This window comes from Stegastes partitus, unplaced genomic scaffold (assembly GCF_000690725.1).
Source record: "Stegastes partitus isolate 25-593 unplaced genomic scaffold, Stegastes_partitus-1.0.2 Scaffold9, whole genome shotgun sequence".
In the NCBI taxonomy this organism is placed as follows: Eukaryota; Metazoa; Chordata; class Actinopteri; family Pomacentridae; genus Stegastes; species Stegastes partitus.
The window spans coordinates 1,105,160-1,212,962 of NW_007577740.1; the positions used below are offsets into that span (position 1 = coordinate 1,105,160).

General features: G+C 39.4%; 1 protein-coding gene across 1 annotated transcript; it reads right to left on the minus strand.

The window, feature by feature from the left end:
• Positions 1–853: 853 nt before the first annotated feature.
• Positions 854–88,747, minus strand: sipa1l1 (signal-induced proliferation-associated 1 like 1). Its single transcript, XM_008284667.1, has 25 exons — positions 88,566–88,747; positions 60,494–60,562; positions 40,674–40,784; positions 38,817–40,355; positions 38,319–38,541; positions 37,863–37,993; positions 35,592–35,780; positions 34,694–34,868; positions 32,702–32,805; positions 32,205–32,362; positions 24,145–24,724; positions 22,067–22,165; positions 21,259–21,434; positions 20,636–20,923; positions 18,700–18,849; positions 17,939–18,069; positions 15,443–15,540; positions 14,690–15,177; positions 11,989–12,180; positions 11,129–11,297; positions 10,472–10,706; positions 9,081–9,248; positions 8,872–8,983; positions 6,471–6,549; positions 854–4,957 (listed from the first exon to the last, which is right to left on the minus strand). The coding sequence occupies exons 4-25, from the start codon at positions 40,218–40,220 to the stop codon at positions 4,814–4,816; spliced, it is 5,493 nt and encodes a 1,830-aa protein (XP_008282889.1). The 5' UTR covers positions 40,221–40,355; positions 40,674–40,784; positions 60,494–60,562; positions 88,566–88,747; the 3' UTR covers positions 854–4,813.
• Positions 88,748–107,803: the final 19,056 nt, after the last annotated feature.

Consider the following 107,803-nt stretch of genomic DNA (forward strand, 5'->3'; position numbering starts at 1 on the left):
TGTGTTAAAAATACAGGAAACACAGTAGGAACAAAAGTCAGTACACTTTTCATTACTGGAGAAGATTATATTTTCCGTACTTCATGTATTCAACTTTATTTTTGATGACAGTTCTCGTCAGCATGGAGGATACCAACTTCCACCAATTTCTGCAGACGCTTTTCCATTCTTGAGACCATTTTTTTCAGCTGCTCTTTGCTGAACGGGTTGTGTTACTCTACCTTTCTCTATAACAGTATTCAAATGGATTCAAGTCTTTGCCAGGTCAGATCCTGCAGTGTGCCTTGAATCATTCTCATGCTGGAATAATCCTCTCCTGCCAAACAACTTAAATCAGAAGACATGTCAGTGATACAGCACAGCACACAGGTATAATGTATAGCTCCAGTATAGCAGGACAGAGCTTCTTCAGTACAGTTCAGTGTTAAAAATGTTTTTGTGTTGAGTCATGTTATTATCGTTTCCTGCCATCTCTTTGAGCAGCGGCTACTGCATAATTAGAGAGAGAGAGGAGAAGAAAAAAAAAGAGTGAGTAGGTTTCTGGCTCTGGCTGTGAGAACAGTTAAAATGCAATCAGGTGAATCAATGTGATGGAGAACAACAGGAGCCGGAGGCAGCTACAGGTCAAATCCAAACCTCTCACCCTCTGCTCGCTGTGTAGTTACTCACCGCAAGATACAATCAGACAGTAGCTGTGCTGGAGACAGCAAAGACAAATCCACTTCCCCTCTGACTCAAAGTAAGCTGCTATTAGTGTTTGAGTCAGTAAGGAAAACATTATGACAAATTGTCTTACTCTTTAAAAAGTAAGCAAGAGATCCAGATACTTATAACACAAAGACAGCACCACGGATCAATATGGCATTTATTTATTTCAGAAACTTTAATACTGTGATCACTGCAAATGTCTTTTTCATACCTTTACATTTTACAAAGACAATGGATCTGGGATGTAAACAGTACTTTCAATTCTGTAAAACGTATGGTCCTCTTCAAATTGTGAGTTTTATCTCCAGTCAGAGCTGATCACCTTCCTGCTTAGTTTGTTCTTCCTGCAGGAGGAAATAAAACGGATCAGGACACAGCAGTGCAGGCTGCATCTCTGAGCTTTGTGAAACCTTCCTCCCTTGCTGCAATCACTGACCTTGCAAGTTGTGCGTGACTGAAAACCAGCATCCCTATGGCGCAAACTCCATCCAGCCTGCTCTTGTTTGATCAGTGATGCTTAAGGAAAAATAGGCCTCACATTTTTTTTTGAAGTGAATAAAGTCAAGCACCTTCCTCTGTATGTCAGGAGCTGCACTGGCAGGAAAACTACGGAGCAATATCTAGACAAGATTGCACAGGAATGGATCGATTCACCTGTCTTATATCCAAAACCTGTAGACGCAATCCTTTATATAAAACATTGTGCAAAAGATCTCAAAAATAAGATATTACAAAATGGAACATTTGAACATCTGAACATTCCCATTTCCAATATTCTTCTGTCAAGCAACAAAAACAAAGCTGAGGAAAGAAAACCTATATGCACTGTAAAATAACGCAACATTCACAACTGAAAGACTGGACTGGCATACGTGTGTTTCTGTCTTTGAAAAATAGTCGACAACTGAATCTAACGTCCAACTTGATGAACACTTTTAAAGATGCGAGCAAAACATCTGCACTACTACACGCTTTATCATTTGGCCATACTTGATTCGAAATACAAAAAACTAGAGCACTTTCCATGTACAATAAAATACGAAACATTGCCTTAGGTAATTTAGTCATCATTGAAGCATTAACTTACTCATGGACAGGAAACCAGTGTTCATAGTTAACAATTTACAGTCAAACCTTTATGGATCCGGAACATTTATGCATTGATGACTCATCTTTTGTGAATAGTTGAAGGATTTTCACATTACTGGATGACTACTGGACTAATTTTCACAACTGGCCAGCTTGTAAAACTTCTAAAACGACCGAATCGGCTACAAACTGTCAATTGGTGTCACTGCCGTTGAAATGGACCGACAGGAGATTCTTAAAACAGAACCAAGACTTTCATTAAGACTCCATTCATTTTTTCTGCACAACCACAGAGCTGAATGAATGTCAGTTATAGTAAACATCACATTTCTTTAGGCTTGTCTTTACATTCAGACCTGGGTGCTGATTTGTGCCATATGCTGCAGGGTTTTAATTCCCTCAATTTAAGATGCAAATTCACTTAAGGGATTTAAAAACTGGAAGTCTGTTGTCATCAAAGGGCTTTAATGGCAAAAGACGGAGAAGTAAGGCTTACACCCCTATAACAGTTTTAATGGACGTGCTCCAGTGACCTGAATTAACCCCAGCATTTTGCTGTTGTTGTGTCAAACACCTCGTTGCGAAAATAACTTCGTGGTTTGCTTGTGTTGGAAGTTGTGTTGTGACTTGGGGTAATCATCTTCGAACACTCTTGCATTATAGTGGCCCGTCCCTCTGATATATATGCATGTAAATGAATGCAAAGGCACACACACAGACGATTTCCACACACTTCACACACTCGTCCCTGCGTCGGGAGGCTGGCCTGCCTGATTGTATTCAGTAAAAATATGCATCTGAACAAGAGAAAGGCTGAAGCCTCACAGCAGTTTCCCCGGATAAACATTAATGCGGCCGAGTCAACAACTGTGAGTATGAACTTGATAAAAAATAAGAAGTGTGTCAGGTGAGTGTGTGTGTGTGTGTTACTGAACCAGGTGTGTTTATCTTTCAGGATGAAGAAGAAGAGCCTTTCCCTTTTATCTGTTCCCCAGGTGCTGTTTCAAAGGCACGTCCCTGCTCTGCCTGGGAGTAAATGACCAAAATAAGTGACTGTAGGCACAGCTGGATAGACTGATGCACATTCGCACAATGACAACAAACACACTGCCACTGGTACAGCAGGTACTGTAGCTCCCTCTCACCATCATGGGTTTTGTTTTCATAGAACATGTTACTTTTGTATCCTAATGTTCCCAACAAAAGCTGAACCTGAGGAAAACTATAGATGTTCGATGCACAGACAACATCCACACGCACGCACATACAAGTACATCTTACGTCTGCTCCTTTTGTCAAAACTTTGATTGTCTCTCAAAGCTGGCTTCTGATCATTCTTGCTGTTCTGTGTGTTTTGTGTGGCCTCCTGGTTGATATCTGTCAGATTGCTAAAGAGGCATTGGAAAAATACAGTGTGACTGGCAGCACATTTACAAATCATGACATTTCCACTGGTCACCACTAGAGGGCACTGAAAGCAACACAACAGCAGGCTTGGGCACCACAAAATACAACATAACACAGAATAAAAAGCATATAGTCAGGCTTTAGCCAGAATTAAGAACAAAAACCATTTAAATAATATAGCTAGTGACTGCTTTGAGGAACTAAACACTGATGTCAGTTGTACTGTACGAATAGAACAACTTATTTATTGGAATTATAATACAAGGAAATAAATTAACCTGTCAAAAAAAGACTCCAATTTTTCCCTCACTAAAAAGTCTCTGTCATGTATTGTCAGCTGGCTCTCTGTGTTCCAGGCAGTGGGATGATGAGCGGAGTCCTCCCTCTCCTTTTTCACTATAGCAGGATGTGCGGTGGAAAAGGATGAAGGCTCTTGTGCAGCAGAGATCGGTGGTAAGTGTACCCTTTAAATCATCTTTTCCCCCTTCAAGCTTCTTCCCAGAGAAAACGTTCCCTTTTTTGGAGAAAGACAGGAGTCCTGACTTCTTTCTATTGCTTATAAGACACATAAAATTGGGATAGACCAAAGCACTCTTGATCAGTCCTGTTCTATGGCACCGCTTGCCAATGGCTTTTAAATATACTCCTCTGTAAGGTTTGTGCTGTAGAGATAGAAAGAATGCTGTAATCCACATCTGAGAGACACAGGGGGGGAAAAAAAAAAAGTTCAAATCCAGGTTTCAACCATATTGGTGGCTGTGGGTGGAACAGCCACAGTGGTTGTTCAGTGGTTTCATCTTCAGGTGACGAAATTCTTTACTCCATTTACACGAGAAGAACGTGAAAACTTCTTACGTCGTCTGGTGCTGTGGCTCCAGATTTATTGTGTGTTTGTTTGTGTTCCAGCAAACACATAATGGCTGGCCTAGGTTTGTTTGCGTACCTGTCTGACTTTGCGTGTCATTTCAAAGACCTCTTCTTTTACATCCCCTGGATGTCTCTGAGACCCCCTGCTGTCGTAGGTTTGATTTGGCACAAAAGACTTTCAGAGCAGCTGGCCATCGTTTGGAAAAAAAAAAAATAGGTGAAAAACGAACAATAAAGAAATGCAAAAGACCAAACATTGTCCTAAAAAGAGAAGCACATCCACTGAGGAAAGATGGCAGGAGGGGAGAGTATTTATGTTCACCTCTGGAATAACTGCAACAGGAAAAGTCGACTTCTTAAGAAAGTGAAGGAGGAGAGGAGCTTCCTCCTAGTTGGCAATTTGCAGAAAAAAATTTGTCACATGAGGAAAAGATCAATTCAACAACTCTCTTGGCCCCACAGGAGAGTAGAGATCAGTTTCTTGACTTGATGAGTGACATCCATTTTTATCCTTTGAAGTTTAACAGAGGGTCTGTGGAGACTGAGCCTGGTCGACAGTGTAACTTACTGGTGTTTGAAGCCAATGGGTTGACAGGTTCAGCATAAGGCTAATGAAGCTCAACAAGTCTCCATTTTCTGCACAAATTTGTTGTTAGTGTCGACCCACCCCTGCATCTTTGCCTAGACTGTGTGCTGATGTACTGTGTGTGCATGTGTGTGAGTTAAAATGTGCAGGTGGGAGTCAGTTCATGTCAATGGTGTTGAAGACCCACTCGGTGAACTTCTTGAGCTTAGCAGCTGAGGTTTGGGACTCCTCCTGCAATCTCTGGTTATCTTCCCATAGCCTCTTGATCTGAGTCTGAAGCCGCAGCTTTTCTTCCCGCTCCTGTAAAAGACAGAGAAAGATTGGTTGAAATTATTAAATTAAACCAGTTGTTAGCAGTTGGATGCTTTGCTGAGACAAAGGCTCAAAAGCACAATAAAAGTAAAGCTCAAGTTTGGTGCATAAATGTGAATATTGATGGTCAAACTAGCCAGTTAAAGAAAACGCTAAAAGAAACTGTATAAATCTGGAGGGAGCCGCTTCATGCTGTCAGTCAGCTGCGCTAATTGCTACAGGCTTGAGGTCAGTGCAAGGAGGGGAAAGTGAAGCATATTAGTTTTCTCTGTGTCAAACTGACTTACTGCCATTTCAAAACATAAAAATGATGCTTTCCAACATTTCACAGACAGCTGAAAGTTTCTCAAGAACTGCACAAGACATAAATCCCATCAAACTACTGCAGTTACAGGCATAAAAAGTTTTCACTGTTAGGAGGTCAGACTCATTAGATAGGCTACAAAGTCAGCAACCAGCAGCTGACTAGAGTCAAATCTTCAAAAGGAACACAGTACTGCAGCAGCAGGGGACCTATTAGACTTCCACAACTATGAGCGAGGTGACATAATATATAACTATGAGGAATATTTGTGGGCACACACTTGCTCCTGCAGAAACAAAAGCTCCACTTTGTTGTGTGTTTTCTTCAGAGCAATCAGGTGAATCATTTTATCTATTAAATCTCAGAAAACAATAACACATTTGTATGACAGCTTTCTCAGAGCCCAAAGTGATGCCTCATTTGACTTATGTTATCTAATCTGCAGTCCAAAATCTAAAGATATTCAAAACAAAGCAAATCATCAAAAATTCATATTGAAGATTTTGGGACCACTGAAATGTGGCATTACTGAAAAAAAAGAAAGAAAAAATATATAAATTAATTGATAAGAACTGTAGCTAATGAATTATTATTATTGTTATTATTTTTTTTGTCAATCATCAGATCATTTCAGCATGTTTTCATTTAGTTTTAATATGTTTTCAGTAAATCTGCCAGAATTGCATGAAACTGAAGAATCACTTAGCCTTGCATCCTTTAAGTTTTTATGACACAGTTGCAGTACCAAAAATGTAGAACTGAACTAGGAAAGAGTGCACGAGTGAGCAGGAAAATCAGTTTTAAAAACTGTTAGTCTTAATCCACCTGATATAAGTATTATCGTTTGAGGGATTGCTGAGTCAGCAGTCAACAACAATGAGCAGCAGAGTCAAACCAAAACAACAGTAGCAGGGCTCAACTGCTGACTGTGTATTTTCTATTGAAAACGACAAATTTATTTAGACCTCCTGCTCCCTGCTCCACTGTATGCAAAGCAGCCAAAGCCTTTCATTTTTCTTCTCCACTGACACGTGAACAGAAAATAGGATCCAGAAAAGAATCCTGTGGTATACATGCAGATAAATGTTCTTGCGTGCTGCATGCAAATCAGCTGGAACTCTGCCCATACATGTGTGCATGTGTACTGTATATATACACGTGTATGCATATATGTCATGGTTGAGTGTTCCGACCCACCTTTTTCAGGTCCTCCTGGAGCATCTTCACCATGGCCTCTAGTTTAGTGACCTTCCTCTCCAGCCCTATGTGACCCTCACTGTGGAACAAAAACAATCACATACAATAAGCAGGTTTTGTAAATACTTTCAGTAATAAAGAGAGGATAACTATATTTAAAATTTGTTCAATCTCAGCTTCATAACCATGAGTAAATACTGACTACACCAGTGATTCTCTTTGTGGTACCTGTGGAGCACCTAACAACAAGCAATGGAAATAAAGGAAATAATGTACTGTCCTGCTTACTCTGTACATTTAGTGATCTACTTAAATCTATAAACACTCGACACTGCTTGTATTTTCTGGTTAGATGCTAAACTGTCTTTTGTTGTAGTGGAACTTACTGCAATAACATTAAAATTGTTTCCAACAAAATCTAAATTATTGTGAACCCAAAAACACGAATATATAATAAAACATGTAAAAGCACACATTTGGAGCTGCATAAATAGGTGCTACACAATGAGAAAACGATGGATTGAATGTGTTTGTCTCAGCAGTAAACTACTATAATTTGCTTTAATTAAGATAGCGAACTACAGACCCTTTCCAAAAAAATTGAATATCATGGAAAAAATGTTTAATTTCCATAATTCCATTCAAAAAGTTAAACTTTCATAGATTATAGATTCAGGGCCCAAAATTTAAACGATTTCAAGTATTTATTTGTTTATTTTTACAAAATTTGGGCTTCCAGATCATAAAACCCACGAAAACAGGAATTCAAAAAATTAAAATACTGTGAAGAAATCACCATTTACTTCTCAGCTTTTGCAGACAAAAAAGAAAGAAACTAGGATCACATCAAATCAATCAAAATATGATACTTTCAAAACGGCATATCAATCTTCAATACTTGGTTGGAAATCCCTTTGCCTTAATCACTGCCTCGATGCGCCGTGGCATTGAGGCAATCAGCCTGTGGCATTGCCTGGAAATTATGGAAGCCCAGATGTCCTTGATGCTTGCTGTCAGCTCTTCTTTGTTTTTGGGTCTGGTGCCCCTCATTTTCCTCTTGATAATACCCCATAGATTCTCAATGGGGTTTAGGTCCGGTGAGTTGGCTGGCCAGTCAAGCACTGTGATGGCATGGGCATCAAACCAGGTTCTGGTGCTTCTGGCGGTATGGGCAGGGGCCAGGTCCTGCTGGAAGATGAAATCTGCATCTCCACACAGATCCTCAGCAGACGGAATCATGAAGTCCTCTAAAACATTCTGGTAGACTGTTGCGATGACCTTGGATTTAAGAAAGCAGAGTTTACCAACACCTGCACTGGACATTGAGCCCCAAATCATGTCTGACTGTGGCTGTTTCACACTGGACCTCAAGCAGCTTGGGTTCTGTTCCTCACCCATCTTCCTCCAAACCCTTGGACCTTGATTTCCGAATGAAAGGCACACTTTACTTTCATCGGAAAAGAAGACCTTGGACCACTGGCCAACAGTCCAGTCCTTCTTCTCCTTGGCCCAGTTGAGATGCTTCCTACGCTGGCTCAGGCTCAGAAGTGGCTTGACCTGAGGAACCCGACAGTTGTGGCCCATCTCCCGGATGTGTCTGAATGTGGCGGTTTTTGAAGCTGTGACTCCTGCCTCATTCCACTCTTTCTGGATCTCTGCCAGATTCTTGAACCTTCTCTGTTTGATAATCCGCTGAAGCCCACAGTCATCTCTTTTGCTGGTGCATCTTCTCCTGCCACATTTTCCCCTTTCCATTGATATGCTTGGACACAACACTCTGTGGGCAGCCAGCCTCCTTAGCTATGAACCTTTGTGGCTTACCCATCCTATAGAGGGTATCAATGATGGTCTTCTGGCCAGTTGTCAAGTCTGCAGTCTTCCCCATATTGAACCAAACTGAGACAAATGAACCAAACTGAAGCAATTTAATGACGCCTGGGGAAACCTGTGCAGGTGCTTTGAGTTTAGTAGATGACTAATGTGTGACACTCAGTTTAAAACATTCATGCCCTGCAAAATTTGGGCTGATTTCTTCACAGTATTCAAATTTTTTGAATTCCTATTTTTGTGGGTTTTATGAGCTGGAAGCCCAAATTATATAAAAATAAACAAATAAATACTTGAAATCATTTAAATTGTGGGCCCTGAATCTATAATCTATGAAAGTTTAACTGTTTGAATGGAATTATGGAAATAAATAAACTTTTCCATGATATTCAAATTTTTTGGAAAGGGTCTGTATATGACCTCCTTCAAAAAAGAACGCAACAGATTCAGTTCATGTTGTCAAAAAAAATTATGAGTTGGAGTCCTGGGGCCACCTGTGTTTACCGGCTGTGTTTCAATAGTATGTATTGCAAATTGAAAATGCAAAACTAGAGAATGATGCATATAGTTTTACCTTGATGAGGGCCGTGACATTGGAGCCGGCTGCAGCTCTATGTGGGGTTGTTGGGGACTGGAGGCACCACTGCTTCGATGGTTTGCATCCCCAAATACATAACTTCTCTGGACTGGAAAGGGACATCAAATGTACAAAAGTGAAATAAAGGTCATTACCATAAAGAGGTGTATTTGTATGTAGTAATGATATAAATAGACAAAATATACCATAATGTGTGTTTCTCTCATTCTCAAATGTGTTGGCCACATCCACCAGGTGTGTCCATTCTAGTGACTCCCTGCCTGATGATGGAAGGGGCATCAGCTCCTGAGGTAGAGGTCCCCGATGACGCTCCACCAAATCCACCAGTGATGTGTCAGATGCTGAAAGGTCACCTGTTAATTAAAGTTGAGGAAAGAAATGAATGTAAAATGAATTTTCCAAATCTTTGACCAGTGTGCATTTCCAATCAAAAGAGGGCAGTAGATACACATCTGGAACAGTAATATCAGCTCTAACACACAGCCTTTCAAACCACACAACCAGCATGAATGCATTACCCTACTGGTCCTGCAATGTCCTGAATCCATGGATATCATTAACACATAACTTTTAGAGTTATGATAACCACATATGGTCTTATACAAATAGATAAGGGTCCCTAAAGTTTTAACAATTGTGTCAAAAAAAAAATACGAGATGCTTCACTTCTAAGTAATCCCTGTACTGAAAGCCCACTAAACTATACTCAGATACACAAAACAAACAAAAGTTTACAAAAAAAGTCTTGTAAAGACCATGCATATCATGGCAGTCTTAAGTTTCCAGTGACTCATCCATCCATCCATCCATCCATCCATCCACCGATTAATCCTCACTAGGGTCATGGGGGGCTGAAATCTATTTCAACCGACTCAGGGTGAAGGCATGGGCCACCCAACTAGTGCTTTACACAAAGCAAATTAAATACTATAGAAGTGGAATTACTGCTACATTCTTCAGGAAAACCTAAATCAGGCACAAGGTTGGGTTTGGATGTTCCAATAAGACCTTGACCCCAAATAACATCAAAGAAAAAATATAGAATTAAGAGTTTAGACTGGTCTCTCCACAGTCCTGACTTAAAGCCCATCAAGAACCTGTGGGCTGTGCTGAAGAAAAAAGTCTGTTTCAGACAGCCAATAAATGTAGTTTAACTGTACCAATTCTGTCAGGGAACTGGTCACAGATACAACCTGCTTGTCAGGAGATTAGGGACAGTTACCAAAAGTTGCAAGCCTAGTTGAGGTGAAATTGGCCAAGGGACATTAACTGAATAATAGCATTGCTTTATGTACATTTTTGACCCCACAGATTTTGCAATATTTCAGAAGACCTTTAAGAGATCTCTAAAAGAACCTAAATGCATGATTGATTATTTGCGACAAATGTGTTATGTGCATGTGTTTCAATGATTCCATCATAGAAAATTTATGGGAAAAAAAAAGTGACGAGTCATTTTGAAACTTAAGACTACCATGATATACATGGTGTTTACAAGTGTATGAAAACCTTTGTTGACGACTGTACATGTCTAAAGGTTTTAAAGGAAGAGGGTCACCATACTCCTGATCCTTACCATGGAGTTTGACTCCTAGCTTATAGGAAGGCCGTCTCAGGGGCACACCACGGGTGGTGGGTGAGCGTGGAAGGGTGGAGCAGCTAAAGAGAACATCAGCACCAAGCGCTGGTTCAGCCACTGAGTCACTCAGGGGGGGAAGGCGCTGGCCACGATAAATGCTCTCATCTGATAGGGTACGATGGAGGGAGCGCCGGCGGCTGAGAGGCTGGCCTGGCGGAGACTTCTGGCCATGCTGTTAACAGAATGGTAGGTGCAGGGCGAGAGGTCAGACTCAATCATTTGCTACCAAAAGAATTTACTGTATATCAAATATATTTCATCAATAAACTAAGTTGTTACAGTTGAATGACCCATTCATTGCTTTTTAAAACTCTGGCTACAAACAGATGTTAATTAATGCCTGCTTTCAACAATGGATATTTGCTTATAAAATTTACACCAACAACAAAAAAAGTGAATAGAATATAAGATGGACTGAACAGATACTCACATTTCATGTGAACCTATAACAGATGCAATATCTTAGAAATAGACTAGTGTAGCTCTACTCAGCAGAAACACCTGCTAAAGCAGCTGATAGTTTTTGCATTAATCCCTATTGTGTTCTTTTGGTTGTCTCTGTAACAAGATAAACAAACATGCTTGCAGAAGTACCTTTTCCTTGTGTTTGCGTGGCGGAGGGGGACTATCTGGAGCACTATGCCTCTTCACATCTTCCTCCATAGTAGATTTTGCATGAGACTGAGGCGAGTGCATGTCTCTAAGAGATGGCCTGGCAGCTGGGGTTGGAACCACGTCTCCTCCACCTTCTCCTGGAGATTTCCTAAAACATACACACAGTCAAATAAAGTAACCACAGTCGTGAGACAAATTATGCATGTTGCACTATTAATGTGTTGTCCATATATCCAAATAACACTGAAAAATAATAAAGGTATGTGGTCATTTAGTGTCAATGTTAAAGCTTTTAATTGGCAAATACAATAAGTGACATTGTTAGCACAATACTCTCTTCAGCCACAAGGGGGTAATCAAGTAGCATCAATATTATTACCACTGAAAAACATTAACAGCAAGGAAAAATAAATAAATTAAAAAAGACAAGAATGACTATAGCGTGGTCTCACATTCTGCAGTAAATCAATGTAAATCTCAATTTGGTCATCCCAATGTAAAAAAGGAATGAAGGAAAAAAGCACACTGCCAATATTAAAGCAACATGAACCTTCACAAAATGATTCACTGTGTTGTGTTGTGAATGTGAATAAATTATATTATACTGTATAGCACTAGTCCAGTCCCTGCAGAAACTGCGAGGTTTAAAACAAGTAGACCATATTCCAGCAGGTCCTTGGTTCAGTTATTTCCTCTGTCCACAACTGCAGTGATAAATGATTGCATCACTTATTTATTATGTAAAGGCTGCAAACCTAAGTTCACAGCCTTTACGTAATAACTAAGAGAACTTCAGTTTGAACCAAACATAGCAGCACCCTGAAAAATATTACCCATACTTGCGTGTGTCTCCAAAGTCCACAGAATTGATGGTGGAGCCGGGCTTCCTCCAGCCAATCAAGTACTTGGACTGAGCACCCTGGCGGGGGTAGAAGCTCTTGGGTCCAGGGGACGCTGAGGACTGGGATGAAGGGGAGGTGGCTGAAGAGGATGACTCCTCTCGTGGAGAGCTGTGGCCTGAGTGCCTGGCACTGAGCAAGAAAGAACAGAAATACAGAGAGGAGGGATATACTGTTAAGAGATATTCAATTATTTTGTATTTTGTGAAAAGTTAATTTTTTTTCATAATTTATTTCAAAAAGGTAAACTTTCACATGTTCTATATTCATACACGCAAAAAAATGTCAGTCCTTATTTTCTGTTAGTTTTAATTTTGACATTTATGGCTTATAGCTCATGAAAATCTGAAATCCAGTATCTGAAATTTTTAGAATCATTCCTAAAATCAATCAAAAGAGAATTCACAATACTTAAATGCCCAACTTTTAAAAATGATGTCTATCTATACACTGAATACTTGATTGAGCCTCCTTTCCCACGAGTTACTGCATCAATGCAGCATGGTATGGAGGCGATGAGTCTATGGCCCTGCTGAGCTGTTATTGAAGCCCAGGTTGCTTTGAGGCCTTTCACTATTCTGTATTTTATTTTTGACTGTTTCTAATCTTCCTCTTTTTAACCCTCTATGGGGTTCTATGGGGGTTTAGGTCAGGTGAGTTGGCTTGCTAATCAAACACAGGAGTATCATGGTCAAGAAAACCATTTAGTTGTAGTCTTGGCTCTGTGGGCAGGTGCTACATCCTGCTGGAAAAGGAAGTCAGCATCTCCATAAAGCTTCCCAGCAGAAGCATGAAGTGCTCTACAATTTCCAGGTAGATGCTGTGTTGACTTTGGACTCAGTGGATCAACACCAGCAGACAACATGGTACCCAAAATCATCACAGAACGTGGAAACTTTAGCCTGGACTACAAACATCTTCGATTCTGTCTCTTTACTCTTCCTCCAAATGCTAGGACCCTAATTTTCAAATAAAATGCAAAATACTGTTTGTATAGTGATTCACTCAAACTAGAAATTAAACATTTGATTATAATATTATGAAATAAATTCACTTCACCTGTAATGGATAGAGAATACATGAAAGTTTAACAAAAGAACATTTTCACGATATTCTAATTGTTTGAAATATGCCCAAGATGAACCGTAATCCAAGGTTTGTAAACTCTTCTAAAGTAATGCCAGATTGTTTTATGCCTCCCCAAATCTCTGTATTATTTAGAGCAGAAACTAAAAATGTCATTACCCCTTAAGAAATCAATTTTGGTTTGGGGAAAAGCACAAGTTAAAAGGTTAAAAGTATAACATTCTTTCGTCAAGGAATTTCCAGGAAGGACCTACGTACATAAGTCAGTAGGGAAAACTATACCAGAGTACTACCTGCAGTCTAGCCAATCTTGGCAAGATCGCTCTGATACCCTCACTATTTTCTCCTTATCACGGTGACAGAACACAAATGTAGCTTCAATGCTGGACAGATGATGTCTAGGTCATGAACTGTAACTTAATCTGAACCGATGAATTAAGACTTGCTCCAACAGGAAGAGCAGGCCACTGGAGTTCTCTCAGCTCTAGACCCCAGTTCAGCTATAAAGAGTTACACACGTGTTCCACATTTCCTGAGGCCTAATGTGGAAAGATAAGAGGGAGTTAAAATTACTCTTTATGCTTGGTTTCTAGAGAAGCCTTGTTGAGAGAGAGATTGTCTAGTATGTGTTCTTCTTGGGCGCAGAATCACTGGTTTGAGAAATGAGAATTAGAAACCTGTTCAGAGGTCAGACGAATACGGAGATGACAAATTAGAAAATGGACAAGGTCAAATTTAAAACTACAGCTGTAAGATGAAACCTTTATCTTTAAACAAAATGACTTGTAGTATTCATTAGCACTCTGCTAATTTAAGTGTTCTTGAGGATTTATTACTCTTTGCATGGCTTTTCAATGTTTTCAGGGTATTTTAGGGTATATGCTGTGTGAGGGTGGCTAGTGGTCAACTACCTGTTCTGTTAAGGTGACAAAACAGTACATTCACAACAACAAAAAAGGTAGTTAAGCTATGCGGACTCTACAAATTGATTTCTTTAATATACCGCACACTGACTGTGTCTGCCATCTGCTTCAAATGCTGATTACCTCAGCCAGCAAGATCATGCTTCTTTCAGGGTACATAGTTCTTTAAAATTAAAATTTTGACCGCTACCTTGGGTAAGTTTACATTTCCTAGGCCTCAATGACACACACTGTGCATGTTGTTGAGAAACACTGAATTCATTACAAGTCATTGGTGTTTATGAGCTGAGCAATTCAACCAAAAAGGAAATTAATTCTCAGACTTGTTTTTCGTTTGTTTTTTTCGAGTTGTAAAAAGCTTTAACAATAAAGTGTTTTCTAAAAAAAAAAAAACGAAGCAAAGCTCTAAGAAAAGTTTAAATAATATACATAGTAAAACTGTTTATATTCTTCTCTTGCCTTGTTAATCATATCACCGCCTCAAAATTTATTTTGTGACTTCTTAGGTGGTCCCACCCTCAAGTCTGGAACCACTGGTTTGGGGAATCAAGGGAACTTTTACACAGATATACTCACTCCTGTTCCCACTCACTCTTTACACAAACACTTATCACAAATACACACAGACAGACCTTGAGTGAGAGCCAGCTTCACTCAGACTGAAGGTACTGCTGTCTCTGACGAGAAGATGAGTAGGTGGGCTTCGACCTGTCCCCTCAAGGTTCCTTTCCCCTGGAGGGCCAGGAGACTCAGCAGCAGCAGGTGACCTCTCAAGCATCCTGCGGGCTCCCTCAGTCGGACTATGCCACGGAGATGTCGAACGCTCTCTGCTGTCTCTGCCTCCACTGGGGGCCAACAGCGAGGTGGTGCTGCCATGATGAGAGTGGGGGTGGGCATGGTGAGAAGCTCCGTAAGAGCTGGTGTCAATGCCACTGTCGGCCGATGCTCCCTGAAGGTAGCCTCCTCCTCCCAGGCCATTAGGCTCTGTGTCACCCTGGTCCCCACTGGAGCCTCCACCCGCCCCCAGTTCGTACCATTTGTCGCTGTCACTGTGGCCCCCGCTAGAAGCTGTGCTGGATAAAGTGTTGCTGCTGGAGTGACCAGAGTAAGGGCCATCCGACTGCCAGAACAAACAGAAAATAGAAGACGAAATGAGAGTTAAGGGAGTTTTATGTTAGAAAAACATCATATATTCAGCAAATAACATGTAATCTAGGGACCAAATTACTGTAAAATATCACATTATTTATTATACTGTGAGGATAAGCTAAAACCAGATGCTAACAGAGATTAAGTAGTCTATCAGGGAAGAGAACATTCAAACTGTACTGTCAGTAAATACTGAAAGTACAAGTAAATTTCACAAGATCAGTGTAAAGGCTTACCTGGCTGCTCTTCTTTGGGGACAGGTGGATGACTTGCTCCTGCCTCTGAATGCGGGGAGCTCCTGAGTAGCCTTGACCAGACTTAGAGACTGGGCCCTCTGCAATAAATAGACTATTACACATGGCTATGGTTTGTGACAAACACATAAACAGACCCTGTGCACAGATGAGTTGTTGATAATTCAACAGAGAAGATGTGATCATTTATGTGTATTTTGTTACTACAGCCATCATGCTTCTAGGAGGCTCACATCACTGACATTGTTTTCATCCTGTGTCTGCCATGTCCAAGAATAAAAACTCGGATCACTTGTCATAAAAAAACAACAAAAAAGGGATGCACATCAAACAGAAATTTGTCCCCAGACAATCCCTGCTGGCTTTGTTTGTTCTGGGCAAGCTGTGCCGTGTGAGAGTATGTGCGTATGTGTCCTGAAGCAAAACTCGGGGTATAAATGGGACTATTGTGTAATTGTCTAGATGTTATGCAACAAGACATACAGAGTAGGCAGCTAATGACCACAGCACCATGAGAGGGAGAGCTAAGGGAGGTATCATAACATCTGCTGGGGCGAATCTAGAGATTCTTCTATCTCACTTAGAATATTCATTACTCTGCATAGTTTCACTGTGGCCCACAGGGCTCTCTGCACTAATTAGAGATGGTTGCATGTGTGCATGACTTGTCTGAGTTCCTGTGCATATGTATGCCGTATATATCACTATATATTTATATATTGTTTGCTTTCTTAGGAGTTGTTATAGCTGAGATGAACCAGCTGTCTTGGTCTTCACAGCCTGCAGGTTTTGTTGGGCTAAATACAAAAAAAGAAGTGATAAGTCATGTCACAAGATAATTTTCTGCATGAATTAACCAAATAATGACTCTAACATAAAACCGTATTACAGCTAAGGGGTGAGTTAAAGACCTGTTTGTGTGTAACAGCACTCAAGTGACCAAAAGTATGAGCAAAAGCGAGGATTCTGCCCTCTGTGTGACTTATGTTATTTCTGAACAGAGCCTGGCCACATCATCATTGCTGAAGACTAGCGGGTCAAGGGGTAAAAATGGGAGGAAGAGGGAAGGACAGAACCCTAAACCACAGAGACGGAGGAGTGGATGGTGTAGGGCTGGACAGTTGGCTGACTTCAGCTAAGCTGGCCCGGTCTGCATTGTTCCATCCTGACCAATAACGACATAAGTGCTATAAACAACCGCAAAATGAAAGACTAAGGTCTTAAACTGTGATTGTGGCAGTCAGGAACAGGTTGAGGACATGGCTGAAACTAGACTGGTCAACAATCTACCAGAGCAACATCCTGCTGGGAATCAGAGGAGCGGTCAAGGAAAATGCAGCCTTTGTGGCTTTCTGAGACCAAGCTTGAATTCAAGAAGAAAGCTCCCAAAAAACAGTGCATGGGAGGATACTTGCAACTAAATGACAGGGAATGTACATGAGAATAAAAAGATGAACTAGAGGCAAACATAAGCAGCCGTGGAGTATGGAACAGACTGGAGGGAGGGAAGGAAAGGCACACAATGACTTGGTTGGCCAACTGTGTTGACAGGAAAGAAAGGAATTTTCCCCCTTTCTCTTCCTTCTCCCTTATTAAACCTTACAGAAGAAAAACAAAAGCTACCAAAAAGCCATCTACTGTAAGAGAGATCACCATGTGAACACCTCCATTTACCCCATTCAATAATTCTCCCTTTCCTTTTGTTTGTCTCATTATGTTTCCACCATTTTGTTTGTAGAGACATTAGGACCTCTGCGAAGGCAATATAATTCACAGCTTGACGGAGGTGGAAGATGAGGAGAAGGGGAGAAGAGGAAAGGAAGTGCTGTTAGAGACAGAGAGGCTGCTGTCAGAGTTGGAATCAACACTGGGAAAAAGCTGCTGAAAAAAAAGTCACTGTCAGACGAGGAGGCACACACAAACATCATTCAGACACTCTTCAAGATACCTGGCATTTTAAAAGATTCAGCACCACTGATAAATATGGATGATTTCTTTCCTGTGCTGCCCCCTCACTTGCTATTCAAAAGTCAACTGCCCTCACATTCTTCTACAAAAACATGTTCATTTGAATGCACATAAAAACAAACACTTTTGTGTATAAAAGTGGCAAGAGTAAACATACTTACACTGCTGTATGTTACATATCCAGCATGAGTTAAACGAGCTAAAAAAAAATATTTTTCTAATTATACATTCAGACAATTTTACTGTCAGCATAGGCTGAAAAGGACTGAACAGCTACTGAATAGCCTGGAGTACAGAGGCTGTATCAGACCTGCGCTTGATTTGCATACATACACTGAGGTACATGGAAAAGAGCTGCTATACTGTCTGTATCTGCAAGTACATGAGGGTCCGTGTGGCGTACATTTTGTCAAGTGCATGGATTTTCGCCGTTGTCCGTGGTTGTGTATGCACGGGAGTTAAAGCAAGGCTTAACATTACCACAGACTCCATACAGTATACAGTATATACCTGTTGACCCTCGTTCGGCTCCTCCTCCTTCCTCCATTCTTGACCAATTGGGAGTGGATTTTCCACTGGATCCCCCCTCTCCAACCTCTCGTCTCTCTGAAGACATTGGAGAATGGCGGGTGCTTCCAAACCTAGTGAATGAGCACACAAAATCTGAAGGATTTTTTTTTTAATCAGTTGAATGTGTGATTTTACTGATTAAAAATGCAGATCTGAAATGACAGAAAAAGAGAGCTTAAAATTTAACACATCTTCCCACAGGCGGTAGTGGGTGGAAAAGGAGGGGGTTCTGTCAGAAGCATTATCAGACACAAAGACACAAATGCTAACACCTCATTCTGTTACACTAGAGCCAGACACTGTTACAATTGTCAAATGCGCACATTTAAACCCAACTTCTACTAAATTGCCAAAAGTAATATACAGATTTAGGTGATTTAAGTCACTGAGATGAAATGCATAAATCAACCCCTTAAATGCAAATGAGGCATAAAACAGTCTGACAGCGTGTTGCTTTTTAGTAGACAGAATTTACCAAAAAACTAATAAATACTTGATCATAGTTCTGACCATACATTCCCAATGGCTTTTCTATCATGAATAAAAACATAAGAGGAAAAAGTATATTTTTAAATAAATTACAAAGTAGCTGCTTCAGGACAGTATAAAACTTTAGTAACACTTGTGGGAAATATATATAGCCATTTTTAATATGATACACCCTCAGACAATGACAATCCATCTCTCTCTCTCTTTCTTACTGTTCAGGCATGGACTTCTGTCTCCAGTGAGCAGAGCTTCCAGATGCATCACTGGAACAGGAAAGGTTGCTGGGAGAGCTGCGGTTGTGCGGGGATCTACCTAATGCCAGAGAGGAGGCCAGGCTATAGCTCTCACTGCCGGGAGACATCCTGGTGTACAAATAAAAACACACAGACACACAAACAGAAATAGTGAAACTTTATCTGCACATGGAAGAGAAAACAAAGACATGAAATGAACAAAGCATTGCATTATAGGAGCTAAATGTTGTAAGTTCAGAGGAACTTTAATTGATTGCTATTTTGTGGTTCCAGTTCCTCACACAGGCAGGATGAAAAAAAAATATCATGAATACTTAAAAAGTCTCTGCTTAAAAATCAGCTGCATAACTACTGGCTCTGTTTTATTCAGTTTGTTGACGCACTAGCTTTCATAATCGGCAATTTTTTTTTTTGGTTTCATTCACAACAGTGTTCAAGGTGAAAGTCAAAGCTATTTATAAAGATGATTTCATATGAAAAAACAAGCTGTCATTAATCAGGGTTTTCCCTACCATAAAAAGGCTTAGGTGCAGTACCTGTGTCTGTGGAATGTAAAAAGGCATTTCGGAGACATCAATTTTATCTATTTATTTATTTTTTTTAACAACAGTGAGACGGTGAGTCTATGTATTGGCAGCTTGTTCTCAAACGGAAAGGTAAGCTGGCAACAGGAATGACCTGCCAATCAACAATCAATGTTAGGATGAACTTTTGTGTGTGACAGATGTTTATCTCCAAGTTAACAAACAGCATGCACGATTATCGCTTATACTTTTTTTGAATGTGATACACTTCTTACTTCCAAAATTTATAACCACTGATTTTAAGTTTTAAGTTATTTTTTGAGCTGTTTGAGAGATTATAAAGAACTCCGTTCAACATACAAAACAACTGACTGTCACAGGAGCAATATATGAAGATACTCTGAGAAATCACTTGCTTCCATTAGCTCAAGAATTCTTACAAAGGAACTACAGACTTTGGCTTGACAATGCCCCTGCTCATACAGCACAAACTTTAAGATGTTTTCTACAGTTTGTGCTATACTGTCTAGAGGCTGCTGCCTGTGGAGGCCACACAGCCCACTCTACCACCTGAGCCATGGCCATATTATGCTCTGGGGCTGCCAGTGAAACTGGGGTTTTACACAAGGTAAATTGAATAATGAAGAAGGAGGATTACCTCCACAATCTTCAGGAAAACTTAAACTCATCAGCAAAAGGTTGGGTCTTGAACCCAGTTGGTTGTTTCAACAGGACAATGATGGCTAAGTCAGACTAGAATTAAGGTTTTAGACTGGCCTTCACAAAGTCCCCATCAAGAACCTTTGCACTGTACTGAAGAAAAAAATATCAGAGTGGGAAAGCCAATAGATTTAGTTGAACTGCACAAATTCTGCCATGATGAGTGTTCAAAGACACAACCAGAAGCTTGTGGACAGCTAGTAGAAGTAACAATGGCCAATGGACATTTAACAAAATAGTAGCATTGCTGCAAGTATACTTTTGACCCAGGAGATAGTGTCATATTCCAGAACACCTATAACACACTTATGAATGAAACAAAAAGCATAACAGTTTTTTTGTGACTACATGATTCCATCATAGAAAATTCAGAGATGGGAGTCACTGGATACTCAAGGCTGCCATCATATGCATGATCTTTACAAGTGTATGCAAACTTGTGTTCACATCATAGCCATTCATGCACTGAATTACATTATCTTGCAAAGCTAGTTACTTGGCGTTACTTAAAGATACCTCAGCTATACAACTAACACAACCAATAGGTGACATGAAAAGGCTTTTGATTCTAAGTACAATATGTGTTGCCAGGTTTCTTTCACAAATACAGGAGGGATATTCCAGTGATCCATAAGTTAACAGGCTCTAACCTCTTGGTGTCTAAAGGTCTGCCATCACTGCTAACGCTTCGTGGGATTGCAGTACCCCTCTCCAGCCTCTCAGCTGACAGGGTCTTTCCCACTGAACTGCCCAGGCTGATGGCTCTGTTGGGAGTGTGAGGCTGTGGCGAAGCAGTGAGTGACTGCTGTGGGCTGCTCGATGTCCTCTGCCACTTGTTGTTGTTGCTGCGGAAGGGGAACTTGTACTCGAAAGAGCCACTATCGCTGCTGCTGCCCTTGTATTCTGACACAGGCATTCGGTAAAGCTCTGAACAGCCCCTGTAGAGACAGTAAAGAAAGGCAAATGTTTAATGTGTGTATGTCGAAGAGCGTTTACATACCTAAAATTTGTCTGGCCGGGATTAAAAAAAAGAGAGAAAAGGGATTTGTGACATTTTAAACATATGACAAAGAGCATATCTGCTCTTGTCTTGGCTGTGTGCACAAGCATTTTATTTGGCTTCTTAAATGAATATGATTCCTGATGCATTACTAACCATTGTATATAACAGTTATTCCATTTACTGTGTCTTTAAATAACCAGACATAATAAACAAATGACTAGTGCAGACAAGCAACTAAAACATGTACACACAATTTCCCTTTCTACCTACCTGCGTGGAGTGGCATCATCATGTGGTGGGATGATAACAACACGGACTGTCACTGAGGTCCGCAGGAGGTCAATCATCTGCTCATGGGTCAGAGTTGCTACAGCAACTTTGCAGATTTCTACCAAACGGCTTCCTTGTCGCAGTCCTGCCTGCCAGGCGTAGCCATATGGCTCTACCTGGAAATACAAAGTTTCATTTTACTCTCCAATGGCTTAAAAATATTCAACTACCAACACCCAAAGCAAAGAATTAAAGTTTCTTGTGGTTATGTTCATTGCAGTATCTCAATTGAAAAAATAAATTAACAAGAGAAATTCGTAACAACTTGGTATTTCACAAACTGGACATTTGGTCATCAGCACATGTACTGAGATTATGCATAACATAGCAGACAAACATGCCATTGACACAGTGTTGCTGCTGTTCTGTATGATTGGGTCACATGTCTGAAATGCATTACAGTCATTTTGCAGGGTCGTCACCCACAAGCAAAAGGGAGTGGCTGCACATACTACACATTTTCAATCAAGGCAAAGTAGAAACAAAAACATGTGGTGTACAAGTCAGTGCCAATTATACTAGTTTGTTATGCATCTTCTTGTTGCTAATGTGATTGTTTTGGCTGAAAATTCAGATATATGTAATTCAAGTTGTTCAATATGAAATATGTTTTAAAATCTGTTATACAGCAACAAGGTGCTATACTGTGCAACTTATCATTTTGCCTGTGATCCCTCAGAATAGGAACTAATCACATCTAAATGGGTCATGTAACTACCCCATACGTTTAAGTTATGTATAGACATACCTCAGCCACGATGCCTTCATAATTCACATGGAAGCCTAGCTGACCCAAGCCATTTCGACGAAGCGTCATCTCTGATGTCTCACAGCCTTTAGTCAGGAACTGGACATATGCAGAACAGAGAGATGCACCAAGTACAGTTGAGAGATAAAGAAACATGAATGACTGGAGAACAGACGGTGGGAAAAAAATCCAGGTCAGTGTCTCTCTATGAGCTGAATCTGTTACTTAACAGGATACTTGAACTGAAACATTATTGGAATTATATCAGTTTGCAGATATCTGTATGTGTGAACATTTTCAGTGCAGAATGAACATATGCTTCCTAATGAGCTGGAGAAGAGATTTTCTTAAACAATTTAAGTGATCCTCAAGAAAGGTACAGGCATACATGAAGATGGATTAGTGCTTCAGAATAAGTAGTAAACCTCTCACTAGATGACTGTGTGAGTACATTCACACGTCCTCCACAGATGACAGAAATGAAATGAGGTTTGTCCCTTGCTTTGACACTTAAATCTGTGTCAACATAAAGCTGCTTTGCTTAGGAGAAATGCTTTTAAACTTTAGTCTCTTTTTCATAGAAGGATGAGACTGTTAGCACAGAGGCAGAGTGGAGGAGTGCTGTAAAGTAGTCCTGCTTTCATTTCACACAAACTGAGGTGGAAAAGTTGAAAATAGATAAACCTTGAAAGAGAAACAGGCTGTAAGCAGCAACCAATGAGATTTTAAATGATCTGGTAAAACTAATCCTCATTCCTAACGACCTTTTGTTTATTGGTCATAATCCATCCCTCTCTCCCCTTCTACTGATGTGCCTGTATGCTGCAAACTAGAACCTGACATGAATTATTATCATGCGCTTTTATGTTTCCGAGTGTGCACAGGGACAGAAGAGACTGCAAGAAAAAATGTTCAACAAAGAGCAAACAAGAGTAAAAGAAAAAGGGCATATGAGTGAAAAAAGAGAGATAGATAAAGAGAGAGAGCGTGAGAGAGACTAGCTTCAAAAAGTGGGTGGCCCAAGGCCACTTCCCTGTTTCAGTCTGGCACTGAGGTAGTCTAAATGATTGAAGATTAATGCCAGATGCATGAAATGCAACATGCCATCAGCTTCTGAGTCCTGAGCCAAAAAGCAACGTGTGCATCTTCAAATACGTGTGCATGCATGTGCACAAAATAAAAAGATGGTGGAATCAATCCAGGTTACATAAAGTCATGATAAAAACCATCACATACACATTTGCACACACACGCACTGTTTGAAGGTAGGGAGAGGCTGGTGAATCGAATACATTCTAAAGCACTGATGATTATATAAGAAAACACCTTTTTTCCAGCCAGTTTCCATGGAAACAGCTAAGGACGAACTAACATCACTTCACTGTATGTGTAGGTGTATGAGCCATTAGGAGTATGTTGTCCAGAGGTGTTTTTGAAACTCCCTCAATAAGCTGAGGCCAGTAATGAGACAGCAGCTTTGGCATGTAGACACAAAAATGTTGTCATTCTGGCAGACAGACAGCTAACACTGAATAGTAGGAGAGACTGTGTGTGGGCCAGGTAAATGATTAATGGCTGCCACAGCATTTCCCATTGATTTGGTTTCTCAATATGATTCTGCTCTATATATGAATGAAGTTTTGTGATTCTTAGTCATTCTTTTGTCTCATCCACAGTCTTCAACAGCATATAGTTTGGTAAAAATTTGCAGCAAAAGCAAAGTCGCCAATTCTATAATTTGATTTAAAAAAAAAAAATCTATCTATCTATCTATATATATATATATATATATATATATATATGGGTGTGGTTTTTTTTCTTTTTTTAAATCAACAAAGCACAATTCTTCTGGCAAAAAACATTTGCCAAGTGACCACATTTGATCTTGACCATGTTGTTGCCATGCCTACAGATAGTAGACCAGAACACCAACAAATGGCGATAACTGAAGTAAGGTAAATTTTCTACAAGGGAGAACAGGTTTTGAATTCATTAAAGCATTATATTTCTAAGCATGTCAAACCCACACCCATCAGTCTTATCCCATATGTACTGTATTAATGTGTGTGTCCTCTAACCTCTAGACGTTTCACCACCTCTTTGAAATCTTCTGTGTTGTTACTGATACTCCTCAGAGACACATTTTCTCCCCGCTCATAGAAAATCCTTAAAGACGCAGGACTGCTAAGTGTCCAGCCAATCACGTCCTTTGTGGCACAGTTGAACACCACAGCCTTGGCGTCCTGGTCCAACAGGATGAGAAAGTCATTGGAAATGGACAGAAGGGCCTCCAGTTCTCCCCCATTCCCATGATCCTCAGCATGAACTGGCCAGGTCACCGCCCCAAGGCTGCGCAGCTCTGCCCCTCCATACGGTCGACTCTTCTCTTTCTTCTTGTGGGCAAGCGAGATGAAAGGGAACTTTCCAGAGGGGTCAATTGGTGTGCTGGTGGTGTGACGCTCAGCCAGATCACGCAGGTACTCCTGTCGTGTTCGGGTGGCCATGGCCCGGAACTTGTGCGATTTGTGGGCAGCATTTTCTGCATTGATGACTTTGGCCAGCAAGAAGTCCCGGAACACAGATGACTTGGGGAATGTCACACCTTCTGGGATAGGGGGGCCGAAAGAGGGCACGTCTTTGGAACGGGTAACCGCCACACTACAAAGAAAGGAATAGGAAGGGGGAATGGAAATAAGAATGGGAGAAGAAAAAAAGAAAAGAACTGACGGTTAACAAATCATCTGTTCAAGTATAGACAACAATATCATTCACAATGTTGTCAGTTTGGGGTAGGTATTTGTTCCAACGCAACCCATTCTGTAGCTTAAATCCAGTGGTATTATTATACAGTAAATCCACACAAAATATCACAAAGCATGAGGTGAGGGATCGACTAATATGTTTGTTTTTTTTGATTTGTTTAGTTTTTTTGTTTTGTTTGGATTTTTTTTAGGGCTAATGTCGGCATTGATTATTGGTAATAGAGAAAGGCCAATGCCCAACACTGGGAACCAATATACACTAACCATCCATCCATTCATTACCTATACACTGCTTTATCCTCACTAGGGTCCCAGCTGACTCAGGGTGAAGGCAGGGGACACCCTGGACAGGTCACCAGTCTGTCACAGGGCTACACTTAGAGACAGACAACCAAGCACACTCACATTCACACCTACAGACAATGTAGAATCACCAATTAACCTCAGCATGTTTTGGACCTTGTGGGAGGAAGCCGGAGAACCTGGACAGAACCCACGCTGCCCGGGGAGAACATGCAAACTCCACGCAGAAAGATTCCGGGTGTCCTCACTGGGACACGAACCTGCGACCTTCTTGCTGCGAGGCAATGGTGCTAACCACCGAGCCACCTTGCAGTCCTCCAATATACATTATGCGTTATTTATTTACAACATGTAATAGCAGGAAACCTGTCATATGTAACTGGGCTGGAAATGAATAAGGACCACTATTATTGATTTTATACATATAATGTTATATATTTTAAGCATGTGATGGCAAGGAACCTGTCCTTGATAACTAGACTACTTCATCAACGAGGATTACTATTACTGAATTTATACATATACATACATTAAATATTATACATTGCCAGTGCGTGATAGCAGGGAAGCTGTCATTTATAGCTGATCTTCTTTATTAAAAAGGATTACGAGAACTAAATATTTACAACAGAAATAGGAGGGATGACACTTGTTTGTCTCTATTAATTATTGTTTTCCAGACTTTGTTTAAGGGTAATCTGTAACTGCCTCCTAACTTAGCTGCTTGTCGTTAGCATAGCCTTAGTAACTGTGAAAGCAGCTAATGTCCTGGTTTGTGGAGATGGATGTGTTCCTTGTTCAGTTTTTATAGGCTGTCAGTTTGTCTGTCAGCTAGAGCAGAGTGTTAAAGTTAATCTGACTTTTTGAAAGATGTTGCAGTGCTCCAATGTAAGTCACAGGCTAAGATTCACAGCAAATCTCTTCGCAATAGCCGTAGCCCTGCACCGTAAGCAAAGTATGTTCCAGCTGGACCACATGTTCATACCTACAATTGCATTATTGAGGTCTTTCTTTATAAGATTAGGAATGCTTGTGGAAGACTGCAGTGTTTACTGAACCTTCAGCAGTATCTGCTGCCTCCCAAACACAGCTCCACTTATTCACTGGAGCTTCTCTGCTCTGCAAATGCGCTCAGATGAGCTCTGTGTTTCTCTCTCTCTCTGTAAACAATAGCTGTGATTGGCTGTTAACCATGATGCACTACAGCCAATCATATAGAACTGTGGGCAGGACATTGCTTTGCCCACAGAGTGACAGCAGAGAGACAGCCAGCTGAATCAGAGCCAATGGAGCACATTTCTATATTTTGTGAAAATCGGTCAATAAAAATAACAATAACAGCAATTCAAAAAAAACAAATATCTTGTCAATTGTCCTGGTAATTGATTGATCCCTTCTTTAAGTATTTATGTTACTATGATTTTCTTTTCTTTTAGGAGCTGCCATATGTGGGAGTAGAGCTAATATGATGTAAAGATAAAGATATAAAACTTCATGCTGTTATTCATTTAAGCTTGGGAACAAAAAAATACTAAATCTGTGGCTATACCACTGTATCTCAGGACAAAGTCAGAAACCTTACAGTAAAGTGGTAAAGGAGACAGACCTAGTTCCACTCAGTCTTTCACCTGGCACTAAAATAAGCTTTGGTTTCTGTATTATCTGTCTTGAATAAACTATCATTGTTTTTATTACCCTAACAGAGTTACATGTCTAAACACAAGAATTATAACTGAACTTAAATTTACATAGGGGCAACGTGCATTTGCTGCTTTATTCTTACTGTTGTCCCTACTCTTCACCTCTCCCCCTCCTCATCCCTTTTCCTTTTATTAAGTCCTCGGAAAGGCCATCTGAGGCTGTTTACCCTGTCTGGTATGTCAGGAACTCAGCTGAGCAGCCATGGAGAGCAATGAGAGAAGGAGAGGATGAGGGGAGATTGCCATTCCAAATCTCCAACTCAAAGCCCCAGAAAACCCAGAGTTAGAAAAAACAGAAAATGTAGTTGAGGAAGGAAGACTGTGTTGGAGACTGAAAAGATAGGGAAATGATTGCTTCCTGGGGGAAAAAAATGCATTTTTCTGTAATGCAATGCAGACTTTCAAAACTGAACATCTCAGTCTGAAGCAGTTCACAAAAACATATCTAACAGCGCCTTGAAATGGCCGCTTATATACTCTAGAAAAGGTATATGCACATGGGTCACTGGTCCAAGTTTCAACCTCTTTATGACTAAATGAGCTCGATCACAGATCCTCTCACAGGTGATAATTGCCAACTGACGAAAGCAGCACTGGAGGTCGGAGCCCTAATCCCACACAGCTCCCTGCTGACATGCATCAGTATACATGTTGACATCAGGATTAATCGCTTTGTCTAATAAGCAATACCTATGTCACCCACATATTTCTAAACATACCTCAGAGACAACCTGTCCTCACTGGAGACATGTGGTGTTCAATTATACCAACTGTCAAATTGTTGACACCTCATTTCCCACCTTTCCTTATTTGTGACAGACTGAGGTAAGAGAGAAAATATTTTTTTCTGGTTGAAATTTACTTGGAGAGTGAACGCAGACTTTTATCGTGCAGTGCTGACTTAATAACCTGGGATTACCTCAGAGGTACCAGTGCATCAAAATGCTGGTTGTGGTTCCCTATGTAGAGAACTCTACAGACATAAACAAGAAGGAGGGACACACAAAGCGTGTCTACATCAGGGGTGGCTGATCAAAAGATCATATGACAATCTTACGGGGTAGAATCACAATCTACAATCTGAGTCACAATTCTCCCCACAGCTGAGCTCATTTGATGGCATAATAAGTTGTGCATATGGTTGCACGCATACAACGCCTGTCACTTGAACTCAGAGCTCAAGGACCATCTCACAAATCACTGCAAACTGCTTTCGCTCTAATTTCACTGTGAAAGTTCAGATCACAGAAAGTGATTCATATCTCCTTGGGATGCAAATGTTCAACAACTTTCCAAACAGATAGCTAACCATGTAGTCAATCAATTGATTAGTGGTAAAATTGATTATCATTATTAATATTTGCTGTAAAAGCAGCTAAGTCACATTAGCCCTCACCGTGGAAGAAAGATAACATCACACTGCCAACTCACAGTTTAACCTATTTACCAACTGAACATTTTGTCACATTTTGTCATGATTGAAAAGGTAAAGCATTTTGTTCCTGAAGTTTGAATATGAAGATGTAAAACTGAGCATTACATGCACCAGATACTATGTGTAAGTAGTTGGTCCAAATGAACTCTGCAAAATTCCATATCCTTCCTCATGTGATTGTATGAGGAAGGTGACATGAAGGCTTTTCCCCTGCAGTTCTTTTAACTGTATTTATCTTGGCCAAGTTGAATTGTATTGAAACAGCTCTCAGTGAAAACTACATGTTCTAAAAACAATACCTCACTGTTCAGCACTATTATTAGAACTGTTAGAAGCATATCAGCAGTCTAAAGAAATCTTTGTGGTGACTGACAACTCACAAACAAAAAGAGCTATATTTGCCAGTACATCTGTAGATTAGAAAAATAATCATCAAGCGTATTTTGGAGAGGTGCAGCTGAAGTGGTTATAGGCAGGCAGAAAAACATATCAAAATAAAATGTAACCTTTTATTCTTATTCTTCTTCATCACTACAAATATCACTCAATACATTACACTGGAGCTCTAAAAGCACTTGTTCTGCTCTCAAACACCTGTGAGTCAGTCAACCATAGACCTGTGACTCATGCAGGACATAGAAAAGTGATGGAGAGATGTAGGTAATGGTAAGAAAGCAAGAGAACAGGACAGAGAGAGAAAAGAATGAATGAAAGAAAGAAAAAAAATGGGAGAACGAATGAAAAAAGTGGATGATGGAAAGAAAGACAGAAAGCAAGAGACGAAAAGAAAAATGTAGTGCAGTGGGGACTGCTGGGCTATGTGGCTGCTGTGTGATCTTCATGGCAGGTGGTTTGGCTGCAGAAATGAAAGAGCACATTCCTGTGGTTTCAGTGATTTGTGGTCTTATAAATATCCAGTGTGTGGGCAGCTCTGCTCTTCCAGTATCCACGACCTGCTGCCCACTGAGCCAGGCCAAGAAAAAGAACATGTCAATACCTGATGGAGTGGGAGGCTCAGAGGTGTGTGTGTGTGTGCAATGTGGGGAAAACACATATCACATATACTATGTTTTTGTCTACTTGTGACAGCTAGTTCTCAAAGCATAAGCCATTGACGTTATGCAGCATTTAAAGTTAAGTTTGCATAGTGGCTTTTTTTGGCTAACGCACATGCAAAGATGTGATACAGACGTTGGTTGAAACACAAGATCACAGAATTAATATAAAGGAAAATCTTTCCTTTTAAGGGAAGCTTGGGGTTAAGAATATTGTGAAACGACTACTGACAGAACTTGGGAATGACAAATGCTGTAATGGTACTCTATAATTCTAACAATTCTAGTGACTTACATTAGACTGCACAGAGAAGAGAAATCTCGCAGATGTTGTACAAACATGTTAAAACACAAAATTTATAATTTGACGACTATTTAAAACATGTCAGGTTCAGCAAAGTTATATAGTCACCACTACCTCATACGATGGGATGCAGCATGTTTGTCCCAAATGCAAGCACAGCCCTGAATACATTTGTAAATTGTTGCATTACTTGCTATGCTGGAAATTACCTCGTAATTACCTAAATTTTAAAATATAGCAAAAAAGCAGATGCATTCTTTTAAAGACAACCACCATCAGTTTTTAGGCTAAGTATTATGAACCACAAAAAAATCTCTTTTAGCAGCACTGTAATGTATTTCACTAAGTTCACTAGTTCTCATTTCAAAATGAGTTTTTACTCCAATCAAGATATTATTTAGTAGTTGGAATAAACAGGCAATTACATTTAACTACATGAGATACTAACACCATTAGAGCTGTTAATACCAGGAAATACACAGCCAGGTTTGCTACAAGCTACTAGGGGGAAGTAAAAATATATATACCAGTAAGCTGCAATTGATTCACAAACTGATTTTACAGTGCATGTGCTGATTTGTATCATAAAAGAATTCACACATGCAACTCTCAATTAAACGCAGCTTTTTGTATTTTCAGTCAGATCAAGCGACTGTAATCACCGATCAGTGAACAGTTTATCCTTTGATCTTCAAAGCAGGTGGAAGCCCAAGTGAATCCAGAAGACTGAATTTGTGCACTTTTAAACAGTTATAGGTTACCACCTAAAGCAAAGACATCTTGTGAGCAGAGCTTAACAGCATAATGAAATGTGTTTTTGTTCCCTGCATGCGCTCTGAAACAGAGGAGACAAACCAAAGCTTCAAAGCATTTAGGTCATCTTTATTTGTAACATTATGACTCAGTTGAATTTCCTATGGTGACTATGAATCATAATTTACTTCTAAACCTGATGTTTCACCTCTATGTAGTTTGTGTAAAATTAACTTTCACTTCAGAAAACTTAATTCACATTTGTGAATCACAAAAGGCACATGGAAATAGTATTTGCTCAATATTCACTCTGTTACAGGGCTCTTTGCTCACGTGTGTGTGGTGGTGTATGTGCGTTGTTGCTCAGTAACGAAGTAGCCCCATGGGGGACAATTAAGACCTCGCACAATGTGCTCAGACAGCAATTAAAACAGCCATTAGTGGGAGAGGGAGGAAGAGTCATAGAGAGCAAGATAAGACAGAATGACAGAAAACTAGATAACAAGACAGAGGCAGAATTAAACTGAATGAAAAGTCCTTTACAGCTGAAGCCTTTTAAAGAAGAAATACAGGAAAAGCAGAATGTTAATTATTTCTTAAAAACGACTTCAGGCTGCTACGTTGTATTTCATGTTACAAATCCCTGACAATGTAGTAATAAATTGTGAGCTGCAGAGAGGGCTCTCAACACTCACTGCCTACTCCACGATAGAATGATGGAAGTGCAAAGGCAATGAGAGCTACACCAGAGCCGACACTGAAGACCATTATTGTTTCAGCAGTGATGGATGGTGTTACGGCCCACAGTGCAGAGTATTGGTGTGTCGTTTCTGCAATTCCCTTTCAGGTGATGCCCAGAAGGAGCGGCCAGGTGCAGTTGCTCTGCACTCATCACGAGACGGTTAAAGAGCTGAGCCAACCTGATCATCATGGCCAGTGGGCCAGATCGGCAGACAGAGCTGTATGGCGTTGGTGGTATTGGGTCCGGCTTAACCCTACTTGTGTGGGGACCGTGTGGTTGTTGTGTTGTTTGGTGATCATAGGATGGGCTTCATTTACAGGAAGCTCACTCTAATTTGCATTCTTGTTTTCATTTGTTTGTGAAATAAACCTGACTTTTTGTTGAACAATCTGTTTCCTGGTCCCGTTAACCTAGTTTTTGCTTTACTCTTGTTACTCCCCTCATCCCCTCGCTCACAGGGGCATAACAGATGGGTTTGCCCTAACCTCAGTTATTTATTAGGAATAAGTTATGTGCGTAGCATAGACATGATAAAAGTCTTAAATGCAGAATTTAACAAAGCACTATTCACACAGGACTAGTATTACCTGGGGACCTGAAGTAATTTGTAATAATTGTGGAGGGTGTCTGTGATCTTCTCCTGCGCAAATCTGCTAGGTCATTCATAAAGTAAAAATTCCTGTGCAAATTGCCTACCATATTTCAACACACACAGAGGTCCTATGATAATATTAGTCCTGTGCGAATCGGCATCATTTGGGTTTTTGTCAAGTCAAGTCAATTATATTTGTATAGCACAGTTAACGTGCCATCTCACAGTGCTTCACATGGTTAGGTACAGAGCTTACAAATTATTTTGTTTTCTCCACACTTTTCTTCTGCCTCTTTGGTGCTTGAGAATTATGGAGGCTGCGTTAGCTACGATAAATGTATGCTCGGATAGCATTTTGGATGCAAATTCAGGAATTTCATGTCACTACATAGTGTTTAGGTTTCAAATGACCCATGATACAACAGTGCCTTAAAAACAATCCATATGCCGACATCCATACAATATAGTCTGTTCAGTGTTGCTGAGTCTCACCTGTAGGAGCTGTTGTCGGAACAAGGATTATGTGCACGCACAATCACAAAGACATGCTGGAAGTGCGAGCGAATGTTTTTGGGGGTGAAGGGAAGTGCCCCAGGTTCCTGGAACACAATTGTGACGATATCGTTCCCAATATGACGCTTCCTCAGTAACTGGAAAAATTAAAAATCAGCAGAAGGCATTAATTTGAGATATTAAATAAGGTATCTAGAAAATGCACACAGACAATGAAACATAATTAAATGAGTATGTACAAAGCCTGATGAACATTTAGAAATCATAGACTTCCTGTAAAAAAAACACTGTGCTTTATCTACTGCATTATTTAGACAATTGCTGCGCCACATGAAAAATTAACAAAATGATCAAGTAAAATCCTCTGGTTTTCATGACACTGTAATGTAGATGGCTATTTTATTGAGAAAAGGTGCAGCCTGCTTATGAACATAAAAACTTCAGGGTCAGAACTATGAGTGCTTTAATAAACATACCTGTTGCTTGTTGTTGGGTGTGTAGGGCAACATGGTGGACACATGAAACATGATCTCATAGTCCTTGTAAGTGGTGTACAAGGAGTGGGTGCCTGTCGAGTCAGCTGTAGAGGATGCAAATGCATGTAAATTTCTCAGGTTTTCGAATATGAAAAAGAAAACTGCAATACACTTTATCATAGCGACATCCTGCAACTGGACACTGTCCTCAGATAGAGTCTTGGACCACACTCAGAATTCATTATCCATCAATCCATTATCTATACACCGCTTAATCCTCACTAGGGTCGCGGGGGGGCTGGAGTCTATCCCAGCTGACTCAGGGCGAAGGCAGAGGACACCCTGGACACATCACCAGTCTGTCACAGGGATACACAGAGAGACAGACAACCAAGCACACTCACATTCACACCTACGGACAATTTAGAATCACCAATTAACCTTAACATGTTTTTGGACTGTAGGAAGAAGCCGGACAACCTGGAAAGAACCCACACTGCACGGGGAGAACATGCAAACTCCACACAGAAAGATCCCGGGTGTCCTCACCGGGACGTGAACCGGTGACCTTCTTGCTACAAGGCGACGGTGCTAACCACCGAGGCACCTTGAATCTATCATAATATATAAAAGAATTTCGAAAGAATATTTGATAAAACTATAGAACCAAAGCATCTTGAAATTGTAGCTTTACAGTGACCTATAAACACTAATTTAGAAAAAAAAATCTTTAAAAGTCAATAAAGAAAAAAAAAAAACAAAAACAACCAAAAAAAAAAATAGCTGCAATTATTCATTTTTCTTGACACAGTTACATGCTATGAACATTATCTTTATGTTTCTCTATGTCTCTCCAAGGAAACTGCTGAGGGCCTGGTGTTCCCTGAAACCTTACCAGGCTCTGGCCCTAAAAAGAGTTACTGCACATTAATTACCACCTCCACAGTCTAGTATTGATGGGCTCTACTCAAAGAACAAAACATTCACAAGGTGTGAGAGGCCATACTTAACCTGAATAGATTACTTCAATCAATTACTCTCCGACAGAGAGTGCTTTACATGGGTGTATTTAATTTACTAGAGTGACTGGAGCTGTACTACATACTCTGCAAGATGTGACCGTGACAGTGAGTATTAGGATAATATGGAGAGTAGAACTTTAAAGTTGCATAAAGGTAGCAAAGACAAAGTGGACATTAATCTTGTTTGGCACTAACACAGAGATGGTGAAGCAAAGGAGAGAACTGATATCGCAAAAGAATATTCAGATTTCAAATACCATTTGTCACATGCCTGAAATTAAAGGAAATTTTGAGGAAACTTAGCACTGAAAGCAAGCCAAGAAAGCCAGTGGTATTTAAGAGAACTAAAACTAATGTTTAAAGAGTCTGCAAAGATAAGTTATTTCAAGAACATTCATATGCTATGTCCAAGACTGAGGATTATAAGTGCAGTACTAATGAAAAACCTGGTATCTTTAGGGATTTCAGTTAAGGGCAGCATGTATTAAATACTAGTACTGTACACAAGAAAGGATATGTCTGTTTGTCTGGTTTACCTGTGCCAGATCTGTGACTGTAAGAACACTGGGCTGTACTTGATGATTTTACTAATTCCGCCTACTGTGAGCTGGCAGTATGTACTGCTGCTGTGACATTCTGCCTAGATGTTACATTTCCATGTGACAGTAAATATCTTTCTGATTATCAATCCAGAACAGTCAATGATTCTTCTGATAGATATCACATTGCACATTTAGGCACTGAACATGAAGTTTACACACTTCATATCAAAGGGATGGCATGTCTAACATCCATCAACCGCTTGCTGGGCGACTGAACTCAGACCTTGTTTAATCAATAAGAACTTCTGTTTATTGTGTGTCATTCCTGCTGTGGTGGATCAGATATTAGTTTCTGAGTGAACGTAAAAGCATTTGAAGGTTTATGCTTCATTTGTGAGACTTGTTTCAATTTCTGTTTATGTACATACTCTTGGTGTCCAGTTGAGCTCGATATTTGGTGAAGCCTTTGAGTCTAACCCTCTCGCCGAGCAGATGGAGGAACTCCTCCAGTGCAGGACCAGCTGCTTCGTTGTTGTACATTTCCTCTTCACTGCTCTGGCCTGCCATGCAGTACATCACCCCCACCTTACGCTGGAAACTTAGCTGAAGGGAGAACACAGATTGTTCCAATGAAATGGGGGAGACATAACTATATTACTGTGTAGAAGTCATGTCAGAGTTACCATGTTGACATTTTAGGGAGAACCCCTGTTGGCATTTTAAGAATAACCTTGGTTGTTCTGTCGTAATCGTGGTGCCATTTTCCCAAGAAATCATGTTGACATTTTCAGAGGTTCAGGTTTTGATGATTGCATCTGGGAGCACAAGTGTCAAAGAGCCTGTTTTCTGTATGTGTATGTGTGTTCCTGTCCGTGTGTGTGTGTGTGTGTGTGCGTGTGCGTGTTTAGGACCCACTATGCATACACACAATGACTCTGCATAAATTTCACATAATATTCGGTGGGAGTTAATAAAGCAAAAATAAGCAAAAAATAAATTATTTGGTTTCACAATTAGGTATCTCTGTGGGAGAGCACATAGAATTACTCTGAAAATGCTAAGTGAGAATTGCTTGTTTTTTATGATTTACTGTACAGGTGCAGGCACAGGTGTAGGCTGGCAAACTTGTGTCTTCAGTCCAAACAATGATAAAAAAAAAATACGCTGAATTGATTTTCAAGAATATAATGAAGACATGAAATCTGAATAATAATGTAGTTTTACTAAAAGGACCGCAGTAATGAAATGTGTACAATCATAGAAATTAATCAAGCAAATTTATCTAGCTTTTTATTTGTTTTGTTTATTTGCTCAGTGTCTCCTTACCCCCTGCTCATCCAGCTTCATCAGCTGCTCAGTGACCTTAGGTGTGTTGAGTGCCAAGCGCAAGCAGTGAACATTGAGCTCAGGCACAAGATACTCCAGTACTTCTTTTAGAGGCAAGCCTCGGCCTAAACCATGCTTGGATGTGGAAGGTACTGCATCTTCCAGGATGGAACCCCGTAATGTATTCAGCTGGAGGTGGTCCATTCAGGAGGAAAAGGAAACAGGAATTGCAATAATCAGGGTAGCAAATACAATGCAAGTATGAATATGACATTCTAATTCTCATTTGCAGTAAAATCCTGGAAATGACTTGCACAAATGAACATCATAAAATATTATTTCACGTATATTACATTATTTTTTGGGGACCTGCACTGTTTTGGCCTGATAGTTTGAAAGCAGTTCTTTATGGCATGTGCATGAGCCTGTGATTATTTATCTAAATCATACAGCCACAGAGCTTTACGGTGAAAACACACTGGTATGCTATAAAACTTGTTTGTTAAATATTCAAAATAGTGCAAAGGCACAACAATTTTCTAATTTCTCTCCTTTGATCAGTAGAAAAGAATATACAGTGTTATCACAACTACAAAACACTGAATATTCTGAAACACTTCCAAGCATGACGTAATATATGTGGACCATATGACACTACAGTACTCTCAAAGCTTGATCACAATGATGGAAACAGATGTAGTCAAGTTTACTTGATGTTTGCTGCTTAGATAATTGTTCACTTGGTGCTGAACATTTCTGACTAGGTGTCTCTCTTACAATAACGGCAAAACTAGTTGCATCAGTAGAAGACTCGTAGATCTACTTTAGGAAAACTGCCTGTGATAAGGCCTTAAGACAGGTGCAATTAAATTCATTAACTTATTTGTTAAAAAATAAATAAATAAAATAAAAGCCACTGCTGCAATGTGGACTCAGGATCATTTAAGAAATCAGTCTTTTTTTAAAAATAAAGTATAGTCTAAAACAGGGATTTTGACAATTCTCTCTGCTGGTACAGAGAGAGAAAGCAAAAAAAAAAATAACGTGTGTAGGATTTGCTGCTGTAGGTTCCAGTATGAAGACTCCTAGGCTTTAGGATAAAAAAAATAAATAAAAAAAAGCTGAAAGAGGACATCCATAAATAAATTAAGAGCACTGTAAAAAGTCCAGGACCTGAATATCTATTATGAACAAATAAACACAGCTGGTACTCCATAGTGGTCCCTTGGCACTTTTAAGTGTCTGCGTTTTGTGTTTGTGTCTTTACATAGTGTTCAGTAGGGTTCAGTAGGTCCGGTGCTGGTGCCAGCACAGTCAGTGTTAAAGAAACTGAAGAACAGAAACACTCATAACTCAAGGGTCCTAACTCAAGAGAGGACAACAGTGAAGGGCAGTAGTGCTCAGTGGACACTGGACTTTTGTCGCCGACATCAGAGCATCCAACTTAACTCTGACACAGAGACACACATATGTATACTTGCAAAGCCCCCTGTTCTGAAAATAGCAATTTAGGGGGAGACAGGGAGGCCATAGGGGTAAAGAAAATAATGGAAAACATAGCACAGTAGGCCGTGCGTCATCCCAAGAGATTGAAAGGGCTATTACTCATGGTGTGCTTTAATACAAGAGCAACACTTTACCTTCTTCTCTCAAATACCTTTGGTGCTATTTTAGTCTTGTTTAGCTGTAAAATGGCACAGCTCAGTCCTTCACAGATGAAGGCTGACAAAGATGGTGGGTGGGCGTTCAGCTCAGGGAATGAGGACATGGATCTCTGGCTCTAGTGTTTCTATTGGAAGATGTGGCAGCAAGGGCTAGAGGGATTCACAGAAGATTTCCTCTCACTGCAAACTGCAGATTGAGCATTGTGAATAAACAATTGGGAGAATAAAATAAAAATGAGATCAAATGTGCAATAATTTGAGGTGGTGTCAAGGTGTGGAGGCGGCAGCATCTTGCGCTATATCTGACAACCTGAAGCTGAAGCTTTTCTGCCCCCAAACGGCTTTTTCAATATGCAAGGCATGGTACAGATCCTATATGTTGACTCCTACACAATTTGAACTCATAATAGCTTCACAGCAACATCACTCAGTATGGAGTGGAGCACATTTTTAAACATGAACGTTCATAGAGGAAACAGCTACAAATACACTATCCTGATGAATAGACAGCACCATTAAAATGAATCCTACAACACAATAATCAACAAATCAGGCTAAAAACAACACATGCCCTTATATAATGTGCAAAATGTGCTTTTCCATTTACCTCACTCGTTCTGAAGATGACCCTGTAGTTGTACTGCTGGCCATGGTCTTTGTTTTCCTCCAACTTCTCCCTCCTCAGGCTCACTGCCACTGGTCCCAAGTTCTCATCTACTCCCAGATAGTTCCAGTGTTCTAGGGGGGAAGAGGAAGGGCACGTAAAGCAGGGATCGGCATAAAATGACAAAATAAAGAGGAGAAAACCTACAGAAATAAAGAGAATTTAGGAAATGGTATGTGGTATATTTAAATGACATGATGGTGTGAAATGCAGAATGCAGCACTTGCATTAAAAATGAAAACTTTGTAAACTGAATAAAACGCTTGACTATAAATAGCATTTTCTCTGTCAGACAACTTACTTACAACTGTACTAACACCAGAGATAGAAAAAAAAACACCTCTCTAAAAGGTCAAGAACTACGCATCTAAAAAAAGTCTAACTATCCAATCCTCCTACCTCTGAGATAGAAGTACTTTCGGTAGTAATAAGCGCCCAGGTCAACATGTTCCACAATGTATCGTTTAGATCGGTCATTATGTTGGCTTGGCCCATCCTTTGCAGCCTCCAACACAGCTACACCAGCATTGGTAAAATGGGTAGTAAGGGTAGCATCCAAAGGTCCTTCCTCTGTACTGCCAGAAGAATTGTTTGAGCTCCCACCACTCCCTATGCTGCCCTGCTGGAGTATAGATGACAAGGAAAAGTAAAGCAAGCAAGCTGTCAAACATATTGTCACTTTTAGTCTTCAGTACATCTTCACTCTGCAACAGTACATTTTTTTTCATGATTTTTATTTTTGGGGTTTTCAAAATGTAAAATGATCAGAAGTTACCTATGCAGATTGCAGACTCAAAATTAGAAGTCACAGTATTTTTTTCAAGGATCAAGACACATTACCATCTTTAGATATATATTTTAGAAAATGTAATTATACTGTTCTTGCATAAAACCTACCTGTTTGACAGGACAGATGTTCCGCTCACCCTCTCCACCAATCTCATTCCTGAAACAAGGGCAGCTGAGAACCAAATCATTGCTCTTGTCATCACCAGGGTCCAAGGCAGGGTTGGTGCTGTGTCCTCCTGTCCCGTCCTTGCTAAGTTCTTCTTGTGAGCCACAAGGTGACCCATATACTCCACTCTGATTGGAGGAAAGTGAGGATGAGGCTGAAGCAGAGGCGGCCGCAGCAGCTGAGGCACCAGTTGTAGTGTTTTTGCGCTTGCCCCCTGATTGCCGACTTTGGACTGCCTCATTGAGGTCAAATAGTAGAGACTGGACATCAAAATGAGCAAAGCCTTTTTGACACACCCAGGGTTTGGGAGATGGACCACTTTCATCCCCTTTTCCCCCATCTTCAACATCTGAGCCAGCCCTTGATGTGTCACCTTCCACCTTAACACTACGCAGCTTACGGAATATTGACTCTCCACCTGTTTCTGATTTTGATCTTCTTTTCAAGTGTTTCTCTCGTTCCTTCAGCCGACTGGCAGGACTACCTCTGGCTGGACCTAGAGGTCCATCTGGCAGGTCCAGGGCAGCCTGTTTAATGGGAGCCACGGTAAGGAGTTCTGTTAGCTTCTCTGGAGCTGGGCTGCGCTGATCAGGGGCCTCAGAGGACTGGTATCCCTTTAGCATGTCAAAGAAGCTCTCTCCTGACACTCCATGTTTGTCTATGGATGAAGTGCTGCCATACTCACGATGCATGGGTGTCCACCCAGAGAATGACCAGCCCTCATTGCCATCCCCATCCAGCTCACTGATAGTTATGTCACTGTTACTGCGCTGACGGATGCGTCTCATGCCTTTGCGAGGTGAACCCAGATAGCCATCCGGTGACAGGAAGCGATTATCCTTTCCCTTGCTTTGCATCTTGCTCTTTAGCGTGTTATGGATGTTGCGTAGCATTGAGGAATCCTGTGGGCTTATCAGGTGGCCCAGCTTGGCAGACAGATTGCTGTGGGCTGTGACAGCCGACACCCCTCCTCCTCCACTACCACCACTACCACCAATTCCTCCTCCTCCACCACCTCCAAGTCTTTCTCTATCCCCACTTCCTGACCCTGAAGAGCTGGTAGTGTTGGTAGAGCTGGGCGAGTCCGTTTCCACAGTAATGTGCCAAACACCCCCTCCTCCCCCATCTTTCCTTGGGGGCCAGTCAGCCACACGAGCCCGAACTCCCATCTTGGGGACACCAGGGTTGGTGCCAGTGGTTGAGGAAGAAGAGATATGGGCACTCTCGCTGCGAGGTGGCGGTGCTCCTCCATTGGGAAGTCGCAGGCGGCGGGTATAGAACTCATCAGAAGCCGGCACCGAGCCACCAACTGAGCGCTCTGTCTGAGAACGCTTCAGACTGGTCATGACGAAGATGGAAAAGGGCGTGGGGAGGGGAGATGGGAGGGAAAGGTAAGGCTGGGGTGCCAAATAATTTAGATTTGGGTCAACATAATACCCACTAAGTGAAGTGACGAGAGGGACTCACGGATACATTTGGTGCTGCAAAAAGAGCAAAGAAACGATAACATGAATACAGCTATATGTCAGATAATCAATAGTCAGAGAAAGATGGTGAAATAGTCATATCCAATAAAAGCATTGGTAACAATTACAGCAAGTTTACACAATTTTACCAACACCCTATAGCTTATGAAATGCTACAAAGATGGCTTGCGTTGAACTTTTATAAATCAAACATGAAATATTTAAAAGGTTGAAAATTAAACATCAAAAGTGTGAGTGCACAACACAGCTCAGTTAAAGGTATTATGTTTATATTCTTTTTATTCCAAAAAAACCCCAAAACAGATACTGTACCTTTATAAAGCTGAAGTTTGATGAGAAGAAATGTCTTGATGGTGAACTTTCACAGCTGTACTGGAAACATGCTAGGGGAGAGCTCAGTATGTTTACACAGGAGCCCAGCAACTGAGAACAACAACACAAAGAGGATAGATAGAAAGAAAAGGCAGAAAGAAACAGAAGAGGAATTAGAGAAATCCAGTCATTTTTAGCTTCACATGATCTACAGTTATAAATCTTACAAAATTTCAGATACTTCAGCTATAATGATAAAGTAAGAAACTAGAAACCACAGTATTCCTGTAAATTTAGAACAATGAGGAATGTTATCTTATAACACAGACAAAAAAAGGAGAACCAACAATCAAAATGAGGCTGTATTTGAGATCCACTATAGCCTGTAGATTAGAGAGACCATCAAGGTTTGTTACATGGTCACAGATTGGACTGAATTCACACATCAAGATCAGTTTACTGGCTATAGGGAGCCTTACACAGCCTCCAAAATTGAGAATGATGTCTGCTTTGGCTCTTTAGAGAGCTTTGCCCAAAATAAGCCGTGTGATGTTCTGGCCTTCTTGGCCTGAACCTTTCGTCTACGAGTAATTTACAAAAAGCCTTGTTACAAAACACTACTCACAGAGTTTAAAAGACTGTGCATTGAATAGGCAGCAAGGATCTACCAAAATAACACAAGGAACCGCATCAGAAAACTGTAGAAGCCATTAGTTTTCAATCTTGATATATGCAAGGATCTTACAATCAAGATATGTAGTGACACTGCAGCATTAAATGTGTCCATTGAATGTGACAGTTATTGCCTTACACGACCGCTGATGAAAGAGCTAAGGAAGGACTCCAGTTTACATGAGCATGTACTTGTCTACTGGTTTGTCCATAATGATGCACCAACTCTTTCTTCCAGACCACACTTTGTATCACCATGGCAATAAGGAGTCTTGTACAGTACATGTTTCTGTAAGTGTGTCTGTGAGAGATAGAGAGAGATAGAGAGAGAGACAGAGAGAGCGAGGGAGAGAGAGGGAGAGAGAGAGGGAGAGAGAGAGGGAGAGAGAGGGACAGAGAGAGAGAGAGTATTGATTCCTATTCTTCCCACAGACCTCACTGTGAGCGGTTTTAATAGCACTGCCTCCACCCAATTTGTGGATTAACCAGAAGCACTGGGACATGTGGTACATTGTTGTTGACTTTTTTGAATGAACTGTTTACTGCTTTTAGAACATAAACTATTGCAATAGTTTGTCAGAAATTCTCCAAATGCCTTACTAAACTATCTGCATGGATTACCTCTTATTAGTAACCAAGAGAGCAGACCTTTTAACCAAGATCTGAGGTGCTTTGTTGTACTTGTGGCACCAGGATACACAAACCAGTGCTGGTGCAATCAGCCCTGGCCCACTCTAGCCTCTTGACAAACAGTGTTTGTGAATTGTTCAATTAAGTCTGCAGCATGACATTCTAGTCTGGGCTTCAGTTTGGCTTTTAGTACTGATGTGTTTGATGTACAACAGGCAGGAATACAAAGATTAAAATTCAAAGTCGTTCCTGTTTCACAGCAAGGTGTCTGATTGGCACACACACATATTGAATAGGCTTACATTGAGGAAACATTTTTTGATGTCCTAAAAAGGCCTCTTAGTTTTCTGTGCATTATATTGGAAAAGATAAAATATGCATAAAAATGACTTTAAAGCTCAAGGACTGTCTGGTGAGTTAACTCAAATTGTTTACTATTAGAACAAAACTGGAATTATTTTGCATTCATAATAAATAAACAATCTGAAGTGACTCTCAAACGAGATTGTGAAGTGTGCAACTGAAAGAGCATGAATACAGCTGAGCCTTCTTACAGAGATTTTCTTCTACAGTCAGCAAAATCCATTCAGCTTGTCAAGCGTTTTACTTCATAGTAAATATCAAAAAATAATAAAACACTGATGTGTCTCCAGTCCAGTGTAGACCCGTGCCAGACAGATTTTGGTACAAAGTATGGCTATTGTATGTCTGTATAGGATACAGTAATGCCTGTACTTCTTTACCTATCTTTCAGTAGTGAAGCTAAAGAGGAGAGCCCCAGTTTCTCTTATAGACTGCAAACTATTTGACTGATAACAGCCCTTGTTGCACTACTGGCAACTCACCCACAGCATCCATTCTGAAAGCTCATTACAAAAGAATGTGCATACTTTGTGCACTGATAATGTGACTGACTCTGGAGCTGATCATAAGTGTCTTATTTCACTAAACAAGTGTAAAATAAAATTAAAAATCTCCATAAATGAAGCAACCTATTGCTAGTTTTTGTATTTTAGCATGACTGACTGTACTGTGTAACTGAATAAAAGTCACAAAGTAGCAACACAGTGTCATGCTCCACTGTGAGCAAATGTTGCCTCTGAAATCACACTTAAAAAGGGCAGCCTAAATAACTACCTGCAGACTGCTATATTCTGCTGCAGACTGGTTTGTACTCTTTTAATGAGAATTGGAGAGAATACGACAAACACTGAAAGTTAGATAACAGAGTGAATGAGGATAGGATTAAACTGTACACTAGGTTGGGAGACTGGGAATTCAAACAAAGAGTTGCATGCCTCTCTTCAGTCGCAGAGGACCAATTACATTGACAGATACTCAGCAATCTTTAGCAGTGTCTAAATGAGGTCGATTCCTGAGGTAAATATGTAGCATCACTGCTCAATGCAGTTAATTGCTACCAAGGTTTCCTGCTGGGCTGGCTGACTAGAGACTGTTGACAGAGGGACTTACTTGCTTCTTTGAGAAGACCCTGGGTGGGATCATAGGTATAACATTACCACACAATGAAAAGGCTGTTGTAAAAACCTTTTTGATACAATTCTGGCACTTACAGGAGAGTTTAAGAGTCAGGTCCCTGCAGATCAAATTTTGTGCAAAACAGTAACTTTGCATGATATTTAATTTGACTGTCAAAACAGCAGAAGCCTCATAAGCAAATTTTTGTACAACTGCAAATTTTGTCTCTTATAGAATGTTGGAGTCAAGCTAAGGGATCATCTCCATCAGTTTGGATAGGAGTAGTCACCACAGTGGCCAGTAACTCTTCTGCGCATATGGGCAAATAAGCAGTGTTTGTGCTTCCATGTACACCAGTGTCCCAGTTTTGAGGTGTCTACCTGTGTTGATCATATTCTGGATATAGTGTTTACATGGACCACAGAGAAATCTCCCATTTTAAAGTGTCCCTTCACAACACAAACTGGCAATTCAATCTGACATTCCTGTAACTGTCAGACAAACATTTCATTAAACTTGTTTGCCTATAACGAGTTGAGCACTATTAAATGTCAACATCTCAATGAATCAAATGAGCACTGACATGTTAGCATTTTAATGCTAACATGTCAGTGCTCATTTGATTAATCCATCTGAGGTCCAGCAATGGGAGACCATAGCATCAGGAAATATGAAACAGGTTCTACAGTTTGAGTGCTGTCAGTTTGTCACCATCACTGTCGCCATGTAAGACAAGGAAGGGGTGGATGAAGAAATGAAGCTGTGACTGGTGGGATAGGGTCTCATGATGGAGTTCAGTGATCTGAGTGAAGAAAATATTTCTGTATAAGCCATGTGATGCAGCAGGCCATAATGTTGTACAAACTGGGCAGTTGAGGGAAATATCTCTTGCTTCTAACCAGTTTTAGGTTAACACAATGACAGTCATAAAAGTTTGTATGTATATTCAGTGGACCGAGCTATGAGCCACATTATAAAAGTCTCAGGAGGAGGAAGCTAACCAAATTGTTTATGCCTCAGTTATGGAAGCTTCGTCTGCGCACTAGTCAGAAACTGGGATAAGATGTATACATACAACAGTATCACAGTCTCTTTCAGGGTACTCTGGCTAGCTTAATTGAGCAATGGGTTTGTACATATTTCAGAAAACTGGATATGAAGTTTGTATGTTCAAACACAAAAGCTAGATACTTCAAAAACCCAAAGATGAGTCAAGTCAATGTAAACGCAGTCACGTTTCCAGATAGACTTGGTCAGATGAGTAGTGATATGCAGCTTGCTCTGTCCCAGTTATTAAACAAACAAGAACATTTATCTGATAAAATTAATAAGCATTAAAAGGCTGTTAACTCAATTTTCTTTACAATTATTTATTTAAATATTTCTTGGGCGAGAGACAAGGGGTATTAAACATTTATGATATCTACAAACAAACAAAAAACCTTCATCATGAATTAGGACCAGCGGGCCTCTAGTTCGGTATCACTAGTGCAGAGGCTTTGTGCGGCTGCCAGTCATCACTGGAAGCCACCTCAAAATATTCCCATTTTCAATTAAAAAAAAACAAAAAAGATCCATATAATATCAAGCTATCATTTTTGGTACATGGTAACTACTAGGCTTTCCCAAGGAACATTTGAGAACATTTTAAGAAAAGCCTCTAAAAAAAATCCATCATGACAAAGTCAGCAATCAGTGAACACTGAACTAAATATGATTGTTAGACGAGATGCTGGTTTACTCTGTAGGTCTCCAATTTGTTAATAATTTTCGAGCACTTTTCCAACAAAGGACTATGTAACTTGGTACTCATTATAGGTAAAGTAGTCGCATTTTTTATGGAAATTGGCAAATTTAATACATTTTTTATTTGCATTTACAAGCAAATGCTGTTCTCCTGGTAAATTTCTTTGAAAAAAACTGTTCAAGTTTAAGCCAGTTGTCATTATTTGATTTTTTTTTTCTGAAGTATTATGTGCTGTCCAATAGACACATATCAGCTGACAATGCTGTGCACTGACTAAAAGATTTTCTGTTTTCCTGCACATTAATTAGTCTTATTTAACTGATGTGTGCCAATATGAAAACAATTTAAATTGACTCTATATTTAGTGACAAGTTACAAATCACAGGAAACATGATCAGCTCGTAATGTTTCATTTCATCACTGTTAAATTACGTTTTCTGACAAACATTGAATTGGAATAAATTAAAATATCTATTTATTCCCTAAAGTCATGTCAATATTTTTTATAATATGATGATGAAAAAATATGTACACAACAGTACTGCTTAAAATGTTTCTGACTGCCAGAGACTAATGTTGTTGTCAAGCAGCACAGGTGTGCTAGTGCCTATAGCTGTGTGACTATGAATCTGCTCTAGTGCACAGTGAGTCATGCACACCTGAAAATTACAGCGCAGATGACTGACTAACTGACTGACAGAGGCTAGTGCTGCACAATGAAAGGAGACAGCCACAAAAAGGCTTTTGAAAAGAGAGGGCACAGAAAGTTGAGCAAAATGTTCTGACTACACAAGTGTGTGTGTGTGTGTGTGTGTGTGTGTGTGTGTGTGTGTGTGTGTGTGTGTGTGTGTGTGTGTGTGTGTAACTCAGGTACAGAGACAGAAACTCTACATCATTAATTTCTTCTCTCCATTCTTTGAAATACAGTAAACTGTTGCTATTTTTGGACAGCTAGTGATGGTTTGTGTTCGTTAATCAGCTTGTATTGTGTTGAAGAACACAGACAGTTTTCTGAAGGTTGCGTTTAGCAAAGATCATCACACTGTAATCACAGAGATGACAAGTATAGAGGCAAGAGAGGAAAGAAAACAACAAAAACTACCAAATGAAAGAAACAAAAAGTTGTGAGGCACTTTTTTTTGCCATTTTTTATGTTAGTCAATCTTTGACACTTATACACCTGTTTCAACAGACAGATATTATTACGACACTGACTGGTGAGTCAAGTCAAGTCCTGTCATGTTTTTGTAAATCCTGAAACCACATACTGTGTTGTGTCTCAATGGGTTTCACAGGCTGAGAACAGAACCTGTTCCTGACCCAGCCCAAGCTGCAAGCTGTTTAAGGAGACAAGTAGGAAGAACTAAAGGCCTTTGGACATACAGAAAATACAAGAAGAGTGTTTAGCGAAATTCGAAAAATCTTGAATAGCTGTTGCTGAAAATACAAGCCTTGGGTGGGAAAATGTCAATTACAAAGAAACAGAAAGAGAGAGACACTGACTCAAACTTTGATAGCATGTCCTCTTGGACACCACCTGCCAAAATGCTGCTGGGCATAGGTGTGAGCGTTAACACAATACATTTTCAAGTGGGTACAAAGCCAGTGCTGGTTATACAAAGAGCCCTTGGACCAAAAGTAAATAGAAAAGATCCAGATTATGACTCAGACATTTAGTGTGCACCTACAAGTGTCTCTCTCTGTCTCACACACAAATATCACAAACAAAGGACCCAGATGATGAGGAATGTTGTATCACATTATTTTTTCTCACCCTTGTAATCTTTCCCAGGCTCAGTGGCGTTAATGGCTCCCAGTTTTCAGTTGGTTTAAAGACTTTGTCAGTGTGGGTTGGAAACCGTTTTCAAACTTCATTGAATAATGTAAGAAGATTCAAAGTAATAAGAGTAGTTTAAAGTGCCCTCAGAAATTGAACAAACATGCAGAAGTGGTCGACACAAAGCCCCCAAAACATAAATTTAAATGAAATGCTGATACATAAAAACTTCATGTGTGTCAAAATTTGACAGTAGTGGCCTAGTGCTCGTAAATGCAATACAGCCATTTGAAAGACAAACAGCTTTTCATCTCAGCTTCTCTATGCGTGGATGAGGAAATGGCAGGCCAAGACACAGAGGGAAGGTAAAGAGAGAAAAAATAAATCAAACATTATTCTCTTTGAAAGCTGCCAGGCAGCAGGCAGTCCACAGTGTTGGCGCTTCAGCTCAGAGCCTTACAAAGTAAAATTGTAATTGTGTGGAAAGATAAACGTGGTTTGCTGTTTTTCTCTTCCTCTGCAGAGCTAGGCAGTGGGGTGGGGTCTTCTCTCTAGCTCGCTGAAATGTAAAAGGGGATTTTTGAGTGCTCTGAAGTCTGCTGTTGTCTTTTTCTCTCGAGTGTGAAATTGTTGAAATTGTGTTTTATGGCACTTTCCTATCCCCAGCTACCACAGAATAGTGGGAGGAGATGAGCACAGAGATTTGAGTAAAGACAGAGGGGTGTGTGTGTGTGTGTGTGTGTGTGTGTGTGTGTGTGTGTGCGCGTGCACACGTGTGTGTGCATTCGTGTGTGTGTGTGTGTGTGTGTGTGTGTGTGTGTGTGTGTGTACCAGCAGTTAGAGAAAATTGCAATCATTTAATGGTGGAGTTTATTAATTTTGCTGTGGTTTCAGGTACATAAATGTGCAAATCTTTATAACTCCACACAAGGTATTGAAACAAACCATTTTCCACGTTAGTAAACTTGTATCATCATGCTGTACTCCCCTGAATTACCAGCTATGATGAGGTCACTATCTATAGGGAAGACACGATAAGGGTGATAGGAAATGAAGGGGGAAAACTGATGGGGATTTACAGGAGAGGGAATAAGTGCTACACCGTGTTTTAGTACTACAGTGGATAACAATGCCACAAATAGCTAAGGCCTTCCTACGTCCCCAGCATGCAAGCTTGTGTGCATGTGTGTGTTGTTTCCACAGCTAAACTTTTAAGTACTGGTGACCAGTGCCAAGCAAAACCCAAAACATGAACAACTATGCTCTTTAATGGCTTTAAACCACTTACACAGGACAGAATCTGGATTGCGTGAGCTCTGATGAATCAGATCCATACAGTCAATTGGCCTTGTGACAAGCTAATCTATTATTTATGCAAGCAGAGGGTATTTTGGGAAGGTGAGGGGTGGTTGGTTGGGAGATAGGTGAAGTGATTTTCCCTTCATGTTCATCTGTTTTTTTTTAAGCTAATAATGGCAATGTAACTATGTTACCTTATAACCTGAACTATCACTGCCTTCTAATCTTTGACTTGTGTACATCTGAGATGCCACCTTTCAAAGTTGGTCATTCATATAGTGGACTCTACGTATGCCTTAACTCAGGTTAAACTTAGATTTGTTGAAAATGGTGCTCTCATTGTGCGTCCCAATATTTTTCCACAAAACCAACACAGATAGCTCAACATTTGTGCACTGGCTGATACAAGAATAAAGAATTTCACTGGTTAGATCTGTAAAAAACATGTTTGACCGAAGAAGTTCTCTTGAATCAGTGAAAACTGACATAAGCATTTGCCCTCAGATTAAGGCACAACTTAAGTTCAAACAGTTCCTCTATTAAACATCCTGTTGATATTGAACAACTTTCCCAACTTGCCCAATAGGTTCACTACAATAACAATAAAAAATATTGTAAAAATAGTTATTTGTTGTTGCTCCACTGGTTCAATACTAACCTTAACAACAAGCATGACAGATCTCATTCATGATATGAACCACAGGGTGCATGCCAAGGCATGTACCCACCATCAATCTTGTCACACGTCTTTAATCTTGCTGTTGTACATATAGCTAACAAAAACAATCAGTCATTAAGTGTACGTCAAGTGTAGTCATTAAGATATAACTGATTATTACACTGGCTTAAACTTCAACACCTAATCCTTACTTAACTGGGAAACAGAGGTAACATCATAAGAGCAAATGGGTTCATTTAAGAAAACGTTAGGTTTAGCTAAAAATCTCTGCATCACATGTCTGGCAAGCAGTTGTGTCTTTCTGTGAAATTCCTTGGCACTAGCTGACACATTTACTGCAAAATGCATGCTGTCACACCTTGTTCACTCTTGGGTGTCTACATAAGACAATAAATAAGTAAACAGTGAAGAACACATGGATGCACTCAGACACACAGATTGAATGAATGTCCTTTCTGAGAGGTTCCAATCCATTTACCATAGCCCTTCAGTGCCTAAAAATAAGCTACTGAAACTAACCAAGCTGCAGGCATCATGTTTGAAGGATACTGTTCAGGCTCCTCAGATTCAGAGGGATTTGGCAGCAGCTGTGCGTTATGTGTATGTGCATGATAGTGATGAGCCAGGTTGGTACTCAGTATTATTCTAAGTGCAAAACTAGCAAGAAATTATATATTCTTGAAAAGTTTTCAAAACTACTGAATTAAATTACATTTGTACAAAACCGAGCAGCACAACAGAGTTTCACTTTGACCACATCCAGCCAGCAGCTATTCTTTCACAGAAATGTCCTAACCAAGATATGTAAAAACAGTCTGCCAGTGAGAGGCATGTGGTCACCTTCTAAAATGGTAGCCGACACTGCAATAGCCTCTGTGAATTATAATTAACAAGGTTTGTGCATCGATGCTCAATACAGCATTACTTTGCATTCAAGAATGTTTTTTTGCACTGCTACCTGCTGGGCCGTTAGATCTGTAGCATTGTAAAAAATAGAACCATTAATCAGATTAACTCTGCCTTCCATGAGCCTTCTAACCCACTTCTGACCATGTAATTAGGTCTATAATAGTGCAAAATGTCAATAAAACAGTAAGACATATTCTAGGCAATAACTCAGTCTGCAGTGCTCAGACATCAGCAATGAAGCCGCCTGGTCTTGTGCAAGAGCCACCTCCGCACCACCACCAAGAGCCCTCTAATCTGTGCCAATCAGATGACGCTAAACAACCATTTGTTGTTGAATTGGGCACCAGTACACGCCCCCTCCTCATTTCAACAGCCACTGCAGACCCTAGCAAAATGCTGGCAACGTAGCAAAAGCAGGCACAGCAGTGAGGGTGACAGAAATAGCAGAGTGGTGAATAATAGAGAAAAAGAACTGTGGTGTAATTAACATGGTGGCTGGGGGCTGATGTACTGTAGAGAGATAAAGAAAAGGGAGTGAAGGGAGAGCTTTGTGATAGAAGATAGAAAAGCGATATGCAAGGAAAAGATGAGAAATTAAATGAATTAAGGAGTGGCAAGTTGTAGAGAGGAAAATCTTACAAGAAATGAAAACAGAGAAGCAAATGCAACAGACAAACAGATTAGGTTAGAGTAAACCTAACCACAGCCCTGTGATTACAACTGAAAAGGGAATAAAATCCTTGAAACTGACAGGAACATTGCCGCTTAAATTATATGACTTGATCCAGGGACAATCCCACAGGATGTACAAATCAACAAATACATATTTTAAAAAAAAAAAGCTAAAATGAAAAAAATCTCAGTTACTGCTCAACAAAAAAAAATCCACTGATGTGGCACAAAATACTGATACACAATAATTCAGAAATGGTACAGAGGGGGGGAAGAGAGACAGGAAAGGGAAAAAACAGAAATGTTTCCCAGCAGCAAGTACATCTTAACACTTGCTCACTTGCTCCATTTCAAACATGTATTCCAAGACCCCTTTTTCACTGGTAACATGCATTACATTTGGATTCATACAAAACAACCCAGCCATTAAGGTGTCTTATTATCTGTTGCCTCACAGCACAGGTGACTTCTTCAGCCACCGAGAGAAAGCCATGGATTACAGCCATCAAAAATGAACTGCAGATTTCCAAAATGGCACAGCTCTGCGTGGGCAACAGTGAGCTGGAACAGCACTGCAGTAAGAGGGGAGTGAGTATGACTGAGAACGAAATCAGCTCACTCTTCAGTACTTGTTATGTGTGGTATCTATGTAAGACGAAAGAGGAAGATAGAAACATGGACAGCGAGTGAAAAATGACAAATAACGACAGCAAATAATAATGAAGACAGATAAAATCTGCAGATTCCCGTCTGAACCCTCAATCTTGGAGTGCATCCACATTATGTTGATTCAATTTGAAATCTCTCCCCCTCCATTACAACCCCTGTCTACACAAAAACTGCATTTTTCTCACCCAATACAGAGCTTGAGCTCTTTTGCTGACTGGCACAACCTACTAACAGACGACAACAAAAAAAATGCAGATTCTTTTCTTGAAATATAACAGGAGCTGATAATGTAATAATTTCAGATATGCAAAAATAATCTATTAAATATTCCAATGTTGCAGTCAATGTAGTGGCAGCCTTTAGAAGATCTCTCAACTCGGTTTGTGTCACATTTTCCCTCACTGTGGGGTAATGTTACACTAAAATATAAAGTCCTGCACATCGATGAAAACAGTAAAAGGATGGAGAAGAAGTAAAGAGAATTCGAAAATGTTTTCTGTGCAGTGAAACAAAGTTACACCAATAAGTTTTTGGTGTATTACAGAATCTGTGAATTATTTGTACTGAAGATTTTCCGTATTGGCCTTTCAGTTCAGCATGCATCTATACTGAACTATTTTAGTCAGTGCATGTGCTGAACTTTTTTGTGCATGCGAAACTCAGTTTGAAACTCTGCATTTCCCCCCTAGCAACATAAGCAAAAGACCATGTGCAGAGCGCAGCCTCGTTGCTATGGTAAACCACAGACCAACAGGAGCTTGAAGACCCTCCACTATTATTAAAGCCTGCTGTTCAGGAGCACTACAATTTTGCAATTGACGACAATGTGATGGACAAAGACAGGTGGATCGGACCAAAACCTGGTTGTCAGCACTGTTCAAATGTGATGCAAGATATGTAGCTGGTTGTACAGTCAAATATACTCACTGATGTTCAGCAGAATGTGAAGTTAAAGATCAAGTAAAAAAGTGAGTGCAGTTGCAAATCCCGTGGCATTTAACAATCTTTATTTTAAAGTATATTTGTGTTGTACAGTACAGTTTAAGTACTGTTAATTTTTCCTACATTTTTTTCCTTTTTTTGAATCAGAAGGTTACAGCCAGCTGCAGCAGTAATGACAAACTTTTTAAAGAGACAGATCCATAGTCTGCTCAGTACACCAGTGTTTAAAAGCAGCTTAATGTTTTGTATTTCTTGTTTTCACAGAAGTAAAAAAGTAACAAAAGCAAAACCTAAAAACTCAGGCACAGATTTTTGTACAACACTTAAACCCCTGGGGACATGTAAAATAATACCATTTTGGTGAAATATTACAATTTTAAGCTTAGAATTGGTTATTATTTCTGACCAAACTGCATGTCGCACTTGATTAATTCAAGGACTATCAAAAAGTTGAAAATTAAATTATTCTTTTTTATTCTTGTTTGAACAGCTTCTGGCTACAATAAATAGTGCAATTTTGGTGTTCTTTTAAAAAGGTAACATGTCCATTAAACCTACCAGCGAGTTTTGAGGTTCAGAGGATTAAGGTGAAGATTTCTGTATTTCCTGAATTACCTTTAAACTGTAGCAGTGTTTTGGCTGTCACAGCAATATTTACACAAAAAGCAGGAACAGCTTCAAGCAATCTTAGATTCATTTCAGAGTTGGGTTGTTCATGTTTGCCCAAATATAATTAAATTAACAGAGTGAGTGTCCTCAATAAGGTTAAATAAAAATCATTTTTGATTCATTGCACATTTATTCTTGTGAAATAACAAATAAATTAAAATTAATGATAAAGGAGAGACCCTCCACAGTCCCAGAGAAAGCCAAGGTACAAACTTAATATTCATTATTCATGCTAGATTACACAATACACAAAGAGATGTATAACATAACAGACTGAACCTGAACTAATAACAGCTCATCAAACTGTCCAAATAACTAGCAGCAAAGTTTGTTTGTGATTTCTTGAAATGAAAGCTCAGGACCGAGCTGAGGACGGATGCGATGCGACAAAATATTTAACTGCAGCTGATAAACTCAGGTTCTGTGTAACAGCTCAGCGACACATTAAAATGTCACCACATTACCCAAACACTGTGCATGTCTGAGAGGAGCTTCCGTGTTACTTCTGATACTTATCAAAAGCAAATCAGAAAAGCACATTTTTATCAAAGTTTCTAAAAACATGCCAGCAAAGTGGTTGTTTATGCCTTGATGAGAAGGTGTAGATACAAAGTTGAATACAGGTGGCTGTAATGTGCAGTGAACATATAGTAAGGAAACTGTGCTCCTTCCTGTTGCTTTCAGACTCAGGGCTGTGCCAGCTGTCTCACATTCCAACAGGAAACACATCTCAGCCACTTCCTGCTTCCCCTGAGGAAGTGACAGGTCGCGTAGGGAATGGGTGAGCCAGTCACACTCAACACTCTAGTCTGGGCGAGCATTATTTTCCAAGAAAAAAAATTAAACCACTTACAGACTGGTTCTACAATACCCCACTAAACAGCAGACTATAGTGTTAGCGTATGCCAACACCACACGAAGTGCTCTGTTTACATTCAGACTAGCATGTATGCCTTGACTAAACGTTTATCTTTGTAGATTGAAGACATTCTTACTGGTGTTTTTTATACTGTGCATATTTTAATATCTCCAGCTTTTGCTTTTAATTGTGAAGCACTTTTCAACATCTGCAATAACAAGTGTAGTGGCTATTAAAAATGTGCCTGTTAAAAATGGGCTGATGGCTTGGCCTTAAGTATTGCTACTTGCAGCTTTCTTAATATCATAAACCAACCACTCATCCAAACTACTTCACACTCAACACTAACTGCACTGGGTTATTAAAATATTAAAATCGTTTATAAGCAGCATCCTCGAGACAGAGGCTTAGCCTTCACTATACACGGCTCTGAGTATAATATTGTCTTGGGCTGCACCTAATCCTTTTATTTTTCTAATTAATCTAAGAGCAATGTATTGTTTTTTGATTAGTCAGTTACTGTAATTATTAATTACTTTAAACAATATTTACTACTTGATTGAAATAACAATTCATTTACCCAAAACAAATATCAAAAACATGTCAAGTGTAAGTAGATTGTAAATCAAATCACAACATCTGTCAGAAAAAGCACAATTAGATCATTTCCCCAAATCAGTTGGACTAACCAGAGTGCAATGTCTACCACACACAGACACAAAACAAAACAAATTTAACTCCTTTATTTTCTTCTTGTTCAATGTCCTTTCTTTCACTCTTTACTTTTATGCTACATATTAAATGCACAACTTTCTCTTTGACAGTATTTTTATGGTGCAGCATTTCCTAAACTTGTGAAGTTTTAAGCATTTCTTCTACCACTGCCAAAACCAATATTCAATTAGAAAAGAGTGAAGAGTTTGCCCGCAACCCCCAAATCACTAAGTCACTCCACCTGAGCAGTCTGAAAGTGAAATTTCTAAACAAAAGCTGCAATGATGCTCGGACCATTTCTGAGTGAATCTATGAAAGCACCCACAGCTAAACAATCAGCTGGCTAATGGTTGCTTTCGACCATTAACCTATGTTTGTATAATTTAATTAACTCAGTGTGTGGGCTGTAGGCTGCCAGCATACATACCATACTTGGGTTAAGAAGAGATGAACTATGAGGCAGACAATCAAAAACTGCATTTCTCCGCCTGTTTGTGAGGCACTTTTACTGGATATTTCCACAGACCGATTGTGTTTTTACTCTTACATGCAAAAGACTTGTAGCACTTGTGGCAACAAGCCTTGTCAATGATTCTACAGTGTAACCACACTTATGAACATTTAATTCTCTTTGCCACTGTCATTAAGAATAGGGTCTGTGTGTGTACATGTGTGTTGCACAGTACTGCAGCGAGGGAGAGAGCTGTGCCCACCCCCCACACACAGAACATGGAGAACTCCCTCGGAAATGAGAGTAAATAGGAAAAAATAAACTGGAAATCTCTTATCCTAATTTCTCCAGTACAGAAGGTAGAATCTATGATGTTGGAGCTCATCAATCTTCCAGTCTTTAAATCATTTCATCTCAGGCCCTGTTTAATGTGGATTTCAATACGCACCCCCAGCAATAATGAGCTTAAAAGCCACCTACATGGACCTAGAAAACCTGAACACAAACAGCACGCAGTTCATTTTTCAGAGCTGCCCCTTTCTGTCTGCACCACAGTCATTATCTATAAGAATGCAAAGGTGGTGGTGGTCTGAGTAAGATCTGATTTACTAGGATACACCCCTATGCAGAAATTGACACTGGACTTCAATGACCCACGGTTACTGTGTGGCTATTGTCAAAACCTACATACTGCTAATAGACCTTGTGGCAGTAAAGAATAAATTGCAGCATTTGTACTGGGGCTGCTGCTGGCAGGTAGGCAGAGGTTTTCTCCCAATTATAGGGGGAAAAGGATGAAGCAGGATAAGGTGGACCACTAGAATAGACCTAATGAGGACGTGGTATGATTGCCGTGGGACTCATTTGTGCCCACAGCAGGCGTATTCGATTGGTACAGAATGGCCAGAATGAAGTGGCAGAGAGAGCGATAGAGATAGATGGGGAGAGATAATGGAAGTGAGAAGGATTGATTCCTCACTCAATGTGAGAGTATGTGGGAGGAGATGAGATGCTGAGACTGAAAGTGGGAAAGAGATGGATGCATAAAGTAAGTGAATAGTCAGTCCATCAAGTCAACTATCCTCTCACTCTCTTTTCTTTCCATCCACCCATCCAAGCTCTATTGCACTTGTAGGCATACAGCTGGTAGAGGTGACACTAGGGAAGCACTGCGCTACGAACACATGTAAGCCTGTGAAACAACCACTGACACTCTGTCATGGCTGTGTGGCATTTTCTAGAAGCAGAACAAAACCTGGAAAACCAGAGCGAAAGTATAGCAGGAAGGAAGTGCTCTGTTCAGAGTATGTCTGGATTGATGTGGACTTAGCAATCTTGTTGTGACTGTGTACACATGTTGCTACGGTACATCCTGAAGATTCTAGTATAATCATGCATGCTTACATAATCAGTGTTGCAAGTGAAAGTGGTTGTTTAGATAATCCCACAGCACAATGAATAGAGCTCCATGCAATAAAATATATATATATATATATATATATATATATATATATATAAATATTAAACGGTCTTTCTTGAAACTGAAAGTAAAACGTAATCCTTGTCCCTCTTAAGAAAGAAAATAATGTTTAATGTGAATGCAGTTAGTTTATGTGAGAATTTTCTCCCAATACCTCATGCAACTGCTGTAAAAGTACATAAAATACTACAAATTAAATATTGAGATGGATGGTTTTCGTGGCCACATGTTGTTCTGAGGCTACATTGCAAAATATTTTGTAGCTGAAAACATCAAAATCAAAACAACTGCAATGAGCTTGAAGGATCATTTTTTTGTATGCATTAAATCAGACAAAATAGCATACTTTTTTTAAAAGAAAAACATGAATCCATTACCACTCAAGACAAACAATACTGTAAGCCTAGAGAAACAGTGAAAAAAACACAATAATGGTATTATGTTTTGCTGCTTTAGTATGAAAACCAAGGTCTTATTTGTATTTGGTATACAAGAGAATGCTTTCTGGAATTCCTTGGAGACATTTCACAGATTTATACTTCAATTTGTATCACATTTTTTATTTATTTATTTATTTTTAAACAGACTGACTGACTTCCTGAGTTGTAAAAGACATGCAGCGGCTTTATTGACCAAGGCTGGTACTTTCGATCTTGGTAACCATAGATAAAAAAAAAATTTAATCACGTTTTTTTCACAAGCTTTTTGTTTAATCTTTTTCTTTCTTCCCTTTTCTATTATCATCTCCATTTATCCCTAGTGTGTTTTTCTTGCACTCTCCCCGCCATTTCTCATTCTTTTCTTCCTCTCTCTCCCCCTCATACTTGTGTGTGTGTGTGTGTGTGTGTGTGTGTGTGTGTGTGTGTGTGTGTGTGTGTGGGAGGGGAGAGGAGAGGAGAACAGCATTGCTGGCTGGAGGAGGAGGTGAGATAGAGAGAAAAAAAAGAAGCGAGAGGGGGAAGGAAATACAGAGAGAAAAGCAAAGCATTTACTGAAACAACACAGTTCCAAATTCAAAGGACTCTCACGTCCTCCTTTATACAATCTATATTGCTCCTTATGTTTTTATATTTGATTACTAATAATACCAATATTTAGAATAATAATACCAATCACCATCATTATTACTAATACTACTAATACTCATGCACAGCTAAGAGAACATTACTCCTTGCGCATATTTACCACCCAGCTCAATTATGTTGGCATTGCTAGACCTACCATCTGTCTAGTGTCTGTACACTGTAACTCCATATTCCAAGTAGCCAGCTTCAACTATTTGGTGCTGGAACATACCTATCAATTCAACCATGGACAAGAAGAACACTGCATTTGAAAGTAGGGTTGCATCAACACTTCAATGTGTATTAGTCACATTGCAAAAAGTGCAAGTGAAGTCAGGCAAATTAACTCAAACACATCACACTACAACTTTTGTTGCTGCTTACTATAAAAAAAACCACTTACACAGTTCTCATTTTCCGTAACTAATCGACACAAGAAGTCTGTCAGATGAAACATAATTTGTTCTGATTTAAGGGTTCTTGGACACACGTTTTTTTTAGCCTAATTTATACCTTAACTGCCTAATTAATACCTTAACTGCGTAAGACGTAGCTTATATACAGTCATGAACCAGAGTTTACACACGCTTGTAGGGACCATGTATATCCTGGCAGTCTTGGACTTCCAGAGTTCCGTAGACTTCCACAGAGTTTGCCGACATGCGGGGTCCACATGTGCACAGCAACTTGAGCAAGGAAAAAGAAAGAAACACTCAAAGACATCTGGTTGCAAATGAAATGCACCATCAGTTGTATGGGAGTATTCTAGCTTCATAAAGGATGTCAGTGACCTTAAACAGCTACTGTGTCAGCAGTGTCTTACAACTGTTGACGCTATATGAGGCAAAAAAAAAAAAAAAAAATCAATCATGTATTTTGGTTCTTTTGCAGATTTGTTAGTCAAGTCTTCTGGAAATATGACAAAATCTGCTCAGTCAAAAATATATACAGCAATACGAAAATTTGGTTCAATGTCCCTTGGCCATTTTAACGTCAGCTGGCAGCTTCTGGCAAGCTTCTGGTTATATCTCTGACCTCTCCTCTGGACAGAATTGGTACAATTCAACTGAATTTGTTGACTTTCTGACACAGACTTGTTTCTTCAGCACAGTCCATAGATTCTCATTGTGGTTTAAGTAAGCACTTTGGGAAGGCCAATCTAAAATCTTAATTCTATGTTTGATGTGTGTTTGGGGTCATTGTTTTGATCCAACCTTCTGGCTGATGTTTTTTCGGTTTTCCATTAGAATGTGGATGTAATCCTCCGCCATTATTTCATTTACTTGATGGCAAGTACCAATTCTACTGGAAGCAACATAGCCCCATAGCAAAACTACCACCTACTACTACCTCCTAACCAAACATATTTTGGGTCACTGTGGCCAAATAGCTGATCACAGAACTTTGATCCAGAAGGCCTTTTTCTTTGTCCATATGATCAGCAAGCTAAAGCTAACAGCTTGCTGCTGTAGCCGTATCTATATACTGAGGTCCATAGCAGCTCTTTGAGCTAAGCGTATTTTCCTCCATAGTACACGTAAAACGTGTTATTATTACAACTATGAGGCTTTTAGCAAGCACACGCGGAGAAACATAAAATTGGACTACATGGACTGATAAATAATTTCCCCCCATGTTAAATGTAAAAGTTGACTTTCACCACAAATGCACTTAACATTTTCTACATGAGTTCATGTTAAACCCAGGAAAAAAAGGTGAACAAGCTTAAGTTGGTGGTGCAATCAGGGGTTTTAGTTAAATGTGACATCATGATTTGTAATTTTGTACAAATCGTTTATTTTTCTTCTAGTGTCAAACTGAGGCTGAAGAAGACCAGCCATCCACAAGCAAAATCATTCCAGCCTGCATTACCTGCTTTATTTCATCAGCAATGATGACCATGCCAGGTGTGGACTTCAACAAAAAGTTCTGTTCTGCTAAAACATTTTTATTTTAAAAGTTTATGTGTGAAATTGTGTTCCAAAACAATTCTGTTTACAGTTTTTAGTGCACACTTAAAGACTGTTTATAATTCCTTGTTTGCACTGTTACAGAAGCGTTTTGACAAAAGGAGTGTCATTTATTATATTCTACCTCAAGAATGTTCAATAAAAAGGTGATGTTGTTTTCTCTGTGCCATCGAATCGGTATCAGGTAACAAGTTTTTTTTCCCAGTATCAAAATCGAGTTAAAAATTTTAGTATTGTGACAACCCTACATGATATACATGGTCTTTACAAGTATATGTCAAATTTTGTTCATGACTGTAAGTCTTATCATCCACTTTATTATTAAGGAGTTACTATTAACAACTGAAAAGAAACTGTGTGCAAGCAATAGCAAGTGACAACATGACAACAATAATGACAGAAATGATGGCTGCTTGGGACCGTGATGAGAGATGAGAGACATCAAATCCCTGCTTTGGCCACAGACTAAGCTATTTTTCATATCCGATATATATCGAAATAAATCATTACAATGTCCTATAGGATACAATGTCCAAAGGCCCTATTTGACAGCAGAAGAATATGATCTCAATTTAAAAATACTAGACTGCTTGTTATTATAATGGAAGCTCCTTTAAAATGTACTTGTAGTTGCAACAGTACACATACCCACTGGTGGTTTAAGGGGAAATAATCTCAAGTAAATAAACTGAATGTTTCAGGTAAGAAATAGCATGAAAACAGAAAATGGCTGGTCATTTGTATTTGTCTGACCCATTTGATGTAGGCTACAGGTATGCAGTCCAGTAGGCAGGCTTACATCTAGTATGTAAGCTTCACCCACAACAACTGTGATTTGTTTGAAGTAATACAAATGAGCCAGAATGTTTCTTACCCCTATAGCACAATGACAGTGAGGTGCAGCTACACCATTATGTTCAACAGAATTGGCTGGCAAAGCAAGACTACAACAACTGTAATGCAAAAATAAAAGCATGTCTGTTGACAACCTGATGGTAGCCAGATATATATTTTGGAAAGAATGTGCACAGCAGAAGAACATTAACCTTCATTATATATGTCTTGATATTTGTGATGAATTTAACCCAGATTTACAGCAGCAGACCTTCAAATTCAACTGAGAAAATATGATACTCACTGGCAATCTGTATATCTCATCAAGGCCAGTGAATTGCAGATGACACAACCTGACAGCTTTATGGTAAGTCTGAAACAGAAGGACATACGGTTTCAAATTAACAATGATATACACATAGTGACGCAAGACAAATTAGAATAACAGGAACACAATTAATTGCATCAAGAGTGTTTAAATGAAAAAAAGAAGATTTAATGTCACATTTAAAGCCTAATAAAACACTATGGCAAAACAATAATAATAATAATAATAATAATAATAATAATAAATAGAAAGTGGAGGAAACTGCTGAAAACATTTACGTCAAAATAAAACTAAATATCCTAAATGACTCAGATGCTGTTTAAGATCTTTCCTGATCATTACGGACTAATTTACTAACAAAGCAAAAAATTAAAAAAGGTACTATCTTTATACTCTTCTGGGTGACACAAAAATCTCTTCGCTTGTTATTATCAGCTATAAACGCCTCTGGGGGAAAATTACAGTGGTATTTTAACGGAGTATCTCAAAATGGTTTTGGTAATCCCAGTTCAAGGTTCAACAGAGACACACTAACAAGACTCTAAAAATCATCCTGTCTGTGATGAAGCACAAGCCTTAATTGACACCATCTAATGAATGACATCCATTAGAGTAGTTCGACTGATCAGCACGTGTAATGCTCATAGCTAAGTTTTCTGGATGTTCGCCAAAGCAGAGGGTGCAAAATAATATTCAAAAACATGCTTGAAACTAGGGCTTAATAAAAAAAAATGTTCTAATCCTTAAAAACCATACAACTAGAAAACTGCAAAGGCTGCAATTTAGGATATATGTTATCCGATGCATCTGACATCCCAGGTTTTAACTGCTGTGTCAGTGGTTTTACAAATTCATGCCATTCTCTAGTGACAGTCTATATTTCTTCTCCATGGAGGCTGGCTGGGTTTCCAGGAGAACCAAGGCAGCAGCAGCCGCCACACTGCAAATCACTTGTGATAAGTTCCATTTGTGTGGTCCTGTGAATTCATATGATTTGACTCTATTCTTGATTAGTCATGACTGCCAACATTAGCATTCTGCTTTCCTTCCAAATATCACTTATTTAGTTAGCCCTAACTCAAAGCACCATGGTTTGACAGACCTGACAAAAGCAATCTACATGGTCTCGACTTCATGTGAGTGAAAGTTTAATCGAAACAGCACTGCCAAAGACCAGCTCACATATGCACAGATCACTACAACATGAAGTGACAGGTGAAGTGTTCAACAGCACCCTGCAAGCAGTACCACAACACTATGCCCATGGAACACAACAAAGTGCCCAAGGCTTTGACCCGGCCTCCAAACTCCCCAGATCCCAATCTGATTGAGCAGTCACAGGATGCGCTGAAACAGACCACAAATCCACAAATCCACAGAGGCTCCACTCCACAACCCACAGGACCCAGAGGACCTGTTTCCAACATCCCATTGCCAGATACCGCTGAACACCCATAGAGGTCTTGTGTTTATGCCCTGATGGGTCATAGCTGTTGTTCTGACGGCACAATGGGGAGCCTTTACAGTATTAGGCAGGTGGCTTTAATGTTATGGCTGACTGGTGTATGTAAAAAAGTGACCCAGCTATATGATAATTAGTGCAAGACAGCAACACAGCCCTGCAGTCTTTCATCTACCTGACAGAGGATTTGAAACTCAAGATGCCATGAAGTGTATTGTCTTTACTGCCTCACTAATGACATATATTAACTTGTGAGGTTCTATTTTTGAGGCAAACTTTTTTCGGTAAACTCTCATTTTACAAAAAATGGTCAATAGTAAATGATTAAAACTTATATCGTGTTTTTTCACCCCTATGTGGGTAGAGCACTTTACAGTGTGTCTCATTTACCCATTCACATACACACTAAGGGCAGCAGAGCTGCAATGCTAAGTGATCGCCTCCAATTGGGAGCAACTTCAGTTTCAGTGTCAGGACATTTTGCAATGCAGAAGAGATAGGGATTGAACCACCAACCTTGTGATTAGTGGGCAACCCACTCTACCACCAGGAGACTTTCAGCAAGCCTCCTTTCACTGTCTTCCCCACATGCATGCACATGCCAAGTAGCAACACATCTTACTCTATGATCACTTGTCTCCCTGAAGGACAAACACTTTTCTTAGTCATTACATAGAATACATGCATTTACTGTGCTACATAGTCTTTCTGCCCTTTTCCCTAAAGGTTGATGTTATATTTTATAACATTGTGTGAGACATATGTATAGATGGTCATAGACATGGGTGATGTTGAAAATTTCGTCAATAGTTTATTCCATAAACAAACAGTACTCAGGACTGGGGAAAAAAAAACAACACATAACCTATATTCTTTATTTTCCAATTAAACAAACCACAAACTCATTGTAATATTGTAATCCTGAACTCCAAACTTAGTTACATTTAGTCCCCAAACCTATTTGGGTCCTCGGAGCCAAACAGTCATCTTCATTGTCATCTCAACACAGGCCAGGTTATTAGTACAGACTACTGTCCTAGACTGTGGATCTCTACGTCATCAGTTTTTGCAGGCAGGCATTCAGCCTAATGAGGCTTGATAATGGTCCTCTCATTTCAGTCTTTAGGGAAACCTACTCTGTGCAAACTGAAACACGTGTACACAGTTACTTAGTACACACTCTCTCTTTCTATCACTATCCACTGTTGCTTGGCTGATAAAAGGACAAGCATAGCCCAAGCATGAGTCAACTATCTATCAAACCTGTCTGTCATCGATCATACTGTGTCACACACTCTCACTACTTAACTTTGTTTGCTAGACAGACATCAAGGATCTGTGAATATTAAGGTGGGCTACTATAGTCTGCTTGTAGCCTAGCTACAGAGCTCACCTTTTAGGACAACTGCCTGCACCTGGTCGATGCAGTGTGAGAGACGACAAGCTCAGGAAGCCACAGAAGGAGAAACTGTTTCCCATCACTAAATCTTTTCTGCTGTTGTTTTCTGGCTGAATCTGACTAATGTTCAGAACATGATTGGCAGCTTACACAGTTCCACATTCCACATTTTAAGAGATACCTGGAAGATAAGCAAGGGAAATAAGGATATTATCTCAAATGAGACATATACAGTAACTATGTGGACAACCTTTTGTTCCAACCCACCAGTGAGTGCTACATGGCCTATCTTCAACTGGCTAAGCAAGGCCACACTCAGGAACTTGCCATTAGTCATGCTCTGTTAATATTACTAGTTAATGATTGTGAGCCTTGTTTAAACACAATTTAAAAAGTGTTGCATATGTCTGTAACTTCACGACACAGGAGAGGTAAAAAAAAAAAAAAAAAACGTTTAGAGTTTAGTTTTGACAAGAAATCTGTCAGTCATTAGTTGAGATGAGCATTATAAAAGTGAATGTATAATCTGTTGACGGTAATGTGAGAAATGACAGGAAGCTGCAACTATGACCGAATGAAGGCCATTTTGGCTGCATCATAGTGATTTAGACAAAACATGTTGTAAAAGCTGCTGAATGATATGAGAGGGCAAAGTTAGATGTGTAAAATCAGAAGTGTTTCAAAGACTGGGTTGACAAATGACAGAAGTGCGAGGGAGATTTCTGTTTTAGAGGGCAGAGAAAAAGTAGAGGGAAGATATCGACAAGACCAAACCAAGTCAGAGCTGGTAAAGATCTAGTGTTGGGTGGTAGATCAGTCTTAGGCCAAGGATACCAACTTTTCCAGATACTTTGAAGCCCCGTGTTAAGTAGAAGGTATCTTTATTTTCTGTTCTGTAAATATAAATGGCAGATCTTGTTTGTAACAGACTAATTCATGTTGGTCCCTCATGTTTGCATCACTTTGAATTTAAGGATTATGTCTGCACAGTCAAGTTTCGGATTACTGTCAAAATTCAATGTCTAAAACATTCCAAAAATGTAAACTTCACAAGACCAACTGCTGATTTCCCTATGATAAGGCATTCATGTAGCTAAAAGGCATGTTCCAGCCATTAGCTTTGGCTATAAAACAAAACCTAATATGACAAAAAGAGCCTGTGATTGAGAAGAATGTGTACTTTGGCGAGATTCTTTTAGGAGACAGCTTCACAATACATATCATGCTGTGGGATAGTGGATTCAGACAGAGCCATAGCTCAAGTTGCAGGTCGTAAAATAGACAATGTCCAGATGTCTGGCAGGACGCTCAAGAACGCAGAAGAGGATTTAAGGAGTTCTCTTCCCTGTCAGCTACTAATGGTCATGGTTCCTCTTAGAGAGGAACGAAAACTGTGGAAAAAATGAATGAATGGCAAAGTGCAATGTTGTGGCTCGTCTGTGTATTTTAATCGTTTCAAACAAATATGCAGATCTATGGCAATGCTTCATAAGCTGTATTAGGCTTTGGCTATATCAAAAAAAAATACTCTATATTGGTCTTTTTATGGAATTTGTTGATACACAACTGAAAATATTTAAGTCATGTGAATATTTCAAGACACATATTTATCAGTCATTTTTTTAGGCTGAATTTAACCAACCCTTAAGAGACTTTAGCATAACTATTTTTAAATTCTGTGTTTTGAACAATGATTGTGGCAAGGTTGAGCTTTCATGAAGCTCCTCACTTGCCAGGAGCTCAGCATCATAATTTTACAATAGCAGCTTCTTCAAAAGATTGTCATAGACTCAGAGAAAACAAAAGATGACATGAAAGATTGAAAATAACATTTATCTCAATAAAATACTTTTTTTTCCTGCTCTGTTCTAACCACTAAGACAGATAAAAGACAAAAGGAAATGTATGATTGTGACTGCTGGCTTTTGCACACTTTTCATGAAATAATTATTTTGATAGAAATTGGGCTGGACCAAAAATATGCTTTCAAAAAATTCTACTGTAACCCATAACTTACACCTATTAAGACACAAATTAAAGTGTGGCCATGTGTGCCATTAGGCTCTCGCTTCCTGTCTACTTGAGAAGAAGCATTTGACCCGGAAGAGTAATTAACACCTTTTAAGTAGTTCTTATGTAACCTTCTCTACCTTTGACTGGGCTATAATTTTCAGTTGGCAATGATTTACAAATACCAACATTGTGAAAAGAAAATCTGCAACACACTGATGTACAATCAACACCTTTTTTTAATAGCTCAAAAAAACAAAAAAACTTATACACCCCACTAAGAGAATGCCCCACATCACAGAGTTAGACAAGTAAGTGTGGGGTAGGCCATGGTACATAGAGGGAAGAAGCACACAGTGCTTCGAATTCTCTGCCGAATTTCTTCCAAAGACATTTCAAAGCCACTACAAGCCAGCATAAGCTGCTTTGTTCCTTTGCCACCTATCCTCTCTTTCTGCTCACTCTAACCCTATCTTCATTGTTTTGGCCACAGCTCTCTATCAAGTCTCAGCTGCCTGCTTTTCACATTCCTCAGTCATTGGGACATAAGCCTCAGTTTTCCTCTCCCACACTCTTCAACCATTTGGAAAACTGGGATACCGGCTGGCAGAGCCTCTGTATCAAATCTATTTGTCGGTTTAACCTTCCTCAGAGTGGAGGCTGGATTAGCTATTGCTATTCAGCAAACCTGGCATGCGAGTTTGCTTGCACTGACATCCAGTGAGGTTTGATGGGACAAGCTTTCATGAAGCTCCTCACTTGCCAGGAGTTCACCCGAAGGCCACAAATGCCTCTGATTTATGATCATTATAGTCCTCAAAATAGTGTGCTTATAATCAATGACAGGTGAGTGTGTTATTTTCCACAAGTCTACATAGTAAGAGCTTTTTGAGAAAATTTAAATTAGTCACAAGAGCACTGAGGAGACAACAGTGAAGGGTCATGGTAGCAATGTGATTGTTTTAATTGAATGTCAATGTAAAAAACACAAAAAAGGAGACGAAAAAGATGCAACTGTGTCCTTTGGAAATATCTGGGAATTATCTGCACAGTGGAGAATTGAGAAAATGTGGTGAGAAAGAAAAGCATGAACAAAGTAGCAGATCTGCTGTTCTATTGTAGATCACACCAGGGCTGAAGTCTATGAACAGGGGAGATGGTAAGCAAAGTAAGGTGGAGAGGGTAAGACAAGAAATGTGCTATTAAAAAGTACAGGCTAAATCAGACTAAAAAGATGGGTTTAAGGCCTGGGTTCTACACAGACAGAAATATAAAAAGATGAAGTAAAACACAAAAGCAAATGTTCAAAAGCCCCAGCCTGAGTTCACAAGTTTAACTGGAAAACCAGTTTTCCCCTCTCTCTACTTAGCCCCATTTTCAGATTTTGTGTCTGTGTTTGTGTGTTCTGTGTATCAAAAAGCCACCTGTGCCTGATGCAGAACATGGAGGTCTTAATCTTTAATTCTTATGGTCAAAGCTGCACTTCAAAAAAACTAACTGTTCAGTGCCTCTGTCTAACCACAATCTGGTGAAGTACAAGCTTCCACAGTTATCTTAAGTGTGAGTGTGTGTATGTCTGTGTGGTGCCTATTGGGATCCAACAGTGCGGTAAAATCTTGATAATGAAAGCTATAAATCACCACTACCACATCCCCAGCCTCAGAGCTCATAAAACTCCAGCCCACAACAGCCAGACAGTAAAAACATGCTTCTTTCTGCTTTATTCCCTTCTATCTTTTTTTTCTTCACTTGTGCTCACACCATAAACAACAGAAGGGTAGCCATGGCACAGCCAAGTCACCATAAAGGCTCCTGCCTCTTGTCTACTCCTGACACTGTCTCTAAGGTGAATCCTAGCAGAAGTCACTCATGTAGTTAATAATCATATTTAAGATATTTTATCCCTTCTGACAAAAACTAAAATAATTCTCCCATGCACAGACTATGGATTAGTATGTGTGCCTTAGTTTGTTAAAAAAACAAACAAAAAAAAAAAAACAGCATGACATGGTGGGACCACCATCTTTTTAAAAAACACTGTTGAGTTCTTCTTATCAGAGACTGTGCCAATTGCAAATGTAGACAGTTACTGCTTGTGTTACTTACATAAGTTAATTGTGTGAGTCTTGTCCCCAGTATCGAGTACACAGCAGTTACCTTCCCAGAAGTCACAGACAATGTAAGTTTACGACACCATCTTTAAGACATTTCACTGGGTATAGCAAATGATAAATGGTCTGCACTATATAGTGCCTTTTAACCCTACCTAGGTTGTCCAACGCACAATGTGTTTTTCATTCACTCACTCACTCACTCACACACACACACACACACACACACACACACTGAGTCCCAAGCGCTCCTCTGCCATCAGGAACAACCCAGGTATGTCCTGTATGTCCTATAATGAATCACAACATCCTGAAATAAATTAAGTGCCATTAAACTGGAGCCTAGACATGTGTTATCTGACATAAAGTTAGGTCATTTCAGCTAGTGTTAGTCTGCAATATGTCAATATACTAATCAGACACATAAAAGCTCCTAAACAAAGCTAAGAAAAATGCAGCTCAAACATTAAGGTAAAGAGAAAAGAGAGAGAAAGAGGTGACAATAGTGACAATGTGACAATAGTTTAATAGTTTAAGTTAACTGAATAATTTAAACCAGGAACTGTAAATAAAAGCACAAACAAATAGTTCTACAATTAAATGAATGGTGGTAAACAAATAAACATGCTAAAAGCATAAGTCAACTAAAATAAATTCAAGCTAATTTTTTTTTTATTCAAATGCATTATATCAAGAGTGTGCTGTAACACAGCACAATGGATTTACTGATCACTATAAATCAATGTCAAGAGCAACACACTTCATGCTTCTTCACTGGGACCCTATAAAACTTCAGATTATTTTTTAAATCCATTTATATGTTACACAATAGCAATGCATACCTCAAAAATATTTTTTTAAAATCTACAGTAATTTTGACAGTATGAAACTAAATCAATATCTTAAAGTATCCTCATCTTGCATATGCAAAAAATGTGCTTATCCCCTTACATATGAATAATATAAAAAGACAGAAATCTAAACCTGGTTGATCTTCATCACTGTGTCTCAAAACGGTTTTATCTGATATTCAGATATTTTTGACATTTTGAATACTAGAAAAAAAAAAACCTAAATACTATATCTGGTGATAGTTTGCAAAACCATACACGCATTTAGTCAACACAAAAGTGATCACCATCTATATATCTATGCACAAGTTGTTCCTTTCAACAAGACACAAAGGCAGGCTTGTATCAGTGAGGCTTAGCCAGCTGAGAGGCAAATGGCTACGAGGCCATCGGTCACAATACGACGAGGCAGATTGACAAGTGCATGTTTAATGGTCGTGAGAAACAGTGTGCAGGGGTTCCTTGGTAATCGTTGTTATAAGGGACAGGAGGAGAGGAGGATAAGACTGCAGACAGCAAGTCCTGTGACACTTTGACAGATGTGAGGTTTGGCACCTCCCAAAGCAGCACAACAGAGAAAAGGCCTTTGAATAATAGGCAGACCGCTAAGCTTTCTGTGCATTGCCCTCAGCCCCAGAGCTGAAAACCAAAGAAAGGGTCAGGCCGTTGCTTGACTACAGGCATCTGGGGCTTTTCCTGGCAAAACAAAACATTTAAGTGCACGCACTGTTCTACTAGTATTTTGTTTCTACCTTTATCCCCTGTATAGATCAAATGCCTTTTCCTTTCCTTCTGCAAGTTTACCTACAAAAATTCACAATTTTCCCATTTCATTTGTCTAACCCCTCCTTGTCGCCTCCATCCTGCCATATTTCGTAAACCTTTGGTGTCCATCTCCATTCTCCTTTTTTGCTCAACCTTCTATTTATCACACACATTTGAGTTGTGAGACAGAAATGCAAGGAAGGCTTTGGGCGCAGTCAGACAGTGTCAGAAGGAATGTTCTATCTTTTTGCACAACAAACCCAAAAGGTGAATGCTGATCTGCAACTTGCTCCCATCTAACTTTGTCACAAGGGTCAAATGTGGTTTAAGTTGGGAAACTTACAGAAGAGGTCCTCCTGGGTGTTTTCAGCCAGTGCCTCAGAGCTGTCTGGGTGGTCCTCACTTTTTTTTTCTCTTACATGTAGTGCATTCAAGGTAGTGAAATGGCATTAGTGTGCTTAACCTCACATTCCAATATCTTGCACTGACAATTGCATGACAAAAATGTGATGGCCTACAAGCACTTCAATTTCTCCAGTTACATTATTGTCAATGTGACAGATATGCCAGAGACACATACATAAACTCAAAGCTTTGCACACACTTTTCACAATCTTTCATCAAGAGATGAACTTTCTATCTTTTAACTTTGCAAACTTCTGACATAACAACACCAACTGCGCCACAACATAAAGGACAGCCAGTTGGAGCTGCTTGCATTTCTTTCAAAGGTTACAGTCCTTTAATGGCTGATGTCTAAAGAGGAGTGAGTTGGTTTTGTGTGGGTTTCTATCACCCTTTCTTCAAAACACAATTCCAATAAATAGAACAGGCAAGGAAACATTGGTTTGTCTTTATGTCTAGATGTGATGTGGTTATGAAAGACACAGAGTTCAAGTTAAAAGACAGACGCCTCTTCCTTTAATTACAGTGATCTCAGAGGGCAATGTGATGAGCTTTTAATGACAGAGACTGTGATACAGGCTTTTTAAATAGAGCTTGCAGGGTGATAGGCCCCTTCCTGCATGACACCTGTAGCATGTTATTCAGTCTTTTTCAAGCTTTATGCTACTTACATAATCCACTAAGAGAAACAGACCAGTCAGCTTGGGAAACTAACAGAAGCTTGGTCTTCACATAAGTTCCTGTCCACAATCACTGAGTAACACACTGCCAACATGAGTGGAGAAATCACTAACTAATGTAAACTGCCCTGTTCTACAGAACATAATGAAACAATATGTCTTCTTTGTGCACTGCTCCACTGAAGCCTGGCTGTAGGGGTAAGAAGGTGCTATAGGAAGAGACTTTATCTGTAATTTAAAAAAAAAAAGAAAAGAAAAGAAAAGAAAAGAAAAACGGCTTCTAATTACCATTGTTAGAACCCTGCATTATCATTACACTCCAAGGTACAACATCTGTGCTGTCATGGCATTGCAGTGCCAAAAGAGGGATGTTGGTTGCAGTTTCATGTTTTGCCCATTTCAGTTTGCCTCTGATCTGTGCTGACTACATGTGATTGGTGTGTTCAATGTCAATGTGTTCATTGACCTGTATCCTAATCTTGACTATACTCTGATGAGCGCAGGTGGACACATCAGTCAGCTTCGCTGGCACTACTTCATCCATGGGCTAAACAACATAGCACAGCTGGGTTCATCTGATATTATGTAACACAGCACCACCCCCGCAGGCCTTGTTCACACCACCCCTCTCCTCCTACTCCACCTCCCTCTAGTGTACCATTGGCTATTTGCAGAAATATAGGTGCACTGTGAGACAAGAGTGTTGCAGTACTGACACAGCTTGTGGGGATGTTTGTGGAGGCTATGGGAAACTCAAAATATTTAAGATGAAGTTTGTGCATAGATAGAATACTGTCAAAAGTCAAGTCAGACAACAACATCAGGCAAACAGCTTACTGTGTTCATTAGTTTGTACAATTTGGAATCTTTATATTCATTCAGCTGAATAAAACATAAGGTTGCCTGTGTAAGATAGATATTTCCTTAAGTTGTGATTTAACACAGTTACAGATGACAAGTTCGTCATGATGTAGCACTGCATGAACTGTTTTAAATTCCTAAAATAGGTGATTAGATTCCACGAGTGATTCTGCCTTTACTTCTTGGGAAAAAAATTTGTTACTAAGCAATACTTGCCAAAAGTGGAATTGCACCCGTTGCCTAGCAACATTAGCTTATTGAATCTCATATCAGGAAGCAATGAGAACCACTGGTGCTTTGAGTTACAAACCCCTAGATACATTTCTCATCTCGGGTACAGACTGTGATGTCCACCTACAATCAAGCTACTCAAGTCAGCTGATATCCTTTTGTATTTTTTTCAGGACTTCCCATTGTCATCAGTGTAATCCTACACAAAGGCTCAAACTTTAAATTTGAATTCATTGAGCAGCAGTACTCACTAACGAGGTAGTCTATTTATTATTTTGTGAAGTTCTGTTCGACACACTGACTGAAATGTACAATCCAGACAGAAAAAGCACACTTAAAAGTCAAGGAGGCAGGCTGAAGTGTATCTTTCATTTCAATTTCTCTTTAACTGTAGCCATTTTCCCAGAAGCTTAAGAGATTTGCAAGGGATTCAAGCAGTCATTTTGTTAAATGCATCCCTGTGGGCCCACATTGAAATTGATTTACTTCTAAACTGGCCTGCTATCATTAGGAAGTACCACTAGGGCAGTCAACCCTACAATACGCCAGTTAATGAAAAACATCAGCTTCACATCAACAAACCACTGATCAAGCTTTCTTCCTTGCAGCTGGTGAGACCCAGCAGAGATATTAGCTAGAAGTTGCCAGAACACCACTGGAATGGATCAAAGCGCTATGTGGTAAATTGCCTCCAATGACCATTTAAAGCACTCCAACACCATAGAGCCACCCACTCAATTTGACTGACTGGGTTACAAGGCAGCATCCACTTCTGATGACGAAAAGAGATGCAGAGGAAACGTGTGACAAGAGGAAAGTCCTGTTTGCTAGGAAGGTTTTCTGACAGACAAGGTTACCATCACTTGCTCCCAGAGTTGAGGGTATTTGCTAGATTACTGAAGGATCACAGAAAGTTACGCCCAGGTCTCTACTTCAAAGACAAAAAAGCTGGTTTTGTGGAAGTTTTACAAAAACCCTCGAAATCAGACGAAATTAGAGAAGACCCTTGACATTTTCAACAAATGGCAAAATGCGCATTGCAACACCTTTGAGACCAAGCTGTCATCTTCAAAATGCCTGTTTTGTCTGGATAATGGAATCAGGTATCCATTGTATTTTAATGATTCTGATTCTTTGAGGTTCAGGTGGACAGTGTTACTACAACAGTAAAATCCTGCATTTACATGAATGCATGAGTAATAATAATCTAATTATATAACATAGCAAGTAACAGTCACAGGAGACATTTATTTACATTACTGTCATTTTTAATGGCATGGCACATTTTCCTGAATATACTTGCTACTTAACAGCATACATTCATAGTATTTTCAATGCAGTAAGTACAGTGTGGTATTTGTACTTTTACTTAGGTAAATAATCACAATACTTCCTCCACCAGTTCCCATCTCTGCCTTTCAAGATAAATACACAAGTAATAGTTCTATAAATTAATACAGTTACTATGTTTGACAAGAGAGATCACACAGCCACAGCCTGACTGCACACCCTCTTTAATGAAGGTGCTGACGTTGACTAGTGGGTTTGTTGTGTGATGTGAGTGTCTCCTGCCGAGCACGTTGCTGCAGTGACAGAGTACTGTGACGTCTTTCTACACCGTTCACTGGAGAGTTGTGTGAAACATTACTTACAATGAATAAATGTCAGAAGCTGTTTTACGGTAACGTATCGGCGTCCACAACATCACACAATTTGTGCTGTACATCTGCTAAACAAGCAGCTCAGCAACGGCTAAGTAGGTTAACTGAGAATAAATTAGAACTGGTTCTAAGTTTTAAATGTTTCTCAATACCCAACCTACTAAAAGTCTAACACCCCAGCATTTAAAATTTTATATCATGTATGTCAAAAAGGAGCAAAGCATCACATTTGAAAAGGCTGGAACCAGAGTACCTTCTGCACTTTTGCTTTAAAAATGACTGGAGTGATGAGAGGATTGACTGTTGAAGTCATTCAGGAAAAATTGAATTTGATGGCCCCGGTCTTCAATGATGTCATCTTGGGCTGAAGCTAAATTTGATGGTTTTTTTTGTTTTTTTTACACCATTTCCTGATGTTGTCTATCCCAGGGGTCGGCAACCTTAAACACTCTAGTCGCTAGTCGCTTTTGACAAAAAGAAGTCGCCAAGTGGATTTGGAAAGTCATCACATTTAGCGAGAAAGTCACCAAGTTGGTAACACTGTGCGTNCAAAAAAAAAAAAAAAAAAAGAAGATGCCGGGTTGAAGGTTATTTTGAAAGAAAATACTCTGTCTATTTGAATCCTCTTTGTATATATGAAATAAAAAGCCGATCTTAAATCATCCACCTGTCTGGTTGTCCTGCTGACTGCAGCTGGGACTGCTGACCAGACTCCTGACCTCCTGTGAGCGCTTTGGGACGGGAGGAGCTCACGGCAGCACCGCTGCACGCTGAGGACAGTAACTGCAGAACAACACGTGTTTTCACGTCAGAGTCTCCAAAACACCCGAAAAGTCTCCCATAACATCAGAGAGCCGCTAGATTGGTCGCTAGTCGCTTTTGACAAAAAGAAGTCGCCAAGTGGATTTGGAAAGTCATCACATTTAGCGAGAAAGTCACCAAGTTGGTAACACTGTGCGTGCCGGCAGGTGTCGCACATCAGTTGTTGTGACGCATATTTTGAGCGACAAAAAATTCAACACGTTTTATTTTAATGCTACAAGTTCACAAAAATCTTCAAATTTAGAATTACATTTTAAAAACCAACAAACTAAAATTAAATACATTTAAATTAAAATACTCATTATTTATTTTCCAAAGCCGCAAGGAGGCACAACAGAGGTATCAAAGAGCCACATGCGGCTCCAGAGCCGTGGGTTGCCGACCCCTGGTCTATAACAACTAACTGAAAAAAATAATCTTCATATACATTAATAAAGACAACAATCATTCATCCAAGCCCAAAATAATCTTTTCAGTCGATGTTGAGACAATGAAAAAGACAAAATTCACAACACACTATGATACTGGCCATCCTCACTTAGTCTGGAAAATCTAATTTATGCTTTCATTTCCAAAGACTCACAATCAGAGCAAAAGTTCACACTCTAACCTACTGAGGGTCACCAAGGTCAGGGCTACATTCACAAAATGACACTAGGAACAAAGCCCATTGGAGCTGGTTTCCCTCGCCCTAGTGTGTGAAGCCCTGCACTTCCAATCCCGCCTGTCCAAATAATCATTAACCAGTTCAGCCCTGAGTAAATATTTTAAGAACCTTTGTAAACTAGAAGGTAAATACACACCTCAGTTATGAGGTGATAAACACATGCATGCACACTATAAGAAGGAGGGGGGTGGGTAGTAGGACGTGCAGATTTTATTGTGTTTCAGCATGTTGAGCTTAGACATGTTGAAAATGATGAGGTCATCCTATTGTGTACACACATTTCTCTGTGTGTCATTGTAAACCCGTGTCTCAGCTAAAACCGTGAAGGGTGAACCTAGTAAAAGAAGGATGGCAATAAATGAAACATTTTTTCTTTACAAAGCCATGAAGCTGAAATTTGCTCACCCCAAGAATGGAAACTTCACTCTGACTTGCAAGGCCATCGCCTCACAAGCCAAAACACTCCCTTTCTTGGATGAACAAAGTGAGCAGAGAGGTTGCAGTGAGCACTACAGATCATGACAGGCTACTTTCCTGTTTTGGTTTTTGCTTCCACCACCTGCAAGCCAGATGTTCTAAGCCTGGGCATTGTGTCTTATTTTTCTACATTAGAAGATAACTGTCTACAGGTCCACTTGAGCAAGTCTCATCTTCTACCTTAGTTTTTGTCTGCCTGTGGAGCAAGCAGAAAAATAACAAAATAACCATCAATATTAAAACTAAAAAAGTCAAAAGAGAAGTTTGGCCCAGTTTCTTACACTATGGGACTTATTTTTTGAATTGGAGCCTTTGGGTGTAAGGCTTCTGGCTAGATAGAACATGCCACATTGGGATATCACCTTTGTAGTTGAAATGGGCATTATTTTAAGTATTTCACAGACTAAACAATGAATCAGAAAATAAATACTTGACATATGATATCAACATATTAAAAAATAATCGCATGTTGTAGCCTGAGATATAATTTCTACAAAATGAACACCACATCCAATTCCTAACAAGTGACAGTGAGGAATTCTTTGTACATGGATCTGCAAAGCAGAAAGAGTGTTAAAAGGTTCAGCCAAAACTTCTGCTTTCAGTAAGTCAAGATGGATTTGTGTGTTTACCATCCCTGGCACAATCCACGACCTCTTTGGAACCAACAAAGACATGCAAGATGTTTTCCATTATAAGGCTCTTTTCTCCATAACACAATGGCTAAGCAGAGGCGCTTCATTTATTTTTCCTACTGATACAAAGATACAACTAGTACTTTTTTTTTCTTTGACAATGTACCAAATACAGATACATTTATAAGCCAGTATTTACTCTGTTTGTTTTGACCGTTTGTTGAATTGTAGACATGATTTATTTGGAACAGGATATCACTACATAAACACTGTACACATAAAACCACTTAGCGACTTTTATTCCAAAAAGTAGTTTGTAGAATACTAGTAAAAGACTCACTGCTCACCATTGAGGCAGAGCTGAGCTCAACCAAGAACCATCAGCCTTACCATTCACTGCTCACTCTAGTCAAGGTCACTGGAGGCTGCTGCCTTTACTTTGAACTGGGCAGATGTTCAGTGCCTGCTGGGTTAAATTAAGAGCAGACTAGTTTTGTTTCCTAGTAATAGTTTTCAAACTTGAACATCAATTGTTTCTAGAGAAGATGCAACTTGAAACCAAGTTTTAAGTAGGCTTTGACACCATCTCTGTTAGGATTACCATTCTACCAACAGGTGTCAAGAGTCCACAATAGTTCATGTTGTCAAAGTCTGTTTATTGTTTGGTAGGGAGTTGTTAACCTTTTTTTTCATGAAAGCAGAGCCAGCACTAAAAACTCAAAAAATAAATGTACTCAGATTATGAGCAGCTGACAGTCTTTTTTTTTCTTTTTTAAAGCATGAAGTATCGTCAGTAGGGGTGGGTGATCTTGCTGAAAGACTTTCACTCTAATTTCACTGTTAAAGTTATGACTAGAAAGAGTGTTTTTATCTTTGTCCATTAATAGGATAAAAGACTCACAGACTGACAGCCCAGTGACATCAAGACCCGCCACAACAAGGACAGAACATTAATGACTTGATCTGTACGTATCTCTGAGAAGCTGATCATATGCCATTTAAGACGGTCTACCAAATAGGATTTTTGGATTGCCCAGCCCTAACCTTGAGTAGTGTGTACCATATCTCTGGCTAAAATATGTTCTGCAGTAGCTTAACACAACTGCTCCTGAGTCACATTACCAGAAACATTAACATGTCCACAACATTATTAGTTTAGTTTGTTAAGGCGCGGTGGAGCATTTGAAGCCAAGAACCCTAGAACAACTGACAGTGAAATCACAGAGATCATCACTTAATGCATCAATTTTAAGGTTGGAAAACAACTCATAAGCTTGTTGATTTTAAAGCCAATTTTTTTCTCTCGAAACCACCTCCCCACACTGTGGCACATCTGCAATGTGTGGAATGGCACAGGAGAAGACGAAATCCCTTGAATCTTCTTCACCATAAAAAATGGTCTGTTGATTCCAAGCTCATTGACAGTATTATACACTGCATGTAGTGTACACTGTATATGATCAAAAAAGAAAACTTTAAGCAAACAGATGACAACTTTTCTAACCTGAAGTATTAACAGTTTCCCTTACATCAAAGAATTGACTTCATCCTGCAGTGTGGAACAATGACCAGGATATGTCTTCCTGTAATCCTGCACCACTATTTCCCCTGCTTGTGAGACTGTTGCCAATGGAGGCTTCCCTACTGTGGCACATGAGAAAAGCATGGGTTTCAAAAGGAAATTGCATTGTCCACATTTAGTGGCCTCTACAAACTTCAGTATTGAAGTAAAGCTAACGAACACCAGAAATGTAGATAACAGCTAATTTGTCAGAATCAAATCTTGTCAGGATCTAATTATTACCTGATTGAAAAGTGAAAAGTTCCAGACTGAAGGCCTCTGTATTTCAGGAAGCTCTGAGGATGGCCAATCATACTAATTCTGCATCAATACATTAATTAGCAGTTCAAGAGAATCATCATATTTTGGTGCACTTTCCTCCTTTTTCATTGACATGAAAGCACTGGAGCAGCCTCTTTGGCCAGCTTGGAAAATTAACTGTGTGCATTATGTAATCAAGTATGCTCTAATTTTAGAATTTGTAGCAGAGGAATATAAGCATCGAATTGACTGGGTTATAATGCCAACAGAATGCTTGGATGAAAGCACAATCCCATGAGGATGGGTCAAATGTTCCAGGGAGTTATGGGTGACAAAATGTTAGTTACGCTCTTTGGTTGGTACTGGACATAATGTTAGCCAGTGCAAAATTAGAATAGGTGGTTTGTAATAAACAGTACATTTGTAGAATATTCTTTGGAAGAATTGTGAAATTTGTCAACCTTAAGCCTCTAATTAGAAGAATCATATAATGCTAAAAAGCATCTTAAAAAAAAAAAAAAAGATTTTATATATAAACTGTTGCATGAGTCTCTACTATGTTGCATGAGTCTCTACTATGTACCTTCATTTGTGAAAATGGGATTCTGGTCAGGTTAACAATAAAGTAATTACATTCTTCCATTGAACATCACAGTGGCACTTGGCATACAGAACTGATGGATTCAAACCAATACATACAGTTATTGGTGCACAAATACTAAAATAAGAAAAGATGTCCAGCTGGCCATAACTTCAATAATTTGAAGTACACCAATTATTGTAAAAGACTGACAAGCTGAAAAACAAGGAACTTCATGTGCCACTTAACACTGGGCTGGGCCCACTGGACAGAAATAAAATTGCTGTGCATCTTTTCCAAAACCAAATCCTGTCAGACTACAGGCCAATCATAAAACTAGCTAAAGATCCCAACTATGTAGCCCCCACACATTTGTTACTCAATTAAAGAGCTGTAATCTCTTTGTAGAATGTCCTTTCCAAACCATTCTTTCATTATCTTCCACACCCCAAAATTTAGTATCTTACAAAGAAATGTACGTATACCTGGCTGAAACGTTTTCCAATAGACGACATTACTGTTAAACTGAGATGATATCATAGTTTGGTGCCACACTTTGCTCCGAGCACAAATCTACCAGTTTAGATAACCTTTGATTTTTACACACACTCTTGTAGACTATGTTCCCATTGTTGCCATTGTTTCAGTGGTTTGATTCTCTAAAACATGTTCTGACCACTGCTGTCAGTGACAGTTTGTGATGTTTTTTGTGTGCAGCTGTGGGTACATCTCTGGTAGTACAATATATTGGCTCACACAAAATACATAACTTTCAGGATCATTATTTGGATGCCACACATTCCCAATAACTGTACAGTTGTATGGCCCTTCTTGTTAGACACAGAAAAACACAATTATTTGGACTCTTTTATTTATGGACTATAAAGGTGACGATAACTGAGAATCACCTTGCACAGTCTCTCCTCATACCAAACATTAGTGAAAAGCACCACTTGTTTACCAAGCACCGTGCAGACTCCAGCTGATTTAAGTGAATGGCGAAATTTATGCCACGAATATCATTCCAGATGTGAAAATTGGCCCTAAAAGATAGGACTGATGCATTCCATTGCAACCCTGAACATATGACCATAAACATGTATTATCCTACTTGCCTACACAATGCCACACATTCACAGTAAAACCTCCATTTTTTCCAACTTAAAAAATTTAAAGACACAGTCATTGAGCCTCAGGATTTCTGTCATTTGTGCTGCTAGGCAGCATCTAGCTAAACAGGGTTTTATAACTCCGGCATGTTTTAAAAACCTGGAAATAGACATTTTCACTGATTGTTGTCAATATCAACATGGAATGTGTTAATGTAATGTGACCTGCTACATATTATTAACAAATTATTATAACTATCAGTCGATTGGAGATTATTTTAACATAATGGATAATCTCTCACATACAGTCTTCCTCTCCCTGATATGCTCTGTCACCGACACAAAGATGTTATGCTCTTACTCTCTCGCACTCTCACCTGAGACTTATCTGTATCCCTTTATTTCTATTTACAGCTTCCATTTACAGCTGTCCCTCTGACTCAAGCTACCAGCTTCATCATGACTAAAGTGAAGCTCCTCTATTCAATGCTCTCGCCTCTTCGTCTTGTTGGGTTCATTCCACACTAATGCGGGTATAATAGACATTTGAAATTACATTTGCATTACAGCATGAGAAGTTATTTAACCTTTTACTGGCTGTTGGTGGTGGTCCCACAAATAACCATAGCGTCAAGCTCTTTAGCTGAGGCTCAGCTGTTGCTGTCTTTACCTACAGTTTAATATTGGCATATTTTTATTTTTTTTATCATCATAAAACAAGTATGTGTCTAGGTGCTAGCAGTTAATGTGCATGTTCCAGCCAATCATGACTGGAAAACAAAACTGTATAATCCCTCTATTGGAAATAACTGGGGGAATGGATTTTTAACAGGAATTCCTACCAACCACTGTTCTGCATAAAGTGACCCAAGACAACTTTCCAAAAATATGAAAACTGTACATAATGTAATGTTGTTCCCTTTTAATACACACTGCTTCTGTTGTTTTTCAAATGTAAAGTTAAATTAGTTATCATTTCTGTTAACCAGACTAATGTCATTGAAATAAATGGGGTTGACACAAGAATTTATCTGTCAGTGTAGTACAATGCAATTTAACTGCAGTACAAATTACTTCATCCACAATGATTACACAATCGAACCAATGCTTCTCTAAATGTGTTTACAATATTAAAACCTTCATAAAGGGCTGCTGTATAGTGTTGCATAGCTTTTGTTAGGTGTACCTAATAAACTGCCAACTGAGTGAATATTCCAGTAAGACTACATTCTCAGAGTTCAGACAAATACAGTCTAACAGCTGTGTAACCATTTCCAGTCCTGACAAATGCTATAAAAAATAAAACAACCAAAGTCTGAGCTGCACTCAAAACCTCAAGTTACATAAATTGCACTATGATACACCTGAATACATCTGAACAGAAATATGGGCAACAGGGCTCCAGACTGCGTATGATGATCATTAGGCTGGGTTGTAGACACTCCAGAAGTCACTGGCAGCTACGGTGTTAGCTATTGTGGTTAAAAATAGTACTTTTTCTTTTTCATTGACGCTCTATAACGGGTCATTTTAAAATACAAAATGTGGAGAGAGAGAAAGGTAAAGGGTGCAGGTGCAGGTAGGAGGATCTTGACCGAGTCAGTTAAACAGAAAAAGTAGCTCACTACCCTCAATCACGATGGCTAATGCAGAGCTTGGGCTGAAAAGTGAAACTAAGGAACGCTGCTCGAAGGAACGTCACAGGAGGTCATTCCTCCCAACAGCTATAAGACTTTTTAATGCTTCATCATAAGCACATTTGCACATTCTGTCCATTTGCACATTTATGTTATGTCTTATATATTCTTGTAAATGTGTTGAATTTTCTATATTTTTTTCTTATTTTATTTTATTTAACCGTCATTTCATACCCTAATATTCTGTGTTGTCTTTTGCTTGTTTACCCCTTGTTGAATATTGCTGCTGTAACAACAGAATTTCCCTCTGGGATTAATAAAGTCAGTCTCAGTCTAATGTTAAGAGACACAAGTTCTTGTTTCCTACAATTACGTGGACATGATTGACTGCAGTAATGCCGTGTACTCATATAAAAGTCCACTCAAAAGAAAACATGTCGATAAAATCTCCTCAGCCAAATCTAACAGCAGAAAGTGTTATTTCATTTTTTTTCCAACTCATTTTTGGTCTCACATATATCCGAGTAAACTGCAGCCGCCTGTGTCGTGTGTACCACAGCCGGCATGTTGAGGCGTTCGGGAACATCGGTAAATAGTAATATCTTTCAATGAGCAAATGTTCAGCAAGTGAGGAGTATAGCCTGACCAGTTTATAGCACTGATTTTAGAAAACAGTGGTGGCAAAACAAATATATTTAAATGCAAAGGTTTTGCAAATACAACTATTCATCAGCATACAAGTTGGATTAATAGTTGTGGCAATGCTGTACCAAAACAAGGGAGTGAGAGTTGAAGGGGGTCGCATCAGTTCCACAAGTGAAAAGGTTAGTCTGGAGCCCTGGGTTATCAGCAACATTAAATGATTTATACCAGAATGACAAATTAGCTGAAGTTGTCAGATATTAATTCTACTGACACTAGTGACAGCAAATTGGACAAGAAATTCAATGTAGTCTACAAGTGACAATCAAGTCTTAACCGCTGAAATAGCTACGTAGTTTCTTAACCTTGCATAAATTTCAAGTTACGGCTCCACACACACACACACACACAACAATTTTCTCAAAATGGCACAAGAGAGACAGCAGCAATTAAGAAATCCAACTGGGTCAGAAAAGCACTCCTATCAGTAATACCAGCCCAGGCAGCCAACAGTAGCAACATCCTTTTAGTCATCCAGCAAGACAGAAATTTGAGAGCTCTGTCTGCTTGAAAACAGATGGCAAGGCAGTTGGTAGGAATTTCAGCAACGCTCCCATGCATGTTTGGGGATAAGATTTTCAGTTCACGTTCTTGCAATGTCATCATGGAGTCAAAAGAGAGGAAGGATTGAGTACATCCAGGGAGACTAATCAATTTTACACACAAACTCATTTTGACACAGAACAATAAACACATGTTCCACCTACACTTGACTGTTCATACAAGACAGTCAACATGTGGTTGTACTACCAGTTCTGCAACGAGTTAAAGCACACCACAACAAAGTCATACAATCATATTTGGCTTTGCATGAAAATATCAACAAGATATAACTTGCAATAGCACATTTAATACAGTGATGATGCACAGTATATGGTGAGGTTTCTGTTTTTTTGAAAAGTCAATGTAACAACATACGGTTCACGTATGTTTGAACACCTCAGTGAATGAGAGCCAACAATCAGAGGGCTAGACACCTAACACCAAAACCTACAATAAAGTTGTAATATTCCTACAATAATTTTATAGCAAAGCCTTGCCATAGCTATTATGTATAACTGCGTTTACCCTTTGTGGTGTTTACTCAGAGTTAAGCAGTGTCCAACCATAGACTGCATAAAATATGGAAGTAGTGACCATGACATCTCCATATGGTTGGTGGATGCAGTTCTAAAGCCTTAACTGAAATTACGCTGTCAGCATTTTTGTTTGTTGGGAACCAGATGTAAGGAGTGTGGAGTGGAATGGACTGGAGAACCCAAAGACACCACACACAGTGATATGTAGCAATCTTTTTAGCCCTGTCCTAATTCATACACTGCTTTATCTTCTATTTTCCCTTAAATGGGACCAGAATTTACTAAATGAAAATCATGCTGTATTCAGAAAGTCTTGAAACTAGCAATTGAGATCATAACTCATTAGGGAAATGTTTACTGAAGTTACAGATCAAGTGGGAAGTAGGGTAATTTCCTCATATACTTCTATATAATCAGAATTCTTTTTGCAACAAGAGGAGTCTGTTACCCCCAGCTGGGGGAGGATTTAAAGCACTCCTGACTTGGTTTCACTTCTTAGATTCTTTTATATCCAGTCTATGTGTCAGACCTATAACATATTCCTGACCAGGAGCTGACTAGCTAGATGATAGATCACTACAAAAAGGGATTGAAGAAGGTGGCATTAAGGAAAACAAATTAGATTAAATCCATGACTAGACATTCTGCAGTGAGATTTTAATCAATTTCATTTATTAATTGTACAACACTTGGTAGTAGGGTGATCTAAACTGGCTTCTGCCTTGTTCAAAAAGGACACCTCAGGGGTTCAGCTACATCAGCCTCCTGTGCTTGGACAGAGTTGCTACATTTCCTGAATAGGCTTTAACAGACTTGCAGAGTATTTGTTTTTAATACAAGCCATTTTAGATTACCACTTAAATCAATCTAAATGCACTGCTCATTTCACTATCTCATTACCAGAGCGATTTCTCAAACATAAACTACTACATTTCAATACTACTGAAATGACTAAATTTTGTAGGCAAAAAAAGATAGCATTTAATGAACCAAGTTGCACTGTGGCAACAGATTTGGTGTAAGAGAAAAGACTGTATAAAATATCTACATAAGGATCATAATATTTTACTGTTTCTGTACAATTGTAGGTTCCCGCGTGGGTTGTACAATTGTAAGAAGTATTTAAGTGTTGTTCCCACAATATCCTGTACAGTATGTTCCTTCTGTGTACTTCTGTATGGATTATCCTGCCTAGTCATTGTTTTGTGATGTTTTTATTCACCTTTTCTGCTCATCTGTCACAACTGAAATCTGAAGCTTTCTGGTAATCCAAGCTGCTTTCATGTGCTATAATCCATTTACAGCCCTAATTAGGAAGTTGTTCACCACCCAGATGAGAAAATAGAGAAACAGAAAGGGATCCGCTATAAGAAAAAGTCCCCTCGTCTCAAGTGCAATGGCTAAAAGTAACTGTTTTCTCTTGTGATCTCTCTTCCCTTTTCTGGCTGCTATGAAAGACCTTGACAAAGCCTCAACAAGGTTTCAGATTTATCCACTGCAAAACACCATGGATCAAAAGAGATATGCAATTTCACATATCAGAGAAAACACCGCAAGGCCTGTTTGTTGAGTGGAAACAAAATGCTGGCTTGCACTTCAAATATGTCAAGAGCACACAGACCTAGTCTTTCTAGCAACAGTCCACTCACATCTTTGGGGATACTAGTTCACTGTTTACTATTTAAAACATTTATAATTTCTGGATTCTGTAATGTGGCACAGACAGTATTAAGAACTACTTTGATGATGGTTTGATGGTGATTGTTCTGCTAGTGACAGGGTTGATTTAGTAGTGGTAATAAACTCTGTATGATAATGTGATCTCAACATGCATATGCTGACTGATTGATTTATTTTTACCACATCCATAGTGCAACTAAATACTACATCTAAAGAAAGAAGAAGAAGAAAGAAAAAAAAACAGAAAATCAGGATGGCTATATTTTAACATTTTAAAGAAAAGTCCAAAGTTGGTGTCCTATGATTTATTGTAATGTCAATCCTGTGTCATAAATCCTGATCTAAATAATATTACCTACCTAATTGTAAGCACACAGTGAATTACTGTAAAGGAGAATTAGGCCTCTTGTGTTTTTTAGCCCACACTGTCTATAAATAGCTATTAATATTTAAAATCACGCCTACTCTTAACTGATCGCAACCTTTGTAATCAAGAGTCCTTAGACCTTATTCATTCATTTGAATTTATTAATTGCCACTCTCACTGTAAGGTTTATCAAGACAATGATGGTAAATGTCTTGCTTTACTAGAAATATAAATTTATTCTTTTTCAGTGAAAATAACGTTATTTTAAAAAGGAATATGTTTTAATTCCATGCCTTAGTCTATCTATTGGTCTTATCTTAAATGAAAAATAACAAAATATGTGAATTGCATGCTTTAAATCATGTGAATCTACTGACTCAACTTAACTTCTAGTCATCTTCTGCTGTAAAAAGCCAAATATAATAAAGGATAAGTCACTAATTCATTCATTCATTCATTAAGACCGCAAACACCTGTGTTGTATCTGGAAAAAGCTGAGCTTTCAGTGGACTTTACATTGCTGACTGAGCAATTGTCAAGTTGCTGCCACTGGTGTTATCTGGTGTTTTTGGGGGCAGCCCATCTTAGGTCAGTGAATTTCTGCGCCGGTCTGCTATTGTCCGCAAAACGTAAATTTCGTCATCTCCCTAAGTCCGTGGAAGTCCATGCACACCCGTTACCTGCATGTCCATGCTTAGCTCAGAATTTCTATCCAAGCTGACAAGTTACAAAGACAATCGTGTGCATGCTCAGCAGTAATGTACATGCATGGAATGTGCAGATACAACCTACTGTACGTGTATGGAACAGAGCCCTCTCAGCAGAATAGGAAGTCCTACAGCTCACCACATTAGGTGGTTGTATTCTTCTTGTTTTCAACATCAGCCCTCCCTACAAGCAACTACATATTAGTTTACAAAAAAAGCCAACACTTCAGAGAGCACTTAAGCCATATCACTTAACTTGTATGCTGACGCTCCAACATTTCTTCTTTATTCAGTCTTCTGACATCCTGTTTATAATGTGATTTGTGCTTATAATGGGCAGAGCTGATTAGGTAGCAGATTATCCTGCAGCTATCCTGGAGTGATTCACCTGTTGCAATTATGGTTGGCAGTGATGCATTTAACAATTCACTCTTAAAATGGGCGTTATTATTTTCAGGCTATGGTACAAATCTGCATGGTATTTGAGCGATAAAGCCACCTTTGAATTTTTTATTCAGAACAAACACTGATTTGTCTAGGCCAGGTAGTTTTATTAAATGAATCTGCTCATCTATTCACTGTTAACAAGGATTTCTTGTTCTGTTATTTCTCAGTAGACAGCTTATCCAAATACCTTAAACAGAGGGAACTCACATTATCACCAGCATGCAAAGAGACAAAAAGAGTAAAAAGGGAAGGAGACAAAAAGCGTTCATTATAAACTGGAATTAGAACAGAGAAGATTACCGTGGTCCTTCCAAAAAAAGATGCCAAAAGAATAGCATGCAAATTCATGGAATTGTGAAAAAACGAGATGGAAGGATAAGGCTAGGATTGTGAAGAGAAATGATGAGAATGTCAGAGTCTTGGCATGCTTTCCACAACAGGAAGAAAGCAAGAGGAGAGGAAAAGACACTGTCAGAGATGGAAGAAGGGAGGAGGGAATCGTGGGAGGTGGAGAGTAAAAAAAGTAGGAACAGAACTGCAACAGAAGAAGAGGATGAGGCAGCAGCTATGTAAAGGAGGGGGGCATAGTGATGTTATTGTGGGAGGTCGTAAACAAGCAAGACCTCATTATCATCTTCAGTCAGTGATGCATTGCATATATGTAGATAGAGAAAGTGCAAGCTGTCCGGTTACGAGATTGAAATGTCCTCTTTTTCCCTAACTTTGCATTTGCCAGTTTTCCTCACCATGTGCACTACCAAAAACTTTGCCTGTCCCAGATATGCTAGGCTACACATTACAGATTTTTTTAAGAGTGGCCACATCCAGATCATAGTGCATCTGATATAAATTTAAACCTGGAAGTTTTGGTTGCAAGCAGTACTCAAGGTCCTGGGAAACTGCATTTGAAGCTCTAAAAGAGATCCCCTACTGTGCTTACAATGGAGAGGATTGAAGACCTTTAGAAAACAAGTTTTAGCCAACTCCAACTGCACAATTCTGTGACATGTTGCGACGTCTCAGCTGCTCGATATCTCAAAGCCATTCAGTAATGTTTTAGCTGTTCATCAGCAACCCTGACATTTTTATTTTCTTTCCTGTTTTCTTTTTTTTTCCCTGTTCCCTTTTAATTCAGCAGCTACATGTGTGACAGAACATGTGCGCCTCCACCTACACACTCAATTTCAATAGCCTACTTAATATTGTAAATGCGACACAGCCTCCAGATCTGCTCAGCCTTGGCATTCACAAGCACCGATGAGGGAGGGCTGATGCTATGAGATGTTTAACTGCTAATACATGAGGTTTTTTTAGTTGTTGTCTTTTTTTTTTGATGCAGCAGCTGCAGCAGCCAAAGGAAAGTGGACAAAGCACTTGAAATGCTGTCTTGGAAGAGAGAATTTCTAATACTGCTGTTGTGTGTCGAGTTGAAAATTAGACCCATCCCTGCCACCTAATGAATGGATATGTGATCTCTATGACGGTTCCATTTAGGACTTGTCGAAGGAGGAAGCAGTGTGTTTCTGTGTGTGTGTAAACCCCCTGCAGGGCTGAAGCTGGCAGCCTGAGGGCAGACTCCACAGGTGGAGATGGTCGCAACAACAGAAGACAGAGCATCTAGAGGGGGTCCACTTACAATAAAAATCCCTACCAGCATGTAATTAAGGCAGAGAGAAACCTCAGACACAAGCACAGACTAAAAACCTTCGTATAGGGTAACTTTAAGGAGCATCAGGACTTGCCGTAATTAAACTAAGATATTAGTGGGTTTGCTCAAACAATTGCTCATTCTTTTGTTAAATCGACTAATGATCAAAGGTTTCGCAGCATCTTCATGACTTCAATGTTGCACTGTTACATCACTATCAATCTGACTAGACTACACTGACGGCCATTTTGATTAATGAGACTGGTCTTGATAGAGCCCTGGATAGAAATAACTTCATGGTGGATTTCATGCAAGTTCCTATGCATGCATTGCCCTCTTACATCACACATTATGTAGGATTAATAACAGTCAACAACCTAGAAGCCTGGTTGTATGAGAAGCAAGTTATAAACTTTCCCTGCAAAAAGAAAAAATAAAAGAAAGAAAAAGAACAATGCCGCAACCTCTGAACGATTTCTATGCGAATCAACACCTTGCAGAGCTTTAGTAAAGTAATTCTCACGTCCAAACAACCCCTTTAAACGGCAGCAACGCCTGACAACAAAATGCACTGCAACAAACATGACTCCGCACTCCCGAGAAAAGAGCTGCTCTACCAGAAATACGACAACACAAAAATAATAACAATACCTTAAGTCACTGTGATTGCTGCACCGTGCACAAGTAAAAGATGGACAGCGAGATCGAGGACAGGAAACCCAGTGGAGCGGCTGCAACCAGTCATCCCAATTATGCAGCAGTCACGCAGGGACTTAAACAAACAACAATTACCTTTTATCTGACAGTCATTTTGCAATATTTCCTGTTTCTTTAAGACCAACGGTGATTCGTTGTCCACATTTTCAACCGTGGTGTCTGTTGTGGTGAGGCACGGGGGGTGAAACGTTAACTGAATGGTGGCTAAGAGCTACACAAATGTTTAGCTGCGACGTGACTGATGAAGAAGACACAGCTAACTAAATCAGATGTTAGCGAAAAATGCACGAGCCGTGATACACCCAGCGGTACCTGACTGCTAGCTAAACTTTTTTAGCGTAGTTTCCCCCCAGAAGCGTTTCATACAATTGCTGCATGGACGTTCATCTAAATACTTCAATTGACAGAATACAGAATACACCTTCAGTAAGTCGTCCGTGGTTAAACATAAAACTAACGGTGTTGATATCGCCTGTGTGTCAGTGTGAAGACAAACGGAGGAGAGAGCGCACTCACCTTTAATATTTTCCACCTTGTCTGTCTACTCGAGAGGAAAAACAACGCTTTCGCTGGTCAGTCACCGGAATACACAAACCGCAACTGTACAGAATGAAGCGGCTGTGAAGAGTTGGCAGCAGAAACCCTCTACGGCTCCTCACCTTTCTCTCTGTGGCCGTCCCTGCACTCTGCCGACCGCCTCTCGGTTTGTTCAAATCAGAAGTTCATCCAAAGTTGCAGCGGTTCGCTCCGCCTCGAGACGACGATGAGGTCACCGCCTCTCCGAACTCCTCCAGACTATACTCTCGCGATACGAATCAACGCGGTCGTGTTCGCAGATGAGGAGTGTTCTCGCGATATGACGGTGAATGGAACGAAAAGAGCGAACGGCAGAGTGCTAGCGAATGGAGAGAGGGAGAGCGTTGCTCTGGCAACAGAATCGGATGGGCTTTTCAGAGATGATTTTTTTTCCCCTCAAGCAACTGGTGTTTGTGTGGCAGGTTTAAGTGTTGATGAACACTTCAAATGATGAAACCCTGATAGCTAGCATTGCATCATGTATCATCATCCAGGTATAAAAATAACTAGACAACAATCAGAGGCTACTGTATAGTTGGAATGTGCCTTATCAGGAATTATGGAATCTTTGACAAGATGAAACTCACTGATGCATGATATATTTATACCTCTGTAATACCTTGCTTGAAGTAGTTCTGAATCAGTGCAGTTTAGTATACTCTCCTTTAAGTCCTGTTTTGATGTGACAGAGTCAGACAGTCCTTATAGGAGTGGCCAGGTTGAGACCATTACTCACGTTGTGGTAGCACAGAAACTGATGTGTCTGCCAAATAGTCATTTTTTGTCATTTACTTTTATTATTCTCTTTTGCAGGTGTGATTGCCGTGCAAAAGTACACCATTAAGAACAATAAGCTTTTTAATCCATCTATCCATCCATTATCTATACACTGCTTAATCCTCACTGGGGTTGCGGGGGGGCTGGAGTCTATCCCAGCTGACTCAGGATGAAGGCAGGGGACACCCTGGACAGGTCGCCATTCTATGGCAGGGCTACATTTAGAGACAGACAACCAAGCACACTCACATTCACACCTACAGACAATTTAGAATCACCAATTAACCTCAACATGTTTTTGGACTGTGTGGGAGGAAACCGGAGAACCCAGAGAGAACCCACGCTGCACGGGGAGAACATGCAAACTCCACACAGAAAGATCCCGTCACCCTCACCGGACACAAACTGGCGACCTTCTTGCATGCGAGGCAACAGTGCTAACCACCAAGCTACCTTGCAGGCCCCAAGCTTTTTAATGTGACCCTCAAATGATTTAAAAATCAGTTGAGCAGTTCCTCTAAGTTATGCTGCTTTAACTGTTGATATTACAATATGAATTGCATTATGTTAAGGACATGACTAGTGCTATAAGTATATAGGCCTCAAACAGCCATTATTAGTTGTGCAGGTTAACTCGACTCCTGTCTAAGATGAATGTGGCCATCCCAGACCAGCCTTTGGCTCTACTAGAACTGTTTTTCACTGTCACTTGGTGCAGGCCAGGAAGATTACAGTGGATATGTTTGAACTTTTTCAAGCTGAAAACAGCTTTTAACTGTGACTGATGGAGATGTGAGACTGACCAAAATATTATAGTTGTGAACCCCAAAACCAAACCAGAGGACTGAATGACAAAATGCTCCACATACGAGGTTACCTGAAAAGCCAGGTGATCAATTTTGTGACTTTGTCACTGCCAGTAACACCCTTCGCAATTACTTGAGCCATTGCTAACATTCAGTGAATTATGAATTATTCAGAATAGCTTGGAACATGGATTTACAGGCCTGTAATTTATTTGTTTAAAAAAAGTAAAAATAAAAATTCTTAGAATTCTTGGAGTAACTGTAAGAAGCAAAACAACTTTTCAAAAGGTTACAATAACCCAAGTAATGGATAGAAGCTGCTCCATAAACAGTGTTAAGATATGATAAGACAAGATAAAGTTTATTGACCCCTCACCGGGAAAATTTACATTCAACAGTAGAAAGGGAGTTTATTCACATAAGTAAGGATAACTAAACACTGACGATAACAAGGAACTGTCCTGAAAACTAGGAAAAGGAGGCCTTTTCTCCCCTATTTTCTGAAAGACTCTGAATTTGTTGTGTTTGCCAATTTTACACACCTTTTACACACAAACCTATAAAACACTGACAGGATTCTGAAAATGCCCTCTGAAGAACAAATACTAAGCCGCTGACACCATAAGAGTGGCTCAATGCAGTTTAAAGTTTTAACTGCTTAGACGCTTTTACTCTGGAATTCTAACTTGTGACTGAAATGACCTTCAGTCAAACACTTAGTGAGGTATTTCTTGTTTAATGTATTTGCAGTAGTAAATGAAGCATTCTGAATTTTTAAAACTAATAGTGGCAATGCACATACTTCTAAATCTTATTTTGAAAAATAACATTACAGGAAAAAACGTGGGAGCTTAAATCTTTGAATGTTTCTTGTTCTTATGTCTCCCTTCATCTCAGTGACACTACCTGATTAAGTTAAGTTGCTAAGAGTTATATATTTAAAATTTTACACAAGTAAATTTAGTGTTTTATTAAATCTAAAAGTGCTCTCTGGATGTAGAGTTTCTCCTCCCCCTCCACTATCTGCATGTTACTGTTTTCAAAATCCTCTTTGCTACAGAAAACAACAACAACCTCTGAGCAGAGGATTTGGATCATGTAATAAGGCAGCTCTGCTTGGTTCCTTTGGTAAATGATCCTTTTTATAGAAAGTGTTCATCTCTCTGCATGCAAACATTCCAATAAAAAAAAAAAATCCCCATCATTATTTTGCATTGACACCATCACTGCATCTTGGGACTTAGAAGCAGAAGGATAATACGGTGCAACTAGACCATTCTCTAGTGCTGACACAGACCTATGGAGATAGCTTCATGAAAGACTACTGATGCATTAATATTTAGGCAGCACTTTATTTAGGTGGCTGGTTGAGGTGGACCTAATTCTGTCTACTTTTACCCAGCCCAACTCCCTCCATGGCAACAACAATAGGAAAGTAGAAGCAAATTGCAAAAAAACAGAACATCCAAAAAAGTGCATCATTTACAAAAAAAGAAAAAAGCAAGGATCAGAATGAGTGCATCAGAATGAAAGATATCCTTTTTTTTAATTCCATGCTTTCTTCTCCCTTCTCATGATGCTGCCATTGCCCACAATGCAACTGCAGTTAATTGCTAGTCATGGCTTATGAAGCCTTGAGCCTGTGACCTCAAGCAGACATGAAGAGCAGAATGCAAAACCTGCTAACAGACTCTGATGTGTTTCTTTCCACCCCTGATTGGGCTAAGCAAGTGTTGATCTGCAATGACGTTCGAGCATACCCGAGCATAGCAACCAGAAAGGTTTTTAACCTGTAACTTATGAGAAAACTACATTTCCCTATGTGCAACCAGGTGACACCCAGCAGACAGTAATGTCACAAACAGTGAATTTAAAAGTCCTCAGGAAATTAATAGACAATCAGTTAGCAATAAACGGTAACAAAGACCCATTTTCTTAATGCATACAAAGGGACTGATTATTAGCTCTAATGCAATGCCCAGCTTTGCAAATCCCACCTGCTTTCTTCCCTCATATACATTAATTATTTCATCATAATATTTTAATTAGATTCGACAAAGAACATTGCCCTAATTAAAGCAGCTCAGCAGGTACCAATGTGAAGAGTGAGTGAATCGTATGGGAGTCCCACAATTCACTTCTCTCTTCTGTCAATAGTCCCAACCTTGCTTTGAGCATCCTCTGCCAAAATCTGTCTTTTCCTAATAATGTTTCTCCCAGTGACAGTAGTTCATATTCTCATCATGGCATCATCACTCTTCTTTTTTTTTCCTGCAGTTACCTCTTCCTTCCTTTCATTGCCACTTTCTATCTATGCATGCATTATTCTCAAATGTCATCCAGGATTGCATAACAATCTAATAAAAAGGAAGGAAAGGAGATTACCGTCATTAAAACCACTCTATTCCTGTAGCTCTATGGGTCTTCACACTACCCACCCCATTCTGTCACAGGGCGGATATTTGTGTGGGCGGTTTGTATTGTTCTTTCGTGAAAAACTGCTCCCCCTGGATTAGCTCAAGTGGTCCGATTGGGTTAGCCACAAAATGCAATTCAGTTTGGATTAAAGAATTACAAAGACACATCCCTAACAACCAGTGATAATGAAACTTTACTGTTTGTTATGTCAATAAAATAGTGAAGCATTGGATAAAAAAAAAACATTATCTGTAGGTGACATAAAGTTCATACAGTCCAAGGGAAGAGTGTATGATGTTTTAATTTTATTTTGTTATTTATAAGGTAGAGCATGTGATTTTTCCAAAGACCCCTAACTGTCCAGTTACAAAGTGAACCTTTACCATGCATTCACAGGTAAAGCCCTGTTGCAGAGCAGAGCGGCAGGTGGTACAGCTTCTGAAAATATAGTGTCTTGGTGGAGAGGAACCTGTGTGTGTCTTTCCATATCTTGGTGTCAAAACTCCCTTTCCAGCTGATTTTCTCTGAGCATGCAACAGACACTACAAGAGTGGGAAAGGAAATGCATTAGCTATTATCTCTATTGATCACAACCTACAAATACAGATATTTCTGTAATATGTTAGCACATACAGCACACAACAGAAATGAGTACACTACCATGCATTGTCACTTAAATGTCAAATGATTCATAATTGTATCACCTAACAGAAATGATTGTTGTATTGCTTCTTCCTTAAGTTGAACAGCAGGATATTAAAGTAAACTACAAAACTAAAAGGTTGGATTTACTATATTAAACATACAGGCAGTACAGTACAAACTCAATAAACAAAAATCAGTACACTTTACACTTGATGTTTTTCAGTACTTTGCAGGTCCACCTTTTATTTCGGGAGATATCTTCTGTCATTCTTTAGAAACTATATTTTCAGCTGCTCTTTGCTGGAGGGGTTGTGCTTCTCTATCTTTCTTTTTAAAACACCCCAAAGGTGTTTTGTTGGATTGAAGTCAGGTGACACACTTTAAGGGGTCATTGTGTTTACTCTGTTCATCTGTGAAAACTCTTGTGCAATTTTATGTTTTGACGGTTATCATGCTGGAATTTTCTTCTTCTGTCAGGCTTCTGCAGACTGGGAGTCATCTTGTCAGCCACTAGTTTGATATGTCCACAGACATTCATGGTGGCATCTATTACTGTAGATTCCCAAACACCTTGTGTACTTATGCGGTCCCATATCATCACACTCCCACCTCAGTGTTTCACAGGTACAAAGGTCCAAAACAGAGAAAGTTTGTTGTTCATGAGTCATTTTATAACCATGTTAATGTTTTATTAGGCTGATTGTTAGATGTATCCACTTTTGTTGCCTTGAGTTTCTCCTTTGGGAACTATAGTTTTAATATTGTTCTTGCAAATTATTTGTTTTTGATTGTTCATAAGAATAAATACTTTTCTTATCAACTCAGAATTAAGGTCATCATTGAGATATGATGCAATTTTATATCATTTGTCTTGTAGGTGATATTGCACAGGGGTACACTCACTTCTGTTATGTACTGTACAGTATTACAAACTACTTGCTATACTGAAGGAATGTACGTGTTCAACATTCCTCCTCCTGATATGGTATATTACAGGGAATTTCCGATATGAAAATGAAACTAAATAGCTTCCATTTCTATTGTTCATAATTAGAATAAACAATCCTGTATGCAACTAAAATTTTGATGTACTTTTGTTTGGAACTCTGAACAGGGACACAGTTCTTGTGAAGCCGAAAACTTGGAATGTCCCAATTCCATACTAATGACGTACAACATGTACTAAACACGTATATTTGTTCCTTTAGGATACAATAAATTGGTTAGTTTGACCCAGTTCTGTACTGCATGATAATTGTAGATGGTATACGTGATAAAATAATTTCCATATAATTTTTTTGTAATGAGTGCATATAAAGCAGCATGCTACTTTTTGTTTTGTACAGGAAGTGGCAGCCCAAATTGATTTTAACACAGTAAAAGCCAAATGTTTCTTCTTCTTCTTCTTTTTTTTTTTTAAGATTTAATACTCATTATTTATGGGTTTTCTGTTGCCCTGATCTTCCTTGAGCTGTTTCACCGCCACCATTGTTTTCAATGTTTTCCTGGGTTTTCTTTTTTTTTTTAGTAGTGTCACCATTTTATTCATGCATCACATTGCAGGGCCATAGGGCATATCAACATAAAACTTTAGGTCTTTACTTTACTATGTGAAGTGTTATATGATGACATATATTGTGAATTGGCGCTAAATAAATAAAATTGAATTGAATTGAACTTCTACTGAGCTTTTCTGCTGCTGTTGTTGTTGCTGTTAATATAGTTAGAAATACACTTTAGTATGGGGAGTATGGACATTTGCCCCCACAAAAGACAATGCTACAGTTTTTCAGTTGGCAAAGGAAGTCACAAATGACCTCATGCCTCTTTAATAGTTCATGAGGTATGGAGCCTCCACTAGCAACATCTTGCCCTGTATGTTGATATCATATTCTCTCTTGGTTGCATGATAGACTGACCTGTAAGCCAAGAATCTTAATTAAAATGGAGCTCAATCTCTGACCCCTAATCTATTATCATATGCCCTTTACATCACTGCATGATGTTATTGTATCTGGTTGTGAGTCTGCAGCAGCTGACTATTGCATGTCAGAATTATATAAAGATGTCAAGTGGTGAAGTCAGACATGGGGCGACCACCTTGCACACATGACTGCGGTAACCCAGAGAGGGAAAGGGGTGGAATTCCTGTCTCTCTGTTACCCTTGGAAGCAGAGGAATGAAAAGAATGGGCCCCATTCACAAAGTTCCACTCAAACAGCGCTCCTACACTAATAGAGATTGACATGAGCAAAGGCGACAAGTCCTTTTCACACACACTGGCTCTTTTGTCCACGTTACTAAGGGACATAATGTAGATAGTGTGCTCTGAAAATGGGTAGAATTTGATGCGCTTGTTTTTCGTAAGTGCAGGCCGCAGTGTCTTGATTGGAGTGTGTATGCAATTAGTGTTTTGTTGTACAATGTTATTGTAAGGTAAACTGGAGGGGTTATTTGTTTGGCTGAGTGGCAGCTGTTTAAGAATAAACAGGAGGAGAACAGAAATTGATGATGTTCTGTTCAGTCGCAACCTCAGAAGAAACCGCAGATATTAATGGACAACACTTCCATCATTTTTCTATGGGTTAGGGTTGGGGCTAATGGGATGTTTTGTCCAAAACGGCCCATGTGTGCCTTTATTATGTGATTATTAAATTTAACCATTTTAAATGAAAAAGAATCCCAAATATCGCTAAAACAAGACAAATTTGCAGAACACTGAGCTAAATGTTAACAAATGCATTCTACTACTCACAGTGACCGTACTAACATGTTGAGCAGGTAATGATGTTTACTGATTACATTTAGAGTATTATTATGGTAATAGTTGCGAATTAGCACCAAACACAAAGTGCAGCTGAGACTAATCGGAATATCATTCGTTTTGCAGGTATTTGGACATAGCCGAAGCATTTAACAAAAAAAAAAAAAACACTTGACCAGTGATGCTAGATAAAAAAAAAAAAATATGCACTGTCTCCTTAGGGAGATATGTATATGTTAAAACATTCCCCTTAAAATAAAAATTTGTCATCTCATTGGAGGAAAATCCAGATTCATTCTCTGGGCATCATTGATGTCTTCACTCTCCAGCCCTGATTCAACGCTGTGGAGACTGATTTCAAATTATTGTAACACGCAATTAAAACTCAGGGGATCACCATCGTCATTAGGATTCTTCCTTATAAAGTATTGTTATTGTTATGCTTGTCATGCTCATTGTGTTGATACCACAGACTTGAACAGGATAGGCATTTTCAAGGAAGCGACTGCACATTTTAGGTCTATAAATACTAAAAGCTCGCTGATGTATGTGTTAGAATCTGTAGGCTGTTGCATATGGCTGCAGCGTACTTGTTTTTTGAAGCGGTTAGCGCGAGACAAATGAACCACTTCATCACAAGCACTGTGCAATCGCCTTTATTTGCACAAACCTTAAAGTCCTCTTCACCAAGTTGAATGGCAGTTACCAAAACAAACTCAGCAGAGACAAGACTAAGGAACCATAAATCATCATTATTTACTACTTATACTTTATGGGTGTAGCTTGAACCTTGAGCCAGAAGCATACTGAATGTAAATTAGAAATAGACTTTGAATAAGCAGGCATTCCTCTTATACCTTTTTCCTCTTTCAGCTTGTTACACACACACACACACACACACACACACACACACACACATATATATTTCTCCATCTCTGTATGTGGTAAAGGCAGGTGGTTTCTCAGAGGATTAACATCCAAAGTACCTGTCAGAAGCTGCACAGCACTATGATCTTTGCAATCTCAGCCTTCCTTTGTAGAGTACAGGAACCTACAGAAAGCTCTTTCATGATATGTATGAAAAGGTAAAGGCATAGACAGAATTCAAGTTCAAAATGCCTCCCGTTTGGCTCTGTGTGCACACATAGGCTGCATCTCCCCACAAAGAGAGCTGGAGCAGGGTGACTCACACTGGTGTGAAAACACAGCGGAGAGGTGGGAGGATGACATCACAACACCCTGCAGAAGAACAAGTGCCTCGGAGTTGGACCCTATTCAAGCACGCACATAGGGGCACGCACACACCTATACATATTTAAGTACACAGTCCTCCTCCGCTGCCTCTCAATCACACCAACCGCCCCCGCCACACGTGAGCACAAATACGCACAGAACATTTCTTCTCCATAAATAGATGTGATTGTCCTGAGGAGACATTGAAGATGTTGTGTTTTTAAACTTCATGGGACGGCGGGGGGTCGTGGGCAGAGTCAGGTTGGAGGTTGGCCAGGATGCCGACACATTCTGATAGGATTAGGGGGCCAGGGTTGAAAAAAAATAACATATTAGAGAGGGGAAGGTACCATCCAGTTCAGATGCTGTGGAGCTCCACCAATCTCCAGTGTCTGTGTGCCTGCATTCAGTATATGTTCATGCCTGAGCCAGCCAGTGATGATAGTACAAGCAGAAAGTGAGTGTGATTAACTGTCAAGCATAAATCCTGCTTACATACCGCATTCAAACACAACAACACACCCCTGCTCAGTGTTTCTCACACGATTAAAGAAGGAAGGAAGGAATCAGGATTAAAGCTTGATCTGTGAGACAAGTTGCTGATGCAGTGATTCACCAACAAAAACACATTTCACCAAGCTTCCGACAGGCACTCTGTCTTCCCTGGCAGCGATTAAAAATAGTTTTCCAGACTTACAAATACATGCTTGAGTCATGCAATCGTGGCTGTTTTGACAACACAATCTCAAGTAGCGCTTCCAGAGCATTTAAATAAATGGCAAGGCAAAGGTGCCATCCAGTGCGCACCACCAAGACCTTTCAAGAGCAGATAGAAATTTCTTAGTCATCATGAAATTGTGGTGTTGTAGTTCTATTCTTCTTTGTCTAAAGCACCTTAAACCTGCATTAAATTAGGCGAAGCTTCCAAACTTGTCCAGGCGTAGCAGTTCACTGCTGTACTCACATGTCATATTGATCGCACTTCAGCACCTATCCAACACATCTAACACATCAGTTTTTTGCTCATTTTTTGTTGCCACACCACTCACAGGAAAGCTATATGTTGCCTCAGCCCCCAGAATTCCCAGTAGCTCTATTTTTTTATCAAGTTTGTACAGAAAATGTTTAGTTATCAGTCAGAAGATATGGAACAATATCTGCTGTCATCAGAATCAGATTTCTTGGCCAAGCATGTGAACATACACAAAGAATTTAACCATCTCTGTTTCTCACCATATACACCAGTCAACCACGACATTAAAGTCTGATATTCTGTACAACCCTAGTATGTGTCCGAAATAGCTCTGGCAGGTGAATCTCTGAAGCTGAAGATGTTAGCGTAGTAGGAACAATGTGGATGCTGCATAGCCGAGACACCATTATGTCAAGTAATGGGTTATTTTAGTCAGCAGTAGGAAGGGTATGGCTAGTAATGTGTAATGTGTGGGTTTTCTGGGAGTGTACTGTAGGTTTATATTGGCTGCTGTTTTGCCTTAGTTTTGTTTAGTTAGCCTTGTCTTCTATTTTAGATTGACCCAACTGTTTTTGGTCATTGTTATGGTTGCATTTGTGCAGTACTTGTGATCATCACCCTGTAGGAGCGCTGGCTGTTGCAGTGGTCATTAACTGTCATGAGTTCACGACTGGTGGGTAAGTTGTGGCACACCTTTAATTCCTAGTTATTAACTACCTCTGAACTACTGGCTTCAGCCCTCTTTTCCCCTCCCTTTGCTAATTTTATTGTGCTGAAAGTGTTTTATAAAATTGCATTGTTAAACAGAATCGTATTTTTTTAATAAATCTATTGGTGCATTTTCATAGATTTAAATGTATTCCTTTGTATTTTTAAAGCAACTCTCTGCAGGCACTTCCAGCATTGAATTGATTATTCAGTTAAGTTATTTTTTTCTATTTTGAACAGTGTCTGTCTTGTTTCAGTTTATAAACTTGTGTGTCCCGTGTATGACCAAAGTGGTAGTCCAGGTTTATAGGATTCCTGGAGTGAGACTCCCTAAGTGGTCTTGTCAGGTTTGTTAGATTCTGGTTCTCTTTTCCTTGCTCCTACCCCGCCACATTCACAGCAGATCCTTTAATTCTTGGATGTTGCAAGGTTGGTGGTTAATAGATAGCATTTCTTTCTAGCACATCCCATAGATGCTTGATCAGATTAACATCTTGTGAGTTTGGAGGCCTACTCAGTACCCCCAACCCTTATTGTGTTTCTGAAAAATTTCCTAGACAATGTTTGCAGTGTGGCCTGGAGTATTATCCAGCTAAAACAGGTCATCAGGGAATACTGCCGCCATAAAGGATTGTACGTGATCTGCAACAATGCTGAAGTAGGTGGTATGTGTCAGTCTAACACCTACATGAATGCAGGACCCAAAGCTTCCAGAACAACTTTGCTCAGAGCATCACGCTGCCACCGCTGGCTTGTCTTTTTCCCCACAGTGCATCCTGCCACTATGTCTTCCTCCGGTACATGACGTAGACACCTGGCCATCCACATAATGTAAAAATAAAACCATGATTCATCAGACCAGGCCGTCCTCTTTCATTGCTCTACTGCTTTAATGCCCACATGCCTATTGTTAGTGCTTTCAGGGGTCAGCATGGACAAATGACTGGTTCAACAGTACTTGTTGCCTAATATATCTCATCCTGTCACAGGTGCCATTGTACAGACACAGATGATGTTGTTCACTTAGTCTGTCAGTGCTTTTAACGTTGTCTAATTGATGTCTGGTTGGACAGAAATGGATGTATGCTGCAACTTGCAGAAGACATTTAACTGAGGCGGTAATCCAAGTTGTCGTTTTTTTTGTATTGTTGTTGTTTAACACAGTTGCTTGGTCTAACAACAATCTTTATTAGAGCAGCTTTAAGAATTTGATTTTGTTGGAACTCAATGATAGCACCTACAAAAGCTTGTTAACTGTTAGGTAATGCAATTTGTGCAATTACTTTTTTGTGTATGTGAAGGTGGGACTAAAGGGAGAACTGACTCATTTTAAATGTGCTGATTTTGTTTCATACAAGCGTTCTTTATAAGCCATTTAGTTTGGGCATCACACGTGTAGTGTGTTGATTTAAATGCATTTCGTAAGAGAACATAACGAAATGGATCTTGGCAAGACACTGTTACAGTTAGTTTTATTATCAGCCTTGAGTCACGAAGACTTACTTTGTGCTGCAGAGGCAAAAAGGATGAAAACAGAACGAGACTGAGCTTTAAAGTAATATCTGAAACAAAAAGAACTGTTCATTTCATTCATTTTATTTAAAACCTTGGAGAACACACTGAGGTACAACCATCATTTCCACTAATGCCGAGGCACATGAATGCAGACACGCTTAAAATCAAATAGCAATAAAGTAATTAATGGCTGTATCAGGTAAACACAATCTAACAATGCTAAAACAAATGCAGGTATTAAACACAACACCCGTGACCTATGAAGATGAAATGACCAGACATGTTGGTGAAGAGGTGACAGCAGTATTCAGTTCAGCAACATCACTGATATTCATTTGAAATCATGACTAAAATCCTGTTTTTATCAAATTCCCTTTAAAGCCATTTCGTGCTGTAGGCAACACGTGATGTTCATTTTTGTCATCCACCCGTCATCCAAAAATAAATTGGTTGCACCGGGAGCTGTAAAACACACAAAAAAAATTCTTGACTCAGCTGTGAGCAGTCACATGACAAAACATTCTGGGATTTATTCTGGGATTAACTGCAGGCAGTGTTTACACAGAGCAGAGAGGAGATGACAATAGAGATAGAGAGCAAAATAAACTACACCTGATAAAATAAATAAAATAAATGCGCCATGAGCCAAAAACAGCATAAATAGGAACACGTTGTCAGTTAGTTGCTGGAATCTACATTTAGCTTGAAGAAATATCTTTCTAGAGCTGATGTGCAGAATAGTGGGAAAAACACAAGGTTTGTAGAGGTTTTAACAATGTAAATAGTTAAGTACTATAACATATCCTAAATATAGAAAATAAAACTACAGCATATAGGAAAAACATTGCAGTTTCAGTGAAATAAATAAAAATAACAATAATACTTAAATATTCATGGCATTATGTTATCCTGGGCAAAGGACACTTTTGAGTTCTCTTTCTCCTTCTAGCCATGCGGTGTCTATGGAGGTGCATGACTTGATACTGCAGTAAAAAAACAAAAACAAACAACAAGTCCGCAGTGAATTAAAATGACAGAACCAAAACTGCTCAAGTTTAGAGGGTTAACCTTGCCGCATGTGTTTCATTGTAAAAAGAGAAGTATGAAACATTTGTTGCTCACTGAGTAACATACAGTATTTACTCATATAAAGATTATGATGTTATACTCCTCATAATCTCTTAATTGTTTGCCCTTTTCACTTTGAACCCAGTCAATACACTGAACATGAGCAGCCAAGATATACTAAAGCATGGATGAAAACAGGATAGTCAGGTTTTGTGTGTTGCTGTTATTTTTTGATTTCTGCTGCAGACTGCACCTCCCCACTGTGTTTGTTTTTTTTTATATATATGTCTTTAAGAGGATAAATGGAGGTGGTTCTCAAGAACAGAGGTAGCCTTAAAAAGCACAGTGCAACCACAGGTGGTATGAGAAAATGGAGGACAAAATGATTCAATGCTAGATCTGGCTGTACAAGAAACCTTCCACCTACACTGCTACATCTGAATGTGTGATTTAGAGTCTATTTTCTCCTCTGATTTCCTGGCTTGCTGTGACCATAAAGCTACAGCTCTATTTGGAATAGAGGCACTGGCGAGGATGCTGGGAAGAGGGAAGGGAGGGGGGATCTGGCTTGGCAGGGTGCTGCAGCAGTTAATTAAAGCTGCTGGGCAGGTATTTCAGGATTAAGAGTGGGTGTGTACAAAGGGCCTCTGGTGGCCTTAGCATGAAGTCATCATCTCATGAGTATTAGTGGCTGTGAAAACTTGATTGTGGTGATTGTGTCTCTTAATGCACCATGGTCATTGCAATAGATTTCGCTTGATGTGGTTCATTTCTTTGTTATGACTGGCACCACTGGCTTCACCAGTGAGACATCTCATTAATTTGGTGTTAAGATGTCATTTTGCTGGACAACAAACCGTCGGCCTTTTCAACTAACGAGCACACTGTTATGTAATAGGCAACTCTTGGATTATTTGTCACGTTTTTTTCTTTGTTGTAAATAAACAACGTCTCTTGGATATAGCAGGATTTTTTACCAATATAAAAGAATAACTTCATGTCCAGAGAAAATAGCCTGTAGGCATTTTCAGACTGTCATAATGACAAAATGATTTGTCACATCATGATCACAAGGCAACTGCCATTAAACTGGGAAAGCAAGAAGAAAATATTGTCTTGTGATCTTTAATGATGCACCAATCAGCACTTTCATATTAAAAATTAAATTAAAGCTATATAGAATGTAAATCAACAAATCCACAAAATATGTTCCCCTTTATAAACTTTATAAACTGTATATAAAAGATGGAAGAAGCCTCTGGGTTTAAAAAAGTGAAGCCAATATGGAAGTGCCTTCTTTCTAACAACCAATAGAGGGCGACTCCTCCGGTTGCAAAAAAAAAGTGTGATTGTATAGAAGTCTATGAGAAAAGTACTCTACATCTCTCCTGATCTGCTACCTCAGTAAAAATTTTCCTAATGAGTTTATCAACTCTCAATTTTTAAAAGATAACTTGCCTTCCAAAGCTGGTTGTGAGTTTTCAGAGGGTTAAAAATCAGTATTAGTTTCCAAAAGCCAATCAACAACTTGAATCTAATACTCCAGACACTGAATATACGATTCCATAACGACAACCTTACGCAGGTATCGCCTCTTCTCGACTGAGTGCTTCCAGCTCACCAGAGGACTTTGTGGTAATAGAGTTGCACTAATCAAAGCTTGTGTAGAGGTCGAGAGAATTCAGGTCAATCTGTTGTGTGAACATGAATGAACTCTGCCTGCCCACCTCAGGGAGTTTGTCTGTCTCTCTCCTTCCTTCCCACTTCCCCACACATGGATACAGTTATATCACAGCAACTCCCAAACATTCACTCATTTACACTGGCATACGCTGACTCACACGCACACCATATGGGCGAATGTCAGACAGCTGCAAGACCTGAAGTAATGTGGTAGGGGATTGTGTTGCAGAAAATGATGATGATGATGATGAAAATGATGATGATAGCTTTCTGCTTACAACAGCAACAATGAAGTCCCTCCCTGTGCACATAAAGTCCCTCCCTGTGCACATACATACAGTATGTGTATGTACTGTGTGTGCGTGGGAGCTGTGTGGCAGCGTGCGAGTCGGCCTGTTATTCTGTACGTGTGCGTGTGTCACTCAGCCTGGTGACAGATACTGAGCTGTCACTTCTATCAACCAGACAACAGTTCCACATGCATATTCATCATTATGGTAATTTCACTCAAAAAGCTTTAATGAGTTCACAGCATTAACAGCTCAGATGAGGTGATGAACAAAAGCTTTGCAGCTATTTTCCCTGCAATTCTTTGAGAGAAAAACCCTTTCACTGACTAGCAATGACACATTTATTTATTGCATTTTTCCTGTGTATGCTAAATAAATGTGTAGAGCAATTTAAGGTACTAAAACTGTCAGCTTTTTAAAAAGAGTCAAGGAATAATGTGGGCAGTGGGCTATTTAAAGTATTGAAGTTATGTGTAATGAAAGTAACCACCAAATGGTAATTACATTTATATGTGGTAACTGATTGTATTGTTTATTGACTGTTGTAAATATTCACTGTGTAACTAATGAAATTCCCACCATGACACAATTTAAGTGCCTCTGCACTGAGCCCGGGCTCTGTGGAGGAGAAAACAAGCTCGTGGGGTGAATCTGTAATCTAGTGGTTCAGTTAGAAGGTGAAATATAAGTTTGTGGGAAGTCATGTTTTGTTGGTAGAACAGCTTCTGTCCAGGTATTCTGTCCAGAGCAAAAAATAGGAGCTTGACATGCAGTGATACATGTATTATTATGCTCAATACATAGAGTGTATCATGATATTTATTGACAGATTGGGTGATATGATGATGAAAGCTATGAGACAAGACCCTTGTTTACACTAAACATCATTATTGACCTTGGAAATAGCACTTTGACGCAAATAGAAGCTTTTAATTGTATCTCACAGTCTTAGTAGGTGGAATAGTTCATCTGGATGCCATTGCCTCGGCCTTCAGTGCTACTGTGAGAAACCTTGAAGTTGTTTTCACCAGGATATGTCCTTTCACACACACACAAAACCCATTTCTAGGATGGTCTTCTTTCATCTGTAAACTACTGTTAGAATTAATAACCTCCTGTCTCAGAGTGATGGTGAAAAACTAGTTCATGTGTTTGTTGCTTCTATGGATCATTGTAGTTCCCTATCATCAGGTTCTCCCAATCACTCTGAAAAGTTTCCAGCTAATACAAAATGCTGCAGCAGAGGAACCGGTAAGAGAGATCATAGTTCACCCGAATCAGCTTCTCTTCATGGCTCCTTGTAAAATCCAGGATAGAATTTAAAATCCTTCTCCTTATATACAAAGCTCTTCATGTACAAGCTCCAAAGTATCTTACCTCACTGTATAATATTATTTCAACTGAGCACTTAGTTCTCAGACTGCAGGCTTATTTGTGTGGGGAGGCAGAGTCTTCAGTTATCAGCTCTTCTGTTGTGGAATCAGCTTCCAGTTTGGGCTCAGGAGGCAGACACTCTTTCTCCATTTAAGGTTAGGCTTAAAATTCATAGTTAGGGCTGCTCAGATCATCCAGAACATTATTTATGCTGCTATAGGTTTACACAGCTGGAGGACTTCCCATGATGCACTGAGCACTTCTCCCTGAGTCTCCTCTTTGTCTCTACATACAGTTATACAACCCCATTGCATGTCACTAAGTTTGTGTCTTCTCTCCCTTGTAGTTTGTGTTTTATTCTCTCTGCAGGTATCCCTGACTACAGAGTTGCACTTTCCTGATCTGCAGTTACTGACTTCACCAACCTCCCAAGTTTTTATTGATCTCATTTGCACTGTTTGTCACTTTTCTATCCGGTTCTCGTTCCCTTTTACGCTTACCCCACCCATTAGAGGCGGATGGCTTCCCTTCCTGAGTGTCGTTCTTCCGAAGGTTTCTTCCTCTTAAAATGGAAAATTTCTTCTTCCAGCAGAGCAGCCTTCATCTGCCGAGGAAGTTTTAGACAAGATGTGTTCAACAGCTCAAAAAGAGCGAGTAACAAGACCTTGAGTTACAATTGTTTGCTTATATTATTGTTTATACTGAGGCAGCTATTGCTTTCTGAGTTTGCTTTAGGTCATTATGGGAAATCAGCAAAAGTCTATGTATGTTATATTGTCCTTTTTATTCATCTGGTTATTAAAAGTGTCTTTATTTATTTTCAGAAAATGTATTACATTACAATGTGAAAATGAGATGTTTTCATGTATTGCCTACTCCTGTAAATTCATATCCTGTTTTCATAATGTTCTTATTTATATTGCAATATTGATTTTGACCATATGATCTACCTTTATTTTTATGGAAGATTTTCCATTGTTATTCTACCACCACTACATATAATACATGATTACCCTCAAAATATGGTGTCAGTTAGTTTATGCAGGACAATTATGCATGTGCTCTTGTCTACCTGTTTTCATGTACTGGTGTATTAAAGTACAATACATCAGTCATGATAATTAGCTCACATATTTAAGACATAAACCAGTACTTACAAACCAATGCCAGAACTCAAAAATGTGGTCATCATGACTTTCTTATTTAGATCCTTGCGAACACATATGGACTCTTAAATATTATCACCTGCAACCTTCAGAAGCTGATAGATGATAAAAACATGTGATTGCCTGTCTGTACTTTCCTCTGCAGCTGTAGTCATAATATCAACACTGAAGGTCAAACACACAGCTTTAGGAAGTTCAGTGAGTGGATCCACTGTCCACTGTTTAGAGTGTTATGTCTTTGAATTGTAATTGAGATCATGTTTTCCTGTTTTTCTGGTAATAATAGATATTCAATATCCATTACAATGATATAGTGTTACAGCATGTACTGTGTCTTATATCAAGTAATGCTTCTCAACATTCCCAAGAAGACACTTTGGCACAGAGTCTTATATCTGCAAGTATTTACTCATAAACAACTGACATCTTTTCTCCAAGAATAACATGTTGCATTTTACATGTTGCTTGTAATATATTTCCACAAATACGATTAAAGGACCCTAAAAAAATAAAAGAAAATAAAATAAAGAAAAGTTCCTGAAAACAACACAGATACATTGTGTATCTAGAGTTTAGTCCATTCAGGACAACATACTGCCATTTTACATGTTGCACACATTAACAATTTCTTTGAGTAGAATTTAGTAATACTAAGTTGCAAAAAAGTAGCCAAAGTTCTTCCTATGATGGTCAATCTGAGTAACTCTCTGTGAAACAGGCAACTCTGGTCAAATGCTAGACTTGTATTACGGTCAGGTGATAATTAACTTCACTGAAGTTGCAATAAAACAAAGGAAAGAAAAAATGAATCGCATGCAAAACGCTCACTCGCCCCAAATCTGTGGCAAAAAGAAATGGCATCTCCACTGGACTCTGTACAAAACAGTGAGAAAAGGACAGAATGACCAAAACGTTGTTATCTTCACAAAGGGAATACTTCAAACCATCTAGAATATCCATGTGGACTTTTTATACAGCCCTCTAATGGTAATACAGTCAAATTCATGGTGTATGTATGCTTATGATTCTATCAGTCTACAATGCTTTCAGAAACCTGGTATGTACATTACAATGGGCAGTTATCAAACCATCTGAACTATATGATATTTTCTACTATAAACAAACACAATAAAATAAAAAAATATGTTCTGTTTTGCTACAGAGAAACTGAATAATTTTGCTCTCAATGTTCTACTCATGTTACACCTTGGGCAGGTCTATCTGAGCGTTCAGATGAATGACATCACAAGCTGAAAAATGCCCCATGCAGTCAACATTTGCATGAAAACAAAACAAAACAAAAATCATAAAATGGCTGCATATATTTAGAATTCTTTCATTCCGTTAAAGGTAGCTATTGCAAGTGCAATTACAACCAAAAACAAACAAGAAGGAAAAGAAAAAAATAGGGTATGACCACAGCACTGAGCATGTGTCCAGGGTGTGTGCTGTATTTGAAATGCATGTAGCGCCCTCTTGTGGTAAACGCTTACGTTTCAGCTAAAGCATTCAACAGTAGAAAGGCCATGAGTGTCAATGCGCAAATAAAGAGTATACTAAAGGGGTAGATGAAGGCCATATGTAACCAGACATGTCGCTGATTTGAAAAGACTGATATCAGACACAGAAGTTAGAAAATAATGTGATATACAACAGTTTCAAGTCATTTTTGGGCAATTCCAAGTCATTCCTTATGCTCTACATTAAGACTACTGATAAAAGTCTGTAAAGAAAAGATGATCAAATTCTCATTTCTAG

Bases quoted from the DNA above. Each gene is read 5' to 3' on its own strand.
- sipa1l1 (XM_008284667.1), bottom strand. From the start codon at position 40,220: ATGACCAGTCTGAAGCGTTCTCAGACAGAGCGCTCAGTTGGTGGCTCG. The intron at 24,725-32,204 runs GTGAGACTCAGC...CTTTCTTTGTAG, and splicing joins TCCGACAACAGCTCCTACAG to TGTGGCGGTTACCCGTTCCA. The intron at 20,924-21,258 runs GTAGGTAGAAAG...CTGTCTCTACAG, and splicing joins GATGATGCCACTCCACGCAG to GGGCTGTTCAGAGCTTTACC.